Source organism: Pygocentrus nattereri, chromosome 13 (genome assembly GCF_015220715.1).
Source record: "Pygocentrus nattereri isolate fPygNat1 chromosome 13, fPygNat1.pri, whole genome shotgun sequence".
Lineage (NCBI taxonomy): Eukaryota > Metazoa > Chordata > Actinopteri > Characiformes > Serrasalmidae > Pygocentrus > Pygocentrus nattereri.
The window spans coordinates 5,244,921-5,389,099 of NC_051223.1; the positions used below are offsets into that span (position 1 = coordinate 5,244,921).

Here is a 144,179-nt window from a genome sequence, read left to right on the forward strand (position 1 = left end):
GTGGAACGGGAAAATCAGAACAAGAAACTGGTGAATAAGAAGTTGACTTGCCTTGTGAAGGAGTCGATTGTTGACAGGCATTTTACAAGAAACTTCAACTTTTGCGGAAAAGATTCCTGCCAGAGATGCAAGAAAAGCAGTTACAGCTGAACTAAAGCTTAAAGCAGAGCAAAGTAGCTCCGTGTTTTTGTTTATATTAGATTTTTTAGCCTATACTAGTTCATTAGCACATACGGAGACATATTTACAGCCAAGATGGTAAAATGGACATGAAATGTTGTGGCTCCCAAGGTTGTTTGATTTTTGTTGAAAGGACTCCACAAAAGTGTACTTAATGCACACTTTGACTGAAAAAAGTACAGAAAGTGTGGTCTCTTTTGCACAGTATTGTATTTGTGTGTTTTGAGGGATTAGAAAATTCATCATTAATCTTTGTGCATGAGAATTATGATACAACTTATAGGCCTAAACAGCAAAATGGAGCATATATTTTTAAAAACTTACCAAATAAACAAGGCACAATGTGAGTTTTATCATGGATCTTTCTTTACAAGATATTTAAACAGATACATCTTTAGATTATTTTCTTTCCACAAAGGCACAGAAAGCAAGCACTACAAAACAAAAAGTCTGATTATAAGCAGTGAAAACAAGTAGTGAAAACCGACCTGTGCAAGTAAAGTGCAGGAGATGAGATCAGTTGTTTCTAAACAGCAGAGGAAATAATTAAAGCAGCACTGAGCATTTAGAAAGGTACAACACCAGCCAGAGTTCATGGTTTATAGTCCTCAGGATTCTGGAGGGTGTAGGTTGCTATGGTATCCAAAAGCCAAGCACGAGTCACGACTGTGGCTTTTTTCTGCAGAGCTGAGACACACAGTAAAAAAAAAAAAAAGAGAAAAAAAAGAGCAAGTTAATAAAAATAAGGGGAAATAACATCTCATGACCTATTAGTGACCCATTTCCAAGCCTGGGCATTAGTCAAAGGGGAAGTCCTTTTATAAACACTCAATTACATGCTCAATTGCATTTGGCATTAACCTTAACAACCAGCTGCTTCTCTGACCCTTTTCCATCAGGTCAGTAAGTGTTCTAATTGCTTTATTTGACAAAGTTATCTTAATACTTAATGGAAGAGAAACTGTAATAATAAGGAAAGACCGTGAATTTACACCACTAGACACCAGAACAAGCCAGAATAGGCGACAACATTATCCATCAAGAAACTGCACAATCACAAGAATGGTGGCACCTTTGTTTACACTGAAAAGGAAGTCTGAACAAGAATTCTTCATTCATGACACTCTTGTAGCCTTTACCCTCCTTACGGATCCCAGAATCGCTGTACTCTTCACGCTAGACCACAAGATTGGTCAATCGTGACTTTGCCGAACTTCGCCTGAGCAACATTTTATATAGTTGATTCACTCCTTTGCTAAGAAAGAAAAATGAACAGCTTCAGCCTAAAAGTTAAATAACTGGCCTCCCTTTCCTGGGTTTACACAAAACATGGGCCCCTTTTCCACTGCAGGGTCGAAGGGCTCCAAGCAGATACAGTAACCATTCCACGGACAAGCTTTAACATAGAATTTTCTCCACACGGTTAGCCACCCTCGCTACAGAACCATTCAGTGGGATGACATATTGAGGTGGACATTTGCCGATTGGCTCTACGCTCATGTCTGGATTGTGCCACTACGTCCTGCATTATTTCAAACTCAAAAACCAGTTCAGTTTGCTTACATGGCTGCCAAATGAATGAAGACAGTACATGATTTTCAATCCAGTACACAATAAATGTCAAGCCACAAAATCTAACAGCAATTGCTAATATATATATATATATATATATATGCTTGAAAACATTTGGCTCTACAGTGGAAAAGAGGCCATGGAGTTTTGTCCCCACGTCAGTTCCTGAGAGTTTTCTCTTGCACACTCATGTTTTTTTCTTGATTTTTCCCCAATTTTCTCTGCAATTTAGTCATATTCAATTCCCCCAATCACACAGCACCACCAGCACTAGGAGGGTGAAGGCTAACACAGCACAGAATCTTGTTGAACTGCTGCTAATGCACGTCATTGGACAGCTGAACACGTTTGGAGGAAAATGGCAACTGCCAGTTCTGTTACGTCAGCTAACAGACGTCTGTGCTGACTAGCACCGCGCTGAGTGATGGGGGGAGACGGGGTGGCATCCTACCCACCCAGAGAGAGTGAGGCCAGTTGTGCTCTCTAGGACTCGGGGCCATGGACTGCTGCAGCATCACCAGGGATTGAACTTGTAATGAAAGGGCCAACGCTTAGATGTTTGCTCCACTTGGGAGCCCCCCAAAAATTGTTTTAAGTGGGAAAATGTCTGGGGGTCTCCAAAGAAGAATGCGTCTGTGGCATCTTGTGGACTGGGACAGCTTCGTCTCCAAAGTGTTGACACTACAATTTTATTGTTTTGAGAAGAAAATCAGGACTGAAATTGTGTAGTGAGCACTTTGCATAATAGTTCTGCAGGCATCTTTGGTGGATTGGGATTATGCACAGCCTCTGACTGGTTAGCAGGTGGGTGCTTTTTGGCACATTTCAATGTGAGACCCTGCCAAGCTTCTCAGTATTTGCAATGAAGGACTCTACATGACATCATACTGATACTTGCAAAAGGCCAAGTTTTGAAACTGGAAACTCCGACCAATTTGGCAACAAAAATCCTTGATTTGCACTTCAAGCATCAAGCAATTAATCAGCGATAAAGCTGGGTTCAGCATCAAACTGTAATAGTAACTGCTAGAACAGCAACAATAAAGCGCAAAATAAACTGTGTATTGTATGCAGCTACAAGCCTCATGAACATTTGCTTGCTTCTTCACTTACTTCTTCACAACAGCCCTAAAATTGTAATGAAATATGCAGTTTACTGTTTTTACAGCAGTCTTTACTGTATTTAGAGGGTACAAGCTGTTGGGAAATTAAAATTCAAGTCATGTACTAAGATGCTCTCGATGTTTGATTTCTATAGCCTTTTTAAAGATTTTATCTTGTTAGTCATGAACAATTTTCTATAGGGCTGTTTTAACAGCAAATAGCTGAAACTAAAATCTAAATAAAGAGAGAACCTATATTGCTTTACATTTTTGGATCATATTTTGCAGTATACAGTATAGTTTAGTCATTTGTCAGCTTCAATGTTAACATGGCATGTCATGGTATGGTATGGTATTCTTTCAAGAGAGAAATCCCTTACAAACCCTTAACAAGCTGGGCGCAAGGAGTTTGGGGATTATACTTTATACAGGACCATGCTTGACTTGCCACCAAGTAAAATGGACACTAGTGGTGCTAACGTAATGTAGCATGCTTCAGTTAAAAACATTCATCAGGGCGGCTCTTATAGGGAAATGTTCGAATATAATTTGGTATATATTGTATTGTATGTAATCATTGACATGGTATACACAACGTGTAAAGAAGTTCTGGCAATAAAAACAATGTTTTATCAGAATTTTAAGGGTGTAAAATGCCAAAAAGGACAACAAATTAAAGTAGTCATGTTAAAATACCTAACGTTACTGTAATCATTTATTTTGTATTTCAAAACATCACCCTGGGAATCACTGGGCCTCATTCACCAAACATTCTTAAGAGGGAATTTCTTCTTAAAACCCACTTACGCAGTTTTCACAAAGACTCTCCCAATCACCAATGCTTTATTGGGATTTATTTGAGATTTGCTCTTAGGCAAGAACAGAAACTGCACAAACAAAGGAGCCAAAGATTCAACAATTCTGTGGTTTAAGAGCACATCATTAATCTGACGCAGACTTTTTCCTAGGACCTTTCTCAAGAACAAATTTAAGAAAAAACTTGGGAAGATATTGGTGAATGAGGCCCATGTATCTTAAACCTTATCTTGAATATTTACATCGGTAAAATTCTTCTACTCAGACAGAATGGAGCGCAAAACAAACATGTTGCATGCACCAACAAGGCGGCAAAAATAAGCATATTACTCTGATTTACTTTCGTTGGTGTGACAGGAACCAGGGTCATTTCGTCATTCAATTTACTGTGCAAGTGAACCTACGCATTTCTTTATATGAAATGGTTAAGGTAAAATAGTAGTACATCTAAAAAAAAAAACTAAGTCAATTTATGTACATCCGAATGAATAAAAAAGAAATAAACACCCTCTCAAAACTATGGTAAAACAATATCTCAAGCAGCAGGCAGCTCTTTGCACGTTTGGCTTCCATCACTATCACACGAACAACTGTGATTTAGTACGTTTCTGTAGAGCATTTCAAATCAAACCACTGTGAATGGATCTGTTACATATTATTATAGATCACTCACCGCTGTAATAAGACTGAGAATCATCAGAACCAGGCTGCACCACCACCAGCTGACAGGCACCCTGAAAAACACACACACACACCTACTTTAAGAGCTCAGAACACGGAATAATGTGAACACAGACGTAAACATTTTCTCAGCTGAAGCTCTCGAAAAGCTGTCGAAATGTCACAAGCAAAATGAAAGTTAAAGGAGTGTCAGTGAAACAGTGGGAACTGAAGAGTAGACGACAAAGTACTCCTACGTGTTTGGAGAACATGAGCGGGTCTTTCATGACTGTAGCACCACACATCTCCACCATGGCCTCCATCTGATCTGTAAGAAAGGGGACACATACACACATGCACACTTGTATTAGTATCTTTATTAGGTCTGCAAAAAAGGGGTGTCAAAATCTAAAGCCTGTTAAATAATGAACATGACGTGGATAACACAAAAATGCTCACCATTCTTGAGAAACAGTTCCCTCCACCCACCCTGAATGAAATTTTCCAAGAAAATAACACAATATATCCTTTGCTTCTCGAAAAATGGACAGTGAAACTTGGTAGGCTTCTTTGGTTTCTGAAAAAGTGGCATTATAACCTCATATGTCTGCCTAATACGCTGTGGGCTCTTCCGCCTGCTGGTAAAACAGCTCCAACTTGCTGAGGGATGGACTCTACAAGACCTACAAGTCCTGTAAATTGCAAGGTGGAGCTGCTGAACTTTGAACTTATTATTCCAGTCCATCCCACAGATACTTGACTGGTTTAAGATCTGGGGAATTTGGAGACCAGGGCAACACCTGGAACTCTTCATCATGCTCCTCTAATTATTCCCGAACAATGTGTGAAGTGTGGCAGGGTGAGTTATCCCCAGAATACCATCTATTTTGAGAGGTACACCAGTCCTTCCTCCAGGAAGGCACCCTCACAAAATGATGCTGCCACTCCCATGCTTCACTTGTTGGGATGGTGTTTTTTTGGCTTGCAAGCCTCCCCCTTTTCCTCCTTTTTGGTCATTATGGCCAAACAGTTCCACCAGACCAGGGATCATTTCTCTAGAAAGTAAGATGTCCCCATGTGTAGCTACAAACTGTAACCTGGCTTTTTATCATGCTTTTGTAGCAGTGGCTTCTGTCTTTCTAGCACACATTGCACCAAAGCACGCTCATCAGAGACAGCACACCTCCTTCCTGAATGGTATGATGGCTTTCTAGTCTCATGGTGTTTTAACTTGCATATTTTCATTTGAACAGATGAACATGGTACTTCAAAGTGTTTAGAAACTGCTCCCAAAGACGTACCAAACTTTTAGAGGAGTGTCTTGGCCCAGTTCTTTTCATTTGCCCATGAGGCCAAGTAAAGAAGAAAGTAGGCCTTGAAGATAGGCCTTAAAATACTGCCACATTTCCACCTCCAATTAACTCAAATTATGTCAATTAGCCTATCAAAAGAATTCTAAAGCCATGATGTTTTCTGGAATTTTCAAAGCTATTTTAGGGCACAGTCAAGGAGGTATATGTAAACTCCTAGCCCACCGGAATTTTGATACAGTGAATTCTAAGTGAATCTGTGTAAACGTGTTGGAAAAATTGCTTGTGTCATGTACAAAGTAGATATCCTAAACAACGTGCTTAAACTAGTTTGTTGACAGACTTCATGGAGGGCATAAATATGCATTTTAATGACTTCGATCTAAGTGTATGTAAACCTATGACTTCAATTGTAGCGCAGATATATGAACCCCGGTTTGAGCCCTATTTGAGTCACTTTTGGAGATGCTAAGACCATTTGTGATGAAGCAGAGAAGCAAACTAATTGTTTAGGTGATGGTTGCTGGGAAACCGCTGACCTGTCTGGGATATTGAGACGCTTTAGTGAGAAATGTGATGTGACTATTCTGCAGATGCTTCTGGTGTAATGCTGACTGAAGTAAACAGCAGAAAAAGGACGGATACCTGTGTAATAGCCGCTCATAGTGGAGACATTTAAACTGCTTTGTTAACTTCTGAAAACAGGCCTCACTATTAGAATAGAATTTTTATAGAATTTAAAACCATTTGTCACTGTGTTTGCACACTGTGAAATTAGACCTCTGCATTTAACACATCTGTGCAGTGAAACAGCCACACACATGCACACTAGTGAACACACACACACTAGGGGGCAGTGAGACACTTGCCCGGAGAAGTGGGCAGCCTGGGGAGCAATTGGGGGTTAGGTGCCTTGCTCAAGGGCACTAAGGGGATCAGCTAAGGGGATCGAACTGGCAACCTTCCGGTCACAGGGCTGGTTCCCTAAACTCCAGCCCACGACTGGCTACCACAACCCTATTCAGTCTGTGGTAATCGTGGCGTTATGGCAGTGAAAGTAGCCGTGGAAGAGAAAGTATTATGATACTACATTATCATATGATATACACTGTCATATTTTTTTTCCTAAAATCTAAAAAGGAACAGAAAAAATAAGTCAATATTAAAAAAAAAATACTACCAAAAACTATCAATCCAATGATTTGCTTCTGAACATTTTACATACAATGCAACACTAAATCCAACTGAACCTGAATGCTGTTTATAAACGAACATACAGTTGGGGAAGTGTTTTTCAAAGCACCGATGATACGCTCAGAAAAGTATATTGTGACAAACTGTAGCATAATTCATCACAATACTGACCGTCATCTTGACCTGCCCTAGTGTCTACTACAGTGGCACTGCAAAAATAAAGGATCAGAAGTTGATTAGCTTAATGTTACCTATATCTGATACATTAAAATATTCAGATCATAATGCTGGTCTATTTAAAATGCAATTTGCTCAATATTCATGGAACACATTTGTCACAGACATGCAGCTGTCTAAAGAAGGCAGTGCATAGCAACAATCGACAGCATGCACTCACATTAAGAACGTCAGGACAGACGTCAGTTCGGTCTGTCTGTTAGCCTTTGACAGCTTCTAATTCAGGATGAATGAGTAATGGCATTGTCATACAGTAGATGAATCTCTATAGAAATGATTGCGTTTATTGGTGCAAATGAACTCCACATCATCTGTCTAATGTATAACAAACTATAAACTACAGGCAATACAGGACTCAAGTTGAAACAGGATGCACAAGCCTCTGTATCTTAATCAGTTTCACTTGTGTTTCTCTAAATCAGCACTAATTATACACAGGACACTGATTACCATTATTACTGTTGTTATAGCTACCTTGCCAATCCTAAATTACATGTCTATGGTTTGTATCCATGTGAAGTATCCCCTGAAATGATTAGACAATGTTAACTGTGAATCACAAAAATACATGGTTTAGCTCTGACTCATGGAGGGTTAAGGTGGAGTTCAAATGGCACAACAGAGCATCTAACTGCTGCTATGGAGTCTAAATGAGGATAGGACAGAAACTGGTGGAGCAGCAGGGCAAGAGAAATGCCATTAAAAAGGAAAATTACAAACCCTACGCAAGAAGGATGATGATATGGACCATACAACAAAGGATGCACATATTCGAACTGGGGAGCGCTGGAAGGCCCATAGATACAAGGACTATTCTGCTGTGACAAGTGAATATAAGAACATTCAAGAGGAAAACAACTCGAGGAAAGCCAGAAACTTGGTGATGAGATGTGGTAGCATTGTTGCCCTGTCTTGAGAAACAAGCCATTCCACTAAAGAAGCTAGGTGCTATTACAAGACATGCTGCAAGCAGTCAGCTGCACTCTATGAAAAGAAAAGAAAACAAAACAAACAAGAGCTTTAAAAGGACATGACATTTTGTTCTGAAACTAAATAACAACCCAAGAACACTCTTACGAAGAAATTTCTGGTAACCTGTTATAATGCATTCATAAGGCATCATAAACATGGCGATAGATATTTATAAAACTGCACTACATGTTATATCCACGCTTATTATGCATTTTGAATTGTTAACATAATGCATTAAAAGTACTGTAAATTTTAAGAGCTAATAAGTATAAATAAAGTGAAGCGTACTGTACTAAAGCCTCCTCCTGTGCTAAGAGTGAGGTTTCAAGTTGAAGTATTTACTGAGGAACTTACTAAAAAACTAAAACATCCACAATAAAGCTCATTACAGGCTTCAAATGTGAGAGTTTAAGCTAGTGCTACCATCAGTGTTTTACCCAATGTGGGAAAGTTAATATATACCACCGTTAGCTTTCCACTAACTTAACACTGCTTATCCAATAGAATGCTAGCAGAAATTAGCATTACTGTAGTGTAGTGTAGTGATGTTACAGAGTGAAGGTTTCTAGTGCTTGACGTTAGAACCAGTGAGGGAACACACTATACTGTCAAGTATAACGTTATTAACACTACGTATAACGCATTATGTTAACAGTTCATAATGTACAATAAACATGGCTATAAAGAATAATTCTGTGTAATCCATTTTATAAATATTTATAACCATGTTTATAATGCCTTACAACTTGTTATGAATGTGTGTATAGATGCTTAAAAATGTGACATTCATAGAAAGTGTTACCAAATTTCTTCTTAAAACCCAGTTTTAACAAAGATTCACCAATGTTTTCTTATCTGGGATTTGTTCTTAGGTAATAACTGAATCTGTGCACATTTAAGAGCACAATGATGAGAACAATTTTGTGGTTAAAAAAAAAAAAGAAAAAAAAAAAAAAAAAAAACTGTTCCTGTGGATAAATTTAAGAAAAGTTGTATTTTTTTTTAAAAGATATTGGTGTATATTATATAATTACGATTCATTTAACTAGAAAATACACTAAGTCTTTTAAGACATCACCCAAGACTAATCTGAACCCGACTATAGCCCAACCAAATTCCGTCTGAAATATGGTTAAAGGTATGGCTGCAACAATAAATTTGAATGCAGTATTATTACCAACTTAAATGCCTGCTGAACAGGCAGGCTCGACAGCAAATTACATAATGTTAGGCTCACATCATTAACATTTAATATTTTCCCAACAATGGCAGGTCTGTGTTAACTCAATTCACAGCTTCAACTTTCCACATCCACCACAGCCTGTTTACCTCTGCAAAGCATCGTCCTCTCTTTTTGGAACCAGCAGGACGGCGTGAGGAGGGGAAAGAGAAGGATAATACCTACTTTGTGTTGCTGTTGATTTGCAGTCTCTTGAAATTACTGACATCATGCCTTTGCCATCCCTGCTTGATACTTGTGGAATTAACCCAGTGCTCTGAACTGTTGAACTCTTTTGTTTCCAAGGAGGCTGTTGCCTCTTGCTGTTAGATTTGAGTACTGTACATGCACAACTGAACTCCTAGGCATCACCAGCTTTTTGCGCTGTTTAGAGTGACAAATCTTACCAGTGTACTTGTCAAAATGTGCATCTGCTATATAAAAGGCATACAGGTTGGCAGGTCTGAAAGATGCACATCCAATGATTCAGTAAGGTTCATATACATGTGAGAAGCAAGGAGCCACATCACTAATCAAGTTTGCTTTAATGGAGTACAAGATAAGAAAAGCAACAATAAATGTAATTATATAATAAAGACTCTTATTTCTAATGGCAGTAATGGAAAAGAGTGTACTTTCTGACTCAGCTCTGCACAGCAGGCCATGACAAGAAGCAAGAATAGTAAGGAAATCATTATTTGTTTTGAAGTCAGCATGAGAGGGCAGCTCTTACTGCTGCCATGTGGAGACTGCATCTTAACCATCAACATGGCTACAGCACAAAACAGAGAGGTAGAGCAACCAAACCAGAATACAAACAAGAGACAACACAGGCTCAGTGAATTAACTGAAAGAGAATCCCTTCACATCAAGACGTATATGCCCACATGTGCACTTCTGCACCACATAATGGCAATAACAGATTTCTCATTTCTCACAATATAACTGTTATGAATATGATATGATATGAAGCACCTCATGGACCTGGCTTTTTCCTTTTTTGGCTTCTAAGTAACAAACTACCAGTGAACTAAGCACTTAATTCACTCACTTGTTAAATACCTAGCTAGACAAGTCAGTCACTCCCTGAAGATTCTCCACAAGAGGGAGCTAATTGCACTCCAGCAGCTTTATTATGTGCATCATAGCACAGAGAAAATGACATGAACCCACACTAGCAGGAGCTTATGAATACATATACAACTCTATTGTGCAAAAGTCTTAGGCTTCTGAGAAAATGACATGTAAAGCCATTTAAATGAGCAGTAATACTTTTCTGAATAAAAACACTATCATTACAAAAAATAAAAAGACAGTATGCTGTGATTGTGTGAGTTAGCTAAACTATTTCCAAAGCATCTATGTACCTTTAATATTTACAGTTTCCATCCAATACCTTGTTTACAAACTCGAAGTTGGGACAATATATGAAATACAAATAAAAACAACAGCAGCAGCAGCAGCAGCAGCAGCAGCAGCAACAACAGCAACAACAACAACAGCAACAACAACAGCAACAGCAACAACAACAACAACAACAACAACAACAACAACATCTGTCAATCCATTTTGACCTGTATTTAAACAAAAGCAGTACAAACACAATGTTTAAAAACACTGTTTTTTGTATTTACATGCTCTATAAGCTATAAAGTTGGGACAAGGGCATTTTAAGACTAGAAACGATGTCAAATGTTCATAAAACATTTTAAAAGAAGTGATGTAACCATGCTTGGGCACAGTAGGAGGATCCAGGAGAGGCCTATCCCACTGTTTCAATACCGGTTTTAACAAGCCGTCATCCACTTGGACTCCTTTAGCCTCAGGGAAATCCCCAACGCCATCTCTAGGGCTGTTCCATCACTTTATTAGCTGAAATGAAGGGTGTTAGAAGAGCCCACGGAGGGGTGAGGGAAGGAGCGAACTTCAGTGTCGCCTTTGGCTGCAAAATTGACCAGAAGTCATTGCAACCTGATGCTGTTTATAAGCCACAGAAAATGAAACACTTCAAAATGCTTAACATTTCAAAATCATAACATTTGATTCACTGGGCTTTAGGCTGCAAACTACTCCATAACTGCTGACACTATGGCTAATAAGAACAAAATGAAAGGCACTACAGCACAATTCTACTCCAAGTTCATAGCCAGACGAAACAATTACCTACACATGGTATGTATTTACACCCAAACTTCTTTGCATGGCAAAGTTTGCATGGCTAGCCATTTAACTCACTGAGGCTAACCTGTTGAGGGCAAGTGCGCTCTGTCTGAATAACCTGCTCCTCACTGTCCCCTCCTCCCCACTTGTGTAACGCAAGTGTGATGCACATCCAAGTGGTGAGTTGAAGTGAGCAAAGTAAGTTAGAAAGAAAACTAAAACAGGGCTCCAGTTCTTTATGAGTAAGGATGGATTGAGGCCTGGAACTTTCACTCTTTGTCACAGCATCCACAAATGCAAGTTAAGATTGTAACGCACAGCAGAAGACACGTCAACAACTGTCAGAAACACTGCCGCCTTCTCTGGAAGACTTCCACACGTCTGTAAAAGCACCACTAACACTTGCTATGTGCACATTTTCGAGCAACATATGCCGCCTTTCATATGCTGTCTTTTTCAGACACATTCATGCTTATTGCAACAGGCCAACACCAAGAGACTTTCTGCACATCCTACAAAAATATGGCTGTGTATTCCGAGAGGGCTGGACCGGTATACCTGTATCATATTGAACAAGATACAACAATGAAGACTTGTATATCTGAAGAATATCAAAAAAAATTACTTTAAAAACTGGTTTAGCTGGCATCTTCACTCTCCAAACATTGTGTTGTTAAAGTGCTGTTAACAGCAAAGTGTTGTTAAAAAGAAAGGTGATGTAACACCGTAATAAACATGTTCCTGTCCTAACTTTTTGGAACTTGTTGCAGGCACCACATTTGGAGTTATATTAGCCGAATATTTACAAAATCACAATCCTATTTATATAATTAAACATAATGTACTATTTTTAATATAATACCAGTCAAACCGAATTTACTAAATCACTGCTTTCTATTTGGCATTTCACCTATTCTTTCAAATTAGGCTGGTATCTTATTAATCCTTCATTAAATTAGACTGCATGGTGGTGAATGTATTTAACAAACTCCTGCAAATTCATGTCCACTGAGAAGTCAGAAACTAAACGTGGCAGTAGGACGCCTACTATTTACTGATGTGGGAAACTTTCAGTTGATTAAAGAAACTTCAGCTGGGATCTGGCGTTAACAAATGATAAAAATGCAGCAGGGCTGCTATGGAACAGCAGAGTAATGAGACCGAGTTTCTTTCTTTCTGTAAATCACTGAAACCTTTGCCGCTGGTATGGAAAGCAATAGGAGAAGGTAAATTACACACATTCTATAGGATCTTCTCCCACTGAATAATGAATAGCTGAGGTTTTACCATCCAACTGCTGTGGAACGATCACTCTTCTGCAAAATAAATAAAAAATACAGCAAGAGCAAGAAATGAAGGGGTGAAACTGCATGAGAGAGATGTATGTACTCAGGCCCCATACGGACTGCTTGTAAGCACTACCAAAGTAGCAAACTTTTACACAAATCGGCTACATCAAGAGATTTCCCTGTTTGTGGAAGAACCTGAGGCTGCCGGCGTTTGGAAACAAAAGAAACTTGCACTGAAAAATCATCGTTTCAATCAAATGATTCAATTCAATTCAACTGTATTTGAGTGAAGGTTTCTCCAATAGTCACAGTCCTAAAGCAGCTTTTGAACCACTGAGAGGAACCAAGACTCAAAAGAAAAAACTTCCTAAGGGAATGATGAAAAACGCAAAAAGAACCAGGACCGAGTCCCATTTCACCCCTTGCCCCCACCACTTAACCCTTAGCCCTCATTCATGCCTAGGGGGAGGGTGTCCTGATGTTTGTTGAGATAGAGGGGTGGAGTGAAGTGTTAGGGCTACATGGCCCTCCAAACTGAGGTTTTTCAGAGGGTCACTCCAAATGGAGTGTTATAAGAGAAAAAGAAAATGATGACTGCGTGAGGGACCAAAGAAACCCTCAAATGTGAAAATGTTCTTCTTTAATAAATTACAACAACCATCATATTATCTTATTGCTTCAACGTATTATGGTCATTTTCTTCGCAATAAGCATAAAAAAAAAATGCGAACAATACGCTAATGTCTCGGTAGCTATTTAGTGAAATTTTTCCTGCTCCACCTTAAATAGTCCAGCAGTTCTGACGCCTGAAATGCCAGAATGTAACCGCTGCTCCGTTTAAGGTGGAATGAGAAAATTCGAACGAAAAGCTGGCGAATAGCTGACTTCAGCTTCATATCACCAAAGAATTAGTGGTGGGCAATAATAAATAATTATCAACACCCCCCCCTCTTTGAAGACACATGATGCCCTAAATGTAACCCCAGCAGTGAGGAGCTGAACTTCTCCCTTCTCTGCTGTCACTGCAGATGGGCTGGCTTGCCTACAGAGCAGCACTAGTAGCTGTTAATGAAGTGATGCTCTTTTATTTGAGGTTTGTCTCATTTTATAGGGGAAGATGTCAACCACTACCTCTTATAACTTAGTTCCAAGGGGCAAGTTGACACTCGAATAAAAAAAAAAAAAGAAATGGGATTGGGGCCAAGATCCAGGAGGATGAGGACGAAACATATAAGGAACCAAGACTCAAAAGGAAAAAATCCTAAGGGCATGATAAAGGAACCACAGTCAGGCCCACAAATATTTTTATACCAACAAAGTTACAGGTATTTTAATTGTCTATTGAAATATACTGCAGTTTAAATAAATAACAAAATTGAGTGCATTTCCCTCCAGAATGGTGCAAACAGTGTAGTCTTACATAGCCCCTTCATTTTAAGGGCTCAAAATAATTGTATAATTAGATGCTAAGCTGTTCATCATTATTACGCTTACAACTAAGCTGATTAAAGGTCTAGAACTGATTTCAAGTGTGATATGACTTGCAATCTGTTGGAACTGCTGTTAAATCTCAAAACAAAGACCTGTGACTGCCAGTAAAGCAAGCCATTATCAATCAAAACAAATCCATCCGAGAGATTATCTGCTTAGATTCAGCCAAATGCTTCAAAACTCATTGAACGGCACTTCACAGTGGAGATGGACAACGACCCTGCATACTTCAAAGGCAACTAAAGACTTTTTTAAAGCAAAGAAGTGAAATGTTCTGAATGGCCAGGTCAGTCACCTTACCTCAGTCCAATCAAGCATGCATTTCACTTACTGAAGACAGACCTAAAGGTAAAATGCACCAAGAACTAGGGAGCTGAAGGAAAGGCCTAGCAGGGCATCACCAGAGTGGAAACCCAGCTTTCTGGTGATGTCTACGGGTTCCAGACATCAGGCAGTCATTGATTGCAACCAAGTACTAAAAATTACAATGTATGATTGCTAGTCTGTAGAATTGTATGAGTATATGGTTGTAATCTGTATATACTGCACTTTGAGATCATATTAATTACTAAATTTCATCTCCAATATCCTATGCAGTAGACAAAAAACAACGCATTTGCCAATGTCCTAATATTTATGGATCTAAGTGTATATAAAGACAGCCTATTTGGAACAGTCACATGATTTCACTGATTTTTCTCCCTAAACAGTCAACAACAAACTTGGCCACCTAGCTTGGCTGGAAATGCACTGGTATTTTGTTTTGGACTTTCAACTGCTTGAAGCATTTGATACGAACTTAAATGTGGTGAGCCGCACCATTTCGTGGTGGAGCTGTGCCGTCACGGCTTTCCTTTAATCTAAACCTGTCATTCATACTTCGGTTTTATGATGATCGTTGCGTTACGACACTTTGGGGAAGCCGAACCATGGCAGGTTTTACGCAGATGACTTTTTGAGGACAAGGGCTGATCATGTTCTGATTTCAGTGCTTGAATGTTTCGGGTCATTCAGGTTTACTCACATCAGAAAGGAGACAGTCAAAGGTTCTTGCTACTTTGTCTATGTCTGTCATTACTTGTGGTTGTCCAAAGTTTAACTAGCTTTGAAAGCTCCTCTGCACTCAAACATGCTTTTAAAACAGTTAACTCTTGTATATTTTTATATAGTCAGCTTATTACATGGTGTTTGTATCAAATGTTACCACAGAATTTTTTTTAACAATTTTCCATTCCATTCTTAGCACTTCTGCACATATAAAAACAGTTCATGAAGTGCAGTGACCTTTTATGTCACCAATAAACACGGTTCAATATACTACAATATTCACATGAGATGATAACAACATAGGAACAAGAAGCTTATAGCCACAAAGAGCTTTGCCAAAAGTCAAATTGCCCTTCTAGATCTTCCCTAGACACCTGTAAGTGCCATGAATGTGAAATAGAAGCATCTAGGAGCAACTACCTCTCAGCTATAAAGTGGTAGACCAAGCAAACTCTCAAAGTGGGTCCCTCGATTGCTGAAGTGTGTCAAATATCACGCATCACTACAAAGATCCAAACAACATCATCACAAGAACTGTGTGTCAGGAGTTTCATGAAAAGGGTTTCCATGACAGAGCAGCTGCACACGAGCCTAAGATCACCATGCGCAATGCTAAGTGTTGGCAGGAGGGGTGTAACGCACTGGACTCTGGAGCAGTGGAAACATGTTCTGTGGGGTGAAGAATCACCCCTCACTGTATGGCAGTCTGATAGACAAATCTGGGTTTGGAGAAAACCAGCATACCTACCACAATGCACAGCACCAACAGTAAATTTTGGTGGAGGAGGGATTTTTTTTAAGGTTTGAGCTCTTTAGTTCCAGTGAAGGGTGAAGCTAGAGTTAATGCTACAGCATACAAAGACATTTTACACAATTATATGCTTCCATTTTGGTAGAAACAGTCTGTGGAAGGCCCTTTCCTGTTCTAGCTCGACCCCTACATGACTCGGTCATTTCTTCCGATTGTCTTACAATGTTGCCTCATGGCAACATACTCCAAAATAACCCATGCACATTTTAAAAATGGTTTTCAAATTAATAATTATATAATTTTTATAATTTAATTTAATCATAATTATTTAATAGTTTAATAATCAAGGACAATGTTATGCAAGAAAGTGAAGTTTTTAAATTGCTATCACAATGCGAGCAGTAGAGGGTTAAAAATACAGTTCATATTTCTGGCATGCATCTATTTTGTTCCTGTAAAATATTTAGCACAACTTGACTGGTTAAATTCTTAAATGCTGTAAGGGGGTCTTTCACTTGCATGTATGTGTTTGTGCTACCAAAAGTGATTGTTTCATAATGGGTTTTTGTGGCCAGAGAAAAAGGGAGAGAGCGAGGGAGCGACAGAGAGAGCACAAAAGCAAGAGAGAGAATGGCTTTCCATAAATTATCACCTTTCGTTTCTCCCCCTAAGCCATAACCCTTTTTTCTAGATGTATGCAAATGGACAGAGATAATCTCCTGCACTCAGAGCTTTCATTATGCAGGTGTGGGCAATCCCTCGCCCCTCAACCAGCAGATTAGCTTCCACTGAGTGTCTGAAGCCAGCAGAGGAAAGGCCAGCAGGGGCTGACAAAAAAGATTCCACCATTCACACCTGGCCATAATTTATACACATCGCTGTTAAGTATGATAAGGATTTTGAGAAGTACTGTAGGCCGCTACAACAAAACTGACACATCCATGTTCCGCCCACAAACGGGCTCTTTTGGGGCTTCTGTTGCGAGCTTCAGCCTTCACAGAATCCCATAATGAAAAAAATGTATCAACTGTTTTCAACATACCCACTTTTAGAGAGCATTATTCATTTATTCTGTATGCATTCACATGGTCAAACTATTAGTACAGACTAGATGTTTGGGGTGGGAATCCTTGAGGTGACCGCGAACTGACTTAATTCACGATTCACTGGTTTTCTCTTTAGTTCAGAAGTGATACTGAAAATTAAGAGTGAATCAATTGCTCCCGAGTGGCACAACCATCTAAGCGTTGGCACCGTCATCAGGAGATCGCGAGTCATGGACTCATTAACCAGTGAACTGCGGATCAAACCAACTTGCTGTCGGTTCTAAGATTCATAATTCACTGGTTTTTCGACTTGATTCAAGCGATTTTGAATCACTGACTCATTAACCAGTGATTCAGTCTGGCAATTTGATTCAGCAGGTCAAGCTTCTTTAAGAAATATTATATTTATTGTAACAAAGGTCTTTAAAACAAAACATTCTCATAATAAGATAAGTAATCAGAGTTGGCAGGGAAAAAAACTGGCAGTAAAGATGTAAGGACAACAAGTTTAAGCACAAAAGTTTTTAACCGACACAGTTAGTAGCAGTCATTTTTGCCAGGCAGCTAACTTCACTCCCACCTATGCGATTATTAGCTAACTACTGTACAGAGCACCAACATACGGAGACATAGCTTGTCAAACTGTGATAAAATGATATTATATCCACCCATTAGATCACTGTGGTTCAGACTATTTATGACCAGCAGTGCCTGAGCAGCGGTGTTGAAACTGAATTTCGAGTTTCAATGCAAGCAATTCAGCAACATTTTCGCTTGACAATTGATGCAGTTGCACTGGAACAAATACTACATGATACAAAGAGGAAAACATGAATCACATCACTATTCGCTGCTTTTTCTGGGGTTTCTAAAGGAAAGTTCTCTGGCTTTGGATGTCTGAAAACTGCTAGCTAGCTAATACTGAATTCCACAAGACAGCAAGGCTATAGGTTTGTCAGGAATTTAAAGAATTCATCAAATACATTTGACTAATCGTTTATGCCTTATATACCAACTTCCAGGCAAAAACAAAGCACAATAATAAGAGGCCCTGAGAAACATCAGCAAATTGAAGCTAGTGTCATTGAGTAGCTTGAGTTTACTGCTAAAGCTCAAAGCAACATTGAAAAGTTCATGATGAATATTATGAGAGCTGTGAAGACAAAAAAACCCAAACAACTGTCAGTGCCATCACCAAAAACCTCCACAGGGCAGAGGTGAAGGCATCACAATCCACAGTTCAAAGAAGACTTTGAGAGCAGGTGCTCAATGATCAAGCATGGTGGAGGTAGTGCTTGGCTTGGGCTTGCATGGCTCCTTCTAGCACTGGCTCATTAATCTTTATTGATGATGTAACACATGATGCTGGCAGCAGAACGAATTGAGAAACATTCTGTCTACAAATAAGACGATGACCCAAACCACACTGCCAACACAACAAAAGGGGAAAAAACGTGGAAGGTTTTAGACTGGCCAAGTCAATCAGCAGACCTTAAGCCAACTGACCATGCTTTTACAATAGAAAAAGTATCAGAATAGAAGAATGCAAAGGTCAGTAGCTTGTACTTTTCACTTCCATTCAGTATTTCAAATTGTTCTCTGATGTCCACATAGAAGGAATGTGAGGCAAAAACGCCCAGATGCGGTTTTACATGCCCATTTACAACCATATGCTTTGGCCCTACAAGTTGTTTTCCCTTACTGATAAGCTCATGAGTAATTTGAGCTCTGCTCCCATTTGCTGGTTTACAGCAAAGCACCACAATGGCTCACTGAGAAGCAACATATCAAAACAGAAACAGGCAGGAAAATAAAATGACTCCTCTGTAAATAAGCCAGGTCATCATACTATTTAGTTCACTATGCTAGTTACTTGCAGCTTGCTAGCAGCTAACACTACCTATACAAGCTACTTGCTTCCAATCTTAACAACATAAAATAGTTTATATTGAAACTATCATTTTAAGGTGATCTGGATTCAACTGTCAAAAAGTGGATAAGTTCACACAGCATGGCTACCGACCGGTTGAGGTTGTGACGTTATGACACTGCTCTTCTTTTCAGTGTCAACTGCTGAGCAAAGCCTGCTTGATATCTTCCAAGGTTTGAGAAAGTGTACAGAGTGAAATGTGCAGAGCAAACTAACAGCTGTTTGGGATCCTGTTAGAGATGTGGGAGCTGAAGTTGGCCTATTCGCCAGTTTGTTTTGTGAATTCTCTGTTCCACCTTAAATGGTGCCGCAGTTACATTCTGGCATCTGTACAAGCTGTAGCATTTAAGGTGGAATGGAACATTTGCATTTGATTAAGAATCTGGCAAACAGGAAGCCAACTTCAGCCTCGCTCGAAGATGAACATCAGCCGTGTCTGTTGGGTTTGGTTACTTGCGAAGGTATGAGAAGCGCTGATGTTCCCTTCAAAGCCTGGATTGCTACATTTCTGTCTGCCATTTTCATTTTCTATTTTGAGGGCGTAAATATTATTGAGCCAAGACTGTTACATCACAGTTTCCAATTTTGGAATTGGCCTGTTTTACCACCCTCTTTTGCAGAAGCTTTGAAAGATGAGACGACAGCGGTTTCAGGTTCACGAATGTCACCTCCATGTCTCGAACTTGGTGTTACTCAACTATGCCAACATAAACACAGTTTTCCATTCCTTTCAGTGTTATTTACGTTATTTTGAGACTCCTATACTCTTGCTCACCTACACACTTGGTGGTTCCCAGGTAAACACATCTAGATGTAACCATCAGGAAATAAACGCTGGAATCCTGATCCATCATCTCATATTCATCTTATGATCTCAAACCCAAATGTCTGCAGCGTATAGAGAAAACAACAGAATCGGCCTTGCCTCTCCAACACTTTCGGAGGAGACCGTCTATGTGCATTTGTGCATGATCTCAGAGACGACTGGAAAGAACCAGAACTTTACATCATTGCTTGTTATGGTGAATGTTTTTCTTTGCATTACATCAATACGTACAAGGCTGTTTATGGTTTGAAAGCTCAACACACACTTTATTGGTTAGCCCTTTGCGTACATGTGTATATTTGAGCATGATCTCACAGACAAATGGAAATAACAACCAGACCAGCCTGTGAATGGATGTGGTACAGTTTTGAAACATCTGCCTGTGCTGTTCAGTCCAGAGACATTAGAGGATGCTGTCTTTGCCAACACATTAAAAAAAAATCCATTGCCAATGTGTATGTTCTTCCAAGCATGCCGGATGAAATGAAAAAGTAGTAGTATAATATTTCAGAGTTGGAGGGAGGGTGGATTCACAGTAAACTGTTTTAAACAACCCGAGGTCTGTCTTTTCCAGAGCCAGGCAATCACAGGACATGATCTGACCACAGATTTGCTGAGTAACTCAAGGGGAGATAGTGGTATATTGCTATCGAACACACCTGAACTGGTACACTAGCTGGTTTGATGGTCAAATAGCAGGGCTACGGTTTGTATAATGTCATGACCACCTCCATGGTTCTACACTTACTGTCCATTTGATCAGCTCCACTTACTATATAGCTGCACTTTGTAGTTCTACAATTACAGACTGTAGTCCATCTGTTTCTCTACTTCTCACTTTTACCCTGTTCTTCAGTGGTCAGGACCCCCATGGACCCTCACAAAGCAGGTACTATTTTGGTGGTGGTGTGTTAGTGTAAGCAGTGCTGCTGGAGATTTTAAACACTGTGTCCACTTACTGTCCACTATTACACACTCCTACCTCGTCAGTCCACCTTGTAGATGTAAAGTCAGAGACGACAGCTCATCTGCTGCTGAAGTTTGTGTTGGTCATCCTCTAGTCTATAATGTTATGCCTGATCGGTGTACATATACACGTTTTTTTATATTTTACTATTTTAATTTAATTTATTTTTTATTAAAATTTTTACATATTTTAGTTCTTTAAAATGAGGGCACATACAGATCTGGTTAGAATGCAAAGAAGAAAAAAAGCAACATAATGGCATTATTTGCCTTTCGTCCTTTCCTTTACTGGGTAAATCAGAAAAAAGAGAAAGAAACTTGAATCCACACCTTCAGCAGTTCAAACGCACATCTTTCCACTGCAAAGTTTGACTCAATTGTGGATGTAAATCAAAATGAAAGGTACATAATAGAAGGGAGATGTGCATATCATTTGTATCCTGAACAGGCAGCGCCATAAAGCTTAAATATTCACCACTGGTGAAATGGATTGCCTTCAGCATTTTCATTTTGGAATGAAAACACGGTCAGAATGAAAAACAGAAATTTTTACTGGTACAGCACATGGACTGTAGACATACGTTTTGTCCAAACAAACAAACAAACAAACAAAAAAAAAATATGAACTAAACACCGTTCTTCATCAGTCCACAGGCAAAAGACAGTTGATTCAAAGACGATTGAGTCTATACTTTGTCTCTGAAGCTGTGCTGTTGTGCTGAGGGACATTTCTATTAGACAATCTTCAACATTAGGCTTAAGATATATGGCTAACTGCTTGGTTAAACCCTCTCCAGGTATAAGCAGTTTTCTCTATGGGGGAAAAGTGACCAAGTGATAGAAATTGCTTCTGTTGCGACCTGAGGTAACCCAAAATGCTCTGAAACTGATTCGCTTTGTCCCATGTACAGTCATACACAAAAGTTTGGGCGCCACTGGTCAAATGACATTTTGTTGCACCCCCCACCAATTGGCTGATTTCTTTAAAAAAAAAAAAAAAGCTGTTCATTTTTTTGCCACATGGAAAGCGGCATCTCCTATATGATATGCCGCTGACTACAATATGATGCACTACTGCAGAGACCTACTGACAGTTAAACAATGTTTTAAAAATACAATAAATTATACATAATGCAGTAAATCCTGTAAAAGGCTGGGTGGGTTAAATTTATACCTGTTTTGGATTCATTTTTTCCCCTCACATACCTGTGGTCATTCCAGTGAAGGAGCCCTGGAAGCAGATCTCATATCCTTTCATCAGCAGCTAAAAAACAAGAAAAGAAACAGACATTGGATCTCTTTCAATGTAAAAAGATGACTTCCTTTTGAGCCATTTGAGAATATCAAGAACATCACAAATAGAAACTAAGGGACAAAGCAAAAAAACAAAACAAATAAAAAGCAATAAGATGGAAAAAGACAGGGGCTCCTGAGTGGCGCAACCACCTAAGTGTTGGCCCAATCATCAGGAGACAGCGAGCTCGATCCCTGGTGACACTACAGCCGTCTGTAGCCAGGAGTCCTAGAGAGCACAATTGGCCTCGCTCTCTTTGGGTGGGTAGGATGGAGAACACCCCAAAGATAATTTGTGCTGCTGTAAGTCACTCCGTAAAGTTTAAAATAGTAATTATAAAGGAAGAGTAGTCAGATTTTCTTGGGAGTATTTCGGACCATCGTACAGTCATACGTCTTTACATATTAATGTCACTTGCAAAAGAAGGTCTGGCTCCATATTTAGGTCTCAAACGCAAAATTAACAGTATACTGACGTAGATAAGATGACAACAGTGGATCATTCACTCATCTCCTCAGAAGACATTCTTCACCAGGATTTGAATGAGTTATCGTTGAATTCTCTTTCAACACAATCATAATCAGATTCATCCACTCGGGGAAGGGGTCTGAAGCACAACCCATGCTAAACAAACGTTATTCTGCACATAGATTATCCTACACATTTCCACCAGAGAGGTCGCCAAATCCCCAATTGTTCATAGTGTAGCACTGACCCCTTAAATTCTCAGGCTGATTACATAACTAAGGCTTCTTATTCAGTAACTACAATGATTTCAATTCAAACTGGCTAAGCTATTCTGAACTTATAGTGTGGGTACCACTTTAACACAAGATTCCCAATGTAGTGTTCATAAATGGTTAAAAATGAGTTTATAAGCGATTATTAATTAGGTCATAAAGAACTTTGTCATTAATCAGAAGTTACAACACAAAAAAAGGGCAACAGCAAGTTGTTTGCTTAATGGTTAACCCACATTCATTTAAACTGTTAAACCTCAGATTTTGATGTTTACTGATCTTATTGGGTCTTCTCCATCACATTTATTAATGTGTTATAACTGCTTATTAATGGCTATTTAAAATTATGACCTACCTAATAACCATTATCAAACTAATATTAAGTCATGCATAAATGCTTTATAAGGGTAATCTTATTCTAAAGTGGTACTGAGGGATGTAATTAAACTTTGGGCCCCCCGGTGAGCCCTGGCCATTTGTACACATCTGAACCCCACTGTGCTACTGAGATTTACATTTATATTGTTTGTACATTGGGACACAAAAATTTGCCTTTTTTCTTAAAGTAGCCTGTCTTGTCTGGATATTTTAGGCCACAACCTAACAGTGACACTGATGTAGAAAAAAACCCAATTATATAAGGAAGTGTGTCTGACACACTTCTTCCTGGACCGCTAAACTCACTAACATGTCAGTGCCACTGCAGTGCGGAGAATGATCCACCTGCCAAATAATATCTTGTCATTGGTGGTCCTATGGCGTTTACTGATGGACAAAGTAAAGGGGGCTAATACGTTGCATATTTAAGTGACTTAATTAAGAGACCCTTATTAGTCCCACAACAGGGAAATTTCACCTCCGCATTTAACCCATCCGTGCAGTGAAACACCACATACACACTAGCGAAGACGCACACTAAGGGGCAGTAAGCACACTTGCCCAGAGCAGTGAGCAGCCCTGTCCGCAGTGCCCGGGGGCAGCTGGGGGTTAGGTGTCTTGCTCAGGGGCACCTCAGTCATGTACCGTCGGCTCAGGGGATCAAACTGGCAACCTTCCGGTCGCAAGGCTGGTTCCCTAACCTCCAGCCCCCACAAATGAGCTAGTCTGTAACTGTCCACCTATATAGTGGACATAAAAGGTAGGGGAGCTCCTTAAAAGGCTGGTGAGATAAAGCACAAAGCATTTCCAATAAAGTGGACAGGGAGTGTAAAACTTCAAATATGTGTAAATAAAAACAAATAAAAACAGAATACAATGATTTGCAAATCCTTTTCAACCTATATTCAATTGAACACACTACAAAGACAAGATATTTAATGTTGAAACGGATAAACTTTATTGTTTTTTGCAAATATTCACTCATTTTGAATTTGATGCCTGCAACACGTTCCAAAGAAGTTGGGACAGGGGCGTGTTTACCACTGTGTTACATCACCTTTCCTTTTAACAACACTCAATAAGTGTTAGGGAACTGAGGACACTAATTGTTGAAGCTTTGTAGGTGGAATACTTTCCCATTCCTGCTTGATGTACAACTTCAGCTGCTCAACAGCCCGGGGTCTCCGTTGTCGTATTTCGCGCTTCATAATGCGCCACACATTTTCAATGGGAGACCGGTCTGGTCTGCAGGCAGGCCAGTCTAGTACCCGCACTCTTTTACTATGAAGCCACGCTGTTGTAACACGTGCAGAATGTGGCTTGGCATCGTCTTGCTGAAATAAGCAGGAAGTCCCTGAAAAAGACATTGCTTGGATTGCAGCACTGTGCAGTAACACAGATGTGCAAGTTACCCACACCATGGGCACCAACACACCCCCACACCATCAGAGATGCTGGCTTTTGAACTTTGCGCCGATAACTGTCCCAACTTCTTTGGAACGTGTTGCAGGCATCAAATTCAAAATGAGTGAATATTTGCAAAAAAACAATAAAGTTGATAAATTTCAACATTAAATATCTTATCTTTGTACTGTATTCAATTGAACATGGGTTAAAAGGATTTGCAAATCATCGTATTCTGTTTTTATGTTTTACACATCCCAACTTCATTGGAATTGGGGTTGTACTTGATTCGTCTGATTCAGTCAAGGTGATGACCTCTGAGGAAAGAACTAGCATAAAATGCAGCCAAATGAACCTACAAGGCAGCAACTAAAGTCCCTCTCTTTTCCTTCATCACCATATTACTGATTTCTCATTTAGACAATGGCTCCTCCATCCAGGGGCTTCAATAACAAGGGTAAGATAAACCAGGCTCTCCACGTCACTCCATCACAGCTATCAACCACGACCAGAACAACAATGAATACCAATTAATTGCGAATACAATCTACATGCGCTTCGAGTCTTAGATTTTTTTTCCCCCTTAAACTGGCAGAAGGTTGGTAAGAATAATTGACGGCACTCAGACAACGATAACCACATGCAGGGAGAGCGGGCATGCTTGGAAGCGGCTAATATTTCTGAAGGTCACTTAGAATGGAAATGGTAGTAAAATACATATTGTTTTCGCTTTCATCTAGAAGTCAAAGAAAGTGCTGGTAATTATAGAATCCTTGAAAGAAATAAAAAGAAAGGCGATTAAGACTCCATACAATGAGGGGCAAGAAAATCTGGAACTATGGAGGAAGTTTTAGCTTTTAATCACCTTTTTTTAAAACCATTTTCATAACTGGATTACACAAAGGAATTCAATTTACATATGAAAATGGCACATTTACTAGTAAAAATTAGTTTCTTTTTTCCTAGTGAAAACATAATATTTACCTGTGTGAACTGGACTCCTGAGATCGAGAAAAATGCGTAGTAAAAGCTAAACTGGTAATTAGAATTTTAGCATTTCAATTTAATTATTCACTGTGTGGAAAATAAATGTTAAAATAAAAGTTACAATAAAAGTTAAACTTTAATTCATGTTGATAAAAAAGAAATGAAATCCTACATGCTAAAACATTATTTCTACAATTAAAGAAGCAAGCAATTTTTATTCTTTTACGCTTTAGTTTATATGCATACATATGCCATACTTGCTCTAGTAATGATTTCCAAAAAAGGCCTGTTTCTTGATTAAAAGGTTAAAATGTTTTTCCATGCTTGTGTGCTGGAACTCAGGAATATCTGGAATTTTTTTCACTTTTGCTTTTGTCCTGTCAGCTCTATTTGACAGTCAACAACAGTTTTTTTCCTTTGCTACTGTGTTTATATGTCCAGACACTGATTGCTGTATTTACATTTACAGCATTCAGCAGACACTCTTATCAAAAGCAAATTGAATAGCCTACAGCTACTCCTGAGCTCAGATATTGCTAGAAACAAAATATGTTTATACCTAGAAACATAATTGAACATTAAACATAAAGTACAATACAATACATTTCAATAAGTGGAGAACAACAGATTTAAAGAGGTACTCAGTGTTGGGCTGGGTTGGGTTGCTCAGTATTATATTATATTTTTTTACTAGAAAATAATGTACTATTTATTTTTAGATACTACGCAGGACTAAAGCATTTCATGTTTGTACTTACATTATCATATGCTGTGGTCCGGCTTTTCAGGGGGCCGTTGTGGTTGCTCCCATTAATAACATCTCCACGCACTTCAAACTGAGCCTAGGAAAAACAGTGAGTGTGACATTGTGAATGAGGAAGACATTTTATTTGTCTTTTATCTTTTACACGTCCCTATGCACTAATCGGTTGTGCTTTATAATGAAATCAGTTGAGGTTTTGCTCAATGAACTTCATGCAAAGGAATGAACTTTATCCAAAATTAAGTCAAATCTATCAGTGCCTCAGGCCACTTATTGTTCAAGCAACTTAAAGCAACAAAAACAGATCTGCTCTGTTGATCAGCATGTTTTATGGTCCTAGTATAATTTCTGTGTAGAAAACAAAACATGAAAATTTTGATAATGTAACATATGAATTTACCTCATCTAGAACTTTGCCTTGCTTGAAGCACTCAGAGATCCCTGCACAAAAACAAAACAAAACAAAAAAAGCCAAAACAAAACATCATGTCACCGATAGTTTGGCATGAAAATGCAGTACAGTAATTAGGGATATGCATTCCAACTAGTTCTGATATTTGAGTATCTAAGAGTTCATGAACGGACATCTGCAAGAAAAGAAGAAAAAGAAAAACACAAAACAAACAAGAAAACAAAAAACCCAAAAATCAAAAACGGCAGCACACGGTGGAACATGATTTACTATATTAATAAAGAAAAGAAAAAAAAAAAAAAAAAAAAAAAAAAAAAAAGGTTGCTTTTGTCTTGGAAGAGTTCAATCAGGTTGCTTCCGTCTTGGAAGAGTTATGGGGCTTGCCACCTTACAGCTAATGAGCTGAAAGAACTAACCAGTGTTATGCTGGATAATGATGCGGAATTTAAGGTAATTTATCTTCAGTGGACAAGGCGCCAACGTTTGTCTTAAATCTTAGAAATATCTTTTCATTATGCTAGTTATCCTAAACAACGAAACATGTGTGTTACATGTGCCTTCTCAGCTAAAATCTTTACCAACACTTCCTTGGCAATGTGTGATCATGTTCAGACACTCATGCTTTAGAATAGCACACTTGCATGAAAATACTAGCAAAACTGTCCCATTTCACTGAATATTTGGTCTGTATATTTTATCTTTCAGTGCTGAAGCGTAATAAAATGACTTTTTATTAATGAACAGTATTCAAATACTAGCACCTCAAATAGTTAACTGTACTCAAGCACATATCTGAGAGTAATATTTTCAAACATAAAACAAACAGCTTTAAAGTAACAATGAATGTACTGTGTTGGCTGCTGAAAAACTGATTTCATTGATATATATTTCTGAAATAGTACTGTCATGAGACAAAAGTTCAGAAACCAAGCGTCTGCAACAGGGTGTGGCAGCATTGCTGTTGGTAGAACATTTTAATGGTTTTAACATGAAAATTGTGATGCACTCTGAGATTAAAATACAGGGGTAATACAAACTAAAATTATATAGCTTTCTAGGTATTCTTGACTTATTTATTAAAACTCTGTGGCATACTAAAGCAAGGTCAGAAAGGTAAACGTGTACGAAATCTACTTAAGCAATAGAACATGAGAGGGAGAGTGTTATTGTGAAATAAAAATCACAGCCTTGATGGGGGGGTTTAGTGTAGTCTCATGTTCAGAGTCTGATCAAATTGCCTGTTGGTCAAAAGTGATCTTAAAAGTATCCATTTTCTGTTTGTGCAAAGAAGTAAGAAGTAAAAATGTTCAAATGGCTTGAGTGTCTCCTACAGCTGTGATGTTGCCATCCTAAAACTAGTAGCTAGTAGCTTCATAATGGTGCCCAGTGCTTGGACCCCGATGATTGCCACTTGCGATGTGTAGATGGTTGCTCAGCTCTCACTGTAGAATGTTCTTGTTTGCCTACAATTTTTTTTCCACTATTACAAAACTACAGCACAAAGAAACAATCGAAAAATGAAACCAACTTTACTTCATGGCCCTTTTTAAATAAAATTAAAATGGATTTACATGACTGGTATGTTCTCTCATTCAAAATGTCAAATTTCACAGAAAGGCGATGAGTTTGCATGTATGAGTGTAGCAGAAATCCTAGTGTGTGGCCCCATCAATACTTACACAAGCTGCTGACCACCCATTTCCTGCCAGCGATCCCCTGGAAGTACTTCAATGTGCGCTCACACACCAGGTTGGCATCTGCTCAGACAGGAGGAGAGAGAAGTAGAAACTGATGATGATAGTGGATTGAAATAAGCTCAAGTTAGCTGTAATAGATTTATGTCTCCCTTTGTCACGTTTGTATATCAGCTTTTAATTTTAATATTAATATTTAATCACTTTTTTTTGTTAAGAAATTTAATATAACTTTACATCTTTTATGAACAGTGGAAATTGTGACTCGTATATTATCTTCACTGAATTTGTTTTATACAGTCACTACAAACACTAACATTGGCCCTTACTCATCATTCACTGACCACCTCTAATGATGTACAAACTGTTCTATATCAATTCATAAAACTTGTATGACAAGGAAATGTGAGCACAAACGATGAATCGGCTTCAGTGAGTGAAATCAAACAACAGCATACCAGTACTACTCACTACTAAATATTCCATAGTCAACTGTCAGTGGGATTATAACAAAGTGGACACGATTGGGAACGACAGCATCTCAGCCACGAAGTGGTCAGCCACGTAAAATGACAGAGCGGGGTCAGCGGATGCTGAGGCGCATAGTGTGCAGAGGTCACCAACTTTCTGCAGATTCAATCACTACAGACCTCCAAACTTCATGTGGCCTTGAGATTAGCTCAAGAACAGCGTAGGAGCTTCATGGAATGGGTTTCCATGGCTGAGCAGCTGCATCAAAGCCTTACATCAACAAGCGCAATGTAAAACGTTGAATGCAGTGGTGTAAAGCACCGCCACTGGACTCTAGAGCAGTATAGATGTGTTCTCTAGAGTGACCCATCACGCTTCTCCATCTGGCAATCTGATGGACGAGTCTGGGTTTGGCGGTTGCCAGGAGACGGTACTTGTCTGACTGCATTGTGCCAAGTGTAAAGTTTGGTGGAGGGGGGATTATGGTGTGGGGTTGTTTTTCAGGAGTTGGGCTCGGCCCCTTAGTTCCAGTGAAAGGAACTCTTAAACCTTCAGCACCAAGAGATTTTGGACAATTTCATGCTCACAACTTTTTAGGAACAGTTTGGGGACGGCCCCTTCCTGTTCCAACATGGCTGCGCAACAGTGCACAAAGCAAGGTCTATAAAGACACGGATGAGGGAGTTTGGTGTGCACAGAGTCCTGACCTCAACCCCATAGAACACCTTTGGAATGAATTAGGGCAGAGACTGTGAGCCAGGCCTTCTCGTCAAACATCAGTGTCTGACCTCACAAATTCTGGAAGAATGGTCAAAAATTCCCATAAACACACCCCTAACTCTTGTGGAAAGCCTTACCAGAAGAGTTGAAGCTGTTATAGTTTCAAAAGGTGGGCCGACAACATATTAAACTGTATGGATTAAGAAAGGGATGTCAAGTTCATATGTGTGTCAAGGCAGACAATATAGTTTTGTCAATATAGTGTATGTGAGAAACTGATATATAAGGAAATGTATCTGGGCAGTAAGTGTTTGTGTTTAGCAAACACTTGTTCTCCTCAAGAAAATCCAGTGTTTAGTTGTTTAGTAATTTTCACGTAGTACCTAGTTTAATCAATCCATTATTAAATGAAATGAAGTACCTCTGAATGAATTTAACAAATCTATGCAATGGCTGGAGTGTAGCAAGAAGTCAAGAACCAAACCTCTGCTCCTTTAACTGTGTTCTTTTTACCAATATATTGATAAAGTTCTTTCACACACAATATTCTTGTTAGCTCTCACTGCATTTATGCTTATTTGAATGTATTCTAGTGTTATTTTCAGGAAAATAGCTTAATAAGAAGAAGAAAATGCAATATTAATAACATGATTTACGTGAGTGATGAAACAAAGTTTAGAATATAAATTTACTCCAAGGTTTCTTACTTTAGATTTGGCAAATGATGCAATTACAATTTTCTGATATCCACTAACACAATTTATAAGCCTTGACTTTAAGAGGAAATGGAACTCAATACTTGAGTCAGAATTCATGAACATAACTACCAAATTCTAACTCATGATTCTTGATCACATTTTGCAGAGATAGAACGTACAGTGAGAAAAGCAGCAGTCCTAAAATGGAACCTGGTGGAACGCCAGGAAATACTTTTTTAGACTGATGATTTCCCAAGAAACTGTTTGTTAAATATGATTTAAACCATTCTAAAGCAGTGCACAAGAAGCCTACCCAAGTCAATGAATCTGAATCTTGTCAAATCAAATGTATAGACTGCTGTATTGAGATCGTATTAGACCAGACTGGATGGTTTATTTGAATCTATAGTGAGCCCAAGTTCATTCAAAACATGGACTAACACAAGCTCTGTGCTACGGCTAGAACAAAAAGCTGACTAGAATATGTCGAGAAAATTATTAAATAGGTATGCATGTAAAGCAGTCTTAAAAGCATCTAGAGAAACATCAGTTGACATAACAGTTAACAATGTTTAGTATATTGTTTTGCACACATCAAGGTCAAGATCACATTTTGCATATATAACGTATAAGTCAATGATGTTTGATCACTGAGAACAATGACGAAACTGATGCAGGTGGTTCATCAGGACAGTCATCAAAATCAGGTGGAAGTGCTTAAAGACTCTAGGAAGGAATTGGCTGCATGCCAACAATATGAAAAACTAAAATCTGTTTGAAAAACATCACTTTATCTTGTAAGCTCATTGAGCAACACCACAGAGATGCACTGCAGTCATTAGACTTGCATTAAAAACAAATTAGCCAGCATGCTGTTCCTACGCAGAGCATCTGACAACAAGAGTGCGCACTAGGGATGGGACAGTAAAAAAAAAAGGAAAAAAAAAATAACTATCATGATATCAATGAATAAAATTACAACTATTCTTGCTTTTTTCTTTAAATATGACAATTATACAGAATTTTCTGAATTATTTAGGGCCTAAACAGTATTTTAAAGGCGTTGAATACTTATTATTTCCGAAAGAGTACTCCAATACTCTTAAAATCTCCTTAAAAACAATAACATTGGTTTCATAAATACAACCCCAATTCCACTGAAGTTGGGACGTTGTGTTAAACATAAATAAAAACAGAATACGATAATTTGCAAATCCTTTTCAACCTATATTCAATTGAATACACTATAAAGGCAAGATATTTAATGTTCAAATGGATAAAGTTTGGTTTTTTGCAAATATTCACTCTTTTTTTAATTTGATGCCTGCAACACGTTCCAAAGAAGTTGGGATGGGGCAACAAAAAAAAACACCTGTTTGGAACATTCCACAGGTGAACAGGTTAATTGGAAACAGGTGAGTGTCATGATTAAATGTGACTCCCCGGACTGTTGAGCAACTGAAGTTGTACATCAAGCAAGAATGGGAAAGAATTCCACCTACAAAGCTTCAACAATCAGTGTCCTCAGTTCCCAAACGCTTACTGAGTGTTGTTAAAAGGAAAGGTGATGTAACACAGTGGTAAACACGCCCCTGTCCCAATTTCTTTGGAACGTGTTGCAGGCATCAAATTCAGAAAGAATGAATATTTGCAAAAAACAATAAAGTTTATCTGTTTGAACATTAAATATCTTGTCTTTGTAGTGCATTCAACTGAATATGGGTTGAAAAGGATTTGCAAATCATCGTATTCTGTTTTTATTTATGTTTTACTCAACGTCCCAACTTCACTGGAATTGGGGTTGTATATGAAACATAAAGGTCACAATTTTAAGTATGTTAACTACTCCAGTTCAAAATAGATATAGTAGGTGGAAACAAATTAATAGGCTAAAATCCAGCAGCTTATACGCTAGATGTTGCCATGGATGCTGCGAACATAGCGTTCAAATACAGTTTTTATAAGCTACCTATATTGTCTACAAATCAATAGTGAATTATCATTTCATTTATTAGCCTCACGGTTTTAGTTCCAGGTCATTGAGTTTTTGCTTTCATTTATTTTACTGCACTATTTTATTTGGCTAGTTTACCAGTTTTAATAATGAAATCATAGCTGTTTAATCAGAGCAGAACTACACAGATTAAAGGACTGAGGAGCTGTTGGAGATACAGGCCTGTCTGAATATGTCTGAAACACAGCTTGTCTAGCGCAGCTTGTTCTCCTGAACCTGGTACCGAGCTCAGAGGACACAATGCAAAGCAACAGAACAGCTGAAACTGTATTTACTTCCACCTTGCAGAATGCGTCTCTCAGTCTGCAGCCTGCAATGTCTTCGGCTATAGAGAACTTCACCACCACACGACACTACTGGGGAAAAAGAACGGCGGTGGCAGTGCTGGTGTTCACTTGATGCACTACTCTGAGATGAGGTGATGTGGACGGAAATGTTTTTTTTAAAAAATATATTTATTTATTTATTTGACTTTTTCCACATATTAACATTATAAACAATAACTCTTCTTTTAAAATGCCTTTACTGATGAAATGTTTTCTAGGCTACAATTTTTGTGGCTTAAAAGACGCTTTTGAATACTATACATAGAATTGAATACCAGCGTAACAAAAACTGTGCAAATGATTTGAGTCACCCACAGAATTAACGACTTTTCACTAAAATCAGTAATTATTCCATCCCTAGAGTGCACCATTCCAGTCAGGCTGAAGCTGAAATGTGAGAGCTATGATGTCTAGACCTGTTGAGAAGTTCAGAGGGTCACTGGTTCTAAAGGAAATGATGAAACAGTTTATATGTGAATTTCACAGGTAGCTTGGGAGCCTACCAAAAAGTGAGTCCCCCCCGAACACACTACCCAGTTGTCCTTTTTTAAATGGCTCAAAGCTTTGCTCTCCTGTACCTTTTGGGCCCATCTCCCCCAGAAAGATCAAGGACCTGAGCCGGTTGCCTGGGCAACACAGTCATTAAAGAGAGTTTCTTAATGGTGCTTGCTAATATGCTGCTTTGGAAGGGATGGCTTTGATATAAAAATAATTCAACAGTGGGAGTAATTACCACTGGAAGACTGTGTGTGTGGGGGTGTGTGCATGTGTATTTTAAAAGGTGCCAGTCTGGAGGAGAACGCGACCCTTCTTGGAAGGAGAGAAGACACTAAATAAAAAAAAAAAATTGATGAGAAATACATGAATTGGCTGCATTATTGACTGTATATGTGTAGAGGGGGGGACCATACCCGTCTTGATGATGACATGGGATGTATTGGGGGTCATCTCTCTACTTAAACTGCCATGCATTTTTCTCGCAAATTTCTTCACCATGGCCTTTAGAGAGAAAGAGAAAGGTCAACAAGAAAAGAAACATACAAAGCAAATACACAGATAAGGATATTTATTTCTTCAAAATATACTTTTATTCTGACGAAAAAACATCAAGGACAGACAGTGTGTCAGGGAAATACAGACTGATCGGGGACTTTTTTCCCCCCGTCTGTTGGAGGAATGCCTGGGTGTGTGTGATTTTTCTCAAACTCAGCTTCTTTGGAAAAAAAAAAAGATGATAATAATAATATTATCATCATGCTCTCAGAAATAAAGGTACGAGACTGTCACTGAGGCAATACCCCTCTTGTCACTGGAGTGGTCCCCTGAACGGTACATCTCGGGACCTTTAGTCAGGGAACATAACTGTTGTATTGACTCCACACACCCTGTCTCGTCTCCAGGCTTTTATTTATTTGTTCTGTTTTAAAACATTATGTAATGAAAAGGTACAAATACAAACTTTTCTCCTGGAAAAACTTCACAATTAGACCATAAAACCACTGTTGAACCTCTGAAGGTACATTTACCTTGTCTGTTCCTTGATGAACAAAAAAAGTAAAAACCTAGATAAAAAAACATTTAGAAATAGTTGAATTATCATATCATAGAACAGTCTACGTCCATTTCAAAATGAAACGAGAAATAAAAGATATATTGATTAGATTTAATGATTAGATCATTTCACTTGCCAAGTTACTTTTTTTTATCAAATTCAGGCTTCAAGATCGCTGCTACTACTGATTTTAGCTATGTCTATTTTAATAGGTGACACTGTGTAATACAGTGTCAGACAACTCAAACTCAGGCAGGTGTGTAATGGCAGGCATGAGGTTTGGATCATACCATCATACCAATTTTTAGCCAAACTACAACTTTAAGCCTTCTTCTGCATGTGCACACACACACACACACACACACACACACACACACACACACACACACACACACACACACACACACACACACACACACACACACACACACACACACACACAATATCTCACCAATTCGCTGGCACTCAGCCCAGAAGACACCAACTCCATCTTGCCAGCTGTGCTGCTGATACCCAATCTGCCTGATACTGAGGCTTCTCTCTGGGGTTCTTTTGCCTCTCTTCCCTTCATTGATCCTGTAGGCGAATCCTCCGATACCACACTGTGATCTTTGACCTCTGGCCCAGCTTCCAACTTCCGCAATGACCGTCTTCTGCTGTTCCAAGATTTCTGACTGCCTCTTCCGGTCTGCTGCCCTGCTGGTTACATACAGGAACAATAGCGGTGGATAGTCTCCGACCTCACCACAGTTCAATTCAATTATGATTCTTTAGAAAACGATTCAATACATCATGACACCTCAAATTTCAGAATTATTCTGCTTGATTTATTAGGTGTTTAACAATACACTGAATGCACAAATGTTATTGGAGAGAGTATTTAGTACTGTCAATCAGGCCTAACATGATGACCACCTCCTTGGTTTCTACACTCATTGTCCATTTTATCAGCTCCACTTACCGTATAGCTGCACTTTGTAGTTCTACAGTTACAGACTGTAGTCCATCTGTTTCTCTGATACTTTGTTAGCCCCCTTTTACCCTGTTCTTCAGTGGTCAGGACCTCCATGGACCCTCACAGAGCAGGTAATATTTGGGTGGTGGATCTTTCTCAGCACTGCAGTAACACTGATGTGTGTGGTGTTAGTGTGTGTTGTGCTGGTCTGAGTGGATCAGACACAGCAGTGCTGCTGGAGTTTTTAAACACTGTGAATAGTTCTGTGACCATTGATGAAGGACTAGAGGATGACCAACACAAACTGTGTAGCAGCAGATGAGCTATTGTCTCTGACTTTACATCTACAAGGCGGACTGCCAAGCTAGGAGTGTCTAATAGAGTGGACAGTTAGTGGACAGAGTGCTTAAAAACTCTAGCAGCACTGCTGTGTCTGATCCACTTGTACTGCCACAACACTCGCTAACACACCACCACCACCACCACCACCACCACCACATCAGTGTTACTGCAGTGCTGAAAATGATCCACCCCCAAATAGTACCTGCTCTGATAGGGTACATTTTACAAGGGGTGGCTGACAAAGTATCAGAGAAACAGATGGACTCCAGTCTGTAACTGTAGTACTACAAAGTGCAGCTATACAGTAAGTGGAGCTGATAAAATGGACAACAAGCATAGAAAACAAGGCAATAAATTATTAGTTATGCCTGATTGGTGTACTTTAATGATTTTAATTTATTATTTTAATGCATTATAAATGATTCAAACCTTGCAAAAAATCCAACATTCCAAAAGAATAATAAAAAAAAATTCCTTGCTTGTTGGATTGCCAACTTTTTTTTAACAACCATTACATCACGATACGTCTTTGTGCCTCTAAAGAACAATCACTCTACTGCCAGCATTTAATAATGAATGCAAAAGCTTTTTAACAAGGCCTAGAATTAGTGCAAGTGCCTCCACCAGCCATTCAAAAAAAGAAAAAGAAAAAAGGGAAGGAAAACCCTGTAATTATACTTTAAGCACATTCACTTATGCTCTTTCAAACATCCTCTGATATGACGCACCAAAAATTATAGGTTCCAATTAAGAAAACTCCATCCTCCATCCTCAGAAAACTCTTCATAAATTCATTAGAAAACGTCAATGTTTTCCCCTGAAAAAAGACGGCGAACAATGCATGTCTTCACAACTACAACTCCCCTAAAAAAAACCTCTCTGTTGGCAACAGAAGGGATTTTTTAGACTCAATTAAACATTAGCATCATGCCTTCTGCTCCACTCCTTACAGCCTCCCCAGAGAAGAATGCTTTCATGGTAATCTCCGCGCAATATATTCGCATTAGGGGGACGTTTACCGCTGCTAAAAACAAAACCCATTCCGACAGGCCAGCAAACAACGCTTTAATGCCTTACATGAATGTATGCAAATCCTCAGAGAAGCCTCATGTCAAATAAATGCATGAGTAAACGCTAAAGTACAATTTGGACGTGGAACTCTTTGGATGTTGGGTTTTTCTTGCTGCTTTTGTATTGGAATTATCCTACGATTGGGTGCAGCGGGTTTAGAATGTCAAGCAATGGAGAGGTTTAAATGGTTTTCGAGGCAAAGACAGTAAACAAGGAGAATAGACTGTTATTACAGTGAGTGAGAGAGGCAGGGCAGCACAAGGGAAAATGAAGGGATGTAGCGAACAATGACGAGTGTGCAGAACGAGCCACTTTGACATGGGGTGAGCAATTTGACAAAAACATAATAGCGCAATAATTTCGTTTTTTTTTTTTTTTAATCGCATTTTTCTGATGCAACATAAGTGCTGCAACACTGGCAGCTTTGAATAAAAGGTTCTATCTGCTTTTAGTGCAGATTTAAAATGCTGTGGATCAAAGACTTCACTTTCAGAGCTGCAATACTCTCATGTAGTACAACTAGCGTTCATATCAGTCATCGCCTTGAGATATTGTTGACCGCTGAATGTTAAGATCTAAAGCCAAACGCAGACAGAATGTTCTAATTCTGAGAGCTCTCATTAAGAGCATGCATATAATCGGATTTCTGCTGTTATCCGGTTATTTAAACAGTCATGTAAACACCATATTCTGATCTAGAAATACGATGAAGAAATCTGATAAAGAGGCTGGATTTTAGCTCAATAAACAGATTTTCAGTGCATATGAACTCTTATTCTGATTTCTTTCAGATTTCTCAGTCGGCATATGTGTGAGAACAGACGTCGCTAACGGAAATAAGCAAGCAAACAAAATAAGGGATTTAAACATTTAAATATAATAAAAAGTCACGTCTGATGTGAATTTATTGGCTGGTAGCAAAGCAGAAATCCGATTACTGCTTGTCTGGTTACTCAAGTGCATGTAAACGTGTTGATCATATCACTGACAAAATCTGATTTTTTTTTGCAGTTATTGGATTATTGCATGCATGCAGACACACTCGTTATTAGAATAATAAGGTTCTGTCTGCACAAAAACCCTGAAGGCTAGCGATACAATCCAGGGCTTGTTGGAAAGGACACATCACGCTTCACTGACGTGGAATTTGACTTTGCTATATTTTTAGGCCACCTGTTGCAAAGCATTCTACTGTGGTTTTATTCCTGATGTCATCAGTGATTCAATATCGACTCGACTTTCATCACATAACTTCTTGATTTCAAAAAATCTGAAATTGTGGAACCCCTAGTCTCCGCTGAGATGAAAACCGCTGGAAGCGAGAGTGACCATGGTGTGAGGGATCCTACATGAGTAAAGGTCTTGTCAATGGAGGGTGGAGAGCCAATGATCTTCTCTGCACAGCACAAGAAACTTTTAACGCCGCTGATGCACTTTCCTAGTTTGACCCTACTGCTCTGGTGGGCTGGGCACCACCATTCAGCAGGATCTCAAATAGGACAGAAACAGCACTGCAGTTTAGGAAGAAGGCCCAACAGCGTGAGACATTTGGACAGCCTCAAGCACAAAGCTCACAGCACAAAGCTCTACACTGCCACGGTAGAGTCCATTATTACATCCTCCATCTCCATCTAGTTCGGCTCTGCATCGTCACTCACAGTAAACTACAGCGATCTGCATGACACGCAGAGAAAATCATCAGCTCTCGCCTCTCCACCCTTGAGGACCTTTACTCATCTAGGATGAAGAAGAGCGCCAGGGAAAATCAGGGCTGACCCCTCATGCCAACCCCGCTCTCTTCCACTGGTTTCCATCGTAGCGAGAGCCCTGAAGACTCTGACCAGCTGCCACCTCCACAGCTTCTTTTCACAGACCATCCTCCTCCTCCTCCTCAACAGGGACCCTTCTCACATCCCTCAGCTGCACATGCACTTTGTTACACACATTGGAATGTACATAACCACTGTATAGACCTGGCATGTCAAACTGGCAACCTCCTAGTCCAGAATGCTGCAAAGATCCGTGTTTACCTCAATTTCAGCTCATGAAGGCCTTGCTGATTAGATGATGAGGTGAGTCAGGTGTGTGAATTGAGGTAGTGGCTGAAGCCTACAGAGTTTTGGCCTGTCAGGACTTTAAATGGACACATACTGCCATAATCCTGCTGAAAAAGAACCGTTCTAATTTTATAAAATACAATGTGCTTATACTCTAAAAACTCGAAAGCAGTGCAAGAAAAATAAATAAATAAATAATGAATGTACTATTCGAAGAAAAATAAAGCAACTAATATTTACTAGATTAAATTCCATGACAATGCTACATGTAGATCCCATGTACTGACACAAACAACATCTAAATGAATGAATAAAATAAACAGTGATACCTACAGCTGCATTTGTGGGTCAGTTTGTTGTGTGTTCTGCTGCATTGAAATTCATCTCAAGGCAAGATTAGACAATGTGCAGTCTCGATTAGAAAAAGTCTGTCAGTCACCAAGTCTTGATTTAAATTGCAAATTACAACCGCTTCACAGCTTTTGGCTACAAATTTGTTTTGGTGGTCCAGCATGTAATATTTCCAACTTCTGCCTCATTACAGTAGAAGTATTTCGGATTAGGACAGAGTGACGCCTACCAAGTACAACATTTGAATTATTCTCCAGTTACAGTTGTTCAGAGTAGATAAACTATACATGTTGCTGAAGTTTTGCCGTTTTGTTTGACATTTGTTTCGTTATCACATGGTTGCATGGGTGGTCTATTATCGCTGTTGTCAGAAGAAAGAAGAAAACCTCTTCTCCAAAATGGTAACTTTACAGCAGAAGGAGAAAACATACTTTACTTCTAATGTAATCCCGGCCACCCCTGTCATTTTTGTCCATTACTTTTAGTCCTTACATCATGAAATTTACATGTAATGGAAAAGGAAACAGGTATTTTCAAATGATATCAAAAACTGGGGAAAAAAAACATTTTTTACATTATATTATCTTGCACTACATAGCTCTGAACTATATAAACAGATACTGTCCTGTAAATGAAAACTGTCTAAGCATGCCACCCTGCCAAACCTCCCTGCTGTCCCAGTAAAACTTTCAAGATTAGAATGATCAAGAATGATCAGAAATGTCAACTAATGGTGCCAACTCATCGTGACTGCTAGCCTAGCCCCTGATCCATCGCTTAATGAACACAAAAAACCGTTGGTCTACTGTTGACTATAGTCACCAAATCAAATTATAAAGAAAACAATAGGAAATGGTCACCAGAAGCACCTTTTAAACCCTTTCAACCAGAGATACAGCAAGTAGCCAAAATTAGATATGTAGACAGCCTGGAAGGTACTTTGCTAACTTTTAATCTCAGCCTGTTGTCCTTCTCATCTGAAGAGTCCCTTCTGTTGTTTGAGTAATCCCTCGATGATGACTTGAACACCGTTATGACAGTTATATGGCTCCAATGAGACAATCAGCCCCAAGCAGCAATGTTAAAAATTCTGGCTTCCTTCTGCCTTCACTGGATAACAGGAGAAATAAATAAAAAAATTCAAAACAACCCAAAAATTTTTTCCCCAAAACTTCCTCCCAACTTCAAGATACACTACCAGAAGATCTTTTCCCTAGAAAAGAAATGAAATGTTTTAATTGAGATCTCCTCTTGATCTCAGGTACTTTTCCTAGACGCAGTTAAGTCCAGTTTGAAAGTAGAGCGAGACGTCAGCCCTTTTCTCCCGTTTCTGAAATTCAGCTCCTGAGAAATAAAACTCAGATTTTCTCATTTTGATCAATATATTGTCACTCTTTAGTGTCTGACTCATCTCAGCCCAGTCTCGGCTGAATAATATCTCCATAAGAAAAGTATAAGAGCTCGTATACAGCTCCATTCAGTATTTCAGAACTCTCTCATCAGTCTGTCAGCGCAGAAGGAGAACTCGTGTACTTCTCATTCATCACCACAACTTCTCACAGTGAAATGCTGATGTTAATCTCCTCTTGGTCTAAGGGGGCTTTAGGAGAAACAATTCAGAAATCAATAATCCTGCATTAATATAATACTGAGATCTGCTTTATTTCTCCGAGACAAATCTTAAAATTATTATTATTTTTTTAATTTTGGCCAGATGATTCCTTGAATATTCTTCATTATTTGGTTTTGACGCTACATGGACCTCTGCGCGACCTCTGCTTTTAGCTATGGAACATTCTTTTGTCCATACATTTTTACAGATGATAAACTTATTTGACACCCAAAGTTTTGGCTAATCAACATGTTTTGGTGAATCAATGAGGAAGAAATGTGTACATTTTATTTTTAGCACATGAATCTCTTAACACACCTTCTACAATAAGATTCCAAGTCCACTCAGGACATTCATGTAGGGAAGAACTTTGCTAAGGTATTCTGACTTGGAGAATTGTCTTCCAAGTTCAAAGAAAGAAGTAGAAACTGGATGATGAATTATCTTGTATAACGCTGCAACGAAGACCACATTGCGTACTAACAAAAATAGTGGATGGTAGTGATTGATTGTGTATGGAAAGTCCTTGCAGGAAAGTTTTCAAACAGTAATTATCCCGTACGTAAAAGAAAAGTCAGTAAAACGATGCTTGAAAAACTCATTAAACTCATTAAACATTCATGAAAAGAGCTCTTCAGTTTCCAGATCCAAGTGAACAAAAGCTCATTATATCAGAGAGGAATAACTCAACAGGATCTTCATGTGCAACAGCCTCCGAGGCACAGCAAGTGGTAAATTATGTTAACTATGAACGTCTCTAATGGCATCTCTCTCAGCTGGACTCAGAAGGAACTCAGTAGTAAGGATCTCAGTAGAGAGCTAATCGTGATAATGGCTCAAGAAATGGGGTTTCAATGAGCAAAACAAAACATCGACGTAAATGTGGTACAAAAATCTCACTTAAATGGATCAACGAAGCAAATACATAGCTTGGCTGTATTAAGTGTAGGACATGACACTGTACGCTGAAGTGAAGTACAGCACTGTCTCTGCTTCACAAATGATCTAGTCGGATGTTTTAATAAAGCTGATATGAACAGTATTTTACAGGCTTTGAATATTCAGAGTTTTTGAAAAAGCACCCAAACACTCGTTCTCAACATCACTCCAGGTCTACATGAGTCAGACGATAATCGGATTTCGGCTTTGCAACCAGCCAATAAACTCACAGAAGAAGCCGTGACGTAAACTTAACGTAAATTTTTTTTTTAACATTATATATTTAGGTGAAACGGCACAAACATACATCATCTAGAAGATGAATATTTAAAATCCTTAATTTTGTCAACAACGTAGGCGATTTCAGCGTGGCGTCAAAAGTGTTTTGTTGTGTCTCACGGTGACCCTGCTTGCTTATTTTGGGTGCCACGGTCTGTTCTCGCACATGCACAGATTGAGAAATCCGAAAGAAATCAGAGTAAGAGCTCACATGCACTGAGAAATCTGATTAGCTAAAATCCTAAAGCTAAAATGAATTTCGTAATCGGATGTCTAGACCTTACTCCAATCTGAGAAATCAGAATATGCTGTTTACAAGACCATTTGAATAATCAGACAACTGCATAATTCTGTTTATGAGCGGATTACTGAGCGCATGCAAATGCACTCATTGTTTCAGTGCATACCAGCTGAGTCAGATCCATCAAAAACACAAGAACTTTCTGACCTTCCCTATCGTACAAAAATTCCACAAACCTAGTCAGATCATATACTCCCACTACAGTCGTACACAAATGTTTAAACCCCCCCCAACTTAAGCTTTAAACACGTCCAAAATACAGTGGTATGCAAATGATCCATCACCCCTGGCTACCCTGTTTGCAACTGTCTGAACACCGTTGACTACAGTCATATGCAGATGCACCCCGACTACTCTGCATGCAAATGTTCGACATTCTTGACTACAATCGAATGCAAAAGCTTGAGCGCCTCCAATTACAGTCATAAGCAGATGTTTGGACACCATTCGATACAGTATTATGCACATGTTTAACACCCCGATTACAGCAGTATTAAAAAAAGCAACAAATAAAAATAACAAATCTGACACTTAAGGTTACAGATTCTCATCTGATGCTCACTGGACGCATCAGATGGACAAAAAGTAGTGCACAGTGTTACACATTTTACAAGGGGTTGATACTAACAGAGTATCAGAGAAACAGATGGACTACAGTCTGTAATTGTAGAACTACAAAGTGCAGCTATACAGTAAGTGGAGCTGATAAAATGGACAATGAGTGTAGAAAACAAGGCAATAATGCTGATTGGTGTATTTTAATGATTATAATTTCTTATTATAATGAATTATAACTGATTAAAAACTGTTTCTGAAGAGGAAGTTAATTGTTACTAAACTGAATAAACTCTAAATTATGTTCATTTCGTGTCCATTAAAGGAACTTCAGTTGTTTATGTGTGCTTTAAAAAAATAAATTAATAAAAAAAACTTCTCATGTGCTACAGCTGTGCTTTGTACTTACTGCTCCCTGGCACTAGAGACCCAGAGGCACAGTAATAATACCAGACTGTTTTTTTGTACATTTTAAGGTATAAAGAGAGCTTGGAAAACGGTCTTGTGAAAATATATTATGGCAGCTTTTGGTAACAAAACAAACAAACAAACAAACTAGCCACAAAGATTGTATAGGAGAAAAGTGGAAGACTGGGGAAACAAAAAAAAAAACAAAAAAAAAAAAACAACAACAAGAACAACGTAGAACACGGAGCTCAGTAATTTAAACGTATTTAAATTATAATTAAGTAAGAACTTTGTTTGAGTACTTCATTGCCTTGAATAACTGCTTTGCGAATGCAGCATGTTAATGGAATTATTTTATTAAGTCTCACCCGTCTTTGCCTGGCCTCTCGTCAGAGGAGCGTGGGACTGGGGGGCTTCCAAGCCGTCTGGAGCTCTGGGGCTAGGGGGCACGCAGACGTGATCTCTGCCAGAATCAGGGCCACTTTGCCTGAGGAGAGAGAACGGCAGCCGTGCTATGCATTAATTGTTAGCGATAAATAACAGCCTTCAGAATCTAAAACTGGAAATGTACATGCAAGGCACTGGGAGTTTATTACACTACATACAGCGTAATGTTAGGGTTGTGGAAACATGCAAATTCATTGAGAATATCAGCACAGTTATTAAGGCTTTTCTGGACAAACACAATTGTTTTTTAATGTCTTACTAAATAAATGACAATGAAATACACAGACATCTGTACCTGTAACTGTACACTCTCAGCCATATGCAAACGTCTATGTGCCCCTGCTCAAATTACATGTTAAAGAAACCTGAGACTTTGTTTACATCTCAATAAATGAAAAATGTAGAATTTTTTTATTCAAATGTGACCCTGTAACCCTTTTAAACAGGGGAGGCATTAAGATTTCTCTAATTACTCATAATTTATTGATTAAGATTCATATTTTATATATATATAAAAAAACATAATGAGACCACAAACATCAAGAAATGTTAACTACCCCATTAAATAAATATAAAGCTACTGCACTAAACCATAAAGCATAAAGACGTCATCATGTTATGATGCTACAACCATGGATAAGACAAAGCCATCTGTTACATAACGTGCAAGACGCTTTGGAGAGTTTACAGCAGTTCCTTCCCGTGATTTGTGCAACCCCATGGGCCTCTGCGTTCGAGGGGATAAAGCTCTAGGGCATTGTGAGGCTTGTGTTTGTGCGCATGTTGGGTTGGACGGCGCACCGGAGTGAAAGAGATAAATTACAGTGGCGACGGATTTTCCCCTCCAAGTACTCTCAATGACAAATAAGTTGCATCCATTAATGACTTTTTTTTCTTTACAGCATAAGCCCATCCAGGCTTCTTCTCGGAGATTATCTACCTGTCTACAGAGATTTATCACCCTCTAAACAGTCCTACACACATACACGCTCACACTTTTTGCCATTCCTTCAGTGTTAATTAGAAAGTGAAGTGGTTGGTGGATCTGCTGACAGATACTATTTGTACTGTGGTTTGTTTGTGACCAAGGGCCAAAGGTAGTGCAGCTAAATGCAATTTAATTTACGTACCTGTCCGACGGGTTTCCAGGAACGCGCCGGCCAGCCTCACCGAGGTCAGCAGCTGGAAAACAAAAGTTTAGAGTGGTCAGTCTAATACTGCATCAGGAATCTGTCTGTAGGCTTCAAACCAAAGTGTCCAACTCTAATCGTGGAGTGCAGAGTTTAGCATTTTCCCTGATTAAAACACCTGATTCAATTCATTCAGCTCATTACTAAGCATTTCACGAGTTCATCTGGAAGCGGTTAAGCAAGGTAAACACTAAACTATGCAGCGTCAATGTCTTCCAGGATGGGAAGCTTCACAGTCCCTGCTTCGGAGGAGTAGAAAAAGCAATACAGAACACAAAGCCCTAAAGAAACGCCAGAGACAACAATATATTTAATTAAATTATAAAAAAATGTTAGGTTAGGTTTTCGGTGTGTTCACTATTAGCTCCCATTGGTTTCAGGAGACCTGCTTACAGCTTGTTAAAGAAATCTGCAGGATATTTTTCCAGACCTCCAAAGATCGGGAGCAGGCTCTGCATTTTCTGCTTCTCATAATCCATGAAAGCCCAAACACATTCATTTTAAGACTGAAGTGTTTATATGATCACTCTGCTGAACAACGTGGTGGAAAACCTCCATTTACATGCTCACTACAAGTAACCTGATCCAAAATTATGTGTAGAGAACCACTTAGAGTAAACATTACCATGACAATGAGCATCACGTGTGCCCAGTCAGAGTGAGATGAGTAGCAGTGAGCAGTGCTTGTGTTTTTATTTGCTTTAAAATGATGTCAGACTCAGAAAAATGTACTTCACATGTCCTTATTAAAGAAGGGTGAGAGGAAGACATCCTGAGACACATAAGCTGGACGTTCGTCTCACCACCATCTTTTAAAGATTAAAGCATAAACTTCATCTCATCTCCTTTGCAGACCGGTTCCTGCTCCCGCCACGTTTGAACGTACTTAAACTTTCCGGCTGGGAATGTAATGAGATGCATATTTACATGAATATTATCCTTCTATTGAACATTATTTACAGGATTACCCACCTCGTTCAATCAGATAGAAATTGTATTCCGAATGGCATCAATCAGACTTTTTTTTTCCCGATTGAGGTGTTTACATGGACGTGTTCTATTCCGAACAAGCTATTAGTCAGATTATTAACAGATTATTAGGCTTCATGTTAATGTGGCTAATGACGTTGAGGTCTGCGTTGGTCAGTCCATTTTCATGAGAAGACCAGCGGCTTCTTTATTTGATTTACAAAGTTTCTTCTTTTTTTGTCAACTTCCTTTTCTGAGTAACAGCTTTTTTGACAGCTACACATCCTTATAAGCCCATAAAATTAAGATGGACAGAAATGTCTGTTTTAAGATCTTTGTACAACAGACACAAAAGTACTGGTTAATTTAGTTGGTTTTTTTCTAAAGACATGTCTTCTGCTAGTAGTGGCACCAGAGACAGCAGCCATGCAAAGTGACTACAGTAAGTCATCTCTTCTGTCCCTCATGGCTTTTCTGTTATTTTATAAGCACTTAGTAGCCAATTAGCTACAGTCCGACACTGACTGACACTCCACTGAGTTTACTGAGTTGTTGCTTAGTGACACTGGTTTCTGTGGCTACACTTAATTCTGATTTACTTCTGGTCACCTTGCTGCCTCCGCAGCCGTCCATGTTTACAGTATTGAAGATATTGCTCGTTAACCCTTATTGCAACATACAAATGAGTATTCTGTCCATATTTTTCTGTTAATACTGTAAACACAATAATGATACAATGCTAGCACAAGCAAAGTATTATATTAAGCAAATAATGGAGGGGAATGAATTAAACCTACAGTTTGATGAAAAAACAAATGGACATAGCCCTCCCCTTTCCCAATCACAGTCAATCAGCCAAGGCCAGTTTTGCACTGGAGCTAGGAGGCTAATATAGCTTACAAATAATTTAAACTTATGCCCTACCAATTAGAGTCATGCCAACATTCTTCAGTTCTTCAATGTCCATGATAAGTTGTGATGTAATCTCAAACAGACTTGCTAATGTGGTTTTTTCACTGTATGACTACCATTATTGTACTTTTACTCATAGTTTGAGGTATCCCATAAAACAATTTGATTGAAACTGCAAATATTATCCAGCATAAACAAAATTCACTTAAAAGTGACATTTTTTTGTAAGTAAACAAGAAAGGCCCCAGTATGTGTTCCTGAAAATAGTGTTACCAATTGTTGTTATTGAATAAATGAAGAAACATTCAGAGATAATATTTTTGGCCACATTGTCCAGCCATAGCACTGGGCAATTCAGTGTAACCCAGTGTTGTGTGCGTGGGCCTGATAGGGATGCACTGATACCACTTTTGCCAATATGACAGCAATACCTAAACAAGCTTTAGCCGACATAAAGTAACTAACCTAACTAGCTTATAGGTTCTGATACTTATACATTTCCACTTTTCAGATAATAATAATACAATTTAATTTGATAAGCACCTTTCAAGACACTCAAGGACACTGTACAATAAAAAAAAGATAAAAATGAACTTAAAAAGAATTTAAAAATAGCATAGAAATTATAAAAGCAATACACATAATTTACAAAAATCACAAAATCACAGGAAAAGGTGGGTTTTAAGACTAGCTCTGAACATAGCCAGGGTCGAACAAGCATGCATCTCAGAGGGAAGACTGTTCCATAGCTTGGGGCCAGCAAGACTGAATGCCCTGTCACCAATAATACTTGTATTTTATTTTGTTAAAAATCATGTTCTGCATCACAAATAAAACCTACCAAACTTAAGTGAAGGGCATTTACTTGTTGGATGATGAATACACACTACATATGGATCAATAAACTTGGATCTAATTTGTTTACTTATTACATAAAATTATTACTACTATTAGCAGTAATAATCATATTTTAATGACTAAAGTAAAGGGAAAATATTGTTTGGTTTTTAATTATTTTGCATAACAATATGTATATACACCTGGGATGCATACATGTAGGCATGCAGCAGCTTCTCTTGCTCTGCAAAAACAGTGCTAAATGTTGTTTTATATCCAAATTGTTCGAAAGTGAGACCCGTACACTTGCGCTTGCATCTCGAGTGTCAGACTGGAATTCAGTGAAGATTCATAGTCATTCAGCTAATTTCCCAATTACCACTCTATGATGCAGCTGACCCACCGAGATGCACCACAGGACACATTAACCTGGCTAGAGGGCTGCTACACTAAAGGCAAAACCAAGGCTAAAGGCCCCTAAGAGACTGGTGTTGCCTTCCATATATCTCTCTAACATTCACTGCCTCAATAACAACCTGGACTAAAATGAATTCAGATGTACCTGACTACACAGAGACAGATGAGTGAAAGATCCCTGACTTAGCCATTCAAGAAAGGGCTATCTGTGTTATCTGGCTTATTTGTGGCATATTAATACTTTAGGAAGAATTCCAACTGGTATATCACCCACTACTATTGCCTTCCCATGAAATACTGGTCTTACATCTTGTGCATTGAGCATTTTTACTACTTGTACTTTACTACTACCCCCTCTGCAATTCTGATATCGGCCAATATGGCATCTGTGCAACCCTAGTACCTGTGTGTTGATCCGAATGAGAAGGGTCAGGCTCCTCTGTCTGGGCTGTGGCTCCTGAGTCCAACTCCTTCCTCTGCAGAGCCTCCGACACCAGTGCCATCATCCGTTCCAGCCTACGCAGCTCCTGCTGCATTTCTTCTTTTTGCTTAGAGAGGTAGAAAAACAGAGAGAGATATTTCATTTTTAACCAAAAAATATATTGCACCTCAAGGGGCTTCAATAAAAATCACTTTCATCCACCAACAACACTTTTTCGTCAGAAGCTGTCACAGAAAAGAAGCACTGACAAATCAAACCTTCTTCCCTTGCTCTAAACTTCAACCAAGTTTACTCTTCTGCTCAGATTCAGTTTGTTCCCCTCCTTCCTTCAATAAGCTGCTATACTGGCTGTGTAGTTTGTTTACCATATGCAAATGCAGAAATAAAAAAAGCATCAGTTATGAACTCTTGAGTAAAGTATGTAAACAGTGAGATAAGCAGACTGAACAGGGCCCTTATGGCTTCTGTGCCGTGCAAATAAATGAAGGAGCTCTCTCGGTAAACAAATGGGACAAGTTCCAACAACGGTGGCTTTTAAAAATGCAGACATTAGCATGTACAGCCATTGTTCAGTCAAGAGTATGACCGACAACTTGTAGAATTACAGACTAACAGCGATTGTACACTGATCAGGCATGACATTATGACCACCTCCTTGTTTCTACACTCATTGTCTATTTTATCAGCCCCACTTACTGTATAGCTGCACTTTGTAGTTCTACAGTTACAGACTGTAGTCCATCTGTTTCTCTGATACTCTGTTACCCTGTTCTTCAGTGGTCAGGACCCCCATGGACCCTCACAGAGCAGGTACTATATGGGTGGTTCTCATTCTCAGCACTGCAGTAACACTGACGTGATAGTGGTGTCTTAGTGTGTGTTGTGTTGGTCTAAGTGGATCAGACACAGCAGTGCTGCTGGAGTTTTTAAACACCTCAGTGTCGCTGCTAGACTGAGAACAGTCCACCAAACAAAAATATCCAGCCAACAGCGTCCTGTGGGCAGCATCCTGTGACCACTGATGAAGTACTAGAGGATGACCAACACAAACTGTGCAGCAGCAGATGAGCCATCATCTCTGACTTTACATCTACAAGGTGGGCTGACAAAGGCAGGAGTGTCTAATAGAGTGGACAGTGAGTGGACAGAGTGTTTAAAAACTCCGGCAGCACTGCTGTGTCTGGTCCAGACGTACCAGCCCAACACACACTAACACACCACCATGTCAGTGTTACTGCAGTGCTGAGGATGATCCACCACCCAAACAGTCCCTGCTCTGGGAGGGTCCATGGGGGTCCTGACCACTGACGTACAGGGCAGTCTGTAACTGCAGAACTACAAAGTGCAGCTATACAGTAAGTGGAGCTGATAAAATGGACAATGAGCGCAGAAACAAGGATATAGTGTTATGCCTGACCGGTGTACACTGTACTATTGCATTTCAGAGCAGTGTGGCACCGTCTTGCTGTTTGCAAACCATAGAAAACCAAATATTGTGATACACTCCATGCATTGTGAAAATATCTTCAAGCACCATGATTTCTTCCATAGTGCCCACTCTTAACCATACACCACATTTCGATATATATCACAGCACATCACTCAAACGGATAGTCATTATGTTACAAGCCAGTTCACATTCCTTCAGGTAAACAATGTTTTGAGAAACAGCTGATAATTAACGAACACTTTTATGATCATATTAACCAAGCAGCACTACAAAGCTTTTGGGAAACTCATCAGAGATCAATAACTGTTCATTTAATTCACATCAAGCGCTGCTTTTCATGAAGAGCAGCACAACAGCAAGATGGTAGCGACTCGCTAAACAGTGAACAATGGACTGTTCATGTGTTTTTTTCCACATGGTCATCATGAATGTAAGCCTAAGCAGAGCCAAGCAGCGAACGCTTGCCTCTTTAAATGGCTGTGGTGGACTCTTTAGAAGAAGCAATGAGTTCATCTTCATCCTTCTAGAACTGCTGGTGTGATCATGAAGTGGTGGGTTGCTATAATCAGCTATGACCTAAATAACTAAAAACAGGCCAGTGAACATGATTCAGAAACATGAGTCATGTGTTAATACAGCCTGATTACATTTCTACACCAGCACTGTACATTTTCACAGGGTTATGTTTTCATCATTTCCGTTGTAGCCTAGTTATGTACCCTGTGGCACAGGCATGAGTGTGTTAATTCCAATACAGAGAACTATGCAACAATCAGACCACCATTCATGTATCTAATTTCACATCAAAACAGCAATAAAGCATAAATCAATATTTCGGAGGAGATATAAGACAATCCGATAAGACTAAAACCTATTATTACTAAAACACACTGTGGAAATGGGACTCCTAACAACCACCTGCAAGACCTGGTAGACCATCAAAACTGTCACCATCAAGTAAACCGTACTATTGCTGCTTTTATCTTTGAGAGAGAAGAGAAAATCCACTCTTGCTTCAGATATAAAATAAAATAAATAAATAAATAAATAAAAATAATAATCACAGGTGTTTCTGTCCATCCTTCCACTGTGAGGAGACAACTCAGAGCTATGAGTGTGAAAGGATGCAGAGCTGTCAAGACACTCTTACTGAGGAAAAGGAAACAACATTATCAGAACAAGTGAATGACCACCACCTCAGCATCACTGGACACGTTGGTATTATTTGGATTGTGAGAAGCAGAAAATGCTAAACCAATTTATAAGGCTGAACTTTACAGGTATTGAAAACTATCACAACTCACCGAAGCAAACTGTAAAGCTCTAATCTTAGCAGGTTGTGTTTTTGCTTGTGATAATGTCATATAGAATAAGATTAAATGCAAAAAAAGTTTTTTTTGTTTTTTTTTTAAAGTATCTGAAATCTTGTGTGCGGGGCTGAAAACCAAAGGCCAGTTCCAGATTGGTCTCGGATGGCCCAAACCATCACAGAGATTTGTTAAATTCCATCACCAGCACACTTAACATAATGAACTACTCATTAACTGAACCAGGACCTGATGATACTACAAATACATCTAGGCCTTTTCAAGGAGAGACAGGGAAAAGATTAAACGAACACCATGACATACATCTAATCATTCTGTATACTATTAGAATAAATACAAACAACATCAATAGTACTTTTCTGAGCTAATACATGCTTAATGTCTAGATCGAGACAACTCGCATCTAATTTTCCCCAGTGCCTAAAGCTGTTGCACAGTACTGCATATATTTCCTGCTATTGTGACAGTAAAAATAAATAACAGGTACCTAATGGCTGGTTTGAGTAGAAATTAAAGTTTGGTCTCTGACTTGTGCACAACACTGCAGATATGCAAGCTCTCATTAGAGTCATATGAAAATTGACAGCAGACTCAAGTGTTGATCCATGATGCCACTTTAGCAGAAAAGCAGTTTTAAGTACATATAGCTGTAAAAATATGTAGAAGTGGGTGGTATGTTAAAAAATGTATATCATGATTTAATTTAAAAAAAAAAAGTTTCTGTACAGATCAATTGTTCCAGCATTACTGTATTACACACATTGATTTCTGAAGTTGGCTAATTATTTGGCAGCTTTTTGTTCAAAGCTTTCATTCTTTCTTAAATGAGCTGACCCTTGGCTTGCTGCACACAAAGTCCTGAGAGCGTGGCCTTGTCTATGCATACGAGCGGAAACAGAATCGTAACAGAATGGACACTGAAAATGTGACTAACATCCCTGACTTAACCACTCAGCTAAACAGAGCAAAGCTTGCGCGGTTTGCACTCTTAGTACGTGTAAAATATATATATATATATATATATACACATATATACATACATACACACACACACACACACACACACACACACATATATATATATATATATATATATATATATATATATATATATATATATACACACACACATACATACATACATATATACACACTGCTCAAAAAAATAAAGGGAACTGTATGACCTGTATGACCTCCCTACAACGCCTGGGCATGCTCCTGATGAGGTGGCGGATGGTCTCCTGAGGTATCTCCTCCCAGACCTGGACTAAAGCATCCGCCAACTCCTGGACAGTCTGTGGTGCAACGTGGCGTTGGTGGATGCAGCGAGACATGATGTCCCAGATGTGCTCAATCAGATTCAGGTCTGGGGAACGGGCGGGCCAGTCCATAGCTTCAATGCCTTCATCTTGCAGGAACTGCTGACACACTCCAGCCACATGAGGTCTAGCATTGTCCTGCATTAGGAGGAACCCAGGGCCAACCGCACCAGCATATGATCTCGCAAGGGGTCTGAGGATCTCATCTCGGTACCTAATGGCAGTCAGGCTACCTCTGGCAAGCACATGGAGGGCTGTGCGGCCCTCCAAAGAAATGCCACCCCACACCATTACTGACCCACTGCCAAACCGGTCATGCTGAAGGATGTTGCAGGCAGCAGATCGCTCTCCACGCATCTCCAGACTCTGTCACATGTGCTCAGTGTGAACCTGCTTTCATCTGTGAAGAGCACAGGGCGCCAGTGGCGAATTTGCCAATCCTGGTGTTCTCTGGCAAATGCCAAGCGTCCTGCACAGTGTTGGGCTGTGAGCACAACCCCCATCTGTTGACGTCGGGCCCTCATACCATCCTCATGGAGTCGGTTTCTAACCGTTTGAGGCCTGCTGGAGGTCATTTTGCAGGGCTCTGGCAGTGCTCCTCCTGTTCCTCCTTGCACAAAGGTGGAGGTAGCGGTCCTGCTGCTGGGTTGTTGCCCTCCTACGGCCTCCTCCACATCTCCTGGTGTACTGGCCTGTCTCCTGGTAGCGCCTCCAGCCTCTGGACACTACGCTGACAGACACAGCAAACCTTCTTGCCACAGCTCGCATTAATGTGCCATCCTGGATGAGCTGCACTACCTGAGCCACTTGTGTGGGTTGTAAAGTCCGTCTCATGCTACCACGAGTGTGAAAGCACCACCAACAAAGTGACCAAAACATCAGCCAGAAAGGTACTGAGAAGTGGTCTGTGGTCCCCACCTGCAGAACCACTCCTTTATTGAGTGTGTCTTGCTAATCGCCAATGATTTCCACCTGTTGTCTGTTCCATTTGCACAACAGCTGTGAAATTGATTGTCAATCAGCGTTGCTTCCTAAGTGGACAGTTTGACTTACTTGGAGTTATATTGTGTTGTTTAAGTGTCCCCTTTATTTTTCTGAGCAGTGTATACAGACACACACACACACACCTAGGGGCAATTCAGCATCCCCAACTGGCCTGGCTGCATGTCTTTGGACTGTGGGAGGAAACCCACATAAACACAAATGGAACATACACAAACTCCACACAGAAAGAACCCTGGTCATCTGGCCAGGGAATCAAACCCAGGCCTCCCCAGGTCATTCAATACACATACAATATCCAAACTAAATTTTGATTAAAAAAAAAAATAGTCTTGAATGGTTAGTTTTGAAAGATTTGTTTTTGTAAAGCCATGAAAAGTAATGCTTTTGTGTGTCCACTTATTCAGGCTAAAACAGTCTAGCCATAGCCATATATACACACACACACACACACACACACACACACACACACACTATATATATATATATATATATATACAGGTAAAGTGAAAAGTGCTTAATTCTAAAAAAGTTTCTACCACTGGTCTAGACCTCATAGTGTCACCACTGAAAGACTACATTGAAGTGTACCTCTATAAGTGGTAATGCAACATTCTTTTTCTCTTCAGACTCAGGAAAGAGCTACAAATACTCTTTTACTGCCATCTGGTGGAGATTCCATCAACAGCAGCTCTGATGCAAGTTGTATGACATTTACAAAGCACTGCTCCATAAATAACTATTCTATGTACAGCATGTTTCAAAGGCACTGGGGCTGTGAAGTCCAGACTTATTTTTGCTTTACTCAAGCAGTTTGGACTAAGGATGAAAAGTTGTACAGTAGGGGAGAGAGAAAATTGGCAAGAATATTCAATGTTTTGGAGTCAAATCTGTAATACAGGGTGATTCAAAAAGACTCGTCTGATTTCAAAGCGGCATATTTTTACAGCTGAGAGGTACCTAGGAACCAATCACATACAAATTGAAAGAGGGGGGTCATTTGGTTCCACAACACTGGATGATCCCCGAAATCGCACTGACAGAGCCGTGAGTGCAGCGACGCCCGACATGCTCAATCCAGTATGGGATGAATTTGACTGATGTTGTCCGTACAGCTGGAGGAGGTTCATACTGAGCACTTGTAAAATTACATCAACTTTATGCTCATTTAAACCATTTACAGTTTCCTGCATTGTTCTGTAATGATTTACCAGTGAAATAAATCATTTTGAAATCGGATTAATCTTTTTGAATCACCCTGTATTTACCTGCCACATATACACACACGTACTCGTATATATACACCTGCCATATCATATTACTTAGTGCATCACTAGTCTTTAAACATCGCACCATAACAATATTGCATCGTGAGGCCTTTAGTGATTTCCACCACAACATACAGCACACAGAACAGAAGCACCGCAGCTTTAATCAGGCCTGAAAATTTGCTCAGAACATCACCAGAACATTTTGAATCCGCACCAGACCCGAGCCAGACCCCAATCAAAACCACGTGTCAACCAACAATCATCTGACCTGAAGTGAGCCATCCTCACCCAAAGTGCCGAATAAAACCGGACAGGATAGCGCTGGTTACTGTGTGGCGACAAAAGCCGTCAGAGATAGAGTGCAGATCATTAAAACATGAAACAATATGAAATATATGCAATGATAAAATAATAAGCTGTCTAAAATTAAGTTGAAATTCTGCTTTCATTAATTTATTCATCAAACTATGCTTTTAAACAGCATCGCAAATGTCATTTTAGGCCTGGAAAAACGTCCCATACTGCACTTTTCTCATGCTGTGTGGTGCAATGAGATGCACTAAACTGTGCTCCACTGAATTAACTCAGTCTTTCTCACGAGTGTGTGCCTTGTGGACCTCGGTGCTGAGAGGGTGATTCCAGTGTTCAGATTTAAGTAAAAATAATAATAAAAAAATGGTTTGTAAAATATTTAAAGCTCTAAAAAGTACAGAAAGGTGTATTGTATTGGTGGGAACATCTGGACATGTACATGCTGAATAACACCACCATTATTCCTCCTACATATTATTATAAGAATAAAACTCTAAAGTAGCGTAGTGTAAAAACTGGTTGAATTCCACATGTACACAGTTTTTACAGTAAACATGGAAACCACAGGCATGGTTATATGCATAGTCCACAATTAATCATCAATGTGGACTTTAAACAAATTCAAGAAAACAGCCACAGTTTATACAGAGGGCAGTGCTTATTCTTAAAATGGCTAAGGAAAACAACTGCAGTTGAGAAATTAAATATTAAAAGAACTGTGAAGAAACTCCTAAAAGAACCATCATTATAATATCCCAGCAAGCGACGGAAGGTGTGGGGGAGAGGGGTGGGGGTACCGTCTTCAGTGTAGCAAGATGCAAACCTTCTTTAGCATAAAAAAACAGACAGAGGTCAGATTGCATTTGGTTTAAAAGCATGAGGACAAGGCCTCAAAATCTGAAATGCTGCTCATGTCCCATCACTCTCACATGCCTTCATGACCTTCTGGTTAACATTTTTATCTATACCTTCCAAAGTCTTTATCTACACTATCTTTATATTAATGACAGGAACATGGAACATAATACTCTCAATAGAAAATAGAACATAAAGGACAAAGTTGCTTTCTCAAATGGTTCCTCTGTACACATTTGGGAAAATATCATTTGAAATGTTAAACAATGGTGTTTTTATGCAAACAATCTAGAATGGGAGATATTTGACTCAGAACAGTTTCTGCTCACCTCAGGCAACCAGTAAAACAATAATGAATCTCTGTAAAGCTCACAATATGCAACCCAAAAAAAATCTACTTATAAATAATAAACATCATTTTATTAAAGATTTCCTGGTATCAGGTAGAAAAATCATCTTGTCAACTGTTAATACAGTAATGTAGTACCACCAGTCACCCATAACCCTTCATCTATCAGAAGAAACAGATCTTCACTCTTTCAAAAAATGTTAATATGACAGACTTCTTTGCAACACGTTGTTCAAAATGTAGATAGCAACACAAAAGCCATAAATGGGTTATGGTTTTCTCCATAGCTTTCAGTACTGTGAAATTTTTCCTGCAATTCACAGGGGTTTGGATTTCATCCAATAAATATAATATCACTACATTTTACAATGTAAATATATATTATTTATTCAACAAATTTACCTAAACATTAAAAGGAAATACTGCTAACTTGTGTGCTATGGCATAGTATTAGTTATCTTCATGGTTTCACACTTCAAGGGATTTATGAGACATAAAAATGCAAAAATGTCCCCTTACCTGTGTGTTAATAATCTCACTTGAGTACTGGGATGAGTCTCTGGAAAGTGCTACGTTGCCACAAACACCATCAACTGCTTCACCTAAAAATGCAAAATGAAACCAACACTAAGTTCAAAGTTCATATCAAAGTTCATATCAAAGTAACACCACTGAAATAACTGAAATCATGACATCTTAGAAGTCACTACTTACTTTCTTCTGGTGTCCCAAAGAGATCCACAGATCCTTGGCTTGAAGTAATCCATTCCTCTCTGCAGGGAGGTTCAGGAAGATTGACGTCTTGTACAGCCGCTGCAACCGTGGTGGCATTTACATTCTCAAGATGCTCTCGATTCTGAGAAGGGCTTACACACTGGCTCAACTGACTTGACTGTGTTCCTGGTGCTGGTTCGCTGTGAGGGCGACTATGTTGACTTGGAGATTGTAATCCTGGATTTGGTTCTTGGAGCTGGTGGCCATCTTGATTTGCTAAATCTGACAGCGGCTCCTCTTGCCCAGATGGCGAGGGTGAACAGTGAGATTTGAATATCTGAGCCATTGTGGGTAAGTCATCTTCCTCAGCACTGAGGTCAGATTCTGAGGACTCAAGCCTCTGAGCTTTCCTCTTCTTCTGCACACATGGCTGTGACAGAATCTCTGCCTCCATCTCCTTTACCTTATCCAAGCTTTGACTTGTTAAAGGTTCTATAATCTGAAGTGCATGAGACCCTGCACCTTCTGGTAAGAGGCCATCTGGGGTAATGGAGGACTCAAAATTATTACTGTGAACTCCAGAGTTTGGCAAACCTCCTACTGGGATGTCTAAACTTTTGATTGGGTCTAAGGAAACCTTTGTCTGCCAATGAATCCCCTGGGTTTCTTTCTGAACATCAGATGTTCTTGGCGGATGTATTGTTAATTTTGAAGACTGCTGATTTCCTAGGCCCCTGCTACTGCAGATTTGTACCACATCTTGAGTAGTACCAACAAAGAATAGCTGGCAAGAATTTGTAGAAAGCCTGGAATCTTGAGAAGACCTTGCAACCTTGTTAGGACTTAGACCAGAACTTGGACTGTTGGTTGTGCTCTTCAAAAAAGCATTCTCCTGATTTTCTTTAGCAAGAGCAGGTGATTTTGCCTGGAGTATGCTAATGCTTGCAACACCTGTATTTCCAAAACTACTTGGAGACCTCTGAGGTTGTTTCTCATAGAATGCAAGCACACAAGGATTCAAAGGTTGTTCACTTTCACAAACATTTGCAAGACCTGCTCTAATGTCACGGTCTTGAGAGATGACGGGTATCTCGGTCAGCAACTGCTTCTCTTCCTCCACAATCTTTTCCAGGGCATCCTGCTGGGTTTCAGCATGTAAAGGCTCAGGACTGCCCAGGAGGAATGATTTTCTCTTGGTGCCTTTGAAGGATTTCATCAGTAGTTCTGTGTCAAGCTCACTGTCATTGGCGTCACCTTCCACATTCATAGATCCATTCTCGCCAGCAGACATCAATACACCATCTGTCAACGTCTGTACAACTGATGGCGCAACAACCCCTGTGGATGGAGAATCTTGACGTTTCAGTGGTAAGGTTGAGTCTGGTGCATCAGCCACTAAAGGACCTGGCGAGCTAACAGCCACAGAAGAGCAAGGTACGTTTTGTCCACCTTGATCAGCTGTGTCTGGAACAACAGAAACAAGTGAACTTTGATCTGGGACATTTGCCTCAGGTATACAAGTAAAGGTAGCTGCTTCCTCAACTGTCTCCATTGTCTCAATTTTTTCAAAGCTGCTGGTGCAAACACACCCATTTTTCCTTACAGACGTCTCTGTTTGTTCACTCTGAACCTGTCCAGCACTTGCATTACCTTGATTAACATTAGCATTATCTTCATTTACATTTGTATTATCTGCTTTAGGTTGGTTTGAGCAGGTGGACTGGGATGGATTATTTTCAGATCCATGTGCAGGTTTCAGGGGAGTCTGGGTAGACCGTCTCCTTTTCCGAGCACCCTGAACTTCTGCAACAAAAGCCTGCAGCCTTAAACTTCTTCTCGTTTTTCTGGCATCAGGAGACTGAGGTTCTGCAGTACTTGGGTAACTCTCAATATTAATCTCTGCTTCAACTAAATTGGGCTTACTTTTCAACTGCTTCATTAAAGAAACATCCTCATCCCCAGCAGTGCTCACAAGGGTAAGGGACTTTGCACATTTTGCAATCTTGCTTTCTTCCAAATGGCCATCTTTTGTACTCTCACAGTTGTTCCTACTGATCCGTCTTTTCCGACCCGTTTTGTCATCACAAATGCTGTCCTTTTTCAATTCACAGCCCAAATCTTTCCAAGCATCCTGCATCTTTATTTTTGACCTCCTCCCTGGTCTCTTCAAGGGTACCTCAAACACAGGACTTGCTTCTATATTTTCAGCATTATCATCACGTTTTTCATCTAAACAGTTGTCTACTAATTTTTCATGCTCTTCTACACATTTTAGTGGCCCATCAGTATTTGATTCATCAATGTGATCTTGCTTGTTTTCTTCTACGTTAGGAACAACAGATTCCTTGGGGTCCTCAGTTTGATCACAAACAAGTCTCTCTCCTTTATCATCAGATGATTTCTTGATGAAATCTGCTGGAGTCAAAGCACAGCTCCTCTTCCTCTTAGGAATGTTTCTCTTAATGCCCCCCTCCTCTACCACTAAATTAATGTGATCAGGGTCAGTCACAATGTGCCTTTCCGCAGAGAAACTTCGGTTGACCTTGCTCTTAGCACCTTTACGCATACGTTTATACACTGCCCCAAAAACTTGTTCCTCAAGACCCCGGCCAGGGACATCCCTAGGTGGACTTGCATCATCCTGATCATCAACTTTTACATTAACTACTGTAGAGGAAGATGAGCAAATACTCTCTCTATCAGAATCACAACTGTTAGAAGTGGGAAGATCCTCACTGTTGTCTTTGGCTTGTGTGTCTGAAGAGGGAGAGATCTTCAGCAACCACTCAGCTACTTTCTCCACACTCTTCTTCTGTCTTTTGTCCACAATTCTGTTTGGCTCCAAGCCAATCCTTTTGGCTCTTCTGCTTGACCGTTTCTGGGATACGTTAGTTTCGGCATCTTCACTGCCATCATTGCGCGTCAATGAATTGTTTTGTCTGACTTCTAATGTTGATGGAACATCTTCAAGTTCTCCTGGTTTCTTTTCAAAGACTTGTGGCAGATCACCAACACCACTGTCAGAACAATCCTGCTCTGAACTGACAGGACAGGAAGCTGGAAGATCCATTAACTTTGCAAAAGCATCCTTGGCTGCAAAAGAGAAAAAAAAATGATGAGCAGTACTGCAAAACATTAACTCTGACATTCCTGAGCGATCCAACTTCAAGATATCTAGTGGTGTGGTGGGAGGTGAGGGGATGAGGCTGCCACAGATATCTGACTGACCATCAGAGATGTGCCGCACTGCAGCTAGTAATTTAAATAGGGGTTTTTCAGTTGTCAACCCTAGATAGTTACACATTTGTGGTTTTTAGGACACAGGAGAAAGTGAATCTAATCTATTGTAAACAGTAGTTCTTCATGTTGTGAAAGAAAACCTTCCAGGAGTGATGTGTGAGCTTCAAGTACAAACCCAATTCCAATGAAGTTGGGACGTTGTGTAAAACATAAATAAAGACACAACACGATGATTTGCAAATCCTTTTCAACCTATATTCAATTGAATACACTACAAAGGCAAGATATTTAATGTTCAAATGGATAAACTTTGTTTTTTGCAAATATTCACTCATTTTGAATTTGATGCCTGCAACACGTTCCAAAGAAGTTGGGACAGGGGCGTGTTTACCACTGTGTTACATCACCGTTCCTTTTAAAAACACTCAATAAGCGTTTGTGAACTAAGGACACTAATTGTTGAAGCTTTGTAGGTGGAATTCTTTCCCATTCTTACTTTATGTACAACTTCAGTTGCTCAACAGTCCGGGGTCTCCGTTGTCGTATTTTGTGCTTCATAATGTGCCACACATTTTCAATGGGAGACAGGTCTGGACTGCAGGCAGGCCAGCCTAGTACCCGCACTCTTTTATTACGAAGCCACGCTGTTGTAACACGTGCAAAATGTGGCTTGGCATTGTCTTGCTAAAATAAGCAGGATGTCCCTGAAAAAGACGTTGATTGGATGGCAGCATATGTTGCTCCAAAACCTGTATGTACCTTTCAGCATTAATGGGGCCTTCACAGATGTGCAAGTAAACCATGCCATGGGCACTAACACCCCCACACCATCAGAGATGCTGGCTTTTGAACTTTGACTTTGCACTTGTAGATGGAGCAACGAACTGTGTTCACTGACGATGGTTTTCTGAAGTGTTCCTGAGCCCATGTGGGAATATCCGTTACAGAATGATGTCGGTTTTTAATGAAGTGCTGGCTGAGGGATCAAAGGTCACGGGCATTCAGTGTTGGTTTTCTGCCTTGCTGCTTACTTGCAGAGATTTCTCCAGATTCTCTGAATCTTTTGATGATATTATGGACTGTAGATGATGAAATCCCTAAAGTCCCTCCAATTGCACATTCAGAAACGTTGTTCTTAAACTGTTGGACTATTTGCTCATGCAGTTGTTTACAAAGTGGTGAACCTCGCCCCGTCCTTGCTTGTGAACCACTGAGCCTTTCAGGGATGCTCCCTTTATACCCAATCACGACACTCACCTGTTTCCAATTAACCTCTTCACCTGTGGAATGTTCCAAACAGGTGTTTTTTGAGCATTCCTCAACTTTCCCAGTCTTTTGTTGCCCCTGTCCCAACTTCTTTGGAATGTGTTGCAGGCATCAAATTCAAAATGAGTAAAAATTTGCAAAAAACAAAAAGTTTATCCATTTGAACATTAAATATCTCGTTTTTGTAGTGTATTCAATTGAATATAGGTTGAAAAGGATTTGCAAATCATCGTATTCTGTTTTTATTTATGTTTTACACAACGTCCCAACTTCATTGGAATTGGGGTTGTAAATGATGCCTGAGACAAACAGCAAAAACATCATGCAGAGCACAGCTGGAATGCAAAGTACAACGTCTGCAAAGTTTTATGACACAGCTGGATATCATAAAATATAATTGTTATTTAACTAAATATTACATCTAAATTATATGCAATAAATAGAATGTTTTTTACAGCTTAGTGTTGAAGGCTTCTTCAGCTGAGGCATCAGAGCAATTTTTTTTTAAAGTGAAATATTATTTATAAATTCTTTACTTTATCACTCTCAATAAAACCATTCCAAATACAGTACAAACTTCGCTTTTGATTGACAAATCTGAATGGAATTTAAATTTTGCTGAAAAGTGTATCAGGCTGGCTGGTCTCACAGCTGCAAAAAAAAAACGTTAGCCTTGCGTTGGCAACCTCCACATTCTCTGTACTGGAGGCAATGGATCCTCACCTTTGTGGACATTATTAATATGGAACTTTCAACTGCAAGGATCCATGGAGCTAGCGGGAGGACCTTGAGCTCTTTGGAAAGGGCAGCTAAGAAAATTAGCAACTTACTGTGAAACCTGTTTTGGATTGCTTGATATGTCTTATAAATATAAGCTCATAAATATGTCTTTATTTATTTTTTTCACTATTTTGATCAGCAATGGGTTTATGGGTGCCATGTTGGAGGGGGGGGGGTATTGGGTGCTTCATTTTGTTGCTTACTGTATTTTGTATTACATTGGAGCACTATCTTAAAAATAAAAACATTGGATCGCACAAAAAAATTCCTTAAAAGGCTATAAATATATTTGTAGTTTTATCCTTAAAGCCGAAAGTTGCTTTTTTAGTCGTAACGTTTATAACGTTTTAAAACTATTTTAGATCAGTCAGATTCTCTGCCACATTGCCCGGCCCCAAAAATTGGTCTGACCAAGCCACTGCTGATATGATTTACAACTACAATGGAAATGAGCTTTATGACTTTATAGTGATTATTTAATGGTATAATGCCTGAAAAAATGTGTAATGTAGTAAACGACCAATCAATGTGTAAATATTAATAAAAAAACGTTACTTTTGTTCAGGTTTTTGGTTAAGAAAGACAAGGAATATTCAAGCCTAACAAAACTCAAATATAAAATCTGTGGTTTTCCTCAGCCCTTTACAGAAAACTGCTGAATCAGGAAGTGTGTCTCAACTTTTGTTGCTGCTTACATATGATGTTTTCCAGACATTACAGAACTCATTTAAAACAATGCATGCATTACAAATCACCTAACCTGCTGCTGTGGAGGATCGAGATGCTGACTTCTCCACCATGTCGCTCTCTGAGAAGGCATTTTCTTCACTGCGCTGCTGATCGCTTGATTGTGTTTCAACACTAACCACAGAAAAATGGTGATTAACACAGCAGCAACAAGCAGAAGAATTAAGGAACCCATATCTTAAACAGAATTAAACCCAGTTTAGAACTTCACCTCGTTTCTTTCCGCTTCTGTGGCACTCCATTAAAGTCTGGGACGACACACAGACAGAGTCAAGGGTGATTACTGTGATATTAATTGCAAAAGAACACTATTACTCCACATATATGTCAAAGTTATTACAGGGGAGCAAAAGTCAGAAAAGGTCTGTTTTGCCAACAAGCTTGTAAGAAGTGCATAATGACCTAACTAAATTAAGATTTGACCTAATTGAACAAACACACAATCTTGCAATAATGTAGTTTTTTTTTCCTTTCTTGAGTGCCTTGCTCTCCCTTTGCTGCTGTAACACTGAGAATTTCCCTGTTGTGGGACTAATAAAGGATTATCTTATATTATCTTGGGGCAGCACGGTGGCGTGGTGGGTAGCGCCGTCGCCTCACAGCAAGGAGGGCCTGGGTTCGATTCCCCGGCCGGGCGACCGGGGTCCTCTCTGTGTGGAGTTTGCATGTTCTCCCCGTGTCTGTGTGGGTTTCCTCCGGGTTCTCCGGTTTCCTCCCACAGTCCAAAGACATGCAGTCAGGCCAATTGGACTGTCTGTGTCTGTCTGCCCTGCGATGGACTGGCGACCTGGGATAGGCTCCAGCACCCCCCCGCGACCCTGACGGCTTAGAAAATGGATGGATGGATCTTATATTATCTTATCACTGACCGATTTGTTATTCATTGCGATAATAATGGTTTGCAAGCACATGGTACTTCTGCAGTGCCCCTAATGAAAATAAAACGGGCATTTTGTGTTACAGTAAGTAGCTCAGCCTCCTTCTAATAACACACTCATTTTGAAAACATCCAGCCTAAAACCTGATTTGTCGGTGTAGGTTTAATTGCTTGGACAATATGCGAAATAAAACATTTCACATACAAACACTTACAGCTTGTGCATGTGTCAAATTCATAAGACTGGACTAAATTCTGCAGTCCTTCTACCAATCTCTGGAACCCTGGACTTTCTTGCAGGCTCCTATTGAATAAACAGGCACAATAAGCAAAATTAAAACTGGACTAAGATCAGACACCCTAACACACTGTACACGGATAAAAGGGGGCTAACAAAAGTATGCAGAGAAACAGATGGACTACTATACAGCACCTATAGAGTAAGTGGAGCAGATAAATTGGACGATGAGTGTAGAAACAAGCAGGTGGTCATGTTATCGCATTATGCATTGGTCAAATTTGATTAGCTGTGAAATTTCTCATGCGGATTACCTTTTTGTAACCTTCATCTTGCACACAGGGCAGTTTGCTTCTTTTCTTTTACTCTTTTCAAGCAGTTGCATCATGCAGAATCTGGAAGAGAGTTCATAGGCCAATCACACAATTGCTATTAATTAGCTCCACTATCAAACACACTGTAATGAACTGGCAATTACATTAAAAATCATAGTGACACCACAAATTGTCTCCACACTTTTTATGCAGCAATAACTACAGATACAGTCACACGTGAAACTCTGACGAGCCCAGTCAAATGACGTCTTTTGTTCATCATCTAAGTGAAAACAAAGTTAACACATCCTCCACAGTGAACCCACCTTACATAAAGCATATTTCTGCATATTGTAGTGAACAATTTCTATTCATTTGCTGCATAAAATGTGCCATGACTTTTGCACAGTTCATGGTTTAGATGTATTATTTTCCCCATTATGTTTAAACTGATGTAGTTCTTTATTATTTAATGTTATTTAGATATGTAACTGATTTTACATTAGCAGGGAACCCTGACGATTAAGACGTGTATGCCTTAAAACAGTGTCCAATGCTACTGAGATATGACGTATAAACCAAATGGAAGTGTTTTGTTTATTATAATAGGTTATTATAATAATCTCTTTACTAGCAGGCTGCCACTGCTGCACTGTGATGATTTCATATCACTGGACCGGACTAAACGGAGTAATTGAAAATGACTTTAACATCACAGCCAAGCTAATGATGGAAAGGGTGAACGATATTCAGCAAATACACAGTAACTGTGCACTGAAACGCGTGTTCTCTGTAGAGGATGTGTTCACTTATGACATCAACAAAACATTTGACTGGGGCGCTCAGACCTTTGCACAGGACTGTACTGATAAACATAATAACAATACATAAATTGCATAATGTAGTGATAATAAATGAAATTATAAATAAATACAACTCACTTGCAAAACTGGTGGTCACACCTGGTTGATACTGGTGCGTTCATCAAGTCCAAACTAGATCACAGGGCAAAAACAATATATATGAAGATACATTTATGCTAACATCTCCATAAAGATCGGATTACTTTGACTGTATTAGAATACATGCAACATAATTCTACTACAACTAAGGCCTTTTTGTGTTCCCTTGAGCCTTAGAGCTTCTACACGCAGCAAGAGATTCTCACCATATCGGACACTGTAAATTCTCCCAGATCACAGCGATTCCTCTCTTCACGTCTTCAGCTTTCGGCGCAGTCATTTCTGAAGATTTAACGTGAGACATGAGATCACGTGAAATTAAGAATATATGATCTAAATCTGCCATGATTGGAATGGGTCAGATTCTTGCCCCAAAATCGACAATCAAGCAATAAAACACACGTATTATCTAAGCTGCATGTCCTCCTGGGTCGCAGGTGGTGCTGGAGCCTTTAAAACATCTCAGTGTCACTGCTGGACTGACTAGTCAATATCCACCCAACAGCGTCCTGTGAGCACTGATGAAGGACTAGAGGATCAACACAAACCCTGCAGCAGCAGATGAGCTTCCGTCTCTGACTTTACATCTGCAAGGTGGGCTGACAAGGTAGGAGTGTCTACTGGAGTGGACGGTGAGTGGACACAGTGTTTAAAAACACCAGCAGCACTGCTGTGTCTGATCCACTTGTAGCAGCACAACACACACCAACACACCACTACATCGCTGTCGCTGCAGTGCTGAGAGTGATCCACCACCCAAATAGTACCTGCTCTGTCAGGGTCCATGGGGGTCCTGACCACTGAAGAACAGAGTATCAGAGAAACAGATGGACTACAGTCTGTAACTGTAGAACTACAAAGTGCAGCTATACAGTAAGTGGCGCTGATAAAATGGACAATGAGTGTAGAAACAAGGAGGTGGGTTGGACATTTGAAATGCACTTCTATTAACTTCATCCTGACGTTCAGAGAAAATTCTAGTGCCAATAACAGAGACGTTTCTCAAGAAATTAGACCTCGACATACGATGAACTTGATTTATCGCCTTTTTAGTCCAAGATCAACGAGGTAACAACTGTGCTTTCATTAATCTTCACGAAAAGTGACACTAAATCACTACATATCGAGAGAATATATATAATATATATATATTGGTCATTATTATGCCACAAGTCACTCAGGGCTTCGGCTAATCTGCTAGTGAGGTTAACGTTAACGCAGTCAGCTACTTACCTACATAACTGACTATATTCTTTGGAAACGACAACAGAAACGTACCCGAAACGTCCTCGGGTCCCTGCAAAGTTGACTTTTAAACAGAAACCTCTATTAATGAGGCGGTTTTTCGGTTATAAACAGTAACTCTGAATAGCTTCTTCACTGTCCCAAAGAAAAGAAACAGTTCAGCTTTTCCCGCGACTCTCTGTCACGTGACTGAGGTCACGCGACACTTTCATATTTACATATTTTCTTTTCTTTAGATTTGGGGGAAATACGATTGAATTGACACGTGTCAACATTTAAGTGTAAACCTCGAAGGAAACGATAGTTGTATGTGCAATAAATACATAAAATAAAATAAGCAGGAAAAAAAAAACTCTGTGCCTACGTCACCGAAACGTCACCGGTAACAAACAAACAAACAGCAGGAAGCTGCCGGGTAAGCTGCGCCTGCAACACAGAGAAAAGAAAGATTTAACAGGGAGTTTCGGGCAGTTTGGCGGTTTGGTTCCGTTTCTGTTGTGCAGAGTGTATTAAGTCAGGGTTTAGACGTTTTGTCGAAGCTCAAATAGCTCAGCTTGAGCCGAAATAGTGACCGTGTTGTGCGGCCTCGGTAGCTCCCTTGGCTAGCTGCGCGTGAGTGATGCCGCAGTGAAGGTTTGGCGTTTCAGCCGTTTGGTTCATAAAAACAACAGCGTTTTGGGTTTTAATCCGCTGTGGTGCAGACATAAAAGTAAAAACCTGGAAATGTCGGGTGAATTATTTCAGCGTTATTTATTTGTTCCTCTCAGAATTTGCTTTAGGCTTCGCTAGTCGTTTTAGTTGGCGTCTCTGTGCTCTAACCAGCCGAGTGGCGAGTTAAACCGCTGGTTGTGGTGCATGTAGCCAGTGGTGGACAGTAACACCACATTTCAGAGTCTAATATCTGACTTTTTCCTCCACTACATTTTAAGAAATCTGTGGTTCCTTTTGGTTTCTGTGTGTATAAAAATGTAACATGTCAAAACAAAAGAAGCGCAAAGCCAGAGCACCAATCAGGGCCCAGCGGTCACTTTGTTCTGAGCTTGTTTTGACCTGTTGGTCATACCGACCCAGTGCAGCACACAGTTCAACGTCAGCGCAGCAGTGTAAAACTTTGGGAGCATATGTCGACCTAAATGATGAACTAACCTAACTTTGTGTAAATAGAGCACAATATAGAAATATGTCCACATATGCAGTCGTGACTGGCGCGTTTATTTTTTTCTGAATTCATACAAACACTTTCATTTTATATTAAATTAGTTTGGGTTAGTTTATGTTTATGAACAGAGGCCTACAGATCAACACAGTAAAGGAAAACTTATTTGTGATCCTGAGTTTAAAGCCAGTTTTTATTCAGCTTGTAACTAATTTACAAAGTAATCTGAAACTGAAACTTTGCTTGTGTGTAAAAAGTGATTTCAGAGCCACTCGGTTCTCCCTGATGGAAACTCTTTACCTTCAGTGTTTTGTGCTTATGATCATTTTAATAGACGTCAGCATCACTAATTAATGACGTTCTATTAAAAGACTGGTTTACCAAGAGAGACGCTGGAGGACTTTCACCTGAAATGAGTTCATGAAGCCAGTCTTGTTATAAAAATGATAACAGGACCAGATCAGAGCCAGAATTACTCTTTTAGTACTTTTACTTTATACTTAAGTACATTTGAAGGTAAATACTTTAGTACTTTTACTCAAGTGGAGGTCTAGAGTAAGGCCTTCTACTTTTACTGGAGTAATATTTTACCCTGGGTGTCTCTACTTAACTCAAGTACATGATTTGTGTACTTCGTCCACCTCTGACATGTACGATACGAACCTAAGCTTTTTGAGCTACAAACAACTTTCTCTCTTTGTACATTTGTGTGCTGTACATTAATAGGCAGTGATTCTGGGAAATGGAAAGGAAACTGATCCTTCTTGAACGGTTCACTTGGAGTATATACTAGTTCACTATATTGAAGTCGTGCCAGTGACTGGCATAAGTGTTGAATGTTTAATGGTGAATGTGAACGCTGCACATGTTGACTAGGAAAGGTCAGAGACGAATAACAGAGACAAATCCAACATGAAGTGTCTTAGAAATAGGGCTGAATGATTTGGGGAAAATATAATTGTGATTTATCTGATCGATACTGTGACTGTGATTTAAATTGTGATATTTTTTTTTGCAAATTGAGGGCCGGGCCTGGTATATTGGTCAAGAAGACTAGAACATCCACCTTTTCTGGCTTGAGACTTGAATGTCGAACATGCCAGATTGCCAGTTAGTTGTGGTTGTGATGTCTCAGCATATTGCTGCTGTCAGAAGAAAATCTTGCATCTCCAATTTTGTCATTTTAAATTTTTTTGACATAATTTGAAAATGCCTGTTGCCTTTTACATTGTGTGTAAATTTCATGATGGATGGACCAAAAGAAACGGCCCAGAATGGCTTGGAAAAAGGTCTGGTTCCATTGACTTGCATTGAAAGTAAAGCATGTTTTTTCCTTCTCCTGTAAAGTTACCATTTTGGAGATAAGAGGTTTTCTTATCTATTATGTTAATGTTTCCCAATTGAGACAACATTAAAATCGCACCCTTTTAAGTTGTGATTTCAATATAAAAAAACAATTTATCTTTCAGCCCTACTTAGAAAAGGAGTGGTGTTTTGTATTTTACCTCCAACCCAAATCTAGTCCACCTCATTTAGCTAATTAAGGACTTCTGCAGGCAAAAATCTATGGTTGGATCATGTGTAGTCGATTAAGTTTGGAGCTAAAGGCTGCAGGAAGGTCAATCTCTCAGCAGGGTTGGTGGCCTCTGAAGTAAGGTGTTGGGCCACCATGAGAGCTGCAAGAACGTTATCAATGCATAGATTCTCCATGTCTCTGGAACTGAACTGGAGGGATGGAATGCCATTCTTCCAAAAGAACTGATGTTTCATTGACTTTGAATATAAATATCTCTACATAGCTGTGGATGGACTGTTGTTGCTGCCCAACAGCAACCCTACTGATATCTTTCCTATAGATAAATACAAATGTCACTTGACTCACTGTTCCTACAGAAACATTGGCCAGTTAAGCAGGCTTTGACCATAACTCCTGCCATCCATGCCTCAGTAATGAACACTTCACAAGATAAGATGCTTTTCAATGTTTCTCCACTCCTTTTTATAGATTTTTCCTTTGTCAACTGTCTATGTTTTCCCTTATTGCAAGAGAGGTCAGTGTGGTTCCCAGTCCGAATCCTCAACCTCTTAAGACCAGAGGTTAAAGTATTGCTGGGCTGAGAAGGACTCACAGTTTAGAGATGGATGGATGGATGGATGGATAGAGAGATAGAGAGATTATTGATCCCAAAGGAAATTTAGCAGACACACAACACTATACAGTAACCGTAAATGGGTGTAGACATATAACAAGAATAAATAAACCTGATCCTGTCTACAGGCATATGTACAAAAAGAGGAGGGGAAAAAAAACACCACAGTCTGTGATAATATCTATAACCTGAGATGAGAGATATAGGGCAATAATGACTGTACCAAAATTTACAGATGATGGCATATAATGACCACAGAATGAATAAATAAATATGTGCATATATTGTACCCAATAAAGTGTCTAATGTCCAGATGTGCAAGATGCGCAATGAGGTATGCAGAAAGTGCAATATGTGCAGCGCACTGTCTATACGTGCAGATGGATAGATAAACATAGGATAAGCATGAGATACAGATTCAGTCCCCCCCCTTCTCTGCTGGTCCCCCTGGGAAGAGTTGAAGAACCTGATGGCTCTGGGGACAAAGGATCTCCTGAATCTGTCGGTTGAGCAGCTCTGTGACAGCAACCTGCCACTAAACATGCTCCTCCTGTCCATGATGATGGTGTGTAGTGGGTGGCCATCATCCTCCTCCTCCTTTTTGTTTACTAGACTGGAATTCTTGCACATTAATATGAAAAAATCTTACATAGCCTAAACAGAGAAAAAAAGCAAATGGGGATTCAGGGTCACTGCGAGGAGAAAATAAGCACCACTTTTTGGGTGGATATATTTGTTGCTAAGTCAGTCTCAGCCAATATACAAGCAAACACTATTTAGGCTCTTTTATTGTTAAACACATGGGGTTGTGAAATAAGGACTTCACAGGCTTGTGATTAAGCTGTTTTGAGAGTGAGGACTGTGGGCCCACGTTAAGGGGTTAAGATCAAGCTTATCTTCTTACTGGACTAGAAACTGTCTAACATAATACAAAATACATAAAAGGTTGCATGTAGTGTACAACTGTAGAAAAAGCAAATGGCTTAACTTTTCAACAAGCAATAATTATGCAAAAAATATAATTTACAATTCATTCATCCAGTTGTAGAAGCCGAATTGCCTGTTTTCACACTGTATGACATGCTGTAAAAAAAAAACACACACAACAGTAAATAGCTTATAGCAGTAACAACCACTTTGGATTAAGATTTTTTCTGTTTGCACTATGCAAATCGGTGGAGTATAAGCTTTCATCATGTGTCCGCAACAGGAGCTTTAATTTAAGACAAACCATCTTTGTTGATCAATTACATTTGGAAAAACTTGGCAAATTAGATTTTTCACTAGGCTTCAGTCTGGCTATGTTGGAGCAGGAAGAGGAAACCATTGATATGTTTGTTATGAGTGACCACTGTGTTTGTATCTGTGCTCCTGCAGCGCCATGGAGGGCTCAAAGTCTTCTAGCACCACGATGCAGGTGAGCTTTGTGTGTCAGCGCTGCAGTCAGCCACTGAAACTGGACACGTCCTTTAACGTCCTGGACCGGGGGACCATCCAGGAGCTTATCGGTGAGTTTATGATGACTGACCCTGCCGGTGGAAAGTGGTGGAGATTCGTCTTACTTTATTTTGTCGGCCGCGATACTGGTCAAAAGTTTGGGAACACACAGCTTTTAAAATTGAGGCTAGGGTGAAGTTGCTGTACATACCAAGAAAGACATTTCAAATGAGTAAGTAGGTGTTTTGCAAGGGTTCTTTGACAAGAAACCACAATATTATGTATTTTGTACATTTCAAAAGAAGGCAAGCTGTCACCAGACTTTTGATGGATAGTGCACTTTTGAATCAAAGTCCTTTTTGTTTAATAAATACGTTACATCAAGTGTCTAAATTGCAAGTATGTCATGGTTTTTATCATTATTGATAGTTCAGCCAATTAAGTGTTTCGTGTTAGTTTGGAATTAATTTTGATCTGTTGGAACCTTTTTTTTTTTTTTTAGCTCCACTGGTCACCGTAACACCTAGTAAACAAACAGAAAGCAGTGATGCTGACAGCCCCCCTGAGGTAAGTGCAGTGTTCTATGATGCATTCATTACTCTGTGGTGGTCTAGTAGGGGTCCTGAACATTGGAGAACAGGTTAAAGGGAGCTAACAAAGTTTATATAGAAACAGAGGAGCCACAGTTCTGTAATTGTAGAACCATAAAATGCTCCTATATGGTAAGTGAAATTGATAAAATGGACAAAGAGTGTAAATACAGGGAGATATACTTAATGAAGTGGCATGCCAGTGTATTTAAGCTTTTCTTTTATTTTTTTGGTTATTATTTACAAACTAAGTTAATAATATTTTGTAATTAGGTCAGCTCCCTTGGCTAGATGGATAACTCTGAGTTTTGAGCTTCTGCTTCAGAAAAAAGGGACCATATAATAATTTAGAGGTAGTAGCTATGTGTGAATTTCTTTCCTAGGAAACATTTGTGGAGAGCAAGCAGGATGGAGTTTCAAGGAAATATATCCCACCTGCGAGGTATGATGACTCTAAAGTTACTTTATTCACATATTTTTTTCAGTATGTTTTTAGAAATGTGTAATGGGGCTCCCAAGTGGCGCAACTGTCTAAGTGTTGGCCCTATCATCAAGAGATCGATGAGTTCAATCCCTGGTGATGCTACAGCCACCCGTAGCTGGGAGTCCAAGAGAGCACAATTGGCCTCGCTCTCTCTGGATGGGTAGGATGACCCCTCCTCCTCCCCCCATCACTCAGTGCAATTCAGCACAGGCGTCTGTTAGCTGATGTGCTGTTCTGTGAACAGAACTGGCGGTTGGCGCTTTCTACCAAGTGCGTTTGGCTGTCCAATGACATTAAGGAAGCGGTGGCTGGTTTCACAGGTCTTGGAGGAAGCCTGTGCTGCCTTCACCCTCCTAGGGTTGATAGCATTGTGTGATTGAGGGAGTCCTAACTAGCAGGTGGAATTGGAAACGCCTAAATTGGGGAGAAAATTGGGTAAAAATCCAAAAAAAGAGAAAGGAAGTATAGGTGCATGTAGGATAGTATAATTTTTTTGTTCTTAATTCTGTGGTCAACTGTAGGATGATGTCTACAGAAAGTGCAAACAGCTTCACTCTCATTGGAGAGGCCTCAGATGGGGGTACCATGGAGAACCTGAGCCGCAGGCTAAAGGTATAACAGAATTTCTAAAAAAATGGCCTGTATAAAGGAATACTTTTTTTTTTAAAGGCTGTCTTCCATTATTAAATCCCTAACAAAACAATTAGCATCAGAAATTTCAGTTGTTTCAACTCACAGGGCATAAATCAATGCAGTTACAGTGCTTTTAAATAGCTTCTTTATGCGCTTGTGTTGATACTGACTCTTAGTTTTCACATTTCCACGTAGTATCACTTATTTTGGAAATAGCCACAGTAAAACACACAACTTACTGTGTGTGTTTCCCCACTGTTGCTGAGGCATTCGTTGTTCCCAAGATAGCCCAGAATGGATAAGGTTTCCAGTGCTTTCCAAATGCTTTTGACAGACAGTTAAATATACTGGCCCCAACTGTCTGTAACTAGCTGCAAGTCCAAAAATATCAGTGCACCTTCCATTGCTTTACATCTAATGCTTAACAAAGTCACTTGCATAGCTATAGTCTTTAAAAGTGCAGAGAGGGAATGTCTCTGGCCTGGAGACTGTGTTGACTTAAAGTGACACTCTGGCCAAAATCTGAAGTATAACCATAAGTACATCTGTTGTACTTCAACAGATAGTCTTCAACTATGTCTTCAAATGCTGACTGAAGACACGTCTCTTTATACAGCACTTAAATGAGCGCTGAATTAAGTATTGATTGTATTGTATTGTACTGCACTTATGTATTGTATTTTATTGTATTGCACTGCTCTGTGTCCAACTCTGTTCATTTTTCTATGGGTATCAACAGTGACTTTTGTTTCTAGCAGTATCTGAGCTCAGGACCGTCTTTCTCTCTAACCTATTGGTAACTAGCAAAGATACTTTCTGTAGACAGACAAATCACTTCTAGTAAGTCGCTCTGGATAAGAGCATCTGCTAAATGCTGTAAATGTAAATGTTGTAAACATGCCTGCTCTTCTCCTGCAGTGATAAATATAGTCTCTACATTAGTAGCTAGGCCATGATACTTGCGTAATGCATGATGTCTATTGTAGTGAGCTCATAAAAACTACTCAAAATCATGAATTCTGTCAAACTGCTGAGACTGTGGGGTACAATACTGCAGCACAGACATGACATGACAAATAACACTAAATGCTACTTTTATTAACGTCTTTTTAAAAAAGATTGTCTGAGCGGTGAGACCCACAGTTTCCAGTGTATTGAGCCCTTATGCCCCATGTGTCCCCTAGGTTACAAGTGATCTGTTTGACATCATGTCGGGTCACACCGATGTGGACCACCCGCTGTGCGAAGAGTGTACGGACACACTGCTGGACCACCTGGATACACAGCTCAACATCACTGAAAATGAGTGCCAGAACTACAAGTAGGACTATTTGAAGTTTACTTTAATATATTCTTTGAATTAAAGTAATAAATAAAGTTTTAAAAATATTAGGAATACACATTTTTTTGGGTTTAAATAAATAAAGGTCACAAATTTTTTCCAGGAAAAATGCAAAACCATAAGCAATCTTGCATGGAAAAAAAAATTGTGGACACCTGGACATCAGTTAGGATTCTGAGATCTCAGTCACGCCTCACGAACCAGTTTGATTTGATTATGTTGGGACAGTTCAGAATAATTTTTAAACATATTTAAATACATAATGGAATATAGATTATAAAAACAGTACAGCATGCTTTTGAAGTATACATTTGAAAATGGCCTGAGACGTGTTTTGATCGATTACAGAAAAGAATAGAAAGTTGAAACAACCACCAGATCAAAACATGACTACCAGATGTTCCAGTTCTGATGCTGCTTATTTTATTTGCTGCACCTTTGTGTACCATAGTACAGGGTTCCCACATGTCCTGGAAGACCTTGAAATCTAGAGTCTGGAACATAGTGAAAATAAGAAAATTGATAAAAGTCCTGTCCTGATCCTGCAGATCTGCTGTCCTGCAGAGTTTAGCTCCAAGACTTATCACACCTAATCTAGTTAACGAAGGCCGTCATCTGACTATTAGAGCCAGGCGTGTTGGACCTGAACTCTCCAAGGTGGTAGATCTTCAGGACTAGGATTGAATGGCCTTGTTGTAAAACAAGGCCATGTATAGTCGTATACAAAAGTTTGGGCACCCCGGACAATTTTCAAGTGAAAACATCTACAGAGAACACACTTCTGCTCATTTTAATGCACACCTCCTGTTTATTTACTGAATTTAACACATGTGGCCTGTACAAACGTTATGGTACAATATGCTAAAGGACCCATATCCTACACTTTTGGTTACATGTAATTTTTTCCCCATTTATAACATTTGTGAGGTTTTATGTACCAGAAACCATTAGCTGACGTAACAGACCTGGCGGTTGGCGCTTTCCTCTGAGCGTATTTGGCTGTCCAATGACATTGCATGAGCAGCAGTTCATAAAAAAGAGGTGGCAGGTGTTTGGGCGGGGAGTCCTAACTAGTGGGTGGAATTGGAGATGACTACATTGGGGAGAAACTTAGGTAAAAAAAAAAAAGGCAAAGGAAATTCAGTTTTCCGTGATATGGACACTTTAAACTCAGCAAATGAATATAAATAGTGCTTAAAATTACCAGAAACATGCTGTATTAAAAGCATGATCTCTGTAGAGGTTGTGTTACCTAATTTTCACGTCAACAAAACATGTATTGATCATAAATGCCCGTCATCATGTATTACAGAGTGGAGTGGAGATGTGAGTCACTAACCCTAGTGAGTGACCAGCTCGCCATTAAGGAGTTGTTAAGGGCTGTTTTATACAAATTTCACTCATATGTCCATAATTTTCATTCAAAAATGTCCTGCAAAATAATTTCCTAAAAGAAAAGGAATTCTGACAGTTTGATTGACAGTGACCGTGTGGTTTGATTGACAGGAACTGTCTGGAGCTGCTGTCTCAGCTGCAGGAGGAGGACGAGGGCTCGCTGCTGAACGAGCTGCAGCAGCTCAAGCAGGAGGAAGAGGCACTGATCCAGAAGCTGGAGGCCATCGAGGAGCAGCGGGAGGCCGTGGCCAGGGACCTGTCCGAGGCCCGCACCCACACCCAGCAGCTGGACACAGAGGAGCTGCAGTGAGTGATGGGAAAGGAGAGAAACAATAAGGGAGTTGACAAAAGGGGATTTCTGTGAGTTTGGAGAGGCAGCCAAAAACATTTAAAAGTTTGTCTGGGAGAAAACCTCATTCATTTTGGGCCACCAGGGCCTGAGGTTTAGAGTGTGTAATAAATGCTTAAACAACACTTCCCTTCTTTGCTGTTCTAGGTCACAATGACTGTTGGCCATTGTGGCTTAATTATAGGCAGAATGACTATAGATAGAATGTCTGAACACCAGTAGTATTACCTAGGCTATCATTAATGTTAACATAGTTAGGGAGGAATGAAATCTACCTAATCCGTCATACTGAAGTTACCTAGGAGAAACTGGTGCCTACTTAGCAGCAGTCTGTGCTCACACAATTCAACTTGTGTCCACTCAAAACAATCAAAAGAACACATAATAAAGCACAGTGGGCCCAAAAGTCTAAGGTCCTCCTACTGAAAATGCTTCTTTTTTGCATTTTTTTTCTAGTTTGATACTCAAATTATATTATCAGCAGAATGGAATTTGAGTGAAAAGTAGAATTTTTGAAATTTGTACATGGATTCCTTAGTCGCCCTGTAGCTTTAGTGACTCCACAAGTTTGTGTAAAAGCTTCTGTTCAGTAGAACAAATCCACCTGAGAGTCGTTTAAACATGAGTTTCAGTTGAAGAGATAAGACTGAAACAAGTTTGACCTTTTTGCATGAAGGTTTTAACATAGTCAGTGTCTCATTTGCTTCAGTAGCGCAAGTTCTTGAATATTCTTCAATTTACTTGTCATAACCTTGTTTATATACCAGTTTAAAGAGGAAAATTACTATTTTTTTTAGTGTGGCCTCAGACTTTTGCACTACACTGTATACAAGTGCAAAAACATTACTACCTTAGGATGTCTGTCCAACACTTCCTCTACTTCACCAAAAAATGTCAGCATAGCTTACAAAGAGTGAAAGCTTATTGGGTGTTTAGCTTAATGCAAAAGAATCATAAGGATAACTATTTTCTAAAGGCCTTAATTTGTTTATAGACGCTTCAGCATCTTGGGGCCTTGGATAGTAGTTTCCTGTTCAAGAAAGACTTCAAACTGAAGAAAGTGTTCAAATGTCATGTCAGTGACTTTAAAAAGAGAAAAATGGGCCAAGATTAAGGAATTTTAAGTAACTTATGTTTTGTACACCAGTCAAAGGATTAGACACTCATAGAACTGTTTTACTTTAATATTGTGCACATTTTAAAACAATGAAGGCGTCAAAACTATGAAATAATTTATATCCAATGACTCCAATCACAAATATAAGCTGGCCAGATAGGGCTATTTAGACCCCGCCCCCACTCATCACAACACAACTGATTGGTTAAAATACATTATGGGGGACCAACATTCCACTAATTAACTTTGAACAAGAAACATAGTAATTAGGATGATATAATGATTGCTAAATAATTCATTCAAGCTCTGTATTTTCAAAGCCTAAATGAAAAAAGTTGTATAAAATATTTTTTGTATTGTTAATATAAAGAACTACATAGACATTTTGACTGGTAATGTATGTAGCGATATGTTAGATCTCTCTGCCTCCTTTCCACAGGTATCAGAAAGAGTACTGTGAGTTCAAGCGGCAGCAGCTGGAGCTGGATGACGAATTGAAGAGCGTAGATAACCAGATGCGTTATTGTCAGGCCCAGCTGGACAGGCTAAAAAAGACCAATGTCTTCAACGCAACCTTCCATATCTGGTAACAGTTCAAGTCTCCCTCTTGTTCAGTTCTTTTAGCGAAGTGTAATGAGTCCATGTAAAGAGAGGGATTACAGTCGCAAACGTTTAAAACACTGAACACAGCTGCTAGACCGAGATGTGATGCTAAGGGGTGTGGGAGGCTTGGTAGAGCTCAGATAGGCAGTTATCTCGAAACATCACTCCAAGTCATGAGATTACAGGTTTTGGAAGCTATTAACAGTGTGTGGATGCTTCTTGTCCTCCTCAGATCCTTCAATATTCAAAAAGAATTATATGCAATTGTTCAATGATTCTGTATTCTCATTTATTTCTCTGTGGACCTTTTCTCTGTAGGCACAGTGGGCAGTTCGGAACGATAAATAACTTCCGTCTTGGCCGTTTACCCAGCGTGCCTGTGGAATGGAATGAGATTAACGCAGCCTGGGGCCAGACTGTGCTTCTCCTGCATGCTCTTGCCAACAAGATGGGCCTTCGTTTCCAGAGGTAGCGCCCAGCATGCTTAACAACTGAAATGTAATTCGCCAGTTCATGCCAGGACAGTTTTGATAGTTTTGAGTGTAGCAACAGACACTCTTTAAGGTTTGATGTCTTCATTTCAACTGGAAGCAAGCCTGCAGAGCCTCTCCTTCTCTTATAAATGGCATCCTGAGCGTTTTTATGTACTTGCATGAATACAAGACTACAAAAAAACGTTCACCAACAGAAAGCAAGCAAAACAGCTTTTCACTTTTTATGTTTTATATCATTTGCATATTGTTTCTGGGCAGATATCGACTAGTTCCATATGGAAACCACTCCTACTTGGAATCCCTTACAGACAAATCCAAGGTGGGTACAGTCATCTGCATTCTCACACACACACACACACACACACACACACACACATTTTCTAAGCTGCTTGTCCCTCAGGGTCGTGGATCTGCATTTACATTTATTGTAAAATTTGAACATTTGTAGGTCTTAATGGAAGCCCCATTGTAACAGGTAGCTGGATTTTTCAAATTCTATTTAAAAAAAAAAAACAGCTAAAATGAAACCACAAAATTAAGTAGGCAACACCGCTGCCTTCGACACTGTAGCGTGGGGTTCAGTTCCCCACCTGGGTAAGCACACTACACTATACCAGTAAGGGTCCTTGGGCAAGACTCCTAACATGACCTTCACCTACCTGTGCAAAATGATCAAATTGTAAGTCGCGCTGGATAAGAACGTCAGGCAAATGCTGTAAATGTAAATGTACAAGGTTTTGTTCCAACAGCAACCAGGAAAAAAAGTAAAGGAATGAGGTCAGCGTGTAGCCTCTTAGGCGTAGTTCTCTTTGTTTCCTGAACTGTTTAACATGCATGCCTTACTGCTGATGCCTTAATTCAAATACGCTCTATTTTTGTCTAATCCCTTGTGTCACTGTCTTGTCATTCTCTTGGTCTCTTAGGAGTTACCATTGTATTGCTCCGGTGGTCTGCGCTTCTTTTGGGATAACAAATTTGACCATGCAATGGTGGCCTTTTTGGATTGTGTCCAGCAGTTTAAAGAGGAGGTTGAGAAGGGCGACACCGGCTTCTGCCTACCATACAGGCAAGAGAATATGTGAATATGAACAATCTGAACGAAAGCCGACAAAACTAGTCTAGATTACTTCCTGCCTTGTTCCTGGAGAAAGTCTCCAAATGTCCAAAGAATTGGTAACACTTTTTACTGAAGGGCTACTCTATAATTATAATCGGCATAAACCTGCATAAGCATTTTTAATAATATGTAGTTTTCTTAAAGGGTTCTTCTTTCAGTGCTGATGTGATTTCACCCTTGACAATTGATGTTTCTTGGAATGAGCCTTTAAAATTTTGTGTTTAGATTTATGTCAGCTGTCATGAAACGCTTACACCCTTCAGGAAAATGTTACCACAGAATTCATTAGAAGTTCATCCAGCATTGCTCTGGGTTTGACACATGAAATGGGCTTTTGAGCCTCGTGTTATACAGCAGAGCTGTGAATAATCTCTGCAGGACGCAAGATCTCCAGGAAAAAACCTGGGAACGATTGCATGAGGCTTGTTCCACCATATATCCCCAGTGCTCCTTGACAGTTTGAGTGCTAACACTGCATTTGTCTTCTCCGAGCAGAATGGACGTGGATAAGGGAAAGATAGAGGACACGGGTGGCAGCGGAGGATCCTACTCCATAAAGACTCAGTTTAATTCGGAGGAGCAGTGGACCAAAGCCCTGAAGTTCATGCTTACCAACCTCAAATGGGGCTTGGCCTGGGTCTCCTCCCAGTTCTACAACCGCTAAAGCAGGACCAGCCTCCCAGAGGCCCACCGCTTCTCCACAGTTTGTCATAAACGTGTGCCTCTGTATGCTTGGAAGAAGCTCGGAAGATGTTCACGTTCTTGTGGATTTCAAACAGTAACTGGAAATGTCAGAATTACAAATCACAAGCAGATGGATGGCTCTCCAGCTTCATAATTACATGGGGAGAAATCATTTAGATGCCCAAGCAGTTATTACACATCATAGCCAGCTCCCGTATTATAGTATCCAGTAATTTCGTTATCAAGCCACAGGTAAACACTTTTACTGTTACTTCCGTCGTTTGTACCTAATGGTCTTGTGTGCGGAGGTACTGTTCCTGGAAGGTGGATACACTTATCCACTCCCATCGTTCTCCATTGTCCATTGAGATGCTGCATGGATGTCTTATCAACTGCGAAGAACAGGAAACAGTTGTGTTAAAGTGACTTACAAGACTGAATGTTTGGTGGTTTCATGATGGTAAATAATGGTTAATGCTGGACTAGCCTAAACCGTGAGTACACAACTTGATTCGTAAAGAGCCTCTACATGCCCAACTTTACTGATTTCTCAATGGTTTTTCTTGGTTAGTCAGTGATGTTTTGGCCAAATACAGTTGAAACAATATTCCAGCTGCAGTGACTTATCTCAGACTTGCTTGTGTGGTTTCTGACATACAGTTGTGTGTAAAGATAGACAAAAACTGCAAAAACAGGTGTGCTTACTTGACACAAATGGAGGCAAGTTAGGCATATTTAGCATGGAGCAAATTGGTGATATGCTTTTTATTAGCTACATTAGCTTGCAGCACTAGTGTAAAGCTAAAAAAGAAGCGAACATCCTCACTTAGAAATGGTTTAAATGATTTTGAGCTGAACTTTTGCTTTAGGCCAAAAACTAAGCCTGTCTAATTGGACAAGAGATGGACATTTCTACTGGACAAACTTTAGACCCAAGTTAACTAAGTTTATTAAGAAATCTTGCTTTGCAAAATATCGTCAGGGATACCCAGTCCATTTCTTTTTCCCTCCTGCAAGGTTTAGTTTCAGCCCTGATGACCAGGGGTGCCCAGTCGTTGTCCTGGAGAGTTCAGATCCAACACACAATGCTCAGATGTCCCTGAAGGCCTTCATTACCTGGACCAGATGTGTTTGATTAGGGCTGGAGCTAAACTGTGCAGAGTGGTAGATCTCCAGGACCATTGGGCAACCCTGACTTAAGTATTCTGGTAGATGCTAGATCCAAACCCTGTCCTGCATAGTTTAGTTCCAACCTGTGTCCAATAAGCGGCTTTGCGCTTTCCCCAACACTAACACATCTAATCCAGCCAATTTGGGACTTGGGAGGAGGTTGATTAGCTGGTGCAGGTGTGGTGGATTGTGGTTGGAAATGAGCTGAGGCAGCTCTGTGGAACTGGGGCTGGAGACCACTGCATTAGTATCTGTAGGTGGTGTTGGATTAGGCTTAGAACTGACCTCTGCAGAGCAGATCTGAAGGAGCACAATTTTGGCACCTTTGCTTTATACCAGTGGTCACCAACCCTCCTCCTGGAGATCTCCTTTTCTGGAGTATTGAGTTCCAGCCTGCATCTAACACGCTGCTTTGTGTGTGGAGGGTAGTTTTTAATCTTCAGTGATCAAGTATACAAATTGCCACTGTCTTAACAAAACCTGTCTACAAGATAAAACTTTATAGAAGACAACTAAATTGTAATATACAAAATGTAAAACTAATTTCTAGAACATTTCTGTTGGTCCATTCATTGTAAAATGACGGCAGCAAATGCTATTGTCACCAGGGATCCACCAATATAGCAACTGTGAGCTGGTGTCATACACTAATGCATAAACATATTAAATTGTAGAAAGTAAATCCGTAAAATGAATAAAATGCTGATGTTTTTGCACAGCAGCCTAATGTTGCCTAAACACTTTGCTCTGCCAGAGTACAGCAGTCACCAAGTATCAAGATTGAAAGTGACAAAATCTATACATCAGTCCGATATGGACAGCAAAACACACATATACACCGATATAGATCTGATTTCAGTATCAATGTACATTTCTAATGATCAGTTATCTGTTAAAACTCTGTTTCTAACAAACAGTGAGTGTTCCCGGTCACGGAGTTTGCACAGTGAGTCAGCTAGTTGGGTAGAAGATGTGTCATTTTCCTTATTTACATGTTTTCCTCTCAATTCTTGACTACAATATTGCATAAATGAAAACTTTCTGTGCTCACTTTGTTTCACCTTTTAATACACAAGTATTAAACTTTCTGAATTTTGATGTTGGTGGACTTGTTTGGTGGAAAGGTTTCATGAAATTGTCCAAACTAATCCAGTATAGCAGCTGACCTTCACTACTATACTATAAATGGTCAGACAAACATCTGATCTTCCAAATGATTAGAATAGGTGATTATTTAACATGAAGCTACAGGACCACCCCTGATGTTCCCACACCAAGAAGTGCTGGTAAAGCATCCATAAGCAGGCCTAATATTTTCAGTGCATAACGTATGTCAAGAACATCGTCATCTAGTAATTCTAAGAAATCTTTAGGGCTTCATACTTCATGCATTTTAGCATTTTAAATATAATGATTTAATAAAAGTGGTTGAACGATTTAATCTGCTTTTAAAAGCAGCTCTTGGCTCAGTTCAGGCTTTTCTTTACTTATTTTGATATCACAATATATGTTACATTGAAAAGTCTCTGAAGGTGTGGAGCACTTTTTAAAAAAAATATTTTTTTTATATTATTCATCAGTGATGTGACTGGATTTTGGCAAGAAAAAGAAAGAAACGTAAAAGTATCAGACAGACATAGAAATGATGTTTTTAATTGGCTGAAAGGCAGTTTTGTGAAACCAAACAAAGCTTTCCTGCTCTTCCACTTGAACTTTTATTGGAAAAAAAAAATGCTGAAAATATTTATGCTAAAAAATTAAGCTTACCATCTTAAAACATGTTCAATTCCAGTTCCAATTTCCAAGAATAAAAAAGAGGTTTGGTAAAATAAACCCTTAAAACAGTTCATAAAATACAAATGTTACATGGAAAAGAAAAACTGACTTGAGCTGAACTTTGGTCATTAAACAAGTAGGACTGTAGAGCTGATTTCCCCTCCCCCAGTATTCTCTTTAAACAGAGCCTTGGAAACGGGGCCTTCGTTTGGGTGCAGTTTCATTCAGAAGTAGATGAGAAACGTCAGCTCAACTACAAGATGTGTCAATCTTCCTTAATCCGCTCCCTTACTTTTGGATGAGCGCAATTACCTGGAGAAGAGTATGCAGAAGTACTACCTGCATTTTTATGCACTTCCCAAGCACTTATGAGGAATTCCGCAGGTTGTAATGCTTCCTTTACAACCTCAAGAGCTTATCCACATCCTCTGCGGTGTATTCAGAACTCATGAAGTTTCTCTTCTTCTACTTCATCACCACCACGTCTCTGTTCCAACAGAAACGGATGTCTGATTTCTCAAGTCTTTGGACTGTTCCTCTCACTCTGAATCAGACAGGGACAGAAACTCTCACGGACTCGGATTGTGTGCGAGTCAGTTGGAGGCACTGCTGTTGTAAGAGTTTGATGTGGATGGCGCGGGGGGTGGCAGAGGCGGTGGTATCCCGACAGATTTGCGGATGTGAGGCATGAGGAAAGGGTCGCTGGCCAGCTGGAGCACGTCGATACGGTCCTCTTTTCTATAGGCCAGACAGCGACGGATGAACGCCTAGAAACCACACAGAAATGTGATCAATAGCTAAATTACAGCCAAGAAAAGAAAAAACAAATCACAAAAATAAGACAGACTCTGGCCCACACCTTTCAAAAAAAGCCTAATAAAAAAAATCTGCTGTCAGAAAACTTTAATGGGCGCTTTGATTTCACTATACATCATTGCGAACTATTAAATTACACATTTTAGCTAACTAATTAATAAAGTGAGCAACACCTGCAACTAATATGGGAACTCATGAGCTACATTAGCCCGACCTTTCATTTGCAAAAATACTTCCCTTCTAAATCTAAAGAAATAATAATAAAAAAAATACAAAGAAATCAACCAGTTAACCAAGACTGCTACAATTGATTAGTCGACTCAGAAGTGGCCTTCCAACAATGTTTCCACTAATCTGTACCTTTGCTTCTGGGGAGACCACTGGCTTGGCAGGGAACTGAACCTCTGTGGCTTTGAGAATGGTGTTCTCCTGTAGAATGTCCTGCTGTGACTGATTATGTCCAAATGGCTAAATGTGGTGGAGAAAAACCGTCAGAATGGGGAACAAAAAGACAGCATTTGTGTGTGTGTGTGTTTATTAAGTTACCTTCCTCCCATACAGGCTCTGGTAGAAGATGACCCCCACCGACCACACGTCCACTTTATTTGAGATTTTTGGTGGCTCTTTCCCCACTACAAAGCACTCAGGGGGCAAATACCTGAAATAATCATAGACAGATGAGGCACTGAAGAGAAGCAATTACACAGCAGCTTGTTTGAAAATACCCAACAATTGAGTCAACAAGTATTCAATATACAATCATGACAAATATGTTGAGACACAAAAGATATTTTATCGTGGACAAACCAAATAAGTAAATATTATAACGTATGTGTGTGACTCACCAATAGGTTCCTGCTCCCTGTGATGTGAGCTCCATGCCATCCACAGAATTATAACTATCGTCATCCATGATCTTTGACAGACCAAAATCAGTGATCTTAATTTCTCCACACGCTGTGCCATTTACCAGCAATATGTTACCTGAAAAACAAAATGACAGAAGAAGATTTTAACAGCCATTGTTATATTAGCTACTGCAATGCTGATGGAGCAGAACATGGCAATATGGGAAAAAATGTGTTTTGATGACTCAAGATATTCATGTAATCCAACAACAAGTTATTTAGGTCAAAATAATAAAGCAATAGAGCACGAGAGGGAGTGCGTTATCGCAAAATAACATCACGGCTGTGATTTGGTCTCTGTAGATAGTTATTTGCCATAACACAAGACCTCAAGTGTTCTATTGCTTATATAACAGTTAAATAAATAAATAAATAAATAAATAGGGCCGTGAACGCGGCGTTTAATATGTTCGTTAGCAATTCCTTCAAATTATAGTTCCTTAACATTTAGTGAATTTAGTGTAGCCTCATTTTCAGAGTCTAAATCGGCTGTCGGTCAACTGTGATCTTGAAAGTGTCCATTTTTTGTTTGTGGCAAAGTAAGAAGTAAAAACGTTCAAATGGCTTGAGCGTCTCTTACAGCTGTCAATGTTATTGCTTAGCAACTGCGTCTCAGCGGAGTGGAAGACTGAAATATCTACGATGTTATGGAGAAACAACAGCGCAGATAGAACCAATCAGCTTGCATGGCCGGAACTAATTGTTGTATAAAGTTCAATCTTTAACTACACATTACAACAATATAATCACAATTTAAGCATTTTGTTTACATCATGCAGCCCCAATGTGCTGTCTAAAACAACAGAAAAAAGTTTAAGCATGGGCTTATGGTTATGTCCCAAAGTCTCACCTGGTTTGAGGTCATAATGGATGATTGGTGGGCGAATTTCGTTCAGGTATTTCAGAGCATTCACGATCTGCATGACGATGGAGCGAGCCTCCTTCTCAGACATCAGCTTGTGCTGCTTCAAGTAGAAATCCAGATCGTTCCCTTCACAGTATTCCAGAACCGTGCAGAACCTACACCAGTGATACCATGAAGTTTAGTAGAAGTGCGTTTCTAAGGAACACTTCTGTGGGGAGATCTGGAGAAAGCCACTCATCTAGGAACAACTCAACACTGCATCTGCCTCCAGATAAGAACGTCTGCTAAATCATGTAATACAGCAAAACGTGAGTCGAATTTTTGTTTTCAAAAAAAGGTTGTTGGCTACAAAAATAGAAGAACAGAGTTTTGGTTGCATCACATGGATTTGTTTAATGTCATCAGCAGCTCACCTGATTCAATTTGATGAAGTATTTATTGGCTACTGGCCAGTAAGTATGAACACTAGGCTTTTGTGCAGAGAGCTCTGGAAATAGGTATCTTTATACACATCAAATCACAATGTGTTCTTTGTATTTAATCTAATGGTAGTGATTGTTGGAACAAATAAATACTTATTTTACCAGATCATTTTGCAGAAAACACATCACAAAAGTGAGATACTTTTTCCAGTGACGATTAAGATTCAGTCAAAGATACTTTACACTCAGATTATGGTGGTCAAACTTTGAAATTAGAAAAGAATGCAAAATAGAAGCATTTTTACCATCCATCCATCCATCCATCCATCCATCCATCCAGGCTGTTAACAACAGAACCATTTTCCCCCAATCGTGTCACCCAGCGAGTAAAAGAATGAACTTACGAGTCTGTGTCTAGTGAGAAGTAGTCATAGAGTTTGACTATTCTGGGATGATCCAACTCTTTGTGGATTCTGTATTCTCTGCATGCATGCCTGGAGAACAACAGTTAATAAGGACAAGCTAGAATATCCACTCTTCACTCTTGAGAACAACACGTGCCAATTCCATCAAGTATGGATTACGCCAGTCATGTTACATAGTTCCTGTCCATTTCAGTCAGATCTTTCCCCTTAGAGTCCAAGCAGAACACAATACTAACATTTCTACATTCTACAGCTGTAGGGTAGCTGTACCTGACACTGGGACAGTTTGACTGACCAGCAAAATCACCAGACTACAAACTTATTTCTAATTTTGGAACAGCAGGTGAAATGGGCACATACAAAACTCCAGCTGAAATGTGTATCCAGTCCACGGAAGAGTCTCAAGAGACTTGCGTAATCCTTATCTGACAGGACTTGTAATTGTGCTAAGGCAGTGGGATGTGTAACCAAGTCCTTTGGATTAAATGATGCCTGATGCATGCAACTAAATTGCCTGTAGAGTTTATCTATCGATACAATAGTAAATATGTTAACAGCAGCAGAAAAAAGTCACTTACTTGTGATAGTTCTCCTTTTTCTCCTCCCTCCAGTTCTTGTTCAGCTGGTGGATTTTCACAGCCACGTATCTCTGCTCCGTAAGGTCAAATGCCTGACGTTTAAAAAAAATATGAAAATTGCTGATAAATCTTTGACAAACTAATAACCTACAAAGTAATTAAAGTGTCAACCCAACTTTCAGGTAGCACCATGCCAAAATAGCAAACTGTCAACCTCCTGGAAGAAGTACATTAAACTAAAGTTTTAATTTTAAAACATTTAAGACTTTGTGTGATATGTCCATTAATAATAGTGATAACAGAACTAGTTTTTGACCAAAAAATAAAAAAAACTATGATAAAGGCCTTAAAACCACCTAATGTTTTGGGATAGTCATAGGTTGGAGGTTAGAGAACCAGCTCTGTGACTGGATGGTCACTAGTTCGATCCCCTGAGCCGACAGTACGTGACTGATGTGCCCTTGAGCAAGGCACCTCGCCCCCCAACTTCTCCCTGGGCGCTGTGGATAGGGCTGCCCACATGGCAAATGTGCCCACTGGCCCCTAGTGTGTGTGTTTCACTGCACGGATGTGTTAAAATGCGGAGGTGAAATTTCCCTATTGTGAGACTAATAAGGGTCTCTTAATCTTATGATTGCAGGACCTGCGACCTGAAGTCTTTCTTCTTTTCTCTTTTAATGCAGATACAGCAAATCTCATACTTACTAAACACACATACGAGCACATGGACACAAAAGCCATAAACAAATCAAAAACACACACACAAATGAGATATAAGGCAATGCAACATTTATCTGCAAGTGCATCTGGGATGGGGCACTTCTCTCTGGGTCCATTAGCATCATCACAGCAGATAAACCGCGAACGTACATCTCGTCACAATAAAATAACGAACTTTAAGACGTGAATCTCACTTTGTAGACTTCACTGAAGCCTCCTCTGCCGAGCAGGTGTAGCAGCAGATAGCGATCGTTTAGCGTGGGGTGATCCTTAAACCTGCAGTTGAAGCACAGAGGGGTGAATATTATTTGCTGTATTGCTTTCAGCAGAATCTGAATAAGAATAATGGGAGGAGCGCATGTGTGTGTTTGTCATACTGAGAGTTGTCCTCATTGTGTATTCTCTTCAGCTCGCGGATGTGGAGATTTCGCACTCGTTCCAAGCGTTCCAACTCCGCTTGAATCTCTGCTTCTTCCTGGGAAATGAGTCGATGTCAAAGATATAAACCTCTCAAATGATTCAATGAATCATAAAATCACATTTCTCCATGTCTGGATTATTCTGGTGATTCAGAATTATTTTTAAATCTACATGAAATGTACAAATGTGATTAAATAAACAGCAGCCATAAAAACCAGACAGACAGTTATGGAAGTGAGCTGCCAAATGGGAGTTGCAAAAGAGAAAGAATACCTTTTTTAAGTAACCAAGTCTCAACTTGAAAATCTCCTCTTGCTCATGATACTCTGCAAGAGACAGCCTGTGAAAAAGACATTCCATTGTTAAACATCACATACGGCCAAGAAATTGCAAAATACAAAACGACGGAGATGTAGTGTGCATACGCCTCGTTCTCCAACCCGTTGCTTTTGCTCTTCCGTTTGTTTGGCTCCAGGCTAAGGGGCGGAGTTTGAGCCATGGAGGGCGGTTTCCTCTTCCCTAACAGCTTCCGCTGACGCTCAATTTCCTCGCGCTCTGCATTGATCCGCTCCTGCTGCCTGTCAGCATATAGACAGAACGTAAGGACACAGATCCTCACTCAGTAGGGAATTTAACCAAGTGTCCGACCCGTTCTGAAGAAGGGATACAGCATTCCATTCACAAATGCAGGGTTCCCACAGCTTTTTAAATTCAGCTTCTTAAATATTCCCTTTTAAAAACTTTTGACCACAATCCTATCTAATTATTCGATTAAGAAATAGTAGGGATGTGCATAAGCACTCAAGTACTCCATTGACTGTCTTAAGTGCCAACATTCAAATACTGAAATCACTATTAGGGTATTTAAGTTTTATTACTGAGAAACTACACAGACCAACAACTGAATACACTGTAATATTATATCTTAACAAAACTGTCAACTGCGAACATTTTGCTCATATAAAAGTAAGTACTGGAATATTTGCCATTCCGAAATGCAAGTGCCTGAACAGTTGTGATGACATGATTGAGAAGGCAAAAAAAGCCCAGCTTGCAAGCCTAGGCTGATGTACAAAAAAGGTGAATATATATCTCTATTAAATTAGCATGTTGGCATTGTATCCACTGAACACCTGTAGAAAGCATGAAGCCCCCATCAGCATCCAGCACTAGTCTTAGCTCATTAGCTCATCTGAGGCAGTTACTCACCCATAAAAATACACATATCCCCCTGGACTATTTTTGAATAGTAAAACTTGTCTTGAAATTCCTCTGTGATATGCTATTTTTAGTGCAACACCAGTGCTGTCCCCTAAAAAGCCACAGCTTCAATTCAGTCGCACTTTTTTGGTGTTTTATCCTTTTCCACGGTTAACCGGATATCTGTTCACACACTCCAATATCAAAATTAGGCGGAATGATTATCAGAGATCTTAAAGTTTAACTTTTCCCAAACTTTTAACCATTTCACTACAATGCATCTGAAATAAGTCATCTCCAGGCATGGGAATTGAGATTTCCAGGCCTTGCAGAATCACAGAACCCCTGTAAAGAAAAGAGAGAGAAACAGATAAACAACAACAAAAAAAGAAAGGAAGCTCACTTGATGAGGTTCTGAAAGGCATATCCGTCTGTCCACTGCTCAGTGAATGAGGCACCGTGCCTGACGGTCGTGAAGTGTCCCAACCTGAGCCGGTCCTGCATGCTCTTATCCCGGCAAGCCATTTTCTCCTGCTTAGACTGTGTACACACACACACACACACACACACACACACACACAGGCTCAAAATCACCAAGATAACTACACACATGCAATTCTGGAAATGCTTTCAATATACTTTAATTTGGCTTGTCGTCAGTAACTCAGAACACTTTCTGAAGATCTGACACCTGAGGCTCTGTGCAAAACACTCATAGGTTTACGCACCTTTTCTATGAGAAGCTTCTTGCTCATGGTGACGCACTTGTTGAGCCGCTCCTTAAACCGTTCTAGCATTTTCTGCTGCTCGTCGATCTGCCGCCTCAAATCACAGTTCGCCTGGAGACAAGAGAGAGCGTTATTCAGGAGAGCAGACATCAGTTTTGCTGGGTCAAAAACACTCATTTCTTGGCAAAAAGATTCTCCACTCACATGTACAGTTCTGAATTATATCAAAATGAATGAATGTGGGAAAATTTATTTGATTATGCACTGAATCATATTCTAAAGAATCGCAATCGAATCCATCCGTTGTGCTGTTAAAGATTTACACAAATACGTCATATGAAGATAAAGGTAACATTTCAGATGACAGGCTGCTCATTACTATTTTATAAAGGAATACTTAAGGTAAATTAATTTTCCAGAGCGTTTGTATTTGTATATTATAAATATACGTATAAATGATCTCTTATTTTCTGCACAACATTGTTTTCATTATTATTCCCTTTTTAGGCCATTTAAAACAAACAGCTAGAAAAAAAAAAAAAAAAAAAAAAAAAAAAAAAACAAACACCTCACCAAAGAAAATTTTGCCCCAAAATAAAATATTTTTCAGCTGAAAGAGAAATGCAGTTTCACCAGTAGTAGAGAAATGGCATCAGTGTAAAACTTTCATGGTTTCTATACAGGACATTACAGAACACATTTAAAATCTGTGTTCATGTATCAAAATTTGCTACAATAGCCATAAATTTCTCTTCTAAAGGTTTAATACTAGCAAGAAAAATGACAAATGCATTATATTAAGATACTTCACCACAGTTTCCTTTTCACATCACGATACTTTGTTTTTCTAAGTTGGAACAGACAACACAGAAACCATGTTGCTCCATATACAAACAAAATAATAACACAACTATTGATGATTTTTACTCAATGCATTACAAATTCCACTGCACAAAACATATCTAATTAGGCTTATGTTCTAAAGAAACAAGTAATCAGCGTTTAAGTACTGAGCACATCCAAAAAAGCATACTGTAACAATTTCTCAATAATAATAATAATAATAATAATAATAATAATAATAAAATACCATCATACTGCTCATCCACATTTGATACCACTTGAAAACATGACATCCAGCCTGATATGCCGAATACAGTAGAACAGAAGCACAAAAAAGTCTCTGCTAGCATGCTAATGCCATCTGTAGTTAGTTTTTGAAAGAAAGAAAGAAATAAAAAATGGATTAAATTCACTGTTGACCTACTGTTCCATGTTGATAAGCAAACAGGCATTTTTGGCACCTACTGTACATTCTGTAATGTTTTTATTAAGCTTTTTCTCCCAGTGTACCCTGGGTTTTGTTTTCAGTTTCAGACTGAGATTTTCATTTCGGGGCATTCGTATCTATTAGTATTTACTAAGTACTGTTAATGGACTTTTGTCAGACTCACTGTCAGACAACGAATGACCATCAATAGACCAAAAGAAATGAAATATTTACTGAATATGTATTGCCGCTCTGAAAGCCACTCCTCACCACTCTTTCAAACACATTAAAGATACGATACTTCCATGAAGACAGTAGACTGGGTCATAGGAACCTTTGTGGCACAGTTTAGAGCTGTAAGATCCACCCTGTATTAGGGCCTGTGAGACCGGCCCCTAACTGTACTACAGCTTACTCGCAACAGGTCGTCTATTCTGCCTTCCTTCTTCTCCAGGTCGGAGTTCTTGTTGGTTTCAAGTGCGAGGAGCTTGTCCATTGTCAAATCGGTCTGCATCCACAGTGAAATGGAAATAATGACAAAGATCAACAAACAAAATAAATAATCAGAACATTTATCAGCAGCTGAAGGTCGCTGAGCACTAGAACATTTCAGAGCTCACCTGTGTAGCTTTGTGAGCGCAGTTTGCAGATAGAGGTTTCCCCAAACTTACAGCGAGATCCATAGTTACAGAGCTAACGGAAGGAGGACTGCTCTGCTGAACCTAATCGATGAAAGCACAAGAAAAAGAAATGGTGTTTGTAGGTTCATGATGATGATGATGATAATAATAATAATAATAATAATAGAAATATTAACAAAAATCCACAACATCTATAATTCTTAAAAGCTTAAACATTACAAATTGATTAACAGGAATTAACAACCATTAACACCATAAAAGGAAAAAATAATAAATAATACATTTTACTGAAATATAAAACACAATAAAATAGAACTCCAGGAAGGAACTGGTCCTTTCTGATGCAAAATTATGCAAGTGTGTGATATTTTTGAGCATCTCTGGCTTTGAGTCTCTCTTGTTAATGCTGCTCATGATAATAAATGTGAAACAAGTTACATACAAACTCGTCACTGAAAATCTGAAACAGAGTAAGTGTAGCCTGTGTGCCTCGACAGTGACATATGTGGTGTGTCACACCCAGTTTACAGTCAGCCTTTGGCAAGACAGCAAAGCTTGGGAAAGTGTGTGACAGCAAACAAGCAGCTTGGCAGAAACTTTAGAAAAGAAAAAGAATCTGAGCATTACAGCAGCACAGACTTTCTGAAAGAGTTAAACAAGCAGTGCAGTTACCCTCTGCAAAATATCCAGCAATAGTGTGGTGTTTATTAAACTATGAACGGGAGATTTATAAAGTATAAAAACGGTAAACTAAAACCAGCGTCTCTGTGTTTAACCAAAAATACCATCACTACCACTCCTATATGAAGTGTGTCAGTTTAATCAGCAACACGATATTAAAAGAAACTGATCTGGTCAAAAGAATCAAATTTTTATAATATTTTATTACTGCAAGAAAAAGAAAGTTTCCATATATTCTGTTTCAATGTTTGCAACATTCTTTCCAGATGACATCAGCAGTACTTATGTAAATTTCCTGTCTTTGCTTGGGGGTCATGTAGCACATTGTACTATTTTTCCTCTAAACTCTAATAATCAGCAATTAGAATGAGCACATATTTATTTAATTATTCCTAGCAATCTCACACACACACACACACACACACACACACACACACACACACACACACACACACACACACACACACACACACACACATTTTCTAAGCCGCTTCTCCCTCAGGGTCACGGAGGTGCTGGAGCTTATCCCAGCGGTCACTGGGTAGTCTAAATACTAACAATTTTTATTGTCATTTATATTTATTACATAAGAATAATATTAACAATAGTTACAGACCTATTGATTTTTGTTAGCTACCACAGATCTGAGTGAGTGTGTGTGCATGTGTGCTCACCGGCGCTGCAGGGTTGGAGAGCGAGTGTTGCGGAGAAGAGCGGACCAGCGGTGGGATTCCCCACGCCGGATTGGTCCCTGGACCACTGCCCCCCGCAAACTGACACAAAGCGACAGAGGCAGAAAGAAAAAAAAAAAAAAACAGACAGAAAACACAACAAACAGATTAAGGCTGTGTTCAGATTTGGCAGTTTTGGACTGAGTCAAACAAACCCTGGTGCAATCGCTCTGTTAGTGCGTTTCAGGAGAGCAAGTGAGAACCCTGCTATGCAAACTCTGGTGTGCCCCAGAAAAGTGGATCAAGACGGCCTGAGCAGGTCGGTCTCTGCTCTCTTCAGTTTCAGTTTCATCTGTACGTATGAACGTAATGCACAGCCAAAGATGTCTAAACGGACCAAAGGCAGAACAAACAGCAGTCTCCTCTCTGCAGAACGTCTATGGTATGTGGGAAGGACGAGTTTCTGGTGCTGTTTTGACATGTGTGTGTTTTCTTCATAAGCTCTCAATTGGTTATTGCAAAATGGATAGTTTCAGTTTTAAAATGAGGCTGAGGCATGTTTGAAGTCATTAAAATGCCTCACACCCATTTACTGCACACATAATTCATTATGTATTAAGGTGCCAAAGTCTCTCCCTTTTGTAAAAGCAGTAAGCGACTCAAGGCTGTTACAGGGAACTCCCCCTGCTTTGCTTTGTGCAAAACCATGGTAATGTAGAGCATCTTGTGGCTTATTGTTCTACGATCACAGATACATAATTAAAACCAACAAGCCCAAATAGAACAAAGAACAGCATGATTCAGAAAGTTTGGTGGTCTTTTTACATCTTTTGGCCCAATGTTAAATACATCAGTGTGAATAGTAAGCAACGAGAACAACATCCGTTTCTGCTTTGGTCTGGACCAAGCGAACCGAACTACGAGTATAAACGCACCCTAAAGAAAAACAAAGCCAAAATGAAGCAGAGGCTGACATTTGCCTACAAACACAGAACACTCCAACCAAGTACTCACCTCAAAGTAATCACTGATTTTAGGCCCTCGTGTTCCTCCTTTCACTGTGAAATACAATCACAAACTCAATTCCATCATATTTCATTTGTTTAGTGTAATCAATATATTAAATTTTTTGCAATTCATCAGCAAAACAAAGCACTGTTGTACTAATATAAGTAAGAAAAAAAAAGAATTAGTTATTCCAGTGTGTATTAAACACAACAATATATTATTTATGGCTTATTGCTATCGGCCCAAATGCATTCCCATGTCATTCAATGCATTTTGGATTAAGAAAATCAGACAAAAAATGATTTACCCTGGTCATAAGTCTCTCCTTTTCTTTTCCTTGCTCGCTGCTCACTGTTCTTCTTCTCAGGTGTCTTTGGGTGCCAAAGACACAAAAAGGAATGCACGTTATTATAATGGCAAAATTTCATCTTCATCCAATGAGACTAATAAACTGAACAGGCTCTCTGAGTAAAAATGTTGAGATTTCTGTCAACAGGAATTGTTCACATAGACATATGCCACATAAGGTTTGGCAACCGTTACTGGATGTGTATACCCTGTCCGTACACTTAAAAGAGGAAACCCCAGCAAGTGACATTTCAGCTTGACAACCCACTGGGGAAGTTGTTGGGCTATGAGCCAGTTTCCAAGAACTAGATCAAGCCTAAAGTTCTAATGGTAATTCTTCATTGACCCAGACATTTATTCTAAGATTGTGCCTAATCCACATCCGGGAACTCTGCACTAAGAGTTCACAGTGTTTATTAACATTTCATAGACCTTCAAGTCCTTACTGCTTAATCAGTAAGAGTGGTTAATTAATCAGTGATTCTTCTGTAATGCGTGCTCTCACCTCAAGCTCTTTATCACTTAAAGACCCACCACTGCACAAGCTTTGATTGGACGACTCGTTGTTACCAGTTCCCTGCAAGAAGAGGACAAGATGAGCTCTTCGAGAGAGTATGTTCAAGAGACAGCACAACACCACTTTTACTTCTCCAATACCGAAACCTTGAGTGTTGGATTCGTTCTCTCTTCATTCAGATTGGATTAGTGCCATCTCTCATGTACAGCGTGGCCCTAAACCTTCAGCATCCAGTCAAATCTAATTGTATAATTCTCACACACCAATTTCGTAGACAGTTTCATTAATAAAAGTGATTTTAGGGCATAATCACATTTAAAAACTAAGATGCTCTGTTAATTTTTCATTTAATTCTTTCCAGTCAATGTCATTTTAACACTATAGTCAGTGGGACTTCAAACTCAAAGATTCACAAGCCAGTGAACGCTATCAATTTATTGCCTCTCTCCTGAGACCCTCATGAATTAGGGTCTCCGTCAATTAGATATGTGAATGAGCTACAGGTATGCTGGTGCTTGATTCACACTGAAGCCATTGTTTCGTCATTTGCTTTCAAGTCTCCATTTATTTCCATGTTGTAGTAAATTTTCATGAATCAGACACAGTTTTTCGTAAAGGTGGTTAAATCTGAGCTACTTTTACGCCCTTTTGATGAATGAGGACCACTGTGTTAATTTTATGAACAAAAATTATGCATGTAAAATATTAAGCATGTAAAATACATTCCTCAGCTCATCGACTCGGATACTGAGGAAGGGAGAACAAGAAATGCGCGCTAAACCTGTAATTTCAGTAAAAAGTGATTCCAGCAAGTTCTAATTAGCTTGATTTAGCCATGAACAAGAACTCTGAAGGTTTTTGTAAAAATCTTAGGGCTTGTTTTTACACCTGCTGAACTAGATCAAAATCAATAACACAATCAGGACAAAGCTTTGCGATCTTTTTACCAGCATCATTGGATAAAGTTAGTTGGAAAGCACACCACTGCCCTTACTTCGAACTCCAATTTCACAAGAAATGAAGAACCGCTTCAAAAATGTCAAACTCCATTTGTTTCCACCCATATTTAGCGCAAATTCCCTCATGGCTGTCCCCACACGTGTATTCTCGTCACAAGATCACATCTGGCCTTGCAATACTTGTTCTGATGTTTCACGAGAGATGGTTAATCAAACAAACCTTGGCCACACCAACTCCTGTAAACCGGGCTTCCAGCAATTCCTGACGTCGTGGGTCCAAACTATACAGCTCTTCCATCATCTCTACAAACAGAAGACAAAACAACAATTACTCAGCTCTCTCACACACACACACACACACACACACACACACACACACACACACACACACACACACACACACACACTTATACTTCTGGGTCGCAGGGGGTGCTGGAGCCTATTCTAGCTGTCATCGAGCACAAGGCAGGATACACTCTGGACAGGTTGCCAGTCCATCACAGGGCAGACAGCCAGCCATATGCATCAATTACTCGTTATAGAAAATCCAAAATAATTTCTTTACATGCAGAAAACACTGCATGTAAAACATGAAAGCTTAGATTAAATCCAGCACCTCTCAATGAAGGAGACTGACCTCAGGCGAAAGACACGAGTTTACAGCAGATATAGGCCATTGCCAACCATCCACTGGCATACGGGCCATTCTTATCCTCAATACAAAACACATAAGCAGGACTATGACTGACATTATAATAATAAAACAGCCCAAAGCACTACATAACATTAAAACAATATGAAAACAACAGAAGCAATCACAGCGGAAATAAAAGCACCAGTAACGGAACATCACTCAGCCAAAATAAATAGCAGCTAGGAGTGGGCAATATGGCAAAAACATAATATCGAGATACTTCAAGACATGATACACGGCGTACATCACGATTGGTGTGATAAGCTAGACCTAACAAAGCAAGCACCATGCCACATTTAAAACCTGCTGTCTTTCTATTAAAACATGTAATTGCTTAGTTGTCCCCAATAATGTGCTCAGAAAAGCATATTAGGACGTAACTTATAACGACAATGATAATATCCCATTATATTGCTCAACACCCATGAGCACACAGGTCATCGATACGCATGACTACAAGCACACTACTGCAAACCTGTCTTGAACAAGGTCTGTAAATATCCACATGAAAGTATTTTGGGATCCAGAGCTACTGTGCTCAGTGGCATCAATAAAACAGATGGTAGAACCATATTCTGGTCGCGTCAGCTCAGCTGTTAACTGGAAGGCATGACGTAAGCGCTGCTTAATTTGACAAGACATTTAGGTTAAGCAAACTGAGAACTTCAGAAAAGCTCCAGCAACAGCGACAAACCTACTGGATCTATACAACTGGATGCAAGAGCTTTCTGCTCAGTTACATTTATGGCCTTTGGCTGACGCTCTTATCCAGAGCGACTTACAATTTGAACATTTTACACAGGTAGGCGAAGGTAGTGTTAGGAGTCTTGCCCAAATAATTTACAATAAATTAGAACATCCTCGCAGCATAAAGCCCATACAGTTTCACTCTACCTAGTTACAGCGACAAAGTAATAATCCTTGTACCTTTAAACATAGGTTTAAACCTTAAGTAAGACTTGGCTCTGCCAATGTGCACGGCCTTATTGTTAAAGCTCTAAGTAACTTTCTTAAAAAAAGGTTGCTTGTGACCTTAAAGAGGAATTCCACTGATTTTTCAAAGATTCTTCATAACAAAATGTTTGAGATGTGAACAAAGTCATTCAGAGTGGTTTGGCTATGAAATGCTCAGTTCTAGAGAAAGGAAATGAGTCAGAATTGCTCACAGAGGTGGCGAGCCAGACGTCTAATGCTTCTGAAAGTGCCCTCAGAGAAATGCATTAATGAAATGGTTAGATATGTGCTGCCTGATGCCTGAGATAGTTTTGTGGTAAGATACACACCAGTGAATACACACACACTATCCTATCCACGGCACCTGGGGAGCAATTGGGGGTTAGGTGTCTTGCTCAAGGACACCTCAGTCATGGACTGTCGGCACTGGGGATCGAACCGCCAACCTTCCGTTCACAGAGCCAGTTCTTTAATCTCCAGCCCACGACTTCCCCATGGTTCCTGCTTTGACACGTATTTCAATCCATTCATGGGATGCATGCAGGGTGTTGTAAGGCAAAGCAGAGCTCAAAGAAACCTTATTACTGAAGACATGCAGGAGTTCACTGGTGGTTTTGGATAGTAAATAATAAAATGGCTATATGTGAATTGTAGAGACTGTGACTCCTGGTTAACCACCAGGGCAAAGGCATCTGGTTTCTCTACAATGAACCACTTTGTTTACATCTCAAGGGCTGAATTATTCTGAAACTCTACGAAATTGGAGGAATTCCTCTTTAAGTTGGCTGCTAGATTTACTGCAATATGAGGAGACAAGCTTTCAGCTGAAGGCTGCTGCCGCTGTCAGAAAGTCTCAACAAGTAGAAAACGTTCGAGTAAACTTGACTTGAATGGCCAGCTACGCGTGTAAATTCATTAAATAGTCTGATCTATTTCAAAGCTTTAATATTTAGTCAGCCAGCTGTCTGTCTAATCTATCAAAACTAGTAAGCTGCTAACGTTAGCTAGACAGGCAGGGCAATGCCAGCGAGGAAACAAACCTGCTAGCCAGCATGCTAAGCAGTGAAGTTACATCAATTTCGCAAGAAAAAAAATATTTAAGCACATTTTGAAACGCGGTTTATGCCTTCATTAGGTCACACGTTACGCTATCAAACAAGCAAAGTTTAAACAAGTTAACTTTAAATCGGCGCTATAAGAATTTAGTCCTCAAAGCACAAAGCTAAGCTAGTTAGCGTTAGCTGCAAACTATTTTGTTTACCACCTGCAGCCTTCGTGTTTTACCGAAAACGTCTGGAGAATTTGGAGATATTTAAACAGCCAGGTTGAGTTTTGTTCCCTGGTAAGCCCACGCTCGTCGGCGGGGTGTTAAATGTGCGACTGCATTAAGCGAAAATGTGTTTTGTGTGAAGAGAAAACTTTGCTAGCCTGTTAGCGGAGCAGCCATGTTTCTCGCCTGCCAGCCAGTTGAAGAGTCGTCGCCTGGCCGCTCTGCTGCTTTTCACATCTGGAAAAGACACTCAGCCGCGTTTCTCTGACCCTTTTAATCCACGAGGTTATTCGCTTACACATAAAAACGATGTCATAACACTGTCCTGCCCATCAGCCCGTTTCGCTTGGATGAAGTAAATGTCCAGAGGATGTTGTTAGGGGAAGCAGCAGCGCGGAGGGAGCCGGAGTTCATTAGACACAGTCCGGCCACCCAGGAGAGAAAACAGTGTGGATCCAGGCAGGCAGGCAGCGCGGACTCCGGCTCTACAGGCTGTACAGGCTGCTGCAGGTCTGATGCACATTTCTGATGAGGCGTCAACTCGTACGGGTGACTCAGTAACACTGTTTCACAGCTGTGGAGGAATTCTGTGTATGGAAGTCCATTCCCAGCGCCGGTCAGGCAGAGGAGGGAAAATTAACTATCTATTTCTCTCCTTCTCTGACTGGAGCAGCAGTCAACATTTTGATTCAGTGTCCTGAAAAAAAAGACTTTTTTTTGTCATTAACGTCTTTTGTGGAAATAATGGAAATGCTTCATAATACTGACTAAAAATCATTTTCTCATTTTTTTATTTCCGTCAAAATTGAATTTTGACGCATTTTCTCAATTATTGAAAACATTACCTGGAAATAATGACTTATTTTATTACAATGACTTATTTTGTCAAAATAAACATTTTCTCAATATTTTAACATATTGTGTGGAATTATTTTCTTAAAATATTAGCTAATTATTTTTGAAAGATGTGATGCTAAAGCGTATTTTGATGTAATTTTGTCTAAATGAATCCCAAGACAATCAATTATTATTTGGAGATAAGATAAAAAGCCAATATTTTAAGAAATTAAGGCAATTTTGAGAAAAATAAGCGATTATTTCGAATTTATTTTGATTGTTAAGTTAGCAATATTCTGCTTTGACACACTTCCAGCAACGTAAGTGGAAGAAAAAAAAACTTCTCAGATCTTCATTAGAGGAACAACACACACACACACACACACACACACACACACACCCCCCTCTTCTCGCAGGTTATGCTATAAAACTAGTCAGGGACTTTTATTATGTCACAACCTAAACGGGTGTGTATTGAATGGGCGCCGGACTGTTCATCTTTAAACTATTATTAGTTAAAAGGAAAACCTTATATTTTTATACACTGCTCAAAAAAATAAAGGGAACACTCAAATAACACATCCTAGATCTGAATGAATGAAATATTCTCATTGAATACTTTGTTCTGTACCAAGTTGAATGTGCTGACAACAAAATCACACAAAATTCATCAATGGAAATCAAATTTATTAACCAATGGAGGCCTGGATTTGGAGTCACACACAAAATTAAAGTGGAAAAACACACGACAGGCTGATCCAACTTCGATGTGATGTCCTTAAAACAAGTCAAAATGAGGCTCAGTATTGTGTGTGGCCTCCATGTGCCTGTATGACCTCCCTACAACGCCTGGGCATGCTCCTGATGAGGTGGCAGATGGTCTCCTGAGGGATCTCCTCCCAGACTTGGACTAAAGCATCCGCCAACTCCTGGACAGTCTGTGGTGCAACGTGGTGTTGGTGGATGGAGCAAGACATGATGTCCCAGATGGGGACAAGAATTCAGACCGGATTCAGGTCTGGGGAACGGGCGGGCCAGTCCATAGCTTCAATGCCTTCATCTTGCAGGAACTGCTGACACACTACAGCCACATGAGGTGTAGCATTGTCCTGCTTTGGGAGGAACCCAGGGCCAACATGGCCACATGTTTACTTGGAGTTATATTGTGTTGTTTAAGTGTTCCTTTTATTTTTTTGAGCAGTGTATATTTCTTAAAATTCATGTCTTATATTAAACTGATATGTGCAGCATTAATGTGGAGACAAATCTACACCTGGGCAAAGGACTGAAGTTGGTTTAGTGAAATTTGAGACAGAACTTTAATGATTTTTTATATGAAGTAATCTTCTTCTTCTTTTGGCTGCTCCCTTTAGGGGTCGCCACAGCGGATCATCTGCCTCCATCTTGCCCTATCCATTGCCTCCTCTACTTTTACACCAACCATCTCCATGTCCACCTTCACTTCCATAAACCTTCTCTGAGGTCTACCTCTTCTTCTTCTACCCGGCAGCTCAATCTCCAACATTCTTTGACCAATATATCCACTATTCCTCCTCAACACATGTCCAAACCATCTCAACCTGGCTTCTCTGGCCTTCTCTGACCTTGTCCCTCTGATCTGCTCATTTCTAATCTTGTCCAGCCTCGTCACTCCCAACGAAAATCTCAGCATCTTCATCTCCGCCACCTCCAGCTCAGCCTCCTGTCTTTTAGACAGAACCACAGTCTCCAAACCATACATCATAGCAGGACGCACTACTGTCTTGTAAACCTTCCCTTTCACTCTTGCTGCTATCCTTCTGTAACACATCAGTTCCTGACACCCATCTCCACCCACTCCATCCTGCCTGCACCCTCTTCTTCACCTCTTTTCTACACTGTCCATTGCTCTGGATGGTTGACCCAAGATATTTGAAGTCATCCACCTTTATGACCTCTACTCCTTGCATCTTCACCTTTCCACCTGCCTCCCTCTCATTCACACACATGTATTCCGTCTTGTCTCTACTGACCTTCATTCCTCTCCTCTCCAGTGCAAACCTCCACCTCTCCAGATTCTCTTCCACCTGCTCTCTACTCTCACCACAGATTACAATGTCATCTGCAAACATCATGGTCAATGGAGCCTCCTGCCTGACCTCATCTGTCAACCTATCCATCACCATTGCAAACAAGAAGGGGCTCAAAGCTGATCCCTGATGTAACCCTACCTTCACCTTGAAACCATTTGTCACTCCAACTGCACACCTCACCACTGTCTCACTATCCTCATACATGTCCTGCACCACCCTAACATAACTCATACAGTACCACAGTTCCTCTCTTGGCACCCTGTCATATGCCTTCTCTAGATCCACAAAGACATAATGCAGCTCCTTCTGACCTTCTCTGTACTTCTCTACCAACACTCTCAACGCAAAAATTGCATCTGTGGTGCTCTTTCTGGGCATGAAACCAAACTGCTGCTCACTGATCTGAACCTCTCGCCTTAGCCTTGCTTCAACAACTCTTTCCTATACCTTCATGGTGTGGCTCATCAACTTTATACCTCTGTAGTTCCTGCAGCTCTGCACATCACCCTTGTTCTTAAAAATGGGGACCAGTACACTTCTTCTCCACTCATCAGGCATCCTCTCACTCTCCAGGATTTTGTTAAACAACCTGGTTAAAAACTTCACTGCCTTCTCTCCTAAACAACTCCATACCTCCACAGGTATGTCATCTGGACCAACTGCCTTTCCATTCTTCATCCTTTTTAAAGCTGCCCTCACTTCCACCTTACTAATTCTCTGCACTTCCTGGTCCACTATCTCCCCCCCCCTGTTGTCCTCCTCTCTCTCTCGTTTTCCTCATTCATTAGTTCTTCAAAGTACTCCTTCCATCTACTCAACACTCTCTGTTCACTCACTAGTACATTTCCCTCTCTATCCTTTATCAGCCTAACCTGCTGTACATCTTTCCAGCTCTATCTCTCTGTTTAGCCAAACGATACAAGTCCTTTACTCCTTCTTTACTGTCCAGGCTACTGTACAGCTCATCATAGGCCTGAGCCTTTGCCTTTGCCACCATTCTTTTCGCTATGCGACAAGCCTCACAGAACTCCTCCCTACTTCCTTCATTTCTCTGGTTATCCCACTTTTTCTTAGCTGCCTTCTTCTTCTGAATACTCTCCTGGACTTCCTCATTCCACCACCAACTTTCCTTGTCTTCTTTCCTCTGACCACGCGACACATTTTTGCCAGTTTCTCTCACCACCTTAGCTGTAGTTTCCCAGTCCTCAGGTAGCTCCTCACTGTCCCCAAGGGCCTTTTGCAATTTTCCCTGAACTGCCTGCAACCATCCTCTTCCTTCAGCTTCCACCATCTAATCTTTGGCTCTGTCTTCACTCTCTTCCTCTTCTTTGTTTCTAACCTCATTCTACAGACAACCACCCTATGCTGCCTTGCTACACTTTCCCCTGGTACCACTTTACAATCTCCAATCTCCTTTAGGTGGCATCTCCTGGTAAGGATATAGTCCACCTGTGTGCACCTCCCTCCACTCTTGTATGTCACCCTGTGTTCTTCCCTCTTCTGAAAATACGTGTTCACCACAGCCATTTCCATTCTCTTTGCAAAATCTACAACCATCTGACTTTCCGCATTTCTGTCTTTCACACCATACATACCCAGCACCTCTTCATCCCCTCTGTTACCTTCACCAACATGTCCATTGAAGTCTGCACCAATCACTCCTCTCTAGGGCCACCATCTACCACTTCATCCATCTTACTCCAAAATTCCTCTTTCTCCTCTAACTGACAACCAACCTGTGGTGCATATGAACTGACAACATTCAAAATTACACCATCAACCTCCAACTTCAGGCTCATGATCCTGTCTGACACTCTCTTTACATCCAGAACACTTTTCACAAGCTGTTCCTTTAGGATTATACCTACTCCATTTCTCTTCCTCTCTACACCATGATAGAAAAGTTTGAATCCACCTCCAATGTTCCTGGCCTTGCTTCCTTTCCATCTGGTCTCCTGAACAAACAGAATATATACCTTCCTTCTCTCCATCATGTCTGCAAGCTCTCTGCCTTTACCAGTCATTGTACCTATGATCAGAGTCCCTACTCTAACCTCCAAACTCCTGCCTTTCCTTCTCTCTCGCTGCCTTCTAACCCGCCTTCCTCCTCTCCTCTTTGATGGTCTTCGACCTACAGTAGTACAATTTCCACCGGCACCCTGCCGGTCAACAGCACCGGAGGCGGTCGTTGTTAACCCGGGCCTCGACCGATCCAGTATGGCAATAATATTTGTGATCCACATGATAGTTTTACGCCGGATGACCTTCCTGACGCAACCCTCACCATTTATCCGGGCTTGGGACTGGCCCCAGAAGTACACAAAACAAAATACACCCCTAATGGCTGGTTTTACCTAAAACTCACTAAATAACCCAAACCTTTCCTTTTTATTTTGCCATTTGCCTTTAATAATAACTTTATTTCTCTAATCTGTTTAACCAGATCCTGTCTATCCAGAGCTCCACATGCAGTGGACGGAGTGGATTGAAGTTTCTTTTTTCCCCCTATATTGTGTGATATAAAGATAATATCTTATTGAGTTAGTTTTAGCTGTATTGTCTGTTTCCCCACGGCCAAAATGAGCCTCCTTTCAGCAGAAACACTTCCATTTATGATAATTAGGTTTATAAAACAACATGAATATGTTCCTGTTTATGAATTTAATGGTTTTAATTCTTATTTTCATTGTGATTCGCTTTAAGAGTCATTACTGATTTTCATAGATCTACTCATTTGTTCCTCTCATAGGGTTCTAACAGTAGTCATTGGTTCTCATTGCTTCATTTAAATCTTCTGCTCAGTCTTCACTGGTTATATATTCACTGTCAGTCCTTCATTCTTCATTTATGTTGCTCTTGTTGTATTGTTGCTTTGCTATCCGGTGTCGACCACAGGAGGATGGGTTCCCCGTTTGAGTCTTGGTTCCTCTTAAGGTTTCTTCCTCTTGCTCTGAGGGAGTTTTTCCTTGCCACTGTTGCCCTTGGCTTGCTCACTCAGGGCTCAGACCCGGATTTCTGTAAAGCAGCCTTTTGTAAAAAGGACTTTATAACGAAATGTTGAACTGAATTGAACATACAGCAGTGCATTATAGATTTTAATGTACTGTGTATATTGTATATATTGTAAATAAACAGTTTTTGTTCATTTAAATATCTGTGTCTGTTTCCTTAATAAAATCAAGGCAACACAATAAAAATATAAGCGTGAGCTGAGAGAATCTCCCTCATGCTGGTGGAGTCGAGGCAGATAAACGTAAAGAAGCAGACATATAAAAACAGCACTGTGCAGAAATCAGAGAGTGATTTACACTTGTTTAGTTTCCAGCTACTGGTTTTTCAGTAGAGTCTTCTGAGGTGTTTCAGGTGGGAATAATATACGAAAAATTGTGCAAATGTTTAGGCACCCCATTGTTCTGGTGTTTTGCGAAAGCACCCCCCACAATCTATTAAACTCACCAGCATACATAGAAAGTGTGCACTGAAATGAAGTGTGTTCTCTGTAGGGGGTGTGTTTACTTCTTTTCACACAACAGCAAAACATTAATTGACCAGGTGGGCCCAAACTTTCACATATGTCTAAAGGAAAAGTTGGGAATGTAAGCTGTTTATCCAGAAGGGGGCAGCAGCACTACATCCAGAGTGCATCCTGTAGCCTGGCATCCTAATAGTCATTCAACAGTGTTGACTCTCCAGTTCTGGTCAAGAGTAATATCCAGAGTCTTTTCCTCTAAAAGGTTGTTTACTCGGTTTACAAACCAAAAAAAAATTTTTAATTGAAAGATGCTACTGAGTACCAACAGGGGTGGTCTTTACACCAGGCAAACCCAGGCCCTAAGGGGCCCTATTAGCATAGCGTATCCTCCTACTGAATGGACCATTCTATTGAATTGAGTCCAAACTGCTAATAAAAAAAAACTATTATGTACTCAGACCTTAGATATTTACAATGATTATGTTATGATCTTTTTAAAGCCAAGACATTAATAGAGATAGTAATATACACAAAATCATCATCATCTGTGTATTGGGAGATGTTTGTCCCAAACCCAAACCCCTAAATTTACACCTGTGAAAATAATACTTAGTTTGCATTCTTTTCAATATTATTCTTAAAGATCTTTTGATTTATTTTAAAGTAAGGTAAAAAGATTTACAACCCCAATTCCAATGAAGTTGGGACGTTGTCTAAAACATAAATAAAAACAAAATACAATGAATTGCAAATCCTCTTCAACCTATATTCAACTGAATACACTACAAAGACAAGATATTTAATGTTCAAACGGATAAACTTTATTGTTTTTTGCAAATATTCGCTCAATTTGAATTTGATGCCTGCAACACATTCCAAAGAAGTTGGGACAGGGGCGTGTTTACCACTGTGTTACATTACCTTTCCTTTAACAACACTCAATAAGCGTTTGGGAACTGAGGACACTAATTGTTGAAGCTTTGAAGGTGGAATTCTTTCCCATTCTTGCTTGATGTACAACTTCATTTGCTCAACAGTCCGGGGTCTCCGTTGTCGTATTTTGCACTTCATAATGCGCCACACATTTTCAATGGGAGACAGGTCTGGACTGCAGGCAGGCCAGTCTAGTACCCGCACTCTTTTACTACGAAGCCACGCTGTTGTAACACGTGCAGAATGTGGCTTGGCATTGTCTTGCTGAAATAAGCAGGACGTCCCTGAAAAAGACGTTGTTTGGATGGCAGCAGATGTTGCTCCAAAACCTGAATGTACCTTTCAGCATTAATGGTGCCTTCACAGATGTGCAAGTTACCAATGCCATGGGCACTAACACCCCCCACACCATCAGAGATGCTGGCTTTTAAACTTTGACTTTGCACTTGTAGATGGAGCGACGAACTGTGTTCACTGACAGTGGTTTTCTGAAGTGTTCCTGAGCCCATGTGGGAATATCCGTTACAGAATGATGTGTGTTTTTAATGCAGTGCCGCCTGAGAGGTCGAAGGTCACGGGCATTCAATGTTGGTTTTCTGCCTTGCTGCTTACTTGCAGAGATTTCTCCAGATTCTCTGAATCTTTTGATGACATTATGGACTGTAGATGATGAAATCCCTAAATTCTTTGCAGTTGCACGTTGAGAAACGTTGTTCTTAAACTGTTGGACTATTTGCTCATGCAGTTGTTCACAAAGTAGTGAACCTCGCCCCATCCTTGCTTGTGAACAACTTAGCCTTTCAGGGACGCTCCCTTTATACTCAATCATGACACTCACCTTTCCAATTAACCTGTTCACCTGTGGAATGTTCCAAACAGGTGTTTTTTGAGCATTCCTCAACTTTCCCAGTCTTTTGTTGCCCCTGTCCCAACTTCTTTGGAACGTGTTGCAGGCATCAAATTCAAAATGAGTGAATATTTGCAAAAAACAATAAAGTTTATCAATTTGAACATTAAATATCTTACCTTTGTAGTGTATTCAATTGAATTTAGGTTGAAAGGGATTTGCAAAACATCGTATTCTGTTCTTATTTATGTTTTACACAACATCCCAACTTCATTGGAACTGGGGTTGTACTTGATTCTTCCGATTCAGTCAAGGTGATAACCTCTGAGGAAAGCCCACTCACAGGAGATTCTTCCCAGTTAAATGCTAAAATAATAAAATATATATATTATAAATCTGAGTTTAATAAAATTCATGTATTACTAATCAGAGAGTGAGGGAGAGAGAAAAGCTGAAGGAGACAGACTGGACTGAAGGAGCAGATCTGATGGAGGTTAATGAGAGGTGTTTAAGCTTTCGGTTCAAATTAATGAATTTAATTGAACTTAATTGAGTAAATATATTATTAATCACCATGACCATGAAATTCTGTTACCTGAACATGCCTAAAGAGCAAAATCAAACTTTTTCTCCACCAGCTGAGACAGTATATAATCTGTGTATTTGAATGATACATTTAGGACTCATTTTGTAAACTTATCAGTTAAGTGATACTTTTTTAATCCTACAAACGGGGAAATTCCACCTCCGCATTTAACCCATCCATGAAGTGAAACACCACATACACACTAGTGAATACACACACACACTAGGGGCAGTGAGCACACTTGCCCGGAGTGGTGGGCAGCCCTATCCACAGCACCCGGGGAGCAATTGGGGGTTAGGTGTCTTGCTCAAGGACACCTCAGTCATGGACTCTCAGCACTGGAGATCGAACCGGCGACCTTCTGGTCACAGGGCCAGTTCCCTAACCTCCAGCCCATGACTGCCCCCCTTAGTGGCTGCGAATCTAGATTTTCTCCAGCTCAAGAAAATGAAAATATCCTTAAATGGGGATGAATGAGAGAGAGAGGGTGAATTCCTTTTTCGGCAATAAGTTGTTCTATCCATTCTCCGCCCATAACTGTGTTCATTCACAGATGCTGTGGTGAAGTTGGACCAGCTTTAAGGAACGGTGACAAATATAAATACTCTTCTGGTCTGATTAGCAGAACTGCATTCATGTCTGTTGTAAAATGAGCACAATTATGATCTCATAGTGTTCTGTATTATTAGAAACTTCTGAGCTGCTCATGGAATCATTTTTCACCATTATGTTGCTCACAAGGACCAATAAGCACTTTGATAGCTGTACTAAACTGTACTAAACATACCCTACAGTTCTAAAAAGTATGGTTCTCCCAGAGTTCTTTAGTAAAGAAAATGGTTCTATATATGAATGCTATATCAAAAATACTCAGGCACTTAGAAAAATCAGAAATCTTTATATTTCAGCTCATCATGTTTGGAGAAAAAAGGGCTGTGTATATAATCCCGAGAATGGCATTCCCACAGTGAAGTATGAAGGTGGGAGCATCGTGATATGGGGCTGCTTTTCTGTAAATTTCACAGGGGTTTTACAAGTCATCCATGGAAACATGAATGGAGCAATGTACTACAACATATTAGAGGAGAATTTAATCTCTTCAGCCAAGAACAGGGGAGAAGATGGACGTTTCAACAAATCCACTATCCAAAACATACAACCAAAGACCGTTTTCTGGAAGAGGTGAAGGTGCCTGCATGGCCCTTAACTCCTGACTCGAATCCCATTGAAAATTCATGGAAGGTTTTAAAATTACATCACAGGGACCCTCATATCCTCGAGGAATTAAGGACAGTTTGCCATGAATGGACCAAACTTACTCTAAGGCAGGAAATCAACAAAGCGCCAGTTCATGTTCATGAAGTTCAAATTTCCTTGTCTCAGTAGAGGCTTCTTGATGTCTGTCTTTTCAGACCGATAGCGTTGTCTTCTCACAGTGGAAGGACGGTCAGATCTGAAGCAAGAGTGGACCTTGATTTTTTTGTCCTCTCTCTCGAAGATGAAAATTTTAAGTGCTGTTTATTGGATGGGGGCAGTTTTGGTGGTCTACTAGGTCTTCCAGGTGGTTGTCAAGAGTCAATTTTTTTCTGTATCTTTCAATTGTTTTTTGAACTCCAGTTTTGGAAACTCCCGTTTTGTTTCACTTGAACTTCTCCTTCATTATGTAAGTAGAAAATGTATCTAATTTCCTCATAAATATCTCTGTGTTCTAAGAACATTGCTGGAGAAAGAATGTGGAGAATCGAGTGGGCCCTGAGGAGTCTGAGAACCTCTGATCTACATAGTTTACAATTATAGAAACAATTTAAGAGTCACGCCCAGATACCATCACAAGCATGTACACCGATCAGCCACGGCATTAAACCCACCTCCTACTTCTTACTTACCGTACAGGTGAATGAGGGAGATTTTTTGATAATGTGAAAGATTTTTTAAAAAAAGATTTTAAAATATTTTTTATAATTTTAATCTTAACTAAGCATATTATGCTGTGTGGCTCACTCTGGGCAGCTCTCCCTGTGTGTGTGTGTGAGTGTGTGACCCTGACTATGTGGTGTGTGCCAAGCAGGCCTGATTGTGTGAAAGGCTGGAGAAGCACAAACACACGGAGATATCGTTTGTACTATATAGTGTTAAGAATGTCTTTGAAAGGAGAAACACATGTGTAAAGAGACTCAGAGAGACCAATGTTGAGGAGCATTGGCCTGCACACACACACACACACACACACACACACACACACACACACACACACACACACACACACACACACAAACACATACATACACATACACACACAGTTTGGACTATAACTTTATTTTTAGCCTTTTCATCTGCAAAACATATTTTAACATTTCCTTGTTCAATCAATAGATTGAGCTCTTTCCGCTGTCTAGATTGAGCTCTTTCCCCTGTCTAGATTGAGCTCTTTCCCCTGTCTAGATTGAGCTGTTTCCCCTGTCTAGATTGAGCTCTTTCTGCTGTCTAGATTGAGCTCTTTCCCCTGTCTAGATTGAGCTCGTTCCGCTGTCTAGATTGAGCTCTTTCCCCTGTCTAGACTGAGCTCTTTCCCCTGTCTAGATTGAGCTCTTTCCCCTGTCTAGATTGAGCTCTTTCCCCTGTCTAGATTGAGCTCTTGCTGCTGTCTAGATTGAGCTCTTGCTGCTGTCTAGATTGAGATCTTTCCCCTGTCTAGATTGAGATCTTTCCCCTGTCTAGATTGAGCTCTTTCCCCTGTCTAGATTGAGCTCTTGCTGCTGTCTAGATTGAGCACTTTCCCCTGTCTAGATTGAGCTCTTGCTGCTGTCTAGATTGAGCTCTTTCCCCTGTCTAGATTGAGCTCGTTCCGCTGTCTAGATTGAGCTCGTTCCGCTGTCTAGATTGAGCTCTTTCCCCTGTCTAGACTGAACTCTTGCTGCTGTCTAGATTGAGCTCTTTCCCCTGTCTAGACTGAACTCTTGCTGCTGTCTAGATTGAGCTCTTTCCCCTGTCTAGATTGAGCTCTTGCTGCTGTCTAGATTGAGATCTTTCCCCTGTCTAGATTGAGCTCTTGCTGCGGTCTAGAATGAGATCTTTCCCCTGTCTAGATTGAGATCTTTCCCCTGTCTAGATTGAGCTCTTTCCCCTGTCTAGATTGAGCTCTTGCTGCTGTCTAGATTGAGCTCTTTCCCCTGTCTAGATTGAGCTCTTGCTGCTGTCTAGATTAAACTCTTTCTCCTGTCTAGATTGAGCTCTTTCCGCTGTCTAGATTGAGATCTTTCCCCTGTCTAGATTGAGCTCTGTCCCCTGTCTAGATTGAGATCTTTCCGCTGTCTAGATTGAGCTCGTTCCGCTGTCTAGATTGAGCTCTTTCCCCTGTCTAGATTGAGCTCTTTCCCCTGTCTAGATTGAGCTCTTTCCGCTGTCTAGATTGAGCTCTTTCCGCTGTCTAGATTGAGCTCTTTCCCCTGTCTAGATTGAGCTCTTGCTGCTGTCTAGATTGAGCTCTTTCCCCTGTCTAGATTGAGCTCTTTCTGCTGTCTAGATTGAGCTCTTGCTGCTGTCTAGATTGAGATCTTTCCCCTGTCTAGATTGAGCTCTTTCCCCTGTCTAGATTGAGCTCTTTCCCCTGTCTAGATTGAGCTCTTGCTGCTGTCTAGATTGAGATCTTTCCCCTGTCTAGATTGAGCTCTTTCCCCTGTCTAGATTGAGCTCTTTCTGCTGTCTAGATTGAGCTCTTGCTGCTGTCTAGATTGAGCTCTTTCCCCTGTCTAGATTGAGCTCTTTCCCCTGTCTAGATTGAGCTCTTTCCGATGTCTAGATTGAGCTCTTTCCCCTGTCTAGATTGAGCTCTTTCCCCTGTCTAGATTGAGCTCTTTCCGCTGTCTAGATTGAGCTCTTTCCCCTGTCTAGATTGAGCTCTTGCTGCCTGTCTAGATTGAGCTCTTTCCCCTGTCTAGATTGAGCTCTTTCCTGCTGTCTAGATTGAGCTCTTTCCCCTGTCTAGATTGAGCTCTTTCCGCTGTCTAGACTGAGCTCTTTCCCCTGTCTAGATTGAGCTCTTTCCCCTGTCTAGATTGAGCTCGTTCCGCTGTCTAGATTGAGCTCGTTCTGCTGTCTAGATTGAGCTCTTTCCCCTGTCTAGACTGAGCTCTTTCCCCTGTCTAGATTGAGCTCTTTCCCCTGTCTAGATTGAGCTCTTGCTGCTGTCTAGATTGAGATCTTTCCCCTGTCTAGATTGAGCTCTTGCTGCTGTCTAGATTGAGATCTTTCCCCTGTCTAGATTGAGATCTTTCCCCTGTCTAGATTGAGCTCTTTCCCCTGTCTAGATTGAGCTCATGCTGCTGTCTAGATTGAGCTCTTTCCCCTGTCTAGATTGAGCTCTTGCTGCTGTCTAGATTGAGATCTTTCCCCTGTCTAGATTGAGCTCTTTCCACTGTCTAGATTGAGCTCCTTCCGCTGTCTAGATTGAGCTCTTTCCCCTGTCTAGATTGAGCTCTTTCCGCTGTCTAGATTGAGCTCTTGCTGCTGTCTAGATTGAGCTCTTTCCGCTGTCTAGATTGAGCTCTTTCCGCTGTCTAGATTGAGCTCTTTCCGATGTCTAGATTGAGCTCTTTCCGCTGTCTAGATTGAGCTCTTTCCCCTGTCTAGATTGAGCTCTTGCTGCTGTCTAGATTGAGCTCTTTCTGCTGTCTAGATTGAGCTCTTTCCCCTGTCTAGATTGAGCTCTTTCCCCTGTCTAGATTGAGCTCTTGCTGCTGTCTAGATTGAGCTCTTGCTGCTGTCTAGATTGAGATCTTTCCCCTGTCTAGATTGAGCTCTTTCCCCTGTCTAGATTGAGCTCTTTCCGCTGTCTAGATTCAGCTCTTTCCCCTGTCTAGATTGAGCTCTTTCCCCTGTCTAGATTGAGCTCTTTCCGCTGTCTAGATTGAGCTCTTTCCGCTGTCTAGATTGAGCTCTTTCCCCTGTCTAGATTGAGCTCTTTCCGCTGTCTAGATTGAGCTCTTTCCGATGTCTAGATTGAGCTCTTTCCGCTGTCTAGATTGAGCTCTTTCCCCTGTCTAGATTGAGCTCTTGCTGCTGTCTAGATTGAGCTCTTTCTGCTGTCTAGATTGAGCTCTTTCCCCTGTCTAGATTGAGCTCTTTCCCCTGTCTAGATTGAGCTCTTTCCGCTGTCTAGATTCAGCTCTTTCCCCTGTCTAGATTGAGCTCTTTCCGCTGTCTAGATTGAGCTCTTTCCGCTGTCTAGATTGAGCTCTTTCCCCTGTCTAGATTGAGCTCTTTCCCCTGTCTAGATTGAGCTCTTTCCGCTGTCTAGATTGAGCTCTTTCCGCTGTCTAGATTGAGATCTTTCCCCTGTCTAGATTGAGCTCTTTCCCCTGTCTAGATTGAGCTCTTGCTGCTGTCTAGATTGAGATCTTTCCCCTGTCTAGATTGAGCTCTTGCTGCTGTCTAGATTGAGATCTTTCCCCTGTCTAGATTGAGATCTTTCCCCTGTCTAGATTGAGCTCTTTCCCCTGTCTAGATTGAGCTCTTGCTGCTGTCTAGATTGAGCTCTTTCCCCTGTCTAAATTGAGCTCTTTCCCCTGTCTAGATTGAGCTCGTTCCCATGTCCAGATTGAGCTCGTTCCGCTGTCTAGATTGAGCTCGTTCCCCTGTCTAGACTGAGCTCTTGCTGCTGTCTAGATTGAGCTCTTTCCCCTGTCTAGATTGAGCTCTTGCTGCTGTCTAGATTGAGATCTTTCCCCTGTCTAGATTGTGCTCTTGCTGCTGTCTAGATTGAGATCTTTCCCCTGTCTAGATTGAGATTTTTCCCCTGTCTAGATTGAGCTCGTTCCGCTGTCTAGATTGAGCTCTTGCTGCTGTCTAGATTGAGATCTTTCCCCTGTCTAGATTGAGCTCTTTCCCCTGTCTAGATTGAGCTCTTTCCGCTGTCTAGATTCAGCTCTTTCCCCTGTCTAGATTGAGCTCTTTCCCCTGTCTAGATTGAGCTCTTTCCGCTGTCTAGATTGAGCTCTTTCCCCTGTCTAGATTGAGCTCTTTCCGCTGTCTAGATTGAGCTCTTTCCGCTGTCTAGATTGAGCTCTTTCCCCTGTCTAGATTGAGCTCTTTCCCCTGTCTAGATTGAGCTCTTGCTGCTGTCTAGATTGAGATCTTTCCCCTGTCTAGATTGAGCTCTTGCTGCTGTCTAGATTGAGATCTTTCCCCTGTCTAGATTGAGATCTTTCCCCTGTCTAGATTGAGCTCTTTCCCCTGTCTAGATTGAGCTCTTGCTGCTGTCTAGATTGAGCTCTTTCCCCTGTCTAAATTGAGCTCTTTCCCCTGTCTAGATTGAGCTCGTTCCGCTGTCTAGATTGAGCTCGTTCCGCTGTCTAGATTGAGCTCGTTCCCCTGTCTAGACTGAGCTCTTGCTGCTGTCTAGATTGAGCTCTTTCCCCTGTCTAGATTGAGCTCTTGCTGCTGTCTAGATTGAGATCTTTCCCCTGTCTAGATTGAGCTCTTGCTGCTGTCTAGATTGAGATCTTTCCCCTGTCTAGATTGAGATTTTTCCCCTGTCTAGATTGAGCTCTTGCTGCTGTCTAGATTGAGCTCTTTCCCCTGTCTAGATTGAGCTCTTGCTGCTGTCTAGATTGAGCTCTTTCCCCTGTCTAGATTGAGCTCTTTCCCCTGTCTAGATTGAGCTCTTTCCCCTGTCTAGATAGAGCTCTTTCCCCTGTCTAGATTGAGCTCTTTCCCCTGTCTAGATTGAGCTCTTTCCCCTGTCTAGATTGAGCTCTTTCCGCTGTCTATATTGAGCTCTTTCCGCTGTCTAGATTGAGCTCTTTCCCCTGTCTAGATTGAGCTCTTTCCGCTGTCTAGATTGAGCTCTTTCCGCTGTCTAGATTGAGCTCTTTCCCCTGTCTAGATTGAGCTCTTTCCGCTGTCTAGATTGAGCTCTTTCCCCTGTCTAGATTGAGATCTTTCCCCTGTCTAGATTGAGCTCTTTCCCCTGTCTAGATTGAGCTCTTTCCGCTGTCTAGATTGAGCTTTCCCCTGTCTAGATTGAGCTCGTTCCGCTGTCTAGATTGAGCTCGTTCCGCTGTCTAGATTGAGCTCTTTCCCCTGTCTAGACTGAGCTCTTTCCCCTGTCTAGATTGAGCTCTTTCCCCTGTCTAGATTGAGCTCTTGCTGCTGTCTAGATTGAGATTTTTCCCCTGTCTAGATTGAGCTCTTGCTGCTGTCTAGATTGAGATCTTTCCCCTGTCTAGATTGAGCTCTTTCCCCTGTCTAGATTGAGCTCTTTCCCCTGTCTAGATTGAGCTCTTGCTGCTGTCTAGATTGAGCTCTTTCCCCTGTCTAGATTGAGCTCTTGCTGCTGTCTAGATTGAGCTCTTTCCCCTGTCTAGATTGAGCTCTTTCCGCTGTCTAGATTGAGCTCGTTCCGCTGTCTAGATTGAGCTCTTTCCCCTGTCTAGACTGAGCTCTTGCTGCTGTCTAGATTGAGCTCTTTCCCCTGTCTATATTGAGCTCTTGCTGCTGTCTAGATTGAGATCTTTCCCCTGTCTAGATTGAGATCTTTCCCCTGTCTAGATTGAGCTCTTTCCCCTGTCTAGATTGAGCTCTTGCTGCTGTCTAGATTGAGCTCTTTCCCCTGTCTAGATTGAGCTCTTTCCCCTGTCTAGATTGAGCTCTTGCTGCTGTCTAGATTGAGCTCTTTCCCCGTCTAGATTGAGCTCTTTCCCCTGTCTAGATTGAGCTCTTTCTCCTGTCTTGATTGAGCTCTTTCCCATGTCTAGATTGAGCTCTTTCCCCTGTCTAGATTGAGCTCTTTCCCCTGTCTAGATTGAGCTCTTGCTGCTGTCTAGATTGAGCTCTTGCTGCTGTCTAGATTGAGCTCTTTCCCCTGTCTAGATTGAGCTCTTTCCGCTGTCTAGATTGAGCTCTTTCCGCTGTCTAGATTGAGCTCTTGCTGCTGTCTAGATTGAGCTCTTTCCCCGTCTAGATTGAGCTCTTTCCCCTGTCTAGATTGAGCTCTTTCTCCTGTCTAGATTGAGCTCTTTCCCATGTCTAGATTGAGCTCTTTCCCATGTCTAGATTGAGCTCTTGCCGCTGTCTAGATTGAGCTCTTTCCCCTGTCTAGATTGAGCTCTTTCCCCTGTCTAGATTGAGCTCTTTCCCCTGTCTAGATTGAGCTCTTTCCCCTGTCTAGATTGAGCTCTTTCCCCTGTCTAGATTGAGCTCGTTCCGCTGTCTAGATTGAGCTCGTTCCGCTGTCTAGATTGAGCTCTTTCCCCTGTCTAGACTGAGCTCTTGCTGCTGTCTAGATTGAGCTCTTCCCCTGTCTATATTGAGCTCTTGCTGCTGTCTAGATTGAGATCTTTCCCCTGTCTAGATTGAGATCTTTCCCCTGTCTAGATTGAGATCTTTCCCCTGTCTAGATTGAGCTCTTTCCCCTGTCTAGATTGAGCTCTTGCTGCTGTCTAGATTGAGCTCTTTCCCCTGTCTAGATTGAGCTCTTTCCGCTGTCTAGATTGAGCTCTTGCTGCTGTCTAGATTGAGCTCTTTCCCCGTCTAGATTGAGCTCTTTCCCCTGTCTAGATTGAGCTCTTTCTCCTGTCTAGATTGAGCTCTTTCCCATGTCTAGATTGAGCTCTTTCCCCTGTCTAGATTGAGCTCTTTCCCCTGTCTAGATTGAGCTCTTGCTGCTGTCTAGATTGAGCTCTTTCCCCTGTCTAGATTGAGCTCTTTCCGCTGTCTAGATTGAGCTCTTTCCGCTGTCTAGATTGAGCTCTTGCTGCTGTCTAGATTGAGCTCTTTCCCCGTCTAGATTGAGCTCTTTCCCCTGTCTAGATTGAGCTCTTTCTCCTGTCTAGATTGAGCTCTTTCTCCTGTCTAGATTGAGCTCTTTCCCATGTCTAGATTGAGCTCTTTCCCATGTCTAGATTGAGCTCTTGCCGCTGTCTAGATTGAGCTCTTTCCCCTGTCTAGATTGAGCTCTTTCCCCTGTCTAGATTGAGCTCTTTCCCCTGTCTAGATTGAGCTCGTTCCGCTGTCTAGATTGAGCTCGTTCCGCTGTCTAGATTGAGCTCTTTCCCCTGTCTAGACTGAGCTCTTGCTGCTGTCTAGATTGAGCTCTTCCCCTGTCTATATTGAGCTCTTGCTGCTGTCTAGATTGAGATCTTTCCCCTGTCTAGATTGAGATCTTTCCCCTGTCTAGATTGAGATCTTTCCCCTGTCTAGATTGAGCTCTTTCCCCTGTCTAGATTGAGCTCTTGCTGCTGTCTAGATTGAGCTCTTTCCCCTGTCTAGATTGAGCTCTTTCCGCTGTCTAGATTGAGCTCTTGCTGCTGTCTAGATTGAGCTCTTTCCCCGTCTAGATTGAGCTCTTTCCCCTGTCTAGATTGAGCTCTTTCTCCTGTCTAGATTGAGCTCTTTCCCATGTCTAGATTGAGCTCTTTCCCCTGTCTAGATTGAGCTCTTTCCCCTGTCTAGATTGAGCTCTTGCTGCTGTCTAGATTGAGCTCTTTCCCCTGTCTAGATTGAGCTCTTTCCGCTGTCTAGATTGAGCTCTTTCCGCTGTCTAGATTGAGCTCTTGCTGCTGTCTAGATTGAGCTCTTTCCCCGTCTAGATTGAGCTCTTTCCCCTGTCTAGATTGAGCTCTTTCTCCTGTCTAGATTGAGCTCTTTCCCATGTCTAGATTGAGCTCTTTCCCATGTCTAGATTGAGCTCTTGCCGCCGTCTAGATTGAGCTCTTTCCCCTGTCTAGATTGAGCTCTTTCCCCTGTCTAGATTGAGCTCTTTCCCCTGTCTAGATTGAGCTCTTTCCCCTGTCTAGATTGAGCTCGTTCCGCTGTCTAGATTGAGCTCGTTCCGCTGTCTAGATTGAGCTCTTTCCCCTGTCTAGACTGAGCTCTTGCTGCTGTCTAGATTGAGCTCTTCCCCTGTCTATATTGAGCTCTTGCTGCTGTCTAGATTGAGATCTTTCCCCTGTCTAGATTGAGATCTTTCCCCTGTCTAGATTGAGATCTTTCCCCTGTCTAGATTGAGCTCTTTCCCCTGTCTAGATTGAGCTCGTTCCGCTGTCTAGATTGAGCTCGTTCCGCTGTCTAGATTGAGCTCTTTCCCCTGTCTAGATTGAGCTCTTTCCCCTGTCTAGATTGAGCTCTTTCCCCTGTCTAGATTGAGCTCTTTCCCCTGTCTAGATTGAGCTCTTGCTGCTGTCTAGATTGAGCTCTTTCCCCTGTCTAGATTGAGCTCTTTCCCCTGTCTAGATTGAGCTCTTTCCCCTGTCTAGATTGAGCTCTTTCCCATGTCTAGATTGAGCTCTTTCCCCTGTCTAGATTGAGCTCTTTCCCCTGTCTAGATTGAGCTCTTTCCCCTGTCTAGATTGAGCTCTTTCCCCTGTCCAGATTGAGCTCTTGCTGCTGTCTAGATTGAGCTCTTTCCCCTGTCTAGATTGAGCTCTTTCCGCTGTCTATATTGAGCTCTTTCCGCTGTCTAGATTGAGCTCTTTCCCCTGTCTAGATTGAGCTCTTTCCCCTGTCTAGATTGAGCTCGTTCCGCTGTCTAGATTGAGCTCATTCCGCTGTCTAGATTGAGCTCTTTCCCCTGTCTAGACTGAGCTTTTGCTGCTGTCTAGATTGAGCTCTTTCCCCTGTCTAGATTGAGCTCTTGCTGCTGTCTAGATTGAGATCTTTCCCCTGTCTAGATTGAGCTCTTACTGCTGTCTAGATTGAGATCTGTCCCCTGTCTAGATTGAGATCTTTCCCCTGTCTAGATTGAGCTCTTTCCCCTCTCTAGATTGAGCTCTTGCTGCTGTCTAGATTGAGCTCTTTCCCCTGTCTAGATTGAGCTCTTTCCCCTGTCTAGATTGAGCTCTTGCTGCTGTCTAGATTGAGCTCTTTCCCCTGTCTAGATTGAGCTCTTTCCGCTGTCTAGATTGAGCTCTTTCCGCTGTCTAGATTGAGCTCTTTCCCCTGTCTAGATTGAGCTCTTTCCCCTGTCTAGATTGAGCTCTTTCCGCTGTCTAGATTGAGCTCTTTCCGCTGTCTAGATTGAGCTCTTTCCCCTGTCTAGATTGAGCTATTTCCGCTGTCTAGATTGAGGTCGTTCCGCTGTCTAGATTGAGCTCTTTCCCCTGTCTAGATTGAGCTCGTTCCGCTGTCTAGATTGAGCTCGTTCCTCTGTCTAGATTGAGCTCTTTCCCCTGTCTAGACTGAGCTCTTTCCCCTGTCTAGATTGAGCTCTTGCTGCTGTCTAGATTGAGCTCTTGCTGCTGTCTAGATTGAGCTCTTTCCACTGTCTAGATTGAGCTCTTTCCCCTGTCTAGATTGAGCTCTTGCTGGGGTCTAGATTGAGCTCTTTCCCCTGTCTAGATTGAGCTTTTTCCGCTGTCTAGATTGAGCTCTTGCTGCTGTCTAGATTGAGCTCTTGCTGCTGTCTAGATTGAGATCTTTCCCCTGTCTAGATTGAGCTCTTGCTGCTGTCTAGATTGAGCTCTTGCCCCTGTCTAGATTGAGCTTTTTCCGCTGTCTAGATTGAGCTCTTGCTGCTGTCTAGATTGAGCTCTTGCTGCTGTCTAGATTGAGCTCTTGCTGCTGTCTAGATTGAGATCTTTCCCCTGTCTAGATTGAGCTCTTTCCCCTGTCTAGATTGAGCTCTTTCCACTGTCTAGATTGAGCTCTTTCCACTGTCTAGATTGAGCTCTTTCCCCTGTCTAGATTGAGCTCTTTCCCCTGTCTAGATTGAGCTCTTTCCCCTGTCTAGATTGAGCTCTTTCTGCTGTCTAGACTGAGATCTTTCCCCTGTCTAGATTGAGCTCTTTCCGCTGTCTAGATTGAGCTCTTGCTGCTGTCTAGATTGAGCTCTTGCCCCTGTCTAGATTGAGCTTTTTCCGCTGTCTAGATTGAGCTCTTGCTGCTGTCTAGATTGAGCTCTTGCTGCTGTCTAGATTGAGCTCTTGCTGCTGTCTAGATTGAGATCTTTCCCCTGTCTAGATTGAGCTCTTTCCCCTGTCTAGATTGAGCTCTTTCCACTGTCTAGATTGAGCTCTTGCTGCTGTCTAGATTGAGCTCTTTCCCCTGTCTAGATTGAGCTCTTTCCCCTGTCTAGATTGAGCTCTTTCTGCTGTCTAGACTGAGATCTTTCCCCTGTCTAGATTGAGCTCTTTCCGCTGTCTAGATTGAGCTCTTTCCGCTGTCTAGATTGAGCTCTTTCCCCTGTCTAGATTGAGCTCTTTCCGCTGTCTAGATTGAGCTCTTTCCGATGTCTAGATTGAGCTCTTTCCGCTGTCCAGATTGAGCTCTTTCACCTGTCTAGATTGAGCTCTTGCTGCTGTCTAGATTGAGCTCTTTCCCCTGTCTAGATTGAGCTCTTTCCGCTGTCTAGATTGAGCTCTTGCTGCTGTCTAGATTGAGCTCTTGCTGCTGTCTAGATTGAGATCTTTCCCCTGTCTAGATTGAGCTCTTTCCCCTGTCTAGATAGAGCTCTTTCCGCTGTCTAGATTGAGCTCTTGCTGCTGTCTAGATTGAGCTCTTTCCCCTGTCTAGATTGAGCTCTTTCCGCTGTCTAGATTGAGCTCTTTCCGCTGTCTAGATTGAGCTCTTTCCGCTGTCTAGATTGAGCTCTTTCCCCTGTCTAGATTGAGCTCTTTCCGTTGTCTAGATTGAGATCTTTCCCCTGAATAGATTGAGATCTTTCCCCTGTCTAGATTGAGCTCTTTCCCCTGTCTAGATTGAGCTCTTGCTGCTGTTTAGATTGAGATCTTTCCCCTGTCTAGATTGAGCTCTTGCTGCTGTCTAGATTGAGATCTTTCCCCTGTCTAGATTGAGATCTTTCCCCTGTCTAGATTGAGCTCCTTCCCCTGTCTAGATTGAGCTCTTCCTGATGTCTAGATTGAGCTCTTTTCCCTGTCTAGATTGAGCTCTTGCTGCTGTCTAGATTGAGCTCTTTCCCCTGTCTAGATTGAGCTCTTTCCCCTGTCTAGATTGAGCTCTTTCCGCTGTCTAGATTGAGCTCGTTCCGCTGTCTAGATTGAGCTCTTTCCCCTGTCTAGACTGAGCTTTTGCTGCTGTCTAGATTGAGCTCTTTCCCCTGTCTAGATTGAGCTCTTGCTGCTGTCTAGATTGAGATCTTTCCCCTGTCTAGATTGAGCTCTTACTGCTGTCTAGATTGAGATCTGTCCCCTGTCTAGATTGAGCTCTTTCCCCTGTCTAGATTGAGCTCTTTCCCCTGTCTAGATTGAGCTCTTGCTGCTGTCTAGATTGAGCTCTTGCTGCTGTCTAGATTGAGCTCTTTCCCCTGTCTAGATTGAGCTCTTGCTGCTGTCTAGATTGAGCTCTTTCCCCTGTCTAGATTGAGCTGTTTCCCCTGTCTAGATTGAGCTCTTTCCGCTGTCTAGATTGAGCTCTTTCCGCTGTCTAGATTGAGCTCTTTCCCCTGTCTAGATTGAGCTCTTGCTGCTGTCTAGATTGAGCTCTTGCTGCTGTCTAGATTGAGCTCTTTCCCCTGTCTAGATTGAGCTGTTTCCCCTGTCTAGATTGAGCTCTTTCCGCTGTCTAGATTGAGCTCTTTCCGCTGTCTAGATTGAGCTCTTTCCCCTGTCTAGATTGAGCTCTTTCCGTTGTCTAGATTGAGATCTTTCCCCTGAATAGATTGAGATCTTTCCCCTGTCTAGATTGAGCTCTTTCCCCTGTCTAGATTGAGCTCTTTCCGCTGTCTAGATTGAGCTCTTTCCCCTGTCTAGATTGAGATCTTTCCCCTGTCTAGATTGAGCTCTTGCTGCTGTCTAGATTGAGATCTTTCCCCTGTCTAGATTGAGATCTTTCCCCTGTCTAGATTGAGCTCCTTCCCCTGTCTAGATTGAGCTCTTCCTGATGTCTAGATTGAGCTCTTTTCCCTGTCTAGATTGAGCTCTTGCTGCTGTCTAGATTGAGCTCTTTCCCCTGTCTAGATTGAGCTCTTGCTGCTGTCTAGATTGAGATCTTTCCCCTGTCTAGATTGAGCTCTTACTGCTGTCTAGATTGAGATCTGTCCCCTGTCTAGATTGAGATCTTTCCCCTGTCTAGATTGAGCTCTTTCCCCTGTCTAGATTGAGCTCTTTCCCCTGTCTAGATTGAGCTCTTGCTGCTGTCTAGATTGAGCTCTTTCCCCTGTCTAGATTGAGCTCTTGCTGCTGTCTAGATTGAGCTCTTTCCCCTGTCTAGATTGAGCTCTTGCTGCTGTCTAGATTGAGCTCTTTCCCCTGTCTAGATTGAGCTCTTTCCCCTGTCTAGATTGAGCTCTTGCTGCTGTCTAGATTGAGCTCTTGCCCCTGTCTAGATTGAGCTTTTTCCGCTGTCTAGATTGAGCTCTTGCTGCTGTCTAGATTGAGCTCTTTCCGCTGTCTAGATTGAGCTCTTTCTGCTGTCTAGATTGAGATCTTTCCCCTGTCTAGATTGAGCTCTTTCCGCTGTCTAGATTGAGCTCTTGCTGCTGTCTAGATTGAGCTCTTTCCCCTGTCTAGATTGAGCTCTTGCTGCTGTCTAGATTGAGCTCTTTCCCCTGTCTAGATTGAGCTCTTTCCCCTGTCTAGATTGAGCTCTTTCCGCTGTCTAGATTGAGCTCTTTCCCCTGTCTAGATTGAGCTCTTTCCCCTGTCTAGATTGAGCTCTTTCCGCTGTCTAGATTGAGCTCTTTCCCCTGTCTAGATTGAGCTCTTTCCGCTGTCTAGATTGAGCTCTTTCCCCTGTCTAGATTGAGCTCTTGCTGCTGTCTAGATTGAGCTCTTTCCCCTGTCTAGATTGAGCTCTTGCTCCTGTCTAGATTGAGCTCTTTCCGCTGTCTAGATTGAGCTCTTTCCTGCTGTCTAGATTGAGCTCTTTCCCCTGTCTAGATTGAGCTCTTTCCCGCTGTCTAGATTGAGCTCTTTCCGCTGTCTAGATTGAGATCTTTCTGCCTGTCTAGATTGAGCTCTTTCCGCTGTCTAGATTGAGCTCTTGCTGCTGTCTAGATTGAGCTCTTTCCCCTGTCTAGATTGAGCTCTTGCTGCTGTCTAGATTGAGCTCTTTCCCCTGTCTAGATTGAGCTCTTTCCGCTGTCTAGATTGAGCTCTTGCTGCTGTCTAGATTGAGCTCTTTCCCCTGTCTAGATTGAGCTGTTTCCCCTGTCTAGATTGAGCTCGTTCCGCTGTCTAGATTGAGCTCTTTCCCCTGTCTAGATTGAGCTCGTTCCGCTGTCTAGATTGAGCTCGTTCCGCTGTCTAGATTGAGCTCTTTCCGCTGTCTAGATTGAGCTCGTTCCGCTGTCTAGATTGAGCTCTTTCCCCTGTCTAGATTGAGCTCTTTCCCCTGTCTAGATTGAGCTCTTTCCCCTGTCTAGATTGAGCTCTTTCCCCTGTCTAGATTGAGCTCTTGCTGCTGTCTAGATTGAGCTCTTTCCCCTGTCTAGATTGAGCTCTTTCCCCTGTCTAGATTGAGCTCTTTCCCCTGTCTAGATTGAGCTCTTTCCGCTGTCTAGATTGAGCTCTTTCCGCTGTCTAGATTGAGCTCTTTCCGCTGTCTAGATTGAGCTCTTTCCGCTGTCTAGATTGAGCTCTTTCCGCTGTCTAGATTGAGATCTTTCCCCTGTCTAGATTGAGCTCTTTCCGCTGTCTAGATTGAGCTCTTGCTGCTGTCTAGATTGAGCTCTTTCCCCTGTCTAGATTGAGCTCTTGCTGCTGTCTAGATTGAGCTCTTTCCCCTGTCTAGATTGAGCTCTTTCCCCTGTCTAGATTGAGCTCGTTCCGCTGTCTAGATTGAGCTCTTTCCCCTGTCTAGATTGAGCTCGTTCCGCTGTCTAGATTGAGCTCGTTCCGCTGTCTAGATTGAGCTCTTTCCCCTGTCTAGACTGAGCTCTTGCTGCTGTCTAGATTGAGCTCTTTCCCCTGTCTAGATTGAGCTCTTGCTGCTGTCTAGATTGAGATTTTTCCCCTGTCTAGATTGAGCTCTTGCTGCTGTCTAGATTGAGCTCTTTCCCCTGTCTAGATTGAGATCTTTCCCCTGTCTAGATTGAGCTCTTTCCCCTGTCTAGATTGAGCTCTTGCTGCTGTCTAGATTGAGATCTTTCCCCTGTCTAGATTGAGCTCTTTCCCCTGTCTAGATTGAGCTCTTTCCGCTGTCTAGATTGAGCTCTTTCCGCTGTCTAGATTGAGCTCTTTCCCCTGTCTAGATTGAGCTCTTTCCCCTGTCTAGATTGAGCTCTTTCCGCTGTCTAGATTGAGCTCTTTCCGCTGTCTAGATTGAGATCTTTCCCCTGTCTAGATTGAGCTCTTTCCGCTGTCTAGATTGAGCTCTTGCTGCTGTCTAGATTGAGCTCTTTCCCCTGTCTAGATTGAGCTCTTGCTGCTGTCTAGATTGAGCTCTTTCCGCTGTCTAGATTGAGCTCTTTCCGCTGTCTAGATTGAGCTCTTTCCGCTGTCTAGATTGAGCTCTTTCCGCTGTCTAGATTGAGATCTTTCCCCTGTCTAGATTGAGCTCTTTCCGCTGTCTAGATTGAGCTCTTGCTGCTGTCTAGATTGAGCTCTTTCCCCTGTCTAGATTGAGCTCTTGCTGCTGTCTAGATTGAGCTCTTTCCCCTGTCTAGATTGAGCTCTTTCCCCTGTCTAGATTGAGCTCGTTCCGCTGTCTAGATTGAGCTCTTTCCCCTGTCTAGATTGAGCTCTTTCCCCTGTCTAGATTGAGCTCGTTCCGCTGTCTAGATTGAGCTCGTTCCGCTGTCTAGATTGAGCTCTTTCCCCTGTCTAGACTGAGCTCTTGCTGCTGTCTAGATTGAGCTCTTTCCCCTGTCTAGATTGAGCTCTTGCTGCTGTCTAGATTGAGATTTTTCCCCTGTCTAGATTGAGCTCTTGCTGCTGTCTAGATTGAGCTCTTTCCCCTGTCTAGATTGAGATCTTTCCCCTGTCTAGATTGAGCTCTTTCCCCTGTCTAGATTGAGCTCTTGCTGCTGTCTAGATTGAGATCTTTCCCCTGTCTAGATTGAGCTCTTTCCCCTGTCTAGATTGAGCTCTTTCCGCTGTCTAGATTGAGCTCTTTCCGCTGTCTAGATTGAGCTCTTTCCCCTGTCTAGATTGAGCTCTTTCCGCTGTCTAGATTGAGCTCTTTCCGCTGTCTAGATTGAGATCTTTCCCCTGTCTAGATTGAGCTCTTTCCGCTGTCTAGATTGAGCTCTTGCTGCTGTCTAGATTGAGCTCTTTCCCCTGTCTAGATTGAGCTCTTGCTGCTGTCTAGATTGAGCTCTTTCCCCTGTCTAGATTGAGCTCTTTCCCCTGTCTAGATTGAGCTCGTTCCGCTGTCTAGATTGAGCTCTTTCCCCTGTCTAGATTGAGCTCGTTCCGCTGTCTAGATTGAGCTCGTTCCGCTGTCTAGATTGAGCTCTTTCCCCTGTCTAGACTGAGCTCTTGCTGCTGTCTAGATTGAGCTCTTTCCCCTGTCTAGATTGAGCTCTTGCTGCTGTCTAGATTGAGATTTTTCCCCTGTCTAGATTGAGCTCTTGCTGCTGTTTAGATTGAGCTCTTTCCCCTGTCTAGATTGAGCTCTTTCCCCTGTCTAGATTGAGCTCTTTCCCCTGTCTAGATTGAGCTCTTGCTGCTGTCTAGATTGAGATCTTTCCCCTGTCTAGATTGAGCTCTTTCCGCTGTCTAGATTGAGCTCTTGCTGCTGTCTAGATTGAGCTCTTTCCCCTGTCTAGATTGAGCTCTTGCTGCTGTCTAGATTGAGCTCTTTCCCCTGTCTAGATTGAGCTCTTTCCCCTGTCTAGATTGAGCTCGTTCCGCTGTCTAGATTGAGCTCTTTCCCCTGTCTAGATTGAGCTCGTTCCGCTGTCTAGATTGAGCTCGTTCCCCTGTCTAGACTGAGCTCTTGCTGCTGTCTAGATTGAGCTCTTTCCCCTGTCTAGATTGAGCTCTTGCTGCTGTCTAGATTGAGATTTTTCCCCTGTCTAGATTGAGCTCTTGCTGCTGTCTAGATTGAGCTCTTTCCCCTGTCTAGATTGAGATCTTTCCCCTGTCTAGATTGAGCTCTTTCCCCTGTCTAGATTGAGCTCTTGCTGCTGTCTAGTTTGAGCTCTTTCCCCTGTCTAGATTGAGCTCTTTCCGCTGTCTAGATTGAGCTCTTGCTGCTGTCTAGATTGAGCTCTTTCCCCTGTCTAGATTGAGCTCTTTCCCCTGTCTAGATTGAGCTCTTTCCCCTGTCTAGATTGAGCTCTTTCCGTTGTCTAGATTGAGCTCTTGCTGCTGTCTAGATTGAGCTCTTTCCCCTGTCTAGATTGAGCTCTTTCCCCTGTCTAGATTGAGCTCTTGCTGCTGTCTAGATTGAGCTCTTTCCCCTGTCTAGATTGAGCTCTTTCCGTTGTCTAGATTGAGCTCTTGCTGCTGTCTAGATTGAGCTCTTTCCCCTGTCTAGATTGAGCTCTTTCCCCTGTCTAGATTGAGCTCTTGCTGCTGTCTAGATTGAGCTCTTTCCGCTGTCTAGATTGAGCTCTTTCCCCTGTCTAGATTGAGCTCGTTCCGCTGTCTAGATTGAGCTCTTTCCCCTGTCTAGATTGAGCTCTTTCCCCTGTCTAGATTGAGCTCTTTCCCCTGTCCAGATTGAGCTCTTTCCGCTGTCTAGATTGAGCTCTTTCCGCTGTCTAGATTGAGCTCTTTCCGCTGTCCAGATTGAGCTCTTTCCCCTGTCCAGATTGAGCTCTTTCCCCTGTCCAGATTGAGGTCTTTCCGCCATCTAGATTGAGCTCTTTCCGCCGTCTAGATTGAGCTCTTTCCCCTGTCTAGATTGAGCTCTTGCTACTGTCTAGATCGAGCCCTTTCCGCTGTCTAGATCGAGCTCTTTCCCCTGTCTAGATTGAGCTCGTTCCGCTGTCTAGATTGAGCTCTTTCCCCTGTCCAGATTGAGCTCTTTCCGCTGTCTAGATTGAGCTCTTTCCGCTGTCTAGATTGAGCTCTTTCCGCTGTCCAGATTGAGCTCTTTCCGCTGTCCAGATTGAGCTCTTTCCCCTGTCCAGATTGAGCTCTTTCCCCTGTCCAGATTGAGGTCTTTCCGCCATCTAGATTGAGCTCTTTCCGCCGTCTAGATTGAGCTCTTTCCCCTGTCTAGATTGAGCTCTTGCTACTGTCTAGATCGAGCCCTTTCCGCTGTCTAGATTGAGCTCTTTCCCCTGTCTAGATTGAGCTCGTTCCGCTGTCTAGATTGAGCTCTTTCCCCTGTCCAGATTGAGCTCTTTCCCCTGTCTAGATTGAGCTCTTTCCGCTGTCTAGATTGAGCTCTTTCCGCTGTCCAGATTGAGCTCTTTCCCCTGTCCAGATTGAGCTCTTTCCCCTGTCCAGATTGAGCTCTTTCCCCTGTCTAGATTGAGGTCTTTCCGCCATCTAGATTGAACTCTTTCCCCTGTCTAGATTGAGCTCTTTCCCCTGTCTAGATTGAGCTCTTTCCCCTGTCTAGATTGAGCTCTTTCCCCTGTCTAGATTGAGCTCTTTCCGTTGTCTAGATTGAGCTCTTTCCGTTGTCTAGATTGAGCTCTTTCTGCTGTCTAGATTGAGCTCTTTCCCCTGTCTAGATTGAGCTCTTTCCCCTGTCTCGATTGAGCTCTTTCCCCTGTCTAGACTGAGCTCTTGCTACTGTCTAGATCGAGCTCTTTCCGCTGTCTAGATTGAGCTCTTGCTGCTGTCTAGATTGAGCTCGTTCCGCTGTCTAGATTGAGCTCGTTCCGCTGTCTAGATTGAGCTCTTTCCGCTGTCTAGATTGAGCTCTTTCCGCTGTCTAGATTGAACTCTTGCTGCTGTCTAGATTGAGCTCTTTCCGCTGTCCAGATTGAGCTCTTTCCGCTGTCCAGATTTAGCTCTTGTTACTGTCTAGTTTTACTATCACAGTATCATCTACTACAGGGAAAAGTGTAACACAGCCTGCAGTGATGTTGATGAAAAAAAACTGGGGAATTCCCTTTTCCCTATTCATAACCTTAAGCCCAGATATTCTTACATTATTTACTGTCAGAAAGGTAGATGAACGTGTTTTTCAAGATGTTTTGAAGATAAGCAAACAGTACCCTTATAAAAATTAACCATGGTTTTACTGTGGTAGTTCATAGTCACAATGGTTGTAGCAGGAATCCACCATAAACTGCTATAGTGTGTTATAGTAACCATGTTTGTACTATGATGTGGTGGTTTATAGTAACTATGGTTATGATATAGATAACCATGAACCTAAAGTGATCTACTATGGTATCTTATTGTAACTAGTCAGGCAGAAATAAACTCCTTCATTCTGTCCTGTGTTAGTGATTCATGCAATTATTCTGATGGTTGGTAACAAAAGAGTCTTCCCTTTCAAATTAGACCAAGATCATGACTGTAACCCAAAGTATGTGGGAACAGTGCTCCTTTTGCTTTGGGTATGTCGTTTCAGGCAAAAATGGGGCAACAGTTAAAGGGTTAAGCTTTGTTTCCTAAATAAATGTAGTAAAATAGGATTAAGTTTTATTTTTTACAGTTTTATTTTTGTATTCTGTTTTTATAGTTTATTTAATGCTCACCACATGGTAACTGCTGCTATCTGACAGAAAAATCTTGGGCTGCCTTGGGGTTTGGGCTCGATTAAAGCTCCAATCGCTACCTGTGAACCCGAACCAAAAGCTGGATTTAAGTTCTGGATTTTTTGAGGCGCCCTGGTAAATATGGAATCCAAAATTAATGTTCAAAGTGCCCCTGACAACAAAAGACCTTTGGAGCCTATTCATTTGAATGGTTGATGACTCCAAATAAAACAATAAAACAAACGACTTAAATCATATTCATTTGAATCAACCTGGTACCTGTTCCTATAATGACAGTAGAACATTACCATAAACATGCTGTAGATATATCTAAGATTAGGTCTGATTGTATTACTACTGCAAACATCAACGCAACCAGATTGCACAGATTGCACCTCTGTTTCACTTTCATTTACATATTATAACATTTAAAATCTGTATAATGTTATAATCTGATAAACACATTCCTAGCTAGAGTTGCACCAGTGAGTTCTCAACATTGTCGAGACTGTATCGGTTGGTTTGACTGCATTGATTCACCATTCCTTTCAACTGATACATGCACAGATTTGTCCACGAAGGTTAATGAAAAATCCTTATCTGATTGTGCATTCTTTCAGCGTCTGGATTCCATGAATGCCAATGCTGGTTCCCTTCAATAAACAATGGGAAGTCCTTAAGCTCACACCTGCTGTACAAGTTTGCCTTACTCCCACGGCCTAAGAGGTCACTCAGCTTGGCTGAAAAATCCGTTGCTACATAAATTCCCTGCTGAGGGGAAAAAGAATTTGTTGGGTCATGGTTTTTTTTTTCTGTCATGCTGATGGATAGTCTTGCAAACCAGACGTGATCATGTACTGAGAATAGACATCTTGGCATAAACCGTTGAACTTGATACTGGCTTTTGCCGCAAACAAGGGTATTACCTGTCCAAGCCCACCCCCGAAGTGCTCAAGTGCTCTTTTAATGTCCACAGTACAAATCAATAAAACAAGCACAGCAAGCTAGCTAGCAAACATTGTAAGCTCATGTTCTATGTGCTTGATCAAAGCCCGTACAGAGCAGTGTGTTCCTTCAGCGACCATCTAGGCGATGCCACTGGGCAGTTATTTCAAGATTTTGGCTGTCATACAAGAAGAGGGTCTCTTTAAATTGGGGGGAGACCAAAATACTCAAAACTGATGGTCAAATGACTGTTTTGAAGACATGTTTAAAATAAAAAATCTGACAAAAATCTCAAATAGTTTACAGTGTTGAGCTCAACTAATGCTCAAAAGCATGTTTTTCAGGTTGCTCTGGCTACTGCACTTGTCCAGATCTCTACAACTAAGGAGGCTTGTCAAGCTTGCAGTTTAACCAGCAAGCTGACTGGCTCTTTTTTCTTGAAGGGCAGGCTTTCTCATTCATTTTCCAGCCAGTGACCTGTCTCTTCATTTTTAATGTCTCTGGTTGATGTCCCTGAATATCTCAATGTCTGTGGCTGTAGGGCTGCAACAAACAGCTAACTTGATAGATGAATAATCGATCAGTTACTGAAACGAATAATCGATTATTCAGATTATGAATCACTATGTTACCAAAAAACTTGTGTAGCCATTAGCTTTTAAATTTAGCTTAAGGTTGTTTTATGCATTTGCTAACTAACAATGAAGACAGTAGACGAACAACGTTCAAGAATTTTCTGCTTTTGAGGAACATTCAAGACTTTCCTGCTAATGCAAAAGATAAAAAAATAAAACTCCAATACATTTTTCCTGTCCACATTTATAACCGAGGATGTACCAAGTAGCAGCACTAAAATCTAAAACTAAATCAGTTTTCCTTTAGTCAAAAAATCATTCTAAATTGACATGTTGACTGCAGTCTGTGATCTCTGCTCTGCTCTCCGTCGACACTTTGCTGAAACTAAATTCTACAGTCACAGTCTTTAGTGAAATGGAGGGAAGTCAGCACCTCGCCGTGCTCCTGCGAGAGGCCTGATCTCCTCTGAGAGCAGATATTCCGCTGCAGAGGAGACGAGTTCTGAAGGAGCGGAGGGAAAAGTGGCGAAGGTTTGTAGTAAATTTGTTCTCCATGAACAGTTAAATTTGAATGATTTTATGTAAATGCTTAATTTCAATGGTAACCACAGCTGCCCCATGTGTTCGTCTAGAACTATTAGCAAGTGGAGCTAAACGTTCGCGGAAAACAGAAAACTGTTTGGATTTGCTCTCCTGTATTCGCCAAGTTTGACCGCACCAGTGGCCTCGACGATGAAACAACAATGGACTGTTCAGAACTGTAACTCAGCGTTATCTGGAAAGTGAACAGGGTCGCAGTGAATAATAGTTATTTACTTTTCTGTTTCAGCTCCATTAACGATACCAGAGAACGTGCACTTCGAAATAGACGTTACAGCTCAGCTCAAAACAAGAAACTGGGAATTTAACATTAGCCTTAGCTTAGCTAACTAGCTCACTGTACTTCACACACTACACTAATGAGTGCCCTTCTAATGGTATACGTGCTATTTTAACACACTATTTGGTGAGCTGGTATGCGTTTTGGGACACAGTGTATCTTACCGAGCTGAATCTTCATCCGCTGAGCCGACGTGTTCCCTCTTCAGACGCTCCTGCATGGAGAAAGTTCCCCTGCGCCAGCTAAGGTCGGCTTTACAAATGGCACAGCTGACATCCTTTTTTTTGAGTTTAGTGTGAAATGCTCCCACACTTTTGAGGATTCTGTTCTTGAGGCTGCCGTCGCGCTGTTGTTAACTCTCCAGTGAGCGGTAATGTTCCTAGTGAGCGCAAGAAAGGTGCCTATGCGTCACCAACTAATCGACTACTAAATTAGTTGCCAACTAATTTGGTCGTCAATTTTAGTTGCCCAAGTCAAATAATCATTGCACCCTTATCTGGCTGCTTCCTTTAGTGCTTCTAACAGTGAAGCTGACTGCATGTTTGATGTCAAGTAATTGAAAATTGATACAGAGTTTGCAAGTCTGTCTGAAACAATGTAAAAAAGCCTCAAGTAGAAAGTAGAAAGAAAGTCTTTCAAGCTGAGCTTCAGTCTTGCTATAGTGACGCTCTCGGTCTGCCTCAGCAATACAACACTACGTATCTTGGATGATCCTGCTTTCCAGTTGAGCACACTTGTTTCTTGTAAACAGGGTAGCCCATCACAAGACACGAAGAACCCTTTCAAGCCACTCATCCTCAGACAGCTTTTCAGTAATACCCAGGCCTTGCAGACCCTCAATGGCTCCCCAAGCAGAATTGAAGGCTTTGTTTCACCATGCACTTACAAAATGGCCAGATACAGAGTTTGGAACGTAATGTTTTTAATGCCTTTTAATGTCTGCGTATCTGTATCTTTGCTTCTGCAGTGCTGGTGCAAAAAGTCATGGTCCATGGAGATTCTGTTGCCTTTACCTGTCAAGTGCTTTTTTTGCCATGCTTTCTTCAGAATGTACTATGTGGTCTGGAAGCTATGGAACTTCATCTACATCTACAACTACAATCAATCTCGGATCGGTATCCACATCTCTCGGTTTTTGCCAAGGTGAGTGGTGTGCTTGTTCAAGTTTCAAAGAAATGTTTTATGGCAGTTTCAAAACTTTTCTTCCCACTTGACAGTATCTTCTTCCTCTAGTCCTCTTTGACTCCACACAGTCTCTAATTATCCCTTGGGCATTTTCCAGTGCTTTGCATCCAGCTTCCATCTATCTCCATGCATGAGGTGGGAAAGCAGCCATGCTGTCCAGTTCTGCCCTTGTTTGTCAGTGCCCACGTCTGAAACATGCTCTGTTTCTTTTCAAAGTTATCTTATCTCGGTGATGATGACATTCGTGTCTGTTGCTTGCTCGAGCGTTTGAGATTTTGTGATAGCGTTCGCCATGTTAGCATCACCGAGCCTCATGGTTGCAGAATCCTCTTTGAATTATTTCTACTTTTCTTCATGAAATGCTTTCTGTTTCTCTGTCTTTCTTTTACTACGACTCACTGCGGTTGTCCTGTACTCTTCTTATGCAGCTTGCATGCAAAGCAAAGAGAGTGCAACCAGCTTCTGAGACTGAACTTGTGTTTTTTGGTCTGATAAGCAGGACAGTTAGGACAGATCTACAACCCCAATTCCAATGAAGTTGGGACGTTGTGTAAAACATAAATAAAAACAGAATATGATGATTTGCAAATCCTTTTCAAGCTATATTCAATTGAATACACTACAAAGACGAGATATTTAATGTTCAAATGGATAAACTTTATTGTTTTTTGCAAATATTCACTCATTTTGAATTTGATGCCTGCAACACGTTCAGTCCTTTTCCTCTTTGGCCTGGAGAACACGTCGTCCATGATTTCCAAAAACAATCTGAAATGTGGACCACAGGACACTTTTCCACTTTGCGTCAGTCCATCTCAGATGAGCTCGGGCCCAGAGAAGCCAGCAGTGTTTCTGGGTGGTGTTGATATACGGCTTTCGCTTTGCATGGCAGAGTCTTAACTTGTAGATGGAGGGACAAGTGTTCACTGACAGTGGTTTTCTGAAGTGTTCCTGAGCCCATGTGGGAATATCCGTTACAGAATGATGTTGGTTTTTAATGCAGTACCGCCTGAGGGATCGAAGGTCACGGGCATTCAGTGTTGGTTTTCTGCCTTGCCGCTTACTTGCAGAGATTTCTACAGATTCTCTGAATCTTTTGATGATATTATGGACTGTAGATGATGAAATTCCTAAATTCCTTGCAATTGCACATTGAGAAACATTGTTTTCAACAATGTTGTTCACAAAGTGGTGAACCTCGCCCCGTCCTTGCTTGTGAACAACTGAGCCTTTCAGGGATGCTCCCTTTATACCCAATCATGACACTCACCTGTTTCCAACTAACCTGTTCACCTGTGGAATGTTCCAAACAGGTGTTTTTTGAGCATTCCTCAACTTTCCCAGGCTTTTGTTGCCCCTGTACCAACTTCTTTAGAGCAATCAAATTCAAAATGAGTAAATATTTGCAAAAAACAATAAAGTTTATCCGTTTGAACATGAAATATCTTGTCTTTGTAGTGTATTCAGTTGAATACAGGTTGAAAAGGATTTGCAAATCATCGTATTCTGTTTTTATTTGTGTTTTACACAACATCCCAACTTCATTGGAGTTGGGGTTGTATGATACTTTTTCAGAGATTAATGAAGGTGCATTTTGGTCAGGCTAACAGGACAGGACAGTTGATGTAGAACTCTGGGATTATTTTGTGGATTAAGAAAGGTGTGTTCTGGATTATTTTGGAGATTAAGAAAGCATTGTATTGGTCTGGTTAGCTGGACAGTTAGTATAGAACTATGAGCTTATTTTGGAGAGTCTATGTCTATATAAGTCTATGTTTTGGTCTGCTTAACAGCGCAGTTGCTGAAGAACAATGTCATTATGTTAGAGATTAATGTAGCTGTGTTTTGTCTGGTTATCAGGAGAGTTAGTTTAGAACTATGAGTTTATTTTGGAGAGTAATAAGTCTATGTTTTGGTCTGGTTAGCAAGAGAGTTGAAGTGGAACTGTGGGACCATTCATTCTGAATACTGTATTTAGTTGCATCCTTACTGTTTGGGGGAAAAAGTGTTACAATCACCTTACATCTCAGTCCATTCTTATATATTTTACTGTAATGATGTAAAAAGCTGGTTTGCTTTCTTCACTAAAACGTCTACTTTTAGTTTTTTATGACCATAATTTCAGGCGGTGGCTTTGGCATGTAAAGGAGGAAGAAGAAAGTGGTTGAAGGACTGCCAGTCTCTTCACAGGCAGCTCCAAATATCAAACTTCTTTAATCTGTTACACTGATGGAAGAACCCTAAGGCTCGCTTGCTAAGAGTGATGAGTGACAGTAGGAGCAGGATATCAGCTGTGAGAGAGGGCAGGAGAGCGATGACAGCCACGAGAGGCATGAAGGTGCTGGCGTTCTCCTTCCGCCTTCATTCACAGCCCTCGGTGGTGTTCAGCGTTCGGCCCTGCATTCCCGCCGCCTCTTGCAGCTGTCACTGAGGCCCAGGGGGCAGGCACCAGGCACCAGGCACCAGGCACCAGGCACCCTTGCTTTTCCAAAACAGCCAGACTTTTGTTTTGATGTAAATCTGTCCCAAAATTTAAAAGTCAGTGCATAACATTAAGAATTGTCACTACAGAACCATAATTTGTCTGCAAGTAAATGTTTTTGTGTTTCAGTGAAAGATGTCATGATTTTACAGCCATCCAACACTGTATCTGCTACTCATGTACTGACTAGTGATTTTGAGTTCTGGTAAATCGTCATTACCGAAACAGCCATTACAGAAACAGTCACTACCGAAAATATTACTACTGAAGCATTTGGTTTAGGAGGCATCATCATTGTTTTGGTAGCTACTAAATACACATATTTCTTGTTTTAATAAACTCAGTTTTTCTCTTATTTTTGTGCTGTGGTTTGCCATGTGACTGCAATCAAAAATTGAATCAAAAAAGTGAGATATTTTAATTGAACTTTATTCACAGTGCTCCACCCCATTTGGGCTTTTTTTGACACAAGAAACACATTTTAACTACATAACATCTACACTCATGTAAGCACATCTTATTCAGTGTTTATTAATAATTCCTCGTCATCACAAACTAATAACTGGGAAATGTGCATGTTTTAACATTTTCCTGCTGTAAAATCATTTTACACAAGGTGTTTTAAAGGTAAACTTTTCCCACGTGAATCCCTAAATACCTGCCCAATAACTCTATAAAGAAAAGAAATCCCAGAAACTTTGTCTTTGAAGAAAATTACAAAAAGGCTTTCTTGACAAATGGCACCGCAAGGCCATCTGTTGATGAAAAATGAATTTGAGATGAATTTTTACAGAACAACCACGCCAAACAAACTTCATTTAAAAAGCTGCTGGATGTGGGTCACAGACAAAAACCTACATTTTCTGTCATTCGTGTAGGGGTCTCAAACTCAAATGACCTGAGGTCTTCTCCAAAAGGGTTCAACTACAAAACATATACACTCATTGAAGTGCATCTTACTTTACTTTTACTACTACAAGTAATAGTTAATAATAAATTTCTAAATTTCCTAAATTTCCTTCGGGATCAATAAAGTATCTATCTATCTATCTATCTATCTATCTATCTATCTATCTATCTATCTATCTATCTATCTATCTAATAATAATGGTAATATTAACTAAAATGATTATTTTTATTATTATAATAATAATAGTAGTAGTGCAAATACATGGTATTATTTTATGTTCAGTTACATCAAGAACACACATTTAACAGCAGAATTATATGAGACTCTTATTGTGGTATCATTGAGCGTTGAGATTCTTACTGTGACCTGCTTAACAAAAGTGAAGTTCCAGCAAGTGCAATGTTGGGAAAATGGTCAAATCTGCCTTTTCAGTGGATTTGTTTGATGATTTACTTTCTGACACACTTTGTTGACCTCAGTATTTTCTGTGAATCCGAAAGGGCCAATTTAACAAACTACTGGTCCGAATTTAAATAGAAGCTAAACTGATTTGGTAGCTAATTTACACTCTTGGCCACTCACTGTGCAGCATCCATGCAGCATCAGGTTTCTGATTAAATAATTTGTCTTGTTTGCAGCATTGTATAGTTTATAGACTTACAATTTGCTCATTTTACACAGGTAGGCCAAGGTGGTGTTAGGAGTCTTGCCCAAGGACCCTTATTGGTATAGTGTAGGGTGCTTGAACCCCAGTCTACAGCGTAGAAGGCAAAGGTGTTAACCACTACACTAACCAACCACACACTAACCAACAGGTGTAACCATTTAACTGCAGATAAAAATATTTGCAGGCTGTATTTAAGGATGATGGGCCATATGAAACTGGCTGGTACCTTGAAACCCCTGCATTAACCCAAGCCTCTTGTCTAGTCCATTTTCAGAGTGTAGAAGAGAGTTAATGGTAAGAGTGGAATAATATCAGCAATCACTAAGTAAGCTTTCCACCACCCAAAGTACAACCAACACATTTGTATGCTGGTGTGATCATCAGGTTAGACTATTATAATAGTGATTACTAGTGAAGGACAATCGTCCTTTTTCACTGGTTTCTTATTTTAAGCCTTTAAAGCTGCACTATGGAAGTTTTGGAGGTTTGGAGACCTCTCTGGTGGAAATGTGTAACTGCAGCCACATTTTGTAACATGGGTCTTGATCTTCGTCTATGACGATTGTGAGCTTATTGAAAAAGAATTTAAAGAGAACTTGTATTTGAGACCTAAATATCAAGCCGGGCCTTCTTTTGCAGTCTGTGCATGTGACGTGGAGCGATCCGAAGCCTCTCACTGAATTCTTATTTATTACTTATCATATTTTAGCACAGTTTTAATCTCCTAACACAGTAACACTATTGTTTTAAAATAATCTTACATAGTGCAGCATTAAATGTAAATTCTGGTAAAATTTGAACAGATCAACTTTTGTCTGAAACTCACTAGTAGAGGGTTGGTTCAACAGAAACCCTGAAAGCTGGGAAAATAACATTTTTTGAAAATTTGTTCCATGCTGTCAAATGACCATGAGCACTGTCTTGTTGGTCATTGAATCAGCCACTCATGGTCTTTTATTCTGAACGCGTGACAGTTTTATTCTGACAGTGCTTGGCACACCTTTCTTCCTCAGCGTGTCCTGGAACTGAAAAAACAAAGAGATGAGAATGGGATCAGGAATGAGATCTTAAAAGGAGTTTTTCAAACTTCAGTCATGGTGATGTAAACAGAGTCATTCAGAGTGGTTTAAGGTGACATTGAGACTCTGATTTCTTTACAGTGGTGGTGAATGGAACCAGGGGTCATGACGTCTACAACACAGTCATTTTGTTTACTATCCAAAACCACCAGTGAACCTACACGTGTCTCCTGAGTTTTTATATGGAACGTTGAAGATGGTAAAATAGTCATAAATCTGACAAAATAAGTTTTCTTTGGGGTCTGATTAAAATCAGTTGATCAAAATACATTTTAGATCAATACTTCATCACTTCATCATGTCTGAGATGTCAGGCAGCATATATCTAACCACTTTGAATAACTTTCTGTGATGAGCTTTTAGAGGTGGATGTCTGGTTCCCATCACCACCGCTGTGAACGATTCTAACTTGGTAGAAGTTTCTCTGGAGCATTTGACACCAGACCACTCTGAATGACTTTGTTTACATCTCATGCATTTTAATATGTTGAATTTTTTAAAAATCAGTGGAGTTTTTCCTCCAGTTATGCATTTGATAAGTAAGAGTTGGGGTGTAAAAATGTCTCAATACATTGCCATCGATTTGAAGGTTGTAGTTCAACTGTTTAGGAGTGTCTTTAGGTTGTTAATTCAGTCTTTATATGTTTGTTCATTAGGCTGTTAGTATTTTTATGCCATGCAAGCGTTAATTGCTCTTGTCTTGTCAAATTAGAACTGCAGTCACTCTTCTGAGCACAGAAAAGCAAATCAAAATCTTATGTAAACTTTTTAGCAAATAATATGGTTAAACAAGCAATATTGGCCTTTATATTTTGTGTGAATTTCAGGAAGGATGGACCAAAACAAATGACCAAAAATTTAAACCATCAAAATCAAAACCTTGTATCTCCAAAATGGTAACTTTACATGAGAAGGAAAAAACATACTCTTAACTTCCAAAATATAAAAAAAACTGAAAAATAATTTTGGAGATACGAGGTTTTGTTCCGAAAACAGCAATATATATATATATATATATATATATATATATATATATAGCTCACTGCTGTCGAAACAAAACCTTGTATCTCCAAAATATACATTACTTTCAATGTAAGTTAATGGAACCAGACTTTTTTCCAAGTAATTTTTGCCCATTTATTTTGGTCCAACCTTCATGAAATTTACACACAATATAAAGGCCCACGTGGATTTTCAAATTATGTCAAAAACTGAAAATTGACCAAACTGGAGACACAAGGTTTTGTTCCAACAACAGCGATATATATATATATATATATATATATATATATATATATATATGTTTTTTTTTTTTTACACTAGAAACACAATGAGAATATCTCTGTTGTCAGAAGACAAACTTTACAGGACAAATAAAAAACATATATATACACATATATATTTACACTAGAAACACAATGAAAATATCTCTGTTGTCAGAAGAAAAACTTTTACAGGACAAATAAAAAACATGCTTTACTTTTAAAGTCAAATGGAACCAGACATCTTTCCAAGTAATTTTCAAATTATGTCAAAAACTGAAAAACTACAAAAATGGAGATACAAGGTTTTCTTCCAACAACAATAGCAATAAGAAGCGTCCATTGTACGCATGGCATTGTAGACCAATATTGTTCTTTTATTGGACCCATTACCTTATTACTTTATGTGAGTGGGCAATTATCCAAGCATTTCACTGCTAGTTGTACTGTTTATGACTATGTATGTGACAAATAAAATGTTAAATTGAAACTTGAAAAAGACGATCACATTTGTGACAGGACTTTGCACATTCCAACTTACCAGATGTGCACAAGATCAGTAGTAGCACATTTTGTGTCATGAAAACTTCCTGAAGTATTTTGATGTTACATTTTGGTCAATGCTTAAGCCCAGTTGACTCTAGTTATTGCTGATAAACTAGTAATGAGCAGCCAGTTTATTACCAGTTACTGGTTTGTTAAAGACTTAATAAGAAAACAAAGCTATTGTTATGTCCCCTTTACTGAACTGTTAGATATTTCAATTTAAAAAAAAAGTAGAAACCATCAGTTGTCAGGAAAAAAAAGAATTCTTGAAGGTGATTGGGGCATATTGTGACTAGATGCCAATTGTGTTGTGTAGCAGAGTGCTGTTGTAGAATGTTGTGGCAGGGAGAACTGATTCAAGGCCAGATCCAAGTTTATTTTTGCACATATAAATTGAATGAAATGACTTATGACACTTGGCATCTGTTTAGTACCTCTTCCCAGACTGTCTGTTTAAGAGCTGAAAGATATGAGCTAAAAAAGATGATGCAGAGTGGCAGTGTGCGTACCTCAATCTAAAACAAGTTTCATAGCGGCATAGCTCACCCTGTTTGGCCTTATTTTGGCCAGTATTAGCCAAATCTAGCACATCTCTCACCTTCACGACACACTTCTCTTAACTTTTTAATGTTGATGCAAAACTGTGGCATTATTCTCTGCTACTAATGCAGTTTCTTAATGCAGTTCTGGCATTTATTACATATTTAAAGACGCATTTGATATGTATGAGCTTACAAAATTCATAGATGAACAAAATTTATAGATTTTTAGTTTGTCTTGCAAACAAACTTTTTGACTAAGAAAATACATGAATAAGTCTTGCTTTACTCTAGTTTAATAGCAATAAACAAAAATAAGCATATTTTAACTCAAATTGTGTTGAATTAGCTTTCACTTTTGCTGTGAATAAAAATCAGCGCATATCTAACACTATAAAAAAAAGCTTCATGCACCTTTTATACAGTGATAGACAACACAGTAGCACCCAGAACGTGCTGATATTATACACTATCCAGCATGAACATGTCTGCATTATAACACCTCTGGCAGTTATTGCCAAATTCCCAGAATAGATCACTGGCTAGACATTCAATTCATCAACTTTTTGCAAAAAATGTCAGCTTGCAGCCTCGCATATCCAAGCTGAGCGGTATGTGAAGTTAATAATTCTGAATTATACAAAAATTTAATTACAGTAAATTTGAGGTTTCGTGACATATTTCATCACATCGACGCAAAATCTGAATTAAATTGGTGTAAGATCAGAGATTTCTTTCTTTAGGAACAGCACATTATTAGACAGTTATTAGAGCTGCTATTAGACATTGTTACAATTTGAGTGCAATCATGAAACAGCATTAACGTACCTGCTGTAGAAAGATCTTTTGGTTGTTGGTGTCTGTTAGGTTAGAGCCTGTCAGGACTTTCAGTCGCACTCCAAGAACGTCATCTGTTGGAAGACCCAAATCACAATTACACACGTTCCTTTACTGAGCGGAATCTCCTTCAGGTGAACAAAAAGTATGATTGCTATGATGAATTTTCTTACAGTAAAACATCATTACCTCTTGTAATTGCGTCACTAGGTTGGTTTACCAGGAAGGCCCAGCGGCCTGGGACGTTCACATTACTCAGATACGTGAGATTCTGAATGGTGAATTTGTTTTCTGACCACAGAATTACAAAGTAGTCTATGAAGTTAGTGTCATATCCAGCCTAAACAGACAAAACGTTTAGAATTGAGAATAAAGACACATTCTTTATTATACATGTGATGTTTAGATCATGTTACCTCTGCTCTGAGGTTTGTTGGAGCAATGTCACCATAGTTCATCAGCACAAAGGAAAAATTGCCACCAGAAATCAAAACCACTTGAAATGATGTTTCCTGAAAGACAAACGATGACATTGACTATACACACCATATACATACGCCATATACACATATACCAAATAGTTGCACCCAGAAGGACTCAACCGCCAGGAATGAAACTTGGTGGGAAGGTTTGACATCGTGAGACATGCAAATGATTCACACTCTGCCACGCATGTAAGCAAGGATGGGCCTTATAGATGTACCTGATTGACTATATATTCATCCCATTGCACGTGCTTTCCATTCTGACTCATGCTCTTGTATTGGTAGCATCCTTTGCAAGCAAAATATGCCTCGGCGAAGAGTTCAAAAGCAACTTGAGCAGCTGGAAGAGTCTGAGAGGGGTCGTATCATAGGGCTCCGGGAAGCGGGATGGACTTATTGATGTATTGCGTGGCATACAGGTTGTGTGGATATTACCATACCATGCTGTTGGTAGCAGTGGATAGAAGAAGGCATGCACCAGCAATATGAAAGACCTGTGAGACCTACACAAACCACAGAAAGGGCGAACCAATGGATTGTTCGACAGGCATGGAGAGACCCAACAGCCATGATTGCTGACATTAAGCGAGCAGCGATGCCCTCCATGAGACATCCATGAGCCAGCACCATTAGCAGAGGGCTGCACAATGCAGGACTGCATCCATGGAGACTGTTCTGATGACTGCCCTCAGCACCACATCAGCATCACCAAAGACTGCAATGGTGTCAAGCCAGACTGTCATGGAGTGACTCAGAATGGCAGCGGGTCAGTCCCACTTTTGTCTTGGTGGAGACGAATCCGTGTGTGGAGGCACCGTGGTCAGCGCAAAGATGAATGGTTTGTTGTCTCACGTTACACGTCCAGAAGGGCTGGTGTCATGGTGTGGGGCTCAATTTCGTACAATGCCAGATCACCTTTGGTCTTCATTACAGGTGCTTTGACAGCCCAACGAGGTCCTGCAACCAGCGGCCCTACCTTTTCTGAAAGCACACTCCAGTGTGCTATTTCAACAAGCCAACATTTGTCCACATACTACTGCCATTTCAAAAGCTTGCCTTGGATACTATGTATATATAAATAAATTTCATGATGAATGGACCAAAAGAAACATCTCAAAACGACTTAGATAAAAGTCTGGTTCCACTGACTTGTCATTAAAAGTAAAATATGCTTTTTCACATTTACTGACCACCTCCTTGTTTCTACACTCACTGTCCATTTTATCAGCTCCACTTACTGTATAGCTGCACTTTGTAGTTCTACAGTTACAGACTGTAGTCCATCTGTTTCTCTGATACTTTGTTAGCCCCCTTTTACCCTGTTCTTCAGTGATCAGGACCCCCATGGACCCTCACAGAGGAGGTATTATTTGGGTGGTGGATCATTCTCAGCACTGCAGTAACACTGACATGGTGGTGTGTGTTGTACTGGTAAGAGTGGATCAGACACAGCAGTGCTGCTGGAGTTTTTAAACACTGTGTCCATTCACTGTCCACTCTATTAGACACTCCTACCTTGTCAGTCCACCTTGTAGATGTAAAGTCAGAGACGATAGCTCGTCGTTTTTTTGTTGCTCATCAACAAGGATGGTGCAGTGAGTGACGCAAACAGTCTGCATACAGAAACTTGTAGCTTTGATCCCCATCCAAGAAACACTGCCATGTGGAATAAAGGTTCTTGGAATAAAAGTGCTTGATAAATTCCAAAGAATGTAAGGTGTGTTATATTTTGTAAATACTGATCTGAATTTAGTATATGTGTCATGCACCCGCCCCCGGGCCCCGAAAATGATGGCCACAAGAGCCGGAAGGAAGGCGGGACCCAGACACCCAGCGGTGATGAACCTCGGCGATGATGCAAGGGAGAGAACCTCGAGTGTGGAGAGGGCAGAACGCACTCCTGTGACTCATGCCACAGTATTGAATCAGCACTGCACTGAATCAGTAAACATTGTTTCAACATTAAATCAACATCAGCGCTGACACTAGATCTTTAGCCGTCAGCGAGTGCTGTTGGATCAGTGTTGAACATGATTTTCAGAATCATCAGAATCAGAATCAGAATCCTTTATTGATCCCAGAGGGAAGAGCTGTGATACTCTGTGATATCCATTGTTGGATTCGCACAGGACTTGGAAACTGAAGTTAGTGCATCCTTGTTTTCCTGTTCCACCATGTCCCTTTATCTCCACCAGTCAGACAATGTCATATCTTACCGTGCCTGAGTAGCTGTAGTACGCCACTTTATCCCATGTTGCAACAAAGACCCAAGAGGCAGTGAAGTTCACTCCTGGAAAGTACTGGTTTATGTCCCGTGTGGCCTGTGAGAGTACGCTGCCGTTACTGTACTGATTATATGAGATCACACCATTTGCACGGTTATCAATGTCAGTCCAGAGTGGAGCGATGATATCTCTTCCAATGTTAGCAACGAACCGCACAGGCACCCAGCTAGACATCGCTTGATCAAATGTCAAGTATCCATTGTTGTTGACCTGCAAGTGGAAAGAAAAGCAGGCATTTTCATAGACACGCTGAATATTCACTGATCACAATGATGGTTATATTTGTAGAAATTAGATTTCCATACACAGTTTAGCTTTAGTGATGATTAGAACCACTCACAAATAGCCGAGAGTATGTTCGCCCAAAGAAGGAGAACAGACTCTGTAGGCCTATAGCAGATGAGCTTCCATCATCAGAGGGACCGTTAGACGTGTCTCCTGCCCCCAAGCCAAAGGGATAGAACACAGGCAGTTGTGATGCTGTATGGGAATAAATTAGGTTTCATTATTCTCTTGGCTGTATGGCTGCAACAAACGACTAATCTGATAGTCGAATATTTCGATTACTCACACAAATAATCAGTTATTTGGATTATGAATTACTACATTTTCAAATAACACTTATGTAGCTATCAGCTGTTAAATGTAGCTTTTTGTTTTATGCATTTGCTAACTAACATTATACTACAGTTAGTTCTGGCCATGCAAGCTCATTGGTTCAAGAAGCATTCAAGAAGCAAAATAACAGCACAGTTTTTTCACAAACAGTGTATCACTCTGCTGAGACGCCGTTGCTAAGCAACAACGTTGACGGTTGTAGGAGACGCTCAAGACATTTGAACATTTTTACTTCTTTCTTTGCCACAAACAGAAAACGGACACTTTTAAGATCACATTCGACCGACAGCCGATTTGGTCAGAGTCTGAAGAAGAGACGACACTAAATTCCCAAACCGACAGTCGGTCTGTGTGGAGCTAGAGAACGATCTGCCAGCTGTGCAGTGAGTGGGCGGAGCTCGTTACTCTGACGTGGCAACAAGCTGCATGTTAAGGAGCTATAAACTGGAGGAAGGAACTGAACATTA

General features: G+C 40.6%; 4 protein-coding genes across 9 annotated transcripts in view; 1 reads left to right on the top strand and 3 right to left on the bottom strand.

The window, feature by feature from the left end:
• Positions 1 to 528: 528 nt before the first annotated feature.
• On the bottom strand, positions 529 to 66,748 carry LOC108431423 (BRCA1 DNA repair associated). 4 transcript variants are annotated; one of them, XM_017704551.2, is made up of 21 exons: positions 66,609 to 66,748; positions 65,537 to 65,612; positions 65,310 to 65,363; positions 64,369 to 64,449; positions 64,032 to 64,120; positions 63,151 to 63,187; positions 62,953 to 63,053; positions 56,907 to 59,999; positions 56,712 to 56,794; positions 48,268 to 48,412; positions 44,670 to 44,721; positions 43,461 to 43,579; positions 34,674 to 34,918; positions 33,582 to 33,669; positions 28,427 to 28,504; positions 26,736 to 26,776; positions 26,331 to 26,414; positions 21,976 to 22,033; positions 4,589 to 4,659; positions 4,345 to 4,405; positions 529 to 867 (listed from the first exon to the last, which is right to left on the bottom strand). In XM_017704551.2, exons 2-21 carry the CDS (start codon positions 65,608 to 65,610, stop codon positions 773 to 775), a joined length of 4,749 nt encoding a protein of 1,582 aa, XP_017560040.2. In that variant the 5' UTR covers positions 65,611 to 65,612; positions 66,609 to 66,748; the 3' UTR covers positions 529 to 772. The 4 variants fall into 4 exon arrangements, with proteins under 4 accessions (XP_017560040.2, XP_017560037.2, XP_037399911.1 ...); XM_017704548.2 differs by having other exon boundaries at positions 34,674 to 34,921; XM_037544014.1 differs by having other exon boundaries at positions 34,674 to 34,921; positions 66,564 to 66,724.
• Positions 66,749 to 66,901: 153 nt separating this feature from the next.
• becn1 (beclin 1, autophagy related) lies at positions 66,902 to 82,394 on the top strand. The gene is made up of 12 exons (XM_017704552.2): positions 66,902 to 66,990; positions 71,259 to 71,389; positions 71,821 to 71,885; positions 72,292 to 72,350; positions 72,914 to 73,004; positions 74,210 to 74,346; positions 75,874 to 76,068; positions 77,668 to 77,814; positions 78,150 to 78,299; positions 78,584 to 78,644; positions 79,249 to 79,391; positions 79,938 to 82,394. The coding sequence occupies exons 2-12, from the start codon at positions 71,263 to 71,265 to the stop codon at positions 80,104 to 80,106; spliced, it is 1,344 nt and encodes a 447-aa protein (XP_017560041.1). The 5' UTR covers positions 66,902 to 66,990; positions 71,259 to 71,262; the 3' UTR covers positions 80,107 to 82,394.
• Positions 82,395 to 82,929: 535 nt separating this feature from the next.
• On the bottom strand, positions 82,930 to 99,795 carry LOC108431425 (serine/threonine-protein kinase tousled-like 2). Of its 3 annotated transcripts, none has more exons than XM_017704554.2 (21): positions 99,466 to 99,795; positions 96,470 to 96,552; positions 95,279 to 95,350; positions 94,733 to 94,796; positions 94,432 to 94,475; positions 93,421 to 93,519; positions 92,045 to 92,146; positions 91,840 to 91,932; positions 90,155 to 90,265; positions 89,830 to 89,966; positions 88,652 to 88,804; positions 88,500 to 88,566; positions 88,184 to 88,281; positions 88,001 to 88,082; positions 87,087 to 87,178; positions 86,488 to 86,577; positions 85,647 to 85,816; positions 84,734 to 84,872; positions 84,435 to 84,546; positions 84,249 to 84,356; positions 82,930 to 83,839 (listed from the first exon to the last, which is right to left on the bottom strand). In XM_017704554.2, the coding sequence occupies exons 2-21, from the start codon at positions 96,548 to 96,550 to the stop codon at positions 83,666 to 83,668; spliced, it is 2,088 nt and encodes a 695-aa protein (XP_017560043.1). In that variant the 5' UTR covers positions 96,551 to 96,552; positions 99,466 to 99,795; the 3' UTR covers positions 82,930 to 83,665. The 3 variants fall into 3 exon arrangements, with proteins under 3 accessions (XP_017560043.1, XP_017560042.1, XP_017560044.1); XM_017704553.2 differs by having other exon boundaries at positions 99,326 to 99,795; XM_017704555.2 differs by lacking the exon at positions 93,421 to 93,519 and having other exon boundaries at positions 99,326 to 99,795.
• Positions 99,796 to 135,651: 35,856 nt separating this feature from the next.
• The window catches only part of LOC108435030, a 46,843-nt gene continuing 38,315 nt past the window's right edge, over positions 135,652 to 144,179 (bottom strand). Inside the window, exons 29-34 of the mRNA XM_037544269.1 lie at positions 143,435 to 143,574; positions 143,026 to 143,304; positions 140,741 to 140,836; positions 140,514 to 140,664; positions 140,316 to 140,398; positions 135,652 to 137,086 (exon numbers count right to left, since the gene is read on the bottom strand). Of these exons, the coding sequence (XP_037400166.1) occupies positions 137,006 to 137,086; positions 140,316 to 140,398; positions 140,514 to 140,664; positions 140,741 to 140,836; positions 143,026 to 143,304; positions 143,435 to 143,574 (830 nt within the window). The 3' untranslated portion in view covers positions 135,652 to 137,005. The remainder of the gene's footprint in view (positions 137,087 to 140,315; positions 140,399 to 140,513; positions 140,665 to 140,740; positions 140,837 to 143,025; positions 143,305 to 143,434; positions 143,575 to 144,179) is intronic.

Bases quoted from the DNA above. Each gene is read 5' to 3' on its own strand.
- LOC108431423 (XM_017704548.2), bottom strand. From the start codon at position 65,610: ATGACTGCGCCGAAAGCTGAAGACGTGAAGAGAGGAATCGCTGTGATC. The intron at 63,188-64,031 runs GTAAGTGTTTGT...GTGTCGTCCCAG, and splicing joins ATTTGACACATGCACAAGCT to ACTTTAATGGAGTGCCACAG. The intron at 43,580-44,669 runs GTACGTAAATTA...CTCTCTCCTCAG, and splicing joins CCTGGAAACCCGTCGGACAG to GCAAAGTGGCCCTGATTCTG.
- becn1 (XM_017704552.2), top strand. From the start codon at position 71,263: ATGGAGGGCTCAAAGTCTTCTAGCACCACGATGCAGGTGAGCTTTGTG. The intron at 77,815-78,149 runs GTAACAGTTCAA...TTTTCTCTGTAG, and splicing joins AACGCAACCTTCCATATCTG to GCACAGTGGGCAGTTCGGAA. The intron at 78,645-79,248 runs GTGGGTACAGTC...TTGGTCTCTTAG, and splicing joins CCCTTACAGACAAATCCAAG to GAGTTACCATTGTATTGCTC.
- LOC108431425 (XM_017704553.2), bottom strand. The intron at 93,520-94,431 runs GTGAGTACTTGG...GCTTTGTGTCAG, and splicing joins AAATCAGTGATTACTTTGAG to TTTGCGGGGGGCAGTGGTCC. The intron at 88,282-88,499 runs GTATTCTTTCTC...CTCATTTCCCAG, and splicing joins GACTTGGTTACTTAAAAAAG to GAAGAAGCAGAGATTCAAGC.